General features: G+C 45.1%; 3 protein-coding genes across 10 annotated transcripts; 1 reads left to right on the top strand and 2 right to left on the bottom strand.

Annotated features, from left to right (window-relative positions):
• Positions 1-27958: 27958 nt before the first annotated feature.
• TNFRSF9 (TNF receptor superfamily member 9) lies at positions 27959-61053 on the bottom strand. 3 transcript variants are annotated; one of them, XM_063631996.1, is made up of 9 exons: positions 60955-61053; positions 48594-48743; positions 47704-47887; positions 46528-46635; positions 46000-46137; positions 45517-45583; positions 42536-42666; positions 40697-40831; positions 27959-29068 (listed from the first exon to the last, which is right to left on the bottom strand). In XM_063631996.1, exons 3-9 carry the CDS (start codon positions 47801-47803, stop codon positions 28980-28982), a joined length of 768 nt encoding a protein of 255 aa, XP_063488066.1. In that variant the 5' UTR covers positions 47804-47887; positions 48594-48743; positions 60955-61053; the 3' UTR covers positions 27959-28979. The 3 variants fall into 3 exon arrangements, with proteins under 3 accessions (XP_063488066.1, XP_055117743.1, XP_055117745.1); XM_055261768.2 differs by lacking the exon at positions 60955-61053 and adding an exon at positions 50878-51000; XM_055261770.2 differs by lacking the exon at positions 60955-61053 and having other exon boundaries at positions 47704-47837; positions 48594-48735.
• Positions 61054-67235: 6182 nt separating this feature from the next.
• On the top strand, positions 67236-92620 carry PARK7 (Parkinsonism associated deglycase). Of its 5 annotated transcripts, none has more exons than XM_063632003.1 (7): positions 67236-68316; positions 69443-69555; positions 72321-72422; positions 76364-76423; positions 78236-78305; positions 85016-85102; positions 92227-92620. In XM_063632003.1, exons 2-7 carry the CDS (start codon positions 69466-69468, stop codon positions 92385-92387), a joined length of 570 nt encoding a protein of 189 aa, XP_063488073.1. In that variant the 5' UTR covers positions 67236-68316; positions 69443-69465; the 3' UTR covers positions 92388-92620. The 5 variants fall into 5 exon arrangements, with proteins under 5 accessions (XP_063488073.1, XP_055117610.1, XP_063488074.1 ...); XM_055261635.2 differs by having other exon boundaries at positions 67236-68499; XM_055261636.2 differs by lacking the exon at positions 67236-68316 and adding an exon at positions 68366-68434.
• A 26361-nt stretch (positions 92621-118981) lies between these two features.
• Positions 118982-133591, bottom strand: ERRFI1 (ERBB receptor feedback inhibitor 1). Of its 2 annotated transcripts, none has more exons than XM_055261144.2 (4): positions 133412-133591; positions 122751-122948; positions 122564-122640; positions 118982-121652 (listed from the first exon to the last, which is right to left on the bottom strand). In XM_055261144.2, the coding sequence occupies exons 2-4, from the start codon at positions 122873-122875 to the stop codon at positions 120466-120468; spliced, it is 1389 nt and encodes a 462-aa protein (XP_055117119.1). In that variant the 5' UTR covers positions 122876-122948; positions 133412-133591; the 3' UTR covers positions 118982-120465. The 2 variants fall into 2 exon arrangements, with proteins under 2 accessions (XP_055117119.1, XP_055117121.1); XM_055261146.2 differs by lacking the exon at positions 133412-133591 and adding an exon at positions 132759-132853.
• Between the last annotated feature and the right edge of the window lie 9726 nt (positions 133592-143317).

Below are 143317 nucleotides of genomic sequence, written 5' to 3'. Positions count from 1 at the left end.
AGCTCACTGCAGCCTCAACCTCCCAGGCTCAAGTGATCCTCCCACCTCATCCTCCCAAGTAGCAGGCCCCCACCACCACATCCAGCTAGTTTTTGTATTTTTAGTAGAGACAGGGTCGCACCATGTTGCCCAGGCTGGTCTCAAACTCCTGGGCTCAAGTGATCCACCCTCCTTGGCCTCCCAAATTGCTGGAATTATAAGCATGAACCACCGTGCCCAACTTCTTCTCTGATGTCTTAGCACAAGGGCTGTGGTGAGACTCTGCGTTGCTAATGAATTCCCATGTCATTCCAGGGGTAGAGGCCCATGGACACCACCCTGAATAAACAGAATAACAGTTTTGCAATAAAAAATATGGCTGGGCGCGGTGGCTCACACCTGTAATCCCAGCACTTTGGGAGGCTGAGGCAGGCAGATCACAAGGTCAGGAGATCGAAACCAGCCTGGCAACATGGTGAAACCCTGTCTCTACCAAAAACACAAAAATTAGCTGGGTGTGGTGGCACAAGCCCAGGAATTCAAGGGTGCAATGAGCTCTGATCACACCACTGCATTCCAGCCTGGGCAACAGAGCAAGACCCTGTCTCAAACAAAACCAAACCTGGAAGTTGTTTATAATCTTTTATTTATTTTTTGCCTCTATTATTTTTTATATCTGTCCAGCTGTTTAACTTGTATCTTCTTCATCAGCTTGGTGCATAAGGAGAGCACACGACTCAGCTTATGGGTTAAAATTAGGCCTAGGCCTGGCAAGGTGGCTCACACCTGCAATCCCAGCACTTTGGAAGGCTGAAGTGGGTGGATCACTTGAGGCCAGGAGTTTGAGACTAGCTTGGCCAACATGGGGAAACACTGTCTCTACTAAAAATACAAAAATTAGCTGGGCATGGTAGTGGGCGCCTGTAATCCCAGCTACTCGGGAGGCTGAGGCAGGAGAATCCCTTGAACCCGGGAGGCAGAGGTTGCAGTGAGCCAAGATTGAGCCACTGCACTCCAGCCTGGGTGATAGGAGTGAGACTCCATCTCAAAAAAAAAAAAAAAAAAAAAAAAATAGGCCTAAACTGAAAATGTCTGCAGTGATCTTTTTTCCCCCTCTTAATCCTATTCCCTTTAACTCTTAGGGAACAGAATGATTCAAAGCTGGTGTGCTCAGTGCAGGAGAAAATTCTCAGGACTGAGCATCTCAGTAAAAGGAAGATGAGGAGTGCAGGCTTGTTTTGAAATCAGTAAATTGTCAATTATTAATTGACAGATAACTACCATCTGACGTGATGGAAACTGAAAAATCCTCCTTCATAATAAGAGCCAAACAAGACCTTGAACAGCCCGATCTCAATTTTTTACTCAAAAATTGCTAAAGTTCATTCAGGAATTTCATTTTGTAACTGAAATAAAAGAATTGGATATGCTTCATGGGATCTGTGTATATTGAAAAAGCAGCTTTATGAATTATTTATAAAATTCTACTTGAGTGATTTTCACTTCCAAATTACATGAGGTTTCTGCTTCTACATTTTCTCAGTCCTGGCATATTTGAGGATATGAATCAAGCCATTATGGTACAAAGTCTGGGTTCTCTCCATTTTCCAAGCCAGTGCTGGATATGCTAAACCCTAGATGCAACATGCATCTTTATATCAGTACTTGAGATAAACGACAGTCTGTGTTCCTGTCATCAGACAAGATAACAGAAGTGGAGGGAGCAAATGCCACATTTCCCTTTCGAATGAAAATGCTCCTGAAAATGCTTCCCAAGGAAAATATTATCAGTGTAGAGTAGAATTGTTTTCTAGGTGTTATTTGAACTTCAATATCTTAGTTAAGCTCAAAAACTGTGTTTTCATTTTTTCTGTAATTAAATACTTGAGTTCTCAAAAGTGATCTTGCAGATAAGTGGGGAAGGGATGTTTATCCATGAAAAAAAAAAAAGTGTCCCTACCTCACACCAAATATAAAAATCAGTTCTAGATGGATTAATTAAGACAGAGGTTATAACTTCATCAAATTAAACCTAAACCCAGATGACTTTACAGGTGATTTCTACCAAATGTTCATGTAACTGAGCATTAATCTTATAATATTATAGTATAAATTATAGGCTTTGAATACAATTTTAATATGTGTGTGTGTACGCATGTGTTGTTCTTAGAGGAAAATGTTCTTGAGGAAGCCTTTAAGAACTTTTAAAATGTTTTTCCATATTGGTTTAGAAAAATAAATTATTCTATTACATAAAAATTTTTAAAATATAGTCACTGTAATATCTGATAAGATTTTCTGTGCCAGATGCTAGACTTTTTTCTAATTTTTCTTTGACAATTAGGTTCATCAGAACCTGTATATTGAAAAAGAAGCTTTTTTTTTTTTTTTTTTTTGACAGAGTCTCACTCTGTCTCCCAGCCTGGAGTGCAGTGGTGCAATCTCAGCTCACTGCAACCTCCACCTCCCAGGTTCAAGCGATTCTCCTGCCTCAGCCTCCCCAGTAGCTGGGACTACAGGTGTGTGCCCCCATGCCTGGCTAATTTTTGTATTCTTAGTAGAGACGGGGTTTCACCACGTTGGCCAGGCTGGTCTCGAACTGCTGACCTCAGGTGTTGCACCCACCTCGGCCTCCCAAAGTACTGGGATTACAGGCATGAGCCACCGCGCCCGACCATGTTTCATAATCTTTATATATGTTGTATCCTTCTTTTGGTAGAGCATTCCTAGGTACCTTCTGGTTTTGTTGTTACTATGCATTGTTGCTGATAGGTTACAAGTCAACTGATTTATGTACATTAATATTATGGCCAACCGTCTTGATAAACTTCTCTTGTTATTTCTAGTATTCTATAGATTTGGGGTTGTCCATGTATACAACAATGCCATCTGCAAATAAGAATGGTTTTGTTTCTTCCTTTGGAATCTTCAAAATTTAAATTTCTTTTTTCTTGTCATAAGTTACTGTCTAGAAACCCCAACACAAGTAAAATATAAGTGGCGATTGTTTTGTCCAAACCTGTGGCTGGAGTTACCCCCAAAAGTGGAGGCAGGGGAATTCCCAAAAAGGAGTACCCCAAGCTGTCCTGAGATCAGGCCAGTTAAATTTACAAAGAAAAAAAGCACTAAATGCCAGCCTGGAAAAAAGCATTTATTAGGGGAACTTACATACTGAGAACTGCAGAGTACCCTCAAGATGGACAGAGAGAAAAGGGGTGCCCTGAGTAGGTATCTCACAGCAAGGGGGCTCAGAATATAGAGTTATATGAAGGTTTGGTCCAGAGCTACGGACAATTTTTTTCTAGTAAACCTAGATACCTTCATCAGTGCCTGGGAATATTCAAGACCCTGATTTGGGTTCAAGCCTGTTGGACAAAACCTATACAGTTGGCTGGGTTACTATATTAGTCCATTCTCACACTGCTATAAAGAAATGCCTGAGACTGGGTAATTTATAAAGAAAAAACGTTGAATTGGCTCGAGGTTCCATAGGCTGTACAGGAAGCATGGATGGGGAGGCCTCGGGAAATTTACAATCATGGCAGAAGGTGAAGGGGAAACAGGCACATCTTACGCGGCTGGAACAGGAGGAGCAGAGAGAGAAGGGAGGTGCCACACACTTTTAAACAACCAGATCTTGTGAGACCTCATTCACTATCGTGAGAACAGCACCTGTCCCACGTCCCAATCACCTCCCACCAGGCCTCACCTCCAACATTGGGGATTACAATTAGACAAAAGATTTGCTGAAGACACAGATTCAAACCATATCAGAGAGCAGTCAAGGCAATCTGATTTTCGGTAAGAACACAGAAAGAAAACAGAGAGGCCTGAGGGACCCTACAGCGATCGTGACCATCTTTATCCTGTTTCAGCTCATAAGTAAAACACTTTTAACATTTTCTCATTAAGAATAATGTTTACTTTGAGTCGATGCAGTTAGGTGTTTCAAAAAAATAAAATAATAATGTTTACTAATTTTTTTTCTTTAGATATCCCTTATCAGTTAAGGAAGTTCCTGTCTAGTCCTTTTTATTTTTTGAGACAAGGTCTCACTCTGACACCCAGGCTGGAGTACAGTGGCGTGATCATGACTCACTGCAGCCTCAACCTTCCCAGGCTCAGGTGATCCTCACACCTCAGCCTCCTGAGTAGCTGGGAGTACAGGCATGAACCACTGCACCCGTCCTTATGATCTTTTTTAAATGCTGTTAGATTTTGTTTGTGAACTATATTAACGTAAGAAGTTATCCCACAATTTAGTGGCTTGAAACAGCAAGCGTTTGTTATAACATGTTTTCTCAGGAGTCCAGGAGTGGCTGAGCTAAATAGTTTTGGCTCAGGGTCTCTCATGAAGTTGTGGTCAACATGTTTGTCAGAGCTGAAGTCATCTGGAAGCCAGGCTCACTGTGTGACTGTCAACATGTAGGCCTCTCAGATACAGCAACTGGCTTCCTCCATAGACAGCAATCGCAGAGAGGGTGAGAGTGTACCCAACTGGGAAGCCACAGACTTTTTATAACCGGAATCATCAGATGCAAGTCACTCCATGCTCAAGTGGAGGAAAGCTTAGCTCCACCTCCTGAATGTAGAAATAGCAAATAAATGGCCAGGCACAATGGCTCACACCTGTAACTCCAGCACTTTGGGAGGCCTAGGCAGGAGGATCACTTGAGCTCAGGAGTTCAAGACCAGCCTGGGCAACATAGTGAGACCTCTTCTCTACAAATAATTTAAAAATTAGCCAGGCATCGTGGTGCATGCCTGTAGTCCCAGCTACTCAGGAGGCTGAGGTGAGAGGATCACCAGAGCCTGGGAGGTCGAAGCTGCAGTGAGCCATGATTGTACCACCACACTTGGGCTGGTGACAGAGCCAAACCTTGTCTCCAAAAAAAGAAAGAAGAAAAGAAAGAAGGAAGGAAGGAAGGAAGGAAGGAAGGAAGGAAGGAAGGGAGGGAGGGAGGGAGGGTAGGTTAAATAATGTGTGGACATGAAACACCACATTAATATTTTGTTTTGGCCAGGTTGGTGGCTCACGCCTATAATCTCAACACTTTGGGAGGCCGAGCCAGGTGGATTACCTGAGGTCAGGAGTTCGAGACTGGCCTGGCCAACATGGCAAAAACCCCATCTCTACTAAAAATACAAAAATTAGCCAGGCGCAGTGGTGGCCAGTGCCTGTAATCCCAGTTACTTGCAGGAGGCTGAGGCAGGAGAATTGCTTGAACCCAGGAGGTGGAGGTTGCAATGAGCTCAGATCATGCCACTGCACTCCAGCCTGGGCTACAGAGCAAGACTCCATCTCAAAAAAAAAAATTGTTTCATATTTTTGCCTCTCTTTCTTTTACTGTCCTTGCCTGGTTTTGGTATCAGGTTTACACTGGCCTCATAGAATACCTTGGAGAAGATAAACCACTTTCTTCTATTCTCTGGAAGAGTTTTTATAAGATAGGAATGATCCACTCCATGAAAGTTTAGGAGAACTTACCTGGAAAGTCATCCACGTCAAAGTTTAATTTGACAAAGATTTTTACTTCTGTTTCAATTTCCCTAATCATTTTATGACTATCCATACATTTTCTTTCTTCTCAAGTCAGTTTTGGTAAGTTATGTTTTTTCTAGGGAATTGGTCATTTTGTCTGAGTTTTCAAATGTATGGGCAAAAAGCTGTTCATAGTAGTCTTTTATCCCATGGTAAGCTTTCATCCTACATAGATTAAGTAATGGAGCTTGGATTTGATGCAGGCTATTGGAAGGCTACTGCAGTAATCCAGGCCAGAAATAACACAGGCATGAATTAGGACAGTGGGAGTAGGATGTGAAGAACGGATTGCATTCTAGAAATACACACTGGGATGTGTTGTTTCATTAAATGTGGGTGGTGAAAGACAGGAAAGAGTCAAAAGGTACTAATCTGATATCTGCCTTGGAGAGGAGGTGGAAGGAGCTGCTTTATGGAGGAAAATGTTAGCATTTACTGTAAAGGTTGCCATTCATTGAGGTGTTCTATGGATCAGGCACTGTGCTACATGCTTTATATGTATATATGTATATGCTATATACATACAGCTGCTATATACTTGTATGTGTACATATATTCATCTATGTGTGTGTGTGTGTGTGTATATATATATATATATATATATATATATATATATATATATTCTCATTTAATCCTCACGAAAGCCTGTAAGGTAGGTGCTATTGTCTTCATTTTACAAATGAGGAAATGGACTTCATGGAGGAGCTGGTTCAATCCAGTGCCACCAAAACAAAAACTCTCGGCCATTTTGGAACATCCTGGGTTTGAGATGCCTGTGAGGATCCACGCAGACTGGCCCAGCAGATCACTGAATGTGTGAGGTCTGTGGGGAAAAGCATTTGAGAAAGAAGGAACAGCAAACTCCAATGTCCTAAGCCAGAGAAAAGTTTAGTGGATTCAAGGAGCAGAAGGATATTCAGTGACCCTAGAGGGAGCGGGTGCAAGGGAGAGGGTGATGGATGAGGTGGGAGAGAATGGCTGGGGGTGACTGAGAGCAGGGCTGGACTCAGTGCTGGTAACATCAGGCTGGGAGGGAAGCTTTTGGGCTCTGTGGCTCTGGGTAGGGAGGACTACGGAGGGCAGCAATTCCCCACCAGCTCCTCCAACAGGGTCTGGGATCAGACATAGCGTTTGGGCTCCAGGCTCTCTCTGCCCCCTCCAGGTGGGGGTTATACAGACCTGACTCCTTCAGGGAGAATTTTGTCCTGATGGGACCACCCTGCTTTTTTGCATGGAAATTATCTTCTCTCTGGGCTCTGGGCAGAGTGCCTGTCTCTTCAACAGGGAAAGGGTGATTCTCTGGGGGAAAGCGGGAAGTCAGGGAAGTTCTGACAATGTAGTCATTTTGGTAAAGACTCTGAAAATCATTCCCATTCACATCACAGGGGCCTAAAGATGGCCTGGGTCGTCAGTGCGGCTTTGTCCATACTTTCACTCCCCACACATTTTCTTTCTTTTGGAGACTTGCACATCATTGTTGGACTATTAAGTTATGGGGGAAGGGCGTCCCTACTAAGGAGCCTCCTACTTCTTTTTGTTGTTGTTGTTGTTGTTAATCTAATTTTTTATAGAGACGGGGGTCTCGCTATGTTGGCCAGGCTGGTCTTGAACTCCTGACCTCACGTGATCTTCCCACCTCGGCCTCCCAAAGTGCTGAAGAAGTGAGCCAGTGTCCCCGACCAGCACCTCCTATTTCCTTCCCTTGAATTAGGCGGCACGTTAGCCTTTAAGGATAATAGACCCGGGCCACTGGCGGCGTGGTTTCAGCTAAGTCGCTGACCTTCTTTAGCCATCTCCTTCCCATCCCTGAAGATGAGGCCTAAATTAGAGAATCCCGGGTTCCTTCCGCGCCCAGAGCCTTCCCTTTGATCCCGAGGGAGGCCTGCGCGCTGGTGGTGTCTACTGCCCTCTTGTGGTAGAGCGTTTTTGTTCTCCAGTTTACTGCCTGACTTTTCTCCCTCCCTCCCCACCTTCTCCCCTCCTTCCCCTCCTTCTTTTTTTTTTTTTTTTTTTTTTTTGAGACAGTCTCCTCTGTCGCCCAGGCTGCAGTGCAATGGCGCGATCTCAGCTCACTGCAACCTCCCTTTCCCGGGTTCAAGCCATTTTCCTGCCCCAACCTCCGGAGTAGTAGCTGGGATTACAAGTTCCCGCCACCATCCCTGGCTAATTTTTGCATTTTTGGTAGAAACAGGGTTTCACCATGTCGGCCAGACTGGTCTCGAACTGCTGGACCCAAGCAATCCTCCCCCGTTGGCCTCTCAAAGTGCTGGGATTACAGGCATGAGCCACCATGTCCGGCCGATTGTCTGATTTTTAAATTCCTAAGGAAATCCAAAAGATTGGGGGTTGCAGGAGTAGACGCTTGCACAGGAGTGTCACATAGCTACATTTAAGCGTCAGGCTTAGCAGTAGCAAGAGAAGGGAGGGAGGGAAGAAATGAAGAGCCACAGCCCCTTTAGAATCTGAGAGCTTTCATCTTTCCCATGAAAATACACTGATACTTTGTTTTCACTTAACCAGTACTTCAAATTTGGATTTCAAAAACGAACTTCATTTGTTTTATTACCCGTCTGATGTACCTTTCACACAACGGTTACGTCTGTTGCCCATAACTGCTAAAGTTAGAATTTTAGGGCTTTGTGATTTTAGAAATTTAGATCTTAGAATAAATTTTTTAAAATAAATTTATCTTACAATCTTTTTTCATTGATTTAATTATAACCTAATTTTTGGGGAGTTCTAATATAAATTTTATCTCATACCTGGCTTTTAAGGAAAGTGTCTAATGAAAAGTAAAGACGGCCGGGCACATTAGCACTTTGGGAGGCCCAAGGCGGAAGGATGGCTTGAGCCCAGGAGTTTGAGACCAGCCTGGGCAACACAATGGGACCACGTCTCTACAAAAAATAAAAAAAAAAATTAGCTGGGCATGGTGGTGCATGCCTGTAGTCTCAGCTATTTGGGAGGCTGAGGTGGGAGAATCTCTTGAGCCTGGGAGGTTGAGGCTGCAATAAGCTATGATTGTGCCATTGCACTCCAACTTGGATGACAGAGCAAGACTCCATCTCTTAAAAAAACAAAAAAAAAGTAAAGATGTGTCGTCAATTTGTTTTTACTTTGATTTCAGAATATATGCTGATTATTGCTGTTTATTACTTAAATATTTACATGTTATGCAGTATTTATGTGTTATTAAGACATGGAAAAGGTGCTGGGCATGGTGGCTCACGCCTGTAATCCCAGCACTTTGGGAGGCTGAGGCAGGCGGATCACCTGAGGTCATGAGTTCGAGACCAGCCTGGCCAACATTGTGAAACCTTGTCTCTACTAAAAATATAAAAATTAGCCGGGCGTGGTGGCGGGCGCCTGTAAACCCAGCTACTTGGGAGTCTGAGGCAGGAGAATCACTTGAACCTGGGAGGTGGAGGTTAGAGTAAGCCAAGACCGTGCCACTGGACTCCAGCCTGGGTGACAGAGTGAGACTCCGCCTCAAAAAAAAAAAAAAAAACCCACATAGAAAAGGGACTTAAAGGATAATTTAATGAATACATGCATATCCACTGCCCAGCTTAGAAAATAAACATTGCCAACACAGCTAAATACCTCTGCGATGGTTAATTTCACGTGTCACCTTAGCTAGGCTATAGTACACAGTTTTTGGTCAAACATCAATCTACATGTTGCTGTGAGGGTATCTTTTTTTATATGTGATTAACATTTTTTCTTTTTTTTTTTTTTCTTTTTTTTTATTAATTTTTTTTGCATACAAAAACAATAAACATTTTCTAAAAATACATACAAACAAAAAGATGCGTATCAAACATATTAGGAAGGTTGCACATGGGAAGTCGGGGAATAGAAATGGGGGTGGGAGTTAAAATAAATGAGAGAGGGACTTTATATGGATCAGTGATAATAACTCAATCCTCTATTTGACAAAGAGGGAGAAGGAAGAGGAAGAAAAAGAAAGTGGGATAAAGGATCAGAAAGGGAGGAAAATAGAAAAAATTAGAGTATGACTCCAGGGTAGACCTGTTTTGTTGTCATTGAGTTGGTTGGTTGGTTTGTCTGTTGTATTCTTCATGTTTCGCCAAGTTGGCCAGACTGGTCTCGAACTCCTAGTCCGAAGTGATCAACCCGCCTCGCCCCCCAGAGTGCCGGGACCACAGGCGTGAGCCACCACGTCCAGCCCCCACATTGCTTCTGGCCTCCATGGTAGACCTCCCAGACGGAGCGGCCAGGCAGAGGAGCTCCTCACTTCTACCCAGACACGGGGCGGCCGGGCAGAGGGGCTCCTCACTTCCCAGACGGGGCGGCCAGGCAGAGACGCTCCTCACTTCTTCCCAGATGATAGGTGGCCGGGCAGAGGCGCTCCTCACTTCCCAGACGATGGGCGGCCGGGCAGAGGCGCTCCTTATCTCCCAGACGATGGGTGTCCGGGCAGAGGCACTCCTCACTTCCCAGATGGGGCAGCCGGGCAGAGGCGCTCCTCACCTCCCAGACGATGGGTGGCCTGGCAGAGGCGCTCCTCACCTCCCAGACGATGGGTGGCCTGGCAGAGGCGCTCCTCACCTCCCAGACGATGGGTGGCCGGGCAGAGGCGCTCCTCACCTCCCAGACGGGGCGGCCGGGCAGAGGCGCTCCTCACTTCTTCCCGACGGGGCGGCCGGGCAGAGGCGCTCCTCACTTCTTCCCGGACGGGGCGGCCGGGCAGAGGCGCTCCTCACTTCTTCCCGGACGGGGCGGCCGGGCAGAGGCGCGCCTCACTTCTTCCCGGACGGGGCGGCCGGGCAGAGGCGCTCCTCACTTCCCAGACGGTGGGTGGCTGGGCAGAGGCGCTCCTCACTTCCCAGACGATGGGTGGCTGTGCAGAGGCGCTCCTCACTTCTTCCTGGATGGGGCGCCCGGGCAGAGGCGCTCCTCATTTCTTCCCGGACGGGGCGGCTGGGCAGAGGCGCTCCTCACTTCCCAGACGGGGCGGCCGGGCAGAGGCGCTCCTCACTTCCCAGACGGTGGGTGGCCGGGCAGAGGCGCTCCTCACTTCCCAGACGATGGGTGGCCGGGCAGAGGCGCTCCTCACTTCTTCCCGGATGGGGCGGCCGGGCAGAGGCGCTCCTCACTTCTTCCCGGACGGGGCGCCCGGGCAGAGGCGCTCCTCATTTCTTCCCGGACGGGGCGGCCGGGCAGAGGCGCTCCTCACTTCCCAGATGGGGCAGCCGGGCAGAGGCGCTCCTCACTTCTTCCCGGACGGGGCGGCCGGGCAGAGGCGCTCCTCACTTCTTCCCGGACGGGGCGGCCGGGCAGAGGCGCTCCTCACATCCCAGACGATGGGAGGCCGGGCAGAGGCACTCCTCACTTCCCAGACGATGGGTGGCCGGGCAGAGGCGCTCCTCACTTCCCAGACGGGGCGGCCGGGCAGAGGCGCTCCTCACTTCCCAGACGGGGTGGCGGGGCAGAGGCGCTCCTCACTTCCCAGACGATGGGTGGCCGGGCAGAGGCGCTCCTCACTTCCCAGACGGGGCGGCCGGGCAGAGGCGCTCCTCACTTCCCAGACGGTGGGTGGCCGAGCAGAGGCGCTCCTCACTTCCCAGACGGTGGGTGGCCGGGCAGAGGCGCTCCTCACTTCCCAGACGGTGGGTGGCCGGGCAGAGGCGCTCCTCACTTCCCAGACGGTGGGTGGCCGGGCAGAGGCGCTCCTCACTTCCCAGACGATGGGTGGCCGGGCAGAGGCGCTCCTCACTTCTTCCCGGACGGGGCGCCTGGGCAGAGGCGCTCCTCATTTCTTCCCGGACGGGGCGGCCGGGCAGAGGCACTCCTCACTTCTTCCCGGACGGGGCGGCCGGGCAGAGGCGCTTCTCACTTCCCAGACGATGGGTGGCCGGGCAGAGGCGCTCCTCACTTCCCAGACGGGGCGGCCGGGCAGAGGCGCTCCTCACTTCCCAGAGGGTGGGTGGCCGGGCAGAGGCGCTCCTCACTTCCCAGACGGTGGGTGGCCGGGCAGAGGCGCTCCTCACTTCCCAGACGGTGGGTGGCCGGGCAGAGGGGCTCCTCACTTCCCAGACGATGGGTGGCCGGGCAGAGGCGCTCCTCACTTCCCAGACGGTGGGTGGCCGGGCAGAGGCGCTCCTCACTTCCCAGACGGTGGGTGGCCGGGCAGAGGCGCTCCTCACTTCCCAGACGGTGGGTGGCCGGGCAGAGGCGCTCCTCACTTCCCAGATGGGGCGGCCGGGCAGAGGCGCTCCTCACTTCCCAGACGGTGGGTGGCCGGGCAGAGGCGCTCCTCACTTCCCAGACGGTGGGTGGCCGGGCAGAGGCGCTCCTCACTTCCCAGACGGGGCGGCCGGGCAGAGGCGCTCCTCACTTCCCAGACGGTGGGTGGCCGGGCAGAGGCGCTCCTCACTTCCCAGACGATGGGTGGCCGGGCAGAGGCGCTCCTCACTTCCCAGAGGGTGGGTGGCCGGGCAGAGGCGCTCCTCACTTCTTCCCGGACGGGGCGCCCGGGCAGAGGCGCTCCTCATTTCTTCCCGGACGGGGCGGCCAGGCAGAGGCACTCCTCACTTCCCAGACGGGGCGGCCGGGCAGAGGCGCTCCTCACTTCTTCCCGGACGGGGGCGGCCGGGCAGAGGCGCTCCTCACTTCTTCCCGGACGGGGCGGCCGGGCAGAGGCGCTTCTCACTTCCCAGACGATGGGTGGCCGGGCAGAGGCGCTCCTCACTTCCCAGACGGGGCGGCCGGGCAGAGGCGCTCCTCACTTCCCAGACGGTGGGTGGCCGGGCAGAGGCGCTCCTCACTTCCCAGACGATGGGTGGCCGGGCAGAGGCGCTCCTCACTTCCCAGAGGGTGGGTGGCCGGGCAGAGGCGCTCCTCACTTCTTCCCGGACGGGGCGCCCGGGCAGAGGCGCTCCTCATTTCTTCCCGGACAGGGCGGCCGGGCAGAGGCGCTCCTCACTTCCCAGACGGGGCGGCCGGGCAGAGGCGCTCCTCACTTCTTCCCGGACGGGGGCGGCCGGGCAGAGGCGCTCCTCACTTCTTCCCGGACGGGGCGGCCGGGCAGAGGCGCTTCTCACTTCCCAGACGATGGGTGGCCGGGCAGAGGCGCTCCTCACTTCCCAGACGGGGCGGCCGGGCAGAGGCGCTCCTCACTTCCCAGACGGTGGGTGGCCGGGCAGAGGCGCTCCTCACTTCCCAGAGGGTGGGTGGCCGGGCAGAGGCGCTCCTCACTTCCCAGACGGTGGGTGGCCGGGCAGAGGCGCTCCTCACTTCCCAGACGGTGGGTGGCCGGGCAGAGGCGCTCCTCACTTCCCAGAGGGTGGGTGGCCGGGCAGAGGCGCTCCTCACTTCCCAGACGGTGGGTGGCCGGGCAGAGGCGCTCCTCACTTCCCAGACGGTGGGTGGCCGGGCAGAGGCGCTCCTCACTTCCCAGACGGGGCGGCCAGGCAGAGGTGCTCCTCACCTCCCAGACGGGGCGGCCGGGCAGAGGCGCTCCCCACCTTCCAGATGGGGCGGCGGCCGGGCAGGGGCTGCAATCCCAGCACCCTGGCAGGCCAAGGCAGGCGGCCGGGGGGTAGAGGCTGCCGCGAGGCCAGACCACGCCACCGCACTCCAGCCCGGGCAACACCGAGCACTGGGTGAGCGAGACTCCGTCTGTAGTCCCAGTACCTCGGGAGGCTGAGGCGGGCAGAGCACTCGGCGTCAGGAGCTGGCGACCAGCGTGGCTAAGATGGCGAACGCGTGCCTGCATCCAAAGGAGAAAAGGCAGGCAGCGGTGGTGCGCGCCGGCAGTCCCAGGGAGTCCGCGGCGCGGGCAGCAGCAAGCCGAGTAGATTGTAGCCTGGGCCAGAGAGGGGAAAGAAGAAAAGAAAGAAAGAAAGAAAGAAAGAAAGAAAGAAAGAAAGAGAGAGAGAGGGAGGGAGGGAGGGAGGGAGGGAGGGAGGGAAGGAAGGAAGGAAGGAAGGAAGGAAGGAAGGAAGGAAGGAAGGAAGGAATGGAAGCGATTAACATTATTTCTTTTTTTGAGACAAAGTTTCGCTCTTGTTGCCCAGGCTGGGGTGCAATGGCGCGATCTTGGCTCACCGCAACCTCTGCCTCCCAGGTTCAAGCAATTCTCCTGCCTCAGCCTCCTGCGAGTAGCTGGGATTACAGGCATGTGTCACCACACCCGGCTAATTTTGTATTTTTAGTAGAGACGGGGTTTCTCCATGTTGGTCAGGCTGGTCTCGAACTCCTGACCTCAGGTGATGTACCCGCCTCGGCCTCCCAAAGTGCTGGGATTATAGTCGTGAGCCACCGTGCCAGGCCATAATTAACATTTATTAGGTCGGTGCAAAAGTAATTGAGGTTTTTGCCATTAAAACTGCAGTGTTCCAAGGAAGAGGGGAATTCTGCTTCTAGATGGCCTCCAGGCTCAAGACTGTAACATCAGCTCTTTCCTGGATGAAATGAACATCTTTCTTCAGTATTTAAGGACAAGTTGTATTTCTTCCTTGGTGAATTGTTTCTTATTTTCTGGTGGTTCCAAGGTCAGCAGGGATGTAGGGCTTGTTGAGGTTGGGCTGACAGTTTCCTAGGGAAAGGTGGGTGATTGGTTTTACATTTAGCTTTCTTCTTGGACATTTTGTAGTGATGAGGTGGAGCAGTGTCTTGCCGGGGTGAGGGGTGTCTGGGGGGCTTGTCTTGCTGGGCACACAGGGGGGCCTGAAGGGCTCCTTCACAGCCAGTGGAGGGGGCGGTGGTTGGGAACACTCGGCGTTCTTTCCAGGTGAGCATCTTGTTTTGAGGAACCAACTGCTGCTATAAGGCTTTCACTTAGCCAGCAGGTACTTCTTTCAACACCCATAGAATTGTATGAGGTGCGTGGGGTTCTTATTCAGTAGGGGCAGTTCCTGTTTTCATAAAATTTGTGAAGAAGCATTTCATGATAAGTGGAGTAAATTATACTAAATATTGAAATGGGAATCAATTTTTCTAAACATTCCTTTCCATGTTCCTGCAAAGATACTGGTTTCACTTGCATTTGAATGGAGGCACACACCTTTCCTTTGTCCATACAGTCAGAGGCCTCTGCAACAGGAAGTGGTGAACGTCTTAACTGTTTATGTCACTTTATGACATAGCTAAAAAGAAGAAGAAGAAGAAGAAGAGAAACTTCTAGATCATTCCAGAATTTTTTTCTTGACTTTCCTCCCTACTGCCCCCTTGAAGTTCATACTTGCACACAGAAACTCTTCAAACTTCCTGTCTTGAGTACATGCTGGACAGAAAACTGTAGAGAGACATCAGCACCATGAATGCCAAGATCAACAGCAATACCAACTCAACACCAACAGTGAGAACACCAACATGGATGCCAGTACCAACCCAACAGCAACACCACGAACACCAGCAGTAGGAGGAAGTTCCAGGGTGCGAATGCAAAATATTGAACACCAGTTAACTTACAGAGCCAAAGAGTCTCTAGTGAAGCCCTGATCAAGGAGAGTATGTGCCTAATATCTATAAACATCCCATAACTACAATCAGAGAGACACATATGATCATTATTAGCCTCTGCCAGTGAAGCTAAAATAATTATTGAAAGAGTATGGACTGCAGGCAGTGGCTCACACCTGTAATCCCAGCACTCTGGGAGACCAAGGGGGGAGGATCACCCGAGGTTGGGAGTTTGAGATATGGAGCCTGGGCAACATAATGAGACCCCATCTCTACCAAAAATACAAAAAAATTAGCCGGGTGTGGTGGTGTGCGCTTGTAATCCCCACTACTTCAGAGGCTGAGGCGAGAGAATTGCTTGAACCTGGGAGGTGGAGGCTGCAATGAGCTGAGATCGTGCCACTGCACTCCAGCCTGGGTGACAAAGAGACTGTCTCAAAACAAAAACAAAAAAGTGTGAGTGGTTGATCTTATAAACTAGTAGATTTAAAAAGTGAAAGAGTGTGAATGGAAGCAGAGCTCTGACTGTCCTTGGGTGTCAAGAAATCAGGTTATGCCAAGTACAATGGCTCACACCTGCAATCCTAGCACTTTGGTAGGCTGAGGCGGGAGGATTTCTGAAGACAAGGAGTTTGAGACCAGCAGGGCATCATAGCAAGACTTCATCTTTACAAAAAAATTTTAAAAATTTTAAGAATTAGTAGTCATAGCTACTCAGGAGGCTGAAGTAGGAACCCAGGAGTTCAAGGCTGCAGTGAGCTATGATCATACCACTGCACTCCAGCCTAAGCAATAGAGCAAGACCATGTCTCCAAAAAAAAAAAAAAAAAAAAAAAAATTAGCGACCACAACAAAATGTAAATAACTAACTGACAGTGAGTTTCTGAGCATTATGTCAGAGATTTTTTTATTTTTTAAACTCCCTTAGGCCCCTACTTCAACAACTCCAAACTCAGAGTAGGGGGAAAAGAAATACACAATTATCGTTCCTTCCGGAATACTAAGTTTTCGAAGCCTCAACTTCACAGGTAGTTGTTTACCTTTTAAGATTATGGCTAGTAGGCCGGGCACAGTGGCTAGCACCTGTAATCCCAGCACTCTGGGAGGCCGAGGCGGGCGAGCAGATCACCTGAGGTCAGGAGTTCAAGACCAGCCTGACCAACATGGTGAAACTCTGTCTCTACTAAAAATACAAAAATTAAGCCAGGCATGGTGGCTCATGCCTGTAATCCCAGCATTTTGAAAGGCCGAGGCAGTGGATCACCTGAGGTCAGGAGTTCCAGACCAGCCTGGCCAACATGACAAAATCCCATCTCTACTAAAAATAGAAAAATTAGTCAGGCATGGTGGTTTGCGCCTGTAATCCCAGCTACTCCGGAGCCTGGGACAGTAGAATCACTTGAACCTGAAGGCAGAGATTACAGTGAGCCAAGATCACACCACTGCACTCAGCCTGGGTGACAGAGTGAGACTCCATCTAAAAAAAAAAAAAAAAAAAAGTTAGCCAGGTGTGGTGGTTTACACCTGAAATCCCAGCTACTCCGGAGGCTGAGGCAGGAGAATTGCCTGAACCTGGGAGGTGGAGGTTGCAGTTAGCTGAGATTGCACTGCTCCGGCCTGGACAACAGAGTGAGACTCTGTCTCAAAAAAAAAAAAAAAAGGGATCATGACTAGTAAACTAAGACCATCCCTAGAAGCCAGTAGAATCCAGTACTGGTCAGATCAGACACCAGCTACACAAGCTTCAGAGGCCACTTCTCCCCCTGGGCCTGGACTTCTATTTCCCCTCTGATTTAGAAATTCTGTGGCTCTGCATCATTGATTGGTATATAAATTGGCATATATATTACTCTGTTCTCATGCTGCTAATAAAGACATAACTGAGACTGTGTAATTTATAAGGAAAGAGGTTTAATGGACTCATAGTCCCACATGACTGGGGAGGCCTCACAATCATGACAGAGGCAAAGGAGGAGCAAAGGCACTTTTTTTTTTTTTTTTTTTGGAGATGGCATTTTGCTCTGTTGCCCAGGCTGGAGTGCAGTGGCATGATCTTGGCTCACTGCAACCTCCGCCTCCCAGGTTCAAACCATTCTTCTGCCTCAGCCTCCCGAGTAGCTGGGACTACAGGTGCGTGCCACCACACCCAGCTAATTTTTGTATTTTTAGTAGAGACTGGGTTTTACCATATTGGCCAGGCTGACCTCGTGATCTACCCATCTTGGCCTCCGAAAGTCCTGGGATTACAGCCGTGAGCCACCATGCCTGGCCTCAAAGGCACATCTTACATGGCGGCAGGTAAGAGAGTGTGTGCGGGGGAACTGCCCTTTATAAAACCATCAGATCTTTTGAGACTTATTCGCTATTACAAGAACAGCACAGGAAAGACCTGCCTTCATAATTCAATTACCTCCCACCAGGTCCCTCCAGGAGACATGGGGATTATAGGAGCTACAATTCAAGATGAGATTTGGGTGGGGACACAGCCAAAGTGTATCAGCGTACCTTTTTGAAAGGTAATTAAAAAATATTTTTTAGGACTGGGCTTACGCCTGTAACCCCAGCATTTTGGCAGGCCGAGGCGGGCGGATCACCTGAGCTCGGAAGTCCGAGACCAGCTTGGTCAACATGGTGAAACCCCATCTCTGCTAAAAAATACAAAAATTAGCCGGGCATGGTAGTGTGCCCCTGTAATCCAGCTACTCAGGAGGCTGAGGCAGGAGAATTGCTTGAACCCAGGAGGCGGAGGTTGCAGTGAGCTGAGATCGCACCACTACACTCCAGCCTGGGTGACAGAGCAAGACTCTGTCTCAAAAAAGAAAAAAATTTAGGTCAAAAGTAGAATTTTATTTTTAAAAAGTTCTTAAACAGCATTATTTTATTTTTTATTTTTTTTGAGACTGGGTCTCACTCTGTCACCCATGCTGTAGTCCAGTGTTGAGATCTTGGTTTACTGCAACCTCTGCCTCCCAGGTTCAAGCAATTCTTCTGTCTCAGCCTCTCAAGTAGCGGGAACTACAGGCTCCCGCCACCACGCCCAGCTAATTTTTGTATTTTTTAGTAGAGACAGGGTTTCAACATGTTGGTCAGGCTGGTCTAAAACTCCTGACCTCAAGTGATCTGCCCACCTTGACCTCCCAAGATTACAGGCGTGAGCCACCGCGCCCAGCCTTAAACAGCACTCTTGTGCCACAGGAGCACACACAGTACAGTCATCTCATCTGCAAAGCATATGTATGTGTTAACCTTACACAAGCCATCCAGGAACTTGTCTTTTAAAAGTAACAGAGGGTTGTTTAAGGAGGATTCATTTGTAAAGCTTAATACATGACATTGCTGGAGTTCAAAATGAAGGCCTCAGAAGCAAGTTTTTCTCTAAGCTTCTCCTGCCCTCCTGTCTCTGGCCCCTCATTCTCCCCCTAAGGCTACCATGAAACTAGAATCCCCCTTCCCCAAGGTGGGTCATAGAAATCAGAACCCCTTTTTCCCAAAGCCAGCCATAAAACCTGAGAAGATTACTCTAACTCTCCCTGCCCGCCCACCCTGCCTTTCTTTGTAAAAACCGGGCATAAAGAAATTCCCTGACCTACCTTGTTTGGCTGTAGGTCATCAAGCTCCCATTCCAGAGAGGGTCCTGCCTCACACCCAGAAGGAATGAAGGCTGCACAGAGAGGCCAAGAAGGACCTACATAGACCCCCCCGGGGGTCTCCCCACTCAGTCCATTAGCATCAGATCAGAGCCTTTTTGTCCAATCCTATCTCTACGTAGCTGTCCACATTCTGTTGAACCTAAGCATAAAAATTGACATCTGTATCTTTGGGTCTTCACTCTGAAGGCTCCCATGTAACATAAAACTATGATCAAATAAATTTGTATGCCTTTTCTCCTATTAATTTGGCTTTTGTCAGTTGATTTTCAGCAGCTCTTTAGAGAGCGAAGGAGAAATTTTCCATTGGCCCCTACAGAATATTTTTTGTTTGTTTGTTTTTGGGATTTTTTCAGACAGGGACTTGCTCTGTCTCCCAGGCTGGAGTGCAGCGGCACAATCATGGTTCACTCAACCTGTTGGCAGCCTCAACCTCTTGGGCTCAAGTGATCCTCCCACCTCGGCTTCCCAAAGTGCTGAGATTATAGGCGTGAGCCACCATGCCTGATTCTACAGAATGTCTTACATCAAAGAGAAGCCCAGGCTCATTTCAACTTCCCAGTACTTTTGTAGTGAATAAGGAGGAATTGGGACCCAAGACTGCAAAGGTGCACAGCAGGTGTCCCCAACATTACACAGTTTGCTTCGATTGCCTTCTTGGGACCTCTTAGAACCAGGGTCTATATTTGGAAACAGCACAATTGCAGGATGTGTGATCATAATTGCACTGAATTATAAGCATTTCTTGCATCAGAAATTTTAAATTACTTAATAGAAGTGAGTGTTATTGTACTGAGCATGGCTAAATACGTTACTCATGTTTATTAAATGAGAATCCAAGAAGAGCATTTATTGGGTGCTTGATTTGTGTGAGGCACTGGGCTAAATACCTTATTCATTTATTCTTTGAAACAGCCCCACGTAATTTTACAGACGAAGAAGGGTTGAGGATTATGTAAACTGCCTAAGAGCCCTCTGCTACCAAAAGGTGGTGGCTGCAATCCAACCTCAAAATGACTGGGTCCAAAGCCCGTGAAGTTAACCTTGACACTATATGGCCTCAAAATTGTTTAATTAATTCTATCAGGCCAGGCACGGTGGCTCACCCCTGTCATCCCAGCACTTTGGGAGTCCGAGGCAGTGCATCACCTGAGGTCAGGAGTTCGAGACCAGCCTGGCCAACATGGCGAAACCCCATCTCTACTAAAAATACAAAAATTAGCCAGGAGTGGTGGCGGGTGCCTGTAACCCCAGCTACTTGGGAGGCTGAGGCAGGAGAATCGCTTGAACCCGGGAGGCGGAGGTTGCAGTGGGCCGAGATCGTGCCACTGCACTCCAGCCTGGGTGACAGAGCGAGACTCCATCTCAAAAAAAAAAAATATATATATATATATATATATATCAGATGGAGGAGTTTTCTGTGGATTCTGGCTTGTCATATACCTTAAATAAACAACAGTAGTGAAAAGAAATCTTTAAGAACTATCATCCAGGGATTTCTTTGGTATGCCAGCATGTGCTGGTCAAATACCATCTTATCTCACTGATCTGGGTTTGACAGGCTCATGTCTTTCTCACTGTGGTCACACTTTTATTTCTGTGAAGAAATATGAATCTGAAAGAGGCAATTCTTCAAGACAGATCCCTAGTGGCTAACTGAGCCTAAATTTAAAATAGAGCCAAGTGGCCATTTGCTAACTAGAAGTCACACAGGTACTCTGAGATTCCTGAAAACCAGCACCTTCTTAATGTCGGGACTTTCAGAGCTCACCTGCCTCCACCAACCAGGGCTCAGCTGTATTGACTAATGAGGACTCAGTGGCATAAACCAATCAAAACTAAGCAAGTTTCAGTCTTTCATTTGCATAAACAGACCTGATTGGGAACCTGGGCAGGAACTTTATAACACCCAAATCCCCCTTTTTCTGGTTTTTTTTTTTTTTTTTTTTTTTTTTTTTTGAGATGAAATCTCACCCTGTTGCCCAGGCTGGAGTGCAGTGTCATGATCTCAGCTCACTGCAACCTCCACCTCCCAGGTTCAAGTGATTCTTTTGCCTCAACCTCCTGAGTAGTTGGGACTGCAGGTGTGTGTCACCATGCCCAGCTAATTTTTTTATATTTTTAGTAGAGACGGTGTTTCACCATGTTGGCCAGGTTAGTCTCGAACTCCCAACTTCCGATGATCCCTCTGGCTTTGACTGTGACCTCATGTGCCCTCCACTGGGGCCCCCACAGGGTCCAGAGCTGTCCCTGGAACAGCTCTCCTCCCTCCCCAAGCTCCATCCCAGGGCTCTGCCCTGCCAGCAGCCCTGCCAGGAGCCAGCAATCCCCTCTGCAGCATTCCTGTCTTCATTCACTTGTAACCACGTACGCCCATTTTTCTAAGAAATAGTTTATTTTTTTTTTCTCTCTCTCTCTTCCCTTTTCTCATTCCTCTGGTTCCCCACTTCCTACTTAGCCCTTTAAAATGCAAGTATAGATTTTTTTTGTTTTTATAGAGGGCAAGTTCCTCTAACTCTGTGCTCCAAGACTCTCCTCAAGAGCTAATAGTCGATTTACAAACCAAAGCATGCGTGCCTGCTACGGAACTCTCACCCTCCAGGAGGTTGCCTCGGAACTCCCTCCCACCAAGAGACGTGAGAGATATGGGACTCTCTCCTACCTGGGGAATTTTTGGCCTAGTCCTGTCCATGAAGGCACCGTCAGTCACTAGCTCAAGCGCCCAGTAGATAAAGCACTGGATCTAGCCTGCAGACCACGCCCGGCCCTGCTCACTTCCTCTCCTGACTTTTAAAAGTGCCCTCTTTCTGCTCCAAAAGTGAAGCGGGACACTTAAGGCAGGACACCTGTATTTCTTCCCCTAAGCTAGCTTTGAGATAAATCACTGTCTTCATACCACACCTTGCTCTTGTTAATCGGAGTCTGCAAGTGAGTGACTAACCTGCGTTTCAGTTACACCCTCCCTGCAGTCAGGGAGCGCTTTCTAAAAGGCAAATCCAATCAAATCTCTTCACTGGCTTCCCAGTGACCATACGTTAAAATCAAAGCTGCTTTTTGTTTTGTTTTTGTTTAAGAGACAGAATCTCACTAGGTTGCCCAGGCTGGTTTTGAACTCCAGACCTCAAGGGATCCTGCCACTTTGGCTTCCCAAAATGCTGGGATTACAGGGTGAGCCACTGCTTCTGACTAAAATCCGAGTTTGTTTGTTTGTTTGTTTTGAGACAGAGTCTCATTCTGTTGCCCAGGCTGGAGTGCAGTGGCGCAATCTTGGCTCACTACAAGCTCCGCCTCCCGGGTTAACGCCATTCTCCTGCCTCAGCCTCCCGAGTAGCTGGGACTACAGGCGTCTGCCACCACGCCCGGCTAATTTTTTGTATTTTTTAGTAGAGATTGGGTTTCACCGTGTTAGCCAGGATGGTCTCTATCTCCTGACCTTGTGATCCACCCGCCTCGGCCTCCCAAAGTGCTGGGATTACAGGTGTGAGCCACCACAACTGGCCAAAAACAGCATTCTTCTTTTTATGAGACAGAGTCTCGCTCTATTGCCCAGACTGGAGTGCAGTGGTGTAATCTTGGCTCACTGCAACCTCTGTCTCCCAAGTTCAAGCGATTTTCCTGCCTCAGCCTCCCAAGTAGCTGGGATTACAGGTGCATGCCACCACGCCTGGCTAATTTTTGTATCATTTAGTAGAAATGGGGTTTCACCATATTGGTCAGGCTGGTCTTGAACTCCTGACCTCTGGTGATCCACCCCCCTTGGTCTCCCCAAGTGCTGGGATTACAGGCGTGAGCCACTGCACCCGATCAACAGCATTCATTTTTATCTGACTAATAAGTCAATTGTTGGAAGCAAAAGGAATCTCATACTGGAAATCTTTAGCATCCTTCGGCACTAAAAGCCTAAGATTCCATTGTTCACAAAGAATGGCACCTTATTTCATGAATAGCCTTTATGATTTGATGTTGCAATAGTTATAAAAAGCTTTTTAAAATAAGGTCTTTTTTTCTTATTTTTTTTTTCTGTGATCATCATAGTTTTGTGTTTTATTAGACAGTCCTTTAAATAAAAACGTTGATAAAGATCATTCTCCAAGTCCTACCACACACAGGGCACACATAACCTGCCCTGGCTGCGGTGGGCACCTTTCACCCACAGACGGAAACATCTTCCTGTGAGGGAAGACGCCCACTTTAGTAGTCATCCTCCCCTCACATCAAAATTTTCCATCAGAGTAATATATTCCATTAAAGAAAAAAAATCAAAACTTTCTTCTGAAAAAAACTTAAGCTTGTTTTTAGCATTTAGATAATGATTTATAATTTGTATATCCCTAAATATGCTAATTTATTTTTAATCATAGAAATTTACATTATTTCTATTAAACCTAATTATGGAACTTTCTAAATTAAACCCAGAAGGGGATCATTTTATTCTGTCTCAGTGTTCCTTCCTTATTAATTGTCATTTAGGGGGAGCAATGACTCACATGCCAAGTTCCTGTGTTTTTCATTTATAGCTTTTGCACGTGATACCAGAATAGGCTATGATAAAAATATCACAGTCTGTATCATAAACACAGCCTCCTTTATTCGCAGAATAAACTGTGGATTTTCGGTTTGTAATCTAGGACACATGAGAGCCTCCCTCGGTTATCTTGGATACCCTAACCCTGTGGGGCATGACCAGTCTCTTTCTGTTTGTGGATAGTGAACAGCAGGTAATTAAACGCCATGTGTCCAAAGCCAAGAGGAGAAATCACTTTAGAACTTACAGCGTCATGATTCGGAAAGACAAAAGTATTCGCACCTAGCTTGCTCCTGAAATGGCACCAGTATACTTCCTAAGCTTTGCTTTGCCTACTATTTGGCAAGAATTGTACAGCCAATAATTGTTCTCTTATTCTTATTGGAACACCAGATGACTCAATTCTGTAAAATTGTCAACTCTCCCTAAATTGACCTGTCGATTTAATGAAATTCCAATCCAAATCTTTTCAAATTCAGCTTCTAAAATTTATATTGAAGAATAAAGAACCAAGAATAACCAAGACATCTCTTTTTTTTTTTTCCTGAGACAGAGTTTCGCTCTGTCAACCAGGCTAGAGTGCAATGGTACGATCTCGGCTCACTGCAACCTCCGCCCCCCGGGTTCAAGCAATTCTCCTGCCTCAGCCTCCCAAATAGCTGGGATTATAGGCACATGCCACCATGCTTGGCTAATTTTTGTATTTTTTAGTAGAGATGGGTTTTCACCATGCTGGCCAGGCTGGTCTCAAACTCCTGACCTCAGGTGATCCACCCGTGTCGGCCTCCCAAAGTGCTGGGATTACAGGCGTGAGCCACCGTGCCTGGCCTAGCTAAGACATTTCTGAAGTAGAAAAAGAAGGTGGAGGGAGATGTCCTACCAGATATCAAGAGCTGTTACAAAGCTATTGTAATAAACACAGTGTGATATTGGCACAGGATAGACAAATTGACAATGGAACAGAACAGGGAGCCCAGAAGCAGACCCATGGCCGTATGGAAACTTGATGGATGGTAGATGAGATGGCAGACCCGCAGGAAAAAGATGAAGTATTGAATACATGGCGCAGGGACTAGTGGTTACCTACATGCGAAACATGGAATCGGATCACTACCTCCCAACAGGCACGAGAGCCAATTCCTGATACGTTAAAGATGAAAGACAGAACTTAAAACTTTTGGAATAAAATGTGAGCAAACCTCTTTATAGTATTGAGCAGAAAAGGATTTCTTTAGCCAGGCAAGAAAAAATATTAACCATATGAGAAAACAGTTATAAATTTAACCAAATCAAATGAAGAACTTTTTGCTTATTACCAGAAAGACAAAGAAAGACACCATTAATTAGAGAAAAACAGGAGAGGCGCGGTGGCTCATGTCTGCAATTCCAGCACTTTAGAAGGCTGAGGTGGGAGGATCACTTGAGCTCAGGAGTTCAAGACCAGCCTGGGCAACATAGTGAAACCTCACCTCTGCTAAAAATAAAAATAAAAAAGAATTTTATAAAAAATTTTAAAAAGGGAAAAATAAATTACAAAGGACATATATATATATATATATATATTTTTTTTTTTTTTTTTGAGACAGAATTTCACTCTTGTCACCCAGTCTGGAGTGCAATGGCACGATCTTGGCTCGCTGCAACCTCTGCCTCCTGGGTTCAAGCGATTCTTCTGCCACAGCCTCTGGAGCAGCTGGGGTTACAGGCACCCGCCACCACACCCGGCTAATTTTTGTATATGTTTAGTAGAGATGGGGTTTCACCGTGTTGGCCAGGCTGGTCTTGAACTCCTGACCTCAGATGATCCACCCACCTCAGCCCCGCAAAGTGCTGGGATTACAGGCGTAAGCCACTGTGCCTGGCCACAAAGAAGATATTTTTTAACACATATAACTGACCAAAGATTATTATCTAGAATACACAAAGACCTTTCAGGAATCAGGACAAACAACCACGTTTGGGTTTGTTTCTGAGAAAAGGGTTTTCTCTGTTGCCCAGGCTGAAGTGTAGTGATGCGGTCCCAGCTCACTGCAACCTCTGCCTCCCAGGCTCAAAGCGAGCCTCCTGAGTAGCTGGGACTTCAGGTGCACACCACCACGCCTAGCTAATTTTTGTATTTTTTGTAAAGACAGGGTTTCGCCATGTTGCCAAGGCTGGTCTTGAACTCCTGGGCTCAAGCGATCTGCCCACTTTGGCCTCCCAAAGAGCTGGGACTACAGGCATGAGCCACTGCACCCAGCCCCAAGTTTTTCTGCAAATGGGCAAAAAAGCATGAGCAAGCATTTTATTTTAAAAAATAAACACAAATGGTATATAAATATGTGACAAGGTGCTCATCAGTAACCAAACAAATGCAAACTAAGACCACAGTGAGATCTCATTTTATACCCACTGGCTTGGCAAAATTAAGGGCACCTGATAGTACCAGAGGGTAGCAAGGATGTGGATCAATGGGATACTTACATGACACTTATATGACTGACGGGAGTACATTAGGACAGCCACTTTGAAAAGCAATTTGGCACTGCAGTAGACTATTGTTCAGAAATATTTTCTCTTCCCCCCTATTTAAAGATTATACTTTTCTGCCCTATGGATGCCTGGCTTGGCTGCATGATTTGCTCTAAAGGTTACAGTAGAACCAACTAAATAGGAGCAGAAGTGACAGATATCCATTTGCCATGCAATGCCCAATGTTCCAAATAGAAGCTGCTCCCTTCACCTAAATCCCAGAGTAAAATAACATGGGACAGAGGCACGCAAGCTTGCAATAGGCATGTCATACAAAAGTGTAAGAAATGGCCAGGCATGGTGGCTCATGCCTGTAATCCTAGCACTTTGGGAGGCCGAGGTAGGCAGATCACCTGAGGTCAGGAGTTCGAGACCAGCCTGGACAACATGGTGAAACCCCGTCTCTACTAAAAATACAAAAATTAGCCAGGCGTGGTGGCACATACCTGTAGTCCCAGCTACTCAGAAGGCTGAGGCAGGGAGATCATTTGAACCTGGGAGGTGGAGGTTGCAGTGAGCCAAGATTGTACCACTGTACTCCAGCCTGGGAGACAGAGTGAGACACTGTCTCAAAAAAAAAAAAAAGAAAAGAAAAGAAAAAAATACACCTTTCTTGTTTTGTTGTAATCCATTAAGAGTTGGGGAATTATTTGTTATTTCTGCATAACTTAGCACGTCCTAACTGATGTAGGCACCAGCTCATAAAGTTGAGCATCACATGCCCTAAGACCCAGCAGTTCCACTTTTAGAAACTTTCCCTGGAGACACTTCTGCAGAGGAGATACATAAAATAACATCTATGACAACATTGCCCATGATTGTGAAACACCTGGCAAAACCTAACGTCTCTTGGTAGAGGATGGATCTATAAATAATGGCATATTTCCAGCAGAGTCAAGACAAATGCACTAAAGCTACACACGACAACACGAGTCTTTTTTTTTTGAGACAGTCTTGTTCTTGTCGCCCAGGCTGGAGTGCAGTGGTGTGATATCGGCTCACTGCAACCTTTGCCTCTCTGATTCAAGCCATTCTCCTGCCTCATCCTCCTGAGTAGCTGGGATTACAGGCACACACCACAACACCTAATTTTTGTATTTTTTGTAGAGACGGAGTTTCACCATGTTGGCCAGTCTTGTCTCGAACTCCTGACCTTAGGTGATCCACCTGGCTCAGCCTCCCAAAGTGCTGGGATTACAGGCGTGAGCCACCATGCCTGGCCACAGTGAGTCTTATAAATATAATTTTGAGTGATTCAGGCAAGTCACAGAAGTCTCCATACAGCCCAATACAATTTTCATAAAGCTCAAAAACAAGCAAAACTAAATAACATAGTTTTAGGATACATAATTATATGATAAATTATTTTTTTAAGCAAGGGAAAGACAGACTCAAAATTCTTAAGAGAGGCTGCCTGGGGATTGGCAGAAGATGAGGGGAGAAAGCAGCACGTGGATGGCAGCTCTGACCTTGACTTTGACCCTGTAAGTGTTCAGATATTAAATATTCTAGGATTTGTGGTCTATGGAGTCTCTGTCACACCTACTCAACACTGCTTTTGTAGTGCAAAGCCAGTCTTAGTACATAAATAAATGTGTGTGGCTGTGTTCCAGTAGAACTTTACCTATTGACTCTGCAATTTCAGTTTTATATAATTTTATGTGCCATAAGCTGTTATTCTTCTTTTGATTACTTTTAAATCATTTAAAAATGTCAAAGCTGGCTGGGCCCAGTGGGTCATGCCTGTAATCCCAGCACTGTGGGAGGCCGAGGTGGGTGGATCACTTGAGGCCAGGAGTTCAAGATCAGCCTGACCAACATGGTGAAACCCCGTCTCTACTAAAAATATAAAAATTAGTCAGGTGCAGTGGTGCGCACCTGTAATCCCAGCTACTCTGGAAGCTGAAGCATGAGAATTGCTTGAACCGGGAGGCAGAGTTTGCAGTGAGCTAAGATAGCACCACTGCCCTCCAGCCTGGGCGACAGAGTGAGACCCTGTCTCAAAAAAAAAATAAAATAAATAAAATTTAAAAAGCTATCCTTAGATCATAAGCCAAACAATGGCAGGCATGCCAGGTTTGCACCTGTAATCCCAGCTACCTGGGGGACTGAGGCGGGTGGATCACTTGAGCCCAGGAGTTTAAGGCCAAAGTGTTCTGTGATTGTGCCTGTGAATAGCCACTCCATTCCAGCCTGGGGAACATAGCAAGACTCTGTCTCAAGCAAACAAATAAACAAACAAAGGCAAATGGTGCACCAGGTTTGGCCATGGGAGTTTGGCGGCCCCCACTCTAGTGCTGTGGTAGGACAATGAGCTCACAGGTGTTCATTTTCTCACTGTACTTCATACCTATCATATGCAGTTCATTTATTGGCTTTTGTATAAAATATTGTGTTAAAAGTTAAGAATTTTTAGAATGTAACCTGGCTGAAAAGGGAGCAGGACAAAGGCAGAAGGTGTGAGGATGGAGAAGACCATAAGATACGCAGACACTTGAACTCTTTCCAAAACTTCCTCCAGGCCTGAGGTTTTTTGCCCTTGACCCTAAACTCAGGCACTCTGCTCATAATCCCCCTGACGGTGGAGCATGTCGTGTTACCTGACAGAACCCACGGAAACTTTCATCGGGTACTCACTGCACCTCGTGGCTTATTGTCATATGTCATATTAGCACCAAAAAACAAACCTGCATTGATTTGGATTATAATTGTAGTTGGACCAGTGGACTATGTAATTGAATTTAAACTATAATTTTCTTTGGATTTCAAAAAAACTAGCTCAAGCCTGTTAAGTGGTATCTAGAAAATGCTTTTTTTTTTTTTATCACCAGCTCTGTCCTCATCTGTCTGTTCTGTTAAAAGTGGTGCATTATTTTGGCCGGGCATGGCAGCTCATGTCTGTAATCCCAGCACTTTGGGAGGCCAAAGTGAGCCTAGGAGTTTGAGACCAGCCTGGACAACATGATGAAATGCCATCTCTACCAAACAAAAAACAAAAAACAAAAAAGTTAGTCAGGTGTGGTGGCTCTTCCTTGTAGTTCCAGCTACTCAGGAGACTGAGGCGGGAGGATCACTTGAGCTCCCAGAGGTCGAGGCTGCAGAGAGCCATGATGATGCCACTGCACTCCAGCCTGGGTGACAGAGTGAGAGCCTGTCAAAAAAAAAAAAAAAAAAAGTGGTGCATTTTTAAAGGCCAACTCATTGGCATTTAGAAAAGAATGTGTGTTGGGGGAATCCTGGGTATTATGTAGGATGGTGTTCTTGATTTTGAAAGCTGTGATAGCGGATGACTCATATTTCCTTGCTTCTTTTCAAGAAAGTCCCAACAGCCCTATTGACTTCCATTTCACAGTTCACATCCTCCTTCTTCTTCTTCTGGAAATCGGCAGCTACAGCCATCTTCCTCTTGAGTAGTTTGTACTGGTGTCATAAATGCTAAAAAAAAATTTTTAAGATACATATTGTTGTCATCTATTTGAATCATTTAACACTTATTTTCCATAAATTATAGCTGCAGAACATCTCTAAGCAGCAAACATTCTCCCCTTTAATTTTAACAAACTCAGCCAGGCATGGTGGCTCATGCCTCTAACCCCAGTACCCTGGAAGGCCAAGGTGGGCAGATTACTTGAGGTTAGGAGCTCGAGACCAGCCTGGCCAACACAGCAAAACCCCATCTCTACTAAAAATACAAAAATTAGGCGGATGTGGTGGCAGGTGCCTGTAATCCCAGCTACTCGGGAGGCTGAGGCAGGAGAATTGCTTGAACCCAGGAGACAGAGGTTGCAGTGAGTCAAGATGGTGCCATTGCACTCCAGCCTGGGTGACAACAGTGAAACTCTGTCTCAAAAAAAAAAAGAAAAAAAGAAAAAGAAAAAAAAAGGCCAGACGCAGTGGCTCATGCCTGTAATCCCAGCACTTTGGGAGGCTGAGGCAGGTGGATCACAAGGTCAGGAGTTCAAGACCAGCCTGGCCAAGATGGTGAAACCCCATCTCTACTAAAAATACCAAAAAAATTAGCTGGGTGTGGTGGTGGGTGCCTGTAATCTCAGCTACTCGGGAGGCTGAGGCAGAGAATCGCTTGAACCCGGGAGGTGGAGGTTTCAGTGAGCTGAGATTGCGCCACTACACTCCAGCCTGGGTGACAGAGTGAGACTCCATCTAAAAATAAAAATAATAATAATAGTAATAATAATTTTAACAAACTTATCCACAAGAGAGGTAACAGCAAGGATGAACTTCCTCTAGAGATTATTTGAAATTTGTTTCCTTTTACCAAATATTCGTATTGGTCTTTAAGAACTGTTTTCTTTATTTTCTACATTAGCTAAAAAAGAAGTCTTAAGCATGAATCACTAAAGCATAAAATATTAGCCATATCTCAATCATAGCTCTAGTTTCAATTCAGCAGCATTTATTTTCGTCTTGAGGGTTACTGAGATTCGAGATCCAATGGTTTCTTTGGAACGCAATGTTATGACTCCAAGAATGTGAAGGCATCCCCACTACTTCCATCTGTTAGGAACCAAGAACTGATCTGTGCGTGAGCTGCCAGGCTTTCTTTTACATGTTAGTGAAGTATTTGTGTTACTACTCAGCAATTTTCAATCCTAAGCAGATATTTATTTACAGACTGGCAAGGCAAAAAGTCCTACCCCAATTTCATATGCTTGTTGCTTTAAAAAATAACCTCCATCTCAAAAAAACACACGAAAAACTAAGAAGAGCTTGTAGTCTCTAGTTATGAGACTAGGAAAGGGGCAGCATAGCAAGACTAAAAACTTCTTTTTTTTTCTTTTTTTTTTGAGATGGAGTCTCACTCTGTTGCCCAGGCTAGAGTGCAATGGCGTGATCTCGGCTCACTGCAACCTCCGCCTCTCGGGTTCAAGCGATTCTCTTGCCTCAGTCTCCTGAGTAGCTGGGACTACAGGTGCCCACCACCACACCCGGCTAATTTTTGTATTTTTAGTAGAGATGGGGTTTCACCATATTGGCCAGGCTGGTCTCGAACTCCTGACCTTATGATCCGCCCACCTCGGCTTCCCAAAGTGCTGGGATTATAGGCATGAGCCAACACACCCGGCCCAAAAACTTCTAGGCAATAACCACTCAATTCTAACAAAACACCACAAAAAACACCGTGGTTCCATCTGCAAGCCCATCAGGAAAGACTGAGTAGAGAGCCTGGACTTCCTCCCTTACAGTGGATTAAGGCTCATCTCCCCCTCCCTCCTGGGGTTGTGTCAGAGGAGGCCTAGTGGGAGCCGCAACTCCCAAGTGTCTAGCAGTGAAAAGGGGACCCTCACCCTCCAGGAGGTATAGCACAGAACCCAAACTTCCTCCACCCCTGCCTGGCTGTGACGAGCTGCCCATCCTCCTTCCTTCCCTAGGGTGATGTCAGAGGAACCCTGAGAAAATACAAGATCTAAATTAGATCCAGAAACTGGGCATGGGGGCCCATGCCTGGAATCCCAGTACTATGGGTGCCAAGGCAGGAAGATTGCTTGAGTCCAGGAGTTCTAGACCAGCTTGGGTAACACAGCAAGACCCTGTCTCTACAAAACATTTAAAAATTAGCCAGGGGTGGTGGCACATGCCTGTGGTCTCAGCTACTCTGGAGGCTGAGGTGGGAGGATCACTTGAGCCCAGGAGGTTGAGGCTGCATTGAGCCGTGATCATGCCACTGCACTCCCATCTGGGTAATAGAGCAAGCAAGACACGCTGTCCTCTAAATTTTTTTTTTCTTTTACTTAGGCCTAAATCTAACAAAACACATACAGAACTTGTATAGTGAAAACTACAAAATGCTGGTGAAATAAAATTTTAAATGTATAAATGAAGAGACATACTATGTTCCTGCACTGGAATACAGTCATACAGCGTATAATGATGTTTTGGTCAAAAACAGACTGCATATATGATTGTGGTCCCACAAGATTATAGTGGAGCTGAAAGGTTCCTGTTGCCTCGTGATGTCCAACCATCATAACATTGCAGCACAGCCCATTGCTCACGTTTGTGGTGGTACTGATGTAAAAAACCTACTGAGCTGCCAGTTATATAAAGTGTAGCATATGCAATTATGTACAGCACATAATACTTGAAAATGACAATAAATGACTATATTAGTAGTTTATGGACTTACTATACCATACTTTTGATAGTTATTTTAGAGTATATTCCATATATATATATATATATATGGAATATATGGCCTTAATCAGTTAAGGCCGGGCATGGTGGCTCACACTTGTAATCCCAGCACTTTGGGAGGCTAAGGCAGGTGGATTGCCTGAGCTCAGGAGTTTGAGACTAGCCTGGGCAACATGGTGAAACCCCATCTCTACTAAAGTACAAAAAATTAGCCAGGCATGGCAGCATGCACCTGTAATCCCAGCTACTCGGGAGGCTGAGACAGGAGAATCCCCTGAACCCGGGAGGCAGAGGTTGCAGTGAGCTGAGACCACCCCATTGCACTCCAGCCTGGGAGACAGAGCAAGACTCCTCTCAAACAAAAAACAAACAAACAAACAAACAAAAGCCAGTTAATTGTAAAACAGCCTCAAGCAGGTCCTTTGGGAGGTATTCCAGAAGAAGACTTTGTTCTCATAGGAGATGACAGCTACATGCATGTTTTTGCCCCAAAGATCTTCCAGTGGGACAAGATGTGGAGGTGGCAGACACCAACTCTGTGTGGGTCTAGGCTAATATGTGTGTTTGTGTCTTAGTTTTTCACAAAAAAGTTTAAAAAGTAAAAAGCAATTTAAAAATTTTTAAATAGATAAAAGCTTATAGAATAAGGAAATAGAGAAAATATTTTTGTACAGCTGTACAATGTGCTTGTGTTTTAAGCTAAGTGTTATTACAAAAGAGTCAAAAAGTTAAAAAAAATTTTTTTAAATTTATAGGCAGGGTGCGGTGGCTCATGCCTGTAATCCCAGCACTTTGAGAGGCCAAGGTGGGCAGATTACCACAGCTCAGGAGTTCGAGACCAGCCTAGCCAACATGGTGAAACCCCATCTCTAATACAAAAATTAGCCAAGCGTGGTGGCAGCTGCCTGTAGTCCCAGCTACTTGGGGGGCTGAGGCAGGAGAATCACTTGAACCTGGGAGGTGGAGGCTGCAGTGAGCCAAGATCTCACCACTGCATTCCAGGCTGGGCAGCAGACCCTGCCTCAAAAAAAAAAAAAAAAAAAAAAAATTAAAGTTTATGAAGTAAAAGGTTACAGTAAGCTAAGGTTAATTTATTATTGAAGAAAGAAAACATTTTAAATAAATTTAGATTAGCTTAAGTGTACAGTGTTTATAAGACTACAGTGATATACAGCAAAGGTCCCCAACCTTTTTGGCAAGAGGGACCAGTTTTGTGGAAGACAATTTTTCCATGGACTGGGTGGGTGGGGGGATTGTTTCAGGATGATTCAAGCGCATTACTTATTGTGCACTTTATTTCTATTATTATTACATTGTAATATATAATGAAATAATTATACAACTCCCTGTAATGTAGAATCAGTGGGAGCCCTGAGCTTGTTTTCCTACAACTAGACAGTCCCATCTGGGGGTGATGGGAAACAGTGACAGATCATCAGGCACTAGATTCTCATAAGCAGTGTGCAACCTGGATCCCTCACATGTGCAGTTCACAATAGGATTCATGCTCCTATGAGAATCTAATGCCGCTGCTGATCTGACGGGAGGCGGAGATAAGGCGGTAATACAAGTAATGGGGAGCGGCTATAAATACAGAGGAAGTTCCACGTGCTTGCCCACCACTCTCCTTCTGCTCTGTGGCCCGGTTTCTAATGGAGTCTCGCTCTGTTGCCCAGCCAGGAGTGCAGTGGTGTGACCACGGCTCACTGTAACCTCTGCCTATCAGGTTCAAGGGATTCTCCCACCTCAGCCTCCCGAGTAGCTGGAATTATAGGCACGTGCCACCACACCCGTCTAATTTTTGTATTTTTAGTAGAAACGGGGTTTCACCATGTTGGCCAGGCTAGTCTCGAACTCCTGACCTCAGGTGATCTGCCCACCTTGGTCTCCCAAAGTGTTGGGATTACAGACATGAGCCACTGTGCCTGGCAAAAATCATATTATTTTCACGGTACCTCTTCTATGTTTAGATATGTTTAGCTACACAAATACCATTATGTTACAGTTGCCTATGGTATTCGGTACAGTCACATGCCCTACAGGTTTGTAGCATAGGAGCGATAGGCTATACCATCCAGCCTAGGTGTATAGTAGGCTGTACCATCTAGGTTTGCATAAATGCCCTCTATGATGTTCACACCACAACGAAATCACCTAACACCACATTTCTCAGAAGTACCCCTGTCATTAAGTGATACATGACTGTACTTCACATAGTAAAGATGTCAATTTGCCCCAAACTGATATGCAGATTTAACACAATTGTAATCAGGATTTTTTGTAAATATAGATATTATCTTTATCTTTTTGTAGATATAGATATTATCCTAAAGTGTATGTGGAAATGCAAAGGAACTAGAATTGATAAAACAATTTTGAAATGAAATAATAAAGTGGGAGAGACTACCACCCTCTACCCAACTTCAGTATTTATGTATAACTACAGTAATCAAGGCTGTGTGGTATCGGCAGACGAAGAAACACATGGATCAATGGAACAGAAGAGGGAAACCAGATAGCCCCACGTAATTGCAGACAACTGACTTTTGACAAAGATGCAATGACGGATGACTAATGTTTTCCACTAGTGGTGCTAGAGCAATTAGACGTCCATAGGCCAACAACAACAACAACAAAAACTTGGCTAAAACCTCTCACATCTTATATGAAAAACTTAAAACGAATCAAGGCTGGGCACAGTGGCTCACACCTGTAATCCCAGCACTTTGGGAGGCCAAGGCAGGAGGATTGTTTCAGGCCAGGAGTTCAAGACCAGCCAGGGCAACATGGTGAGACTCTGTCTCAAAATTAAAAAAAAAATTACCCAGGCATGCAGGGAGCCAAAGCCCGTGAGACGTGACCAACTCAACATTCCGCTGGAGGCTATATGATCATACAGCAAAGTGTTTATCATGAATGCGAGATGTGAGCAAACTCACACTGCCCTGCCACCAAAAGGTTTGCTGAGGGACACTACTCCCTGGCTCTGGAAGTTATCTATTAAGAAATCTAGCACCTATTGTTCAAAGGATGCAGTCTCACAAGCCTGCTGTGAACCAAACACCAAACGGCTAACTGACAATTACCCGACAACCATCCCCGCTTTCTCACTATCTCTTTTGCCTAATAAATACGGAGGGCTGTGTAAAGCTCAGGGCCCTCGTCCACCAGAGGCAAGGTGCCCCCTGACCCCTTCTTCCAAATATACTCTTTTGTTTCTTGTCTTTCATTCCCGCTTCCGCCCCGCTTTGTTCAGACCAATAGGTCCGAGGCAAGTGCTGGCACACTCCTGCAGTCCCAGCTACTTGGGATGCCAAGGAGGGAGGATCACTTGAGCCCAGGAGGTGGAGGCTGCAGTAAGCCGTGATCACACCACTGCACTCCAGCCTGGGTGACAAAGCAGAGACCCTGTCTCAGAAAAAAAAAAAAAATCAAGATTTAAATATGGAATAGAAAACTGTAAAAGTTATACGAGATAGAGGAAGAAAAAAAACCTAAATCATTGAGACCCAGGACTCAATGAAGAATTCTTAGACATGAAAAAATCCATAAATTGGACTTCATCAAAATTAAATAGCTTTTCTCTGTGGAAGGGCCTGTGAAGAGGATAAAAAGGCAAGCTACTTACTGGGAGAAAATATTTATAAACCATATATATGCCAAAGGACTCCTATCTGGGAAATATAAAGAACCTTCGAATCTCAACAGTAAAACAAACAAATAATCCAACTAGAAAATAGGCGAAAGACCTGAACAACACTTCACTGAAGAAGATATAAAGATGGAAAATAAGCACATGAAAAGATGTCCACCCATAGGGGAAATGCAAATTAAAGCCCCAATGAGATGTCACTACACACCTATTAGAACAGCTGAAATAAAAATTGTGGCAATGCAAAATGTGAGCAAGGATGCAGAGAAACTCCACTGAGAATGTAAGATGATACACTTCCTCTGGAAAATAGTTTGACAACTTCTTAAAAACTAAACAAGCACCAAACATATAGCCCAGCAATTGTACTCCTGAGCATTTATCGTAGAGATGAAAAATACGTGTCCACAAAAACCTGTACATAATTATTCCTCGCAGCTTTATATGTAATAGTCAAAACAGGAAGCAAACAAAATACCTTTTAATGGGTGCATAGTAAAACAAACTGTGGCACAAGCATATCGTGGAATACTATTCAGCAAGGAAAAAGAATGAACCATTGAAACACACAGCAACTTGGATAGATATCAAGGGCATTGTGCTGAGTGAAAAAGCAAAATCTTGAAAAAAGTTCACATTTGTGAAAGTCGTCAGAATCAAAATGGAGTAACTTGTGTCAAAACCCTGACAAATGGGCCGGGCATGGTGGCTCATGCCTATAATCCCAGCACTTTGGGAGACCAAGGCAGGCAGATCACATGAGGCCAGGAGTTCAAGACCAGCCTAGTCAACGTGGCAAAACCCCGTCTCTACTATAGCCGGGCATGGTGGCAGCTGCCTGTAATCTCAGCTACTCAGGAGGCTGAGGCACGAAAATCGCTTGAACCCAGAAGGCAGAGGTTGCAGCGAGTGGAGATCACGCCACTGCACTCCAGCCTGAACGACACAGGGAGATCCTGTCTCAAAAACAAACAACAACAACAAAAAAAAAACAAAAAACAAAAAACAAAACAAAACCCTGACAAATGGAGCCAGGGAAGGCCATGAAGGGGGTTTCTTATGCATGCATGCCTGATAAAAACAACTATCACAAAAGACGGCAGAAACCACAACCTTGCACCAAGGTTACTGTATCTTACACAAAAAAATACTTCTGCCGGTATTGATCTTTGTAGCAAAGGATAATTGTTTCAAAATAACTTACATAACCCTCCTCAGTTTTTCTTTTTTTTCTTTTTTTTTTTTTTTTTTTTTTTTGAGACAGAGTCTTGCTGTCGCCCAGGCTGGAGTGGAGTGCAGGACGCGATATCAGCTCACTGCAACCTCCGCCTCCCAGGTTCAAGCAATTCTTGTGCCTCAGCCTCCCAAGTATCTGAGATTACAGGCACGTGCCACCATGCAGGGCTAACGTTTTGTATTTTTAGTAGAGATGGGGTTTCACCATGTTGGCCAGGCTGGTCTCGAACTCCTGACCTCAGGTGATCCATCCGCCTCTGCCTCCCAAAGTGCTGGGATTATAGGCATGAGCCACTACACCTGGCCCCTCATTTTTTCTTTTAAAAACTCTCGTCACCTTTACCTCCCTGAATACACCCAACGTATTCCCACTGCAATGCTACTCCTGAAAAAATATCATAATCTTTTAGAGAGCCTCTCCCTGTCTATGATTTAGCTTGACACATACCGTATGATCCTATTTATACTATATTCCTTAAATAACAAAAATATAGAGATGGAAGGCAGATAAGTGGTTGCCAGGGGATGGTGGGGAGAGGGAGAGGACCTGACTAGAAAGGAATAGTGGGAGGAGATCTCTGCAGTGATGGATAGTTCTGATTTTATTGTGCTGGTTGTTATACGACTCCACATGTGTGATGAAGGGACAAACAACTACACACGCACACCGTGCCAATGTCAATTTCCTGCTTTGCCATTGTACTGGAGGATGGAACCCAGAAACGGCATGAGAGATGTTCCTGTCTTGGCAGATTCCTGTGAATCTATAATTATGTCAAAATCGAAAGTTCTTTTGAATGACCTAAAACCCTTTTTTTTTTTTTTTTGAGATGGAGTTTCGCTCTTGTTGCCCAGGTTGGAGTGCAATGGCACGATCTCAGTTCACTGCAACCTCCACCTCCCAGGTTCAAACGATTCTCCTGTCTCAGCCTCCTGAGTAGCTGGGATTACAGGCACGCACCACCACGCCTGGCTAATTTTTTGTATTTTTAGCAGAGACAGGGTTTCACCATGGCCAGGCTGGTGTTGAACTCCTAACCTCAGGTGATCTGCCCGCCTCTGCCCCCCAGAGTGCTAGGATTACAGGCGTGAGCCACAGCGCCCAGCCAGAAGGAAGGCTTCCCTGACCAGGAATCGAACCCGGGTCGCGATGGTGAGCGCGGAATCTTAACCACTAGACCACCAGGGAGTGTCCTAAAAACTTTTAAAAAATGGATTACGGTTCCATGGAAACTCACTAATTACTCATACATACTTTTGAAAAGCATTTTATAACGAACTTTGTTGCAGTCTGGGGTGTGAATGGAACTTTGTTGCAGAGATACTCCTTTAAATCAGGATTAAGTCCAGCACTTTGGGAAACCGAGGTGGGAGGATCGCTTGAGCCCAGGAGTTTAAGACTGGCCTGGACAACATAGTGAATCCCAGTCTCTTCAAAAAAATTAAAAATCAATTAAAAATTAGCTGAGTGTGGTGGTATGCACCTATAGTCCCAGCTATTTAGTAGGCTGAGGCAGGAGGATTGCTTGAGCTCTGGAGTTCGAGGCTACAGTGAGCTGTGATCGCACCGTTGCACTTCAGCCTGGGTGACACAGTGACACTCTGTCTCAAAAAAACAAAAGACAAAACCGAAATCAGGCTTAAGTGAGAACGTAGAGGTTTAAACTGGAGGTGTAGACCTCAAAAAAAGAATGAAAGAGCAAACCACAGAATAGGAAAAGATATTTGCAGCTCATGAACAGCAGACTAAAAACTTCCTATACGTTAGTAAGAAAAGGACAGACAATCCTATGAGAAAATACTCAAAAGACTTGATCAGGCCCTTCACTAAAGAGGAAATCCAAATAGCCGAAATAACATGAAAAGGCGTCTAACCTCACTAGCAACCAGGAAGTGTAAGTTAAAACCACAATGAGATACAACTATCCACCCACCATATCGATAAAAATAATCTGATGATACCAAGAGTTATCAGGGGATGTGGAGTAAAAGGAACCTCATTACCGCCAGGGGAGTGTAAATAGGGTCCAATCATTTTGGAAAACAGTTTGGCATATTCACGACCAAGATACACATGTTCCTTGTAGATCAGCAATGTTATTTCTAGGTTAAAAAACAAAACCAAGCCAGAAACACGTGTTTACGTGTGCTGAGATACACGGACAAAAATATTCAAACGTCATTGCACGTAATAACACCAAGCTGGAAATGACCCCGCTGTCCATCAGTATTAGAATAGGTGAACAATGATGTCATCATTCAAAAAGAGTGTGCAACAATGGAAATCAACTAAAGATGAACTCAACATGGATGAATCTTCATGATACAACGTTGAAAGAAGAAGCAAGATACAGAAAACACAGTGTGATTCTATTTGTATGAAATTCACAAGCAGCCCGATAAAACTGTGTTGTTAGGTAGCAAAACTACAGCAAAAGGAAGTTAATACCATATAACTCTAGATGTGGTTAGCAGTAGTGGGCAAGGAGGGCTGTGATCTAGAAAGCGCATGCCAAGGGCTTCGGGAATGGGTTATGTTCCACTTCTTGACCCTGGTAGAGTTATTTGAATGTTTGTCTACAACGATTTGTTAAACTTTACATTTATGCATTTTTCTGTATAGGTCACAATGTATACAAGTTCTATATTGCTTTAGAAAGAGCATTTAAATAAATTAGCATAATTTATTAGATAAGACTTTACTGGCTGAGCGCAGTGGCTCACGCCTGTAATCTCAGCACTTTGGGAGGCCAAGGCGGTAGGATCACCTGAGGTCGGGAGTTCAAGACCAGCCTGACCAACATGGAGAAACCCTGTCTCTACTAAAAATGCAAAATTAGCTGGGCGTGGTGGCGCATGCCTGTAATCCCAGCTACTTGGGAGGCTGAGGCAGGAGAATCGCTTGAACCTGGGAGGAGGAGGTTGCGGTGAGCCGGGATCACGCCATTGCACTCCAGCCTGGGCAACAAGAGTGAAACTCCGTCTCAAAAAAGAAAAAAAAACACTTTACTAATGCTGTTCCTGCATATATATTTTTAACAATCTCCAAATAGACACATTCTGGTCTTACATGGTGTTTTGGGTTAAAATTTTGCTCTCAAAAAGCTCCTTTTATTATATCCCTCTTATTAAGTCTTATTAAGCCTGTTATGTCTCATTCTAACCTCCATGAAGACAAAAAACAGGTTGCCTTCCATCTATATACTTTTTCAAATAAATATCAATGGCTTTTGTCTAGTGCGTGCTGACTCTGTGCCAGGCACTTGCTGAGTGCCTTATAGAAATAATTGTTGAACAAGTGAATGAATGAAATTCATGATTGAAATTTTTCATGTAATCCATACCGGTGCTGTAATAATTCATTTGTTAAACCCCCTTCAAACTCCCTCTTTGTTCTCCCTGCCTTCCTCAAATATGGGTCTAAACTCATTTTAAGCCAATTTATCAACCAGAGGGACATAGGGGAAACATGGTTTTCTGATTCTTCTTTGCCAGTGTCCTCCACATGCACACACACACACATACACACACATGCACGCACACACACACACGCATGCACACACACACACGCACAGACATGCACGCACACACATACACACACACGCACACACACACACACACATGCAATAATCCAAGGCTGCAGCATATTTAAATCTGTCATTTTTCTAGAACCAAGGTGTGCTCTTCTATATGCAAGCTTTCTCCACCTCAGCACTACTGACATTTGGGGCAGCATCATTCTTTGCTGGGAGGCTGTCCCGTGCATGGTAGGAGTTTAGCCGCATCGCTGACCTCTACTCACTAGATGCAATAGCCCCTAATCACCACCACCATCACCAAGTGGTGAACACTGCAACTGCCTCCAGACACTGCAAATATTCCCAGGGACGAAATTGCCCCTGCGTGATAACCACGGGGCTATACGAATCTCATTTCTAGAATTTTTTTTAAAATCATATTTTCCTTTCTATTATAAAGAGCCTTGCCTTGTCAGAGCTCTAATATGATTATGTTAATCTTACGTTGTTTGAATATATACAGGAGTTTCTTTCTGCCCCGTTTAACAACAGAGAAACGGAGCATGAGGAAGAACAGCAGGAAGAGCAACGCAGTCGACGTCAGCGCAAGAAAGAAGGAGATGATCTGCGGAGAGTGTCCTGCAAAACACAGCAAAAGGAGAAACACATGCAGAAATGTATTGACACTCATACACCCATGTATATATTTACATTGGTAAACTCCTAAGCATGAGAAGAATCAGAGCCTTGAGCATCTCCAACCTGCTAATGGAGTAAACTTAGAAAACTTTTTAAAAGGCCGGACATGGTGGCTCACGCCTGTAATCCCAACACTTTGGAAGGCCGAGGCAGGAGGATCACTTAGAGTCAGAAGTTCAAGACCAGCCTGGCCAACATAGTGGTGGCAGGAACTTGTAATCCCAGCTACTTGGGAGGATGAGGCAGGAGAATGGCTTGAACCCGGGAGGCGGAGGTCGCAGTGAGCTGAGATGGTGCCACTGCACTCCAACTTGGGCAACAGAGTGAGACTCCATCTCAAAAAAAGAAAAGAAAAAGAGAAACTTAATGGCCGGGAGCGGTGGCTCACACCTGTAATCCCAGCACTTTGGGAGGCCAAGGTGGGCAGATCACCTGAGGTCAAGAGTTCAAAACCAACCTGGCCAACATGGAGAAACTCCATCTCTACTAAAAATACAAAAATTAGGCGGGTGCCGGGCGCCTATAATCCCAGCTACTTGGGAGGCTGAGGCAGGAGAATCGCTTGAACCTGGGAGGTGGAGGTTGCAGTAAGCCGAGATTGCGCCATTGCACTCCAGCCTGCATGACAGAGAGAGACTCTGTCCCCCCGCAAAAAAAGATAAAAGAAACTTAATAATTGAGCAGTTTATCCTTTCTAGCACATAGTAAATATGGGACCTGGGGGCCAGGCGGCTTACACCTATAATCCCAACACTTTGGGAGGCCAAGGCAGGAGGATTGCTTGAGCCCAAGAGTTTGAGAGCAGCCTGAGCAACATAGCAAGACCTCAACTCTACCAAAAAAAATTAAAAATTAGCCAGGTGTAGTGGTGTGTGCCTACAGTCCCAGGTACTGGGGAGGCTGAGGTGGGAGGATTGGTTGAGTACAGGAGGTGGAGGTTGCAGTGAGCCAATATTAAGCCACTGCACTCCAGCCTGGCACAGAGCAAGGGACTCTCGGGGGAAAAAAAAAAAAGAGACAGAGAGAAAGAAAAAGAACAAGAAAATATGGGACCCTGGGCAGGCGCGGTGGCTCACACCTGTAATCCCAGCACTTTGGGAGGCCAAGGTGGGCGGATCACGCGGTCAGGAGTTCAAGACCAGCCTGGCCAGCATGGCGAAACCCCATCTCTACTAAAAATACAAAAATTAGCTGGGCATGGTGATGCGTGCCTGTAATCCCAGCTACTTGGGAGGCTGAGGCAGGAGAACTGCTTGAACCCAGGAGGTGGAGGTTGCAGTGAGCTGAGACTGCACCACTGCACTCCAGCCTGGCACAGAGCAAGACGCTCTCTTAAAAACCAAAAAAAAAAAGAAAAGAAAAGAAAAGAAAAAATATGGGACCCTATAATCCCCTTTCCTTGACATTGATAAAGATATAGACTCTGTTTGGGTGAAGTGTCCTCCGGCACTGCTTACAAATGTGTATCTCAGACTGAACAATAAATGTCTGGGAAGAAAACCGATGGGTCCCTGAGGGCAGGATTCAGGAAGGAATGCACGTGGGAGGTGCCTGATGTGAGATATCATGATATTGGGGCGATTTAGATACAATCTGGAATCACCATAAGATATGCACTTTGATGTAAAGGCATAGCCCAGCTACCTGGCTCTCTCGCAGGGGCAGGCGGGGTCGCAGAGGATGCTCCTGGAGAGAGGTCGGCTGGAGATGGTCCACAGACCACGTCCCTCTCCTTCGTCCCATTCACAAGCACAGACTTTCCATCCAAAGAACAGCTTAGACAGTTCAATGAAAAGAATTTAAATAATTAACTTAGGTCCAGAGGATTCTGATTTAAAACTTTGTCATTTTTCACCCAATGAAGTAGCCTAGTGAAAAAGATATATGGGTCTGGGTTTGAAGGCGATGCAAAGATATTTTGAAAGACTTCCACTTGGCCATCTGGCTCCCTGCAGCTTTCCATGGCTTCCTTCTGTTTAGTGACAGCTTAGTTCAGGCTGTCTTGCCTGGTTAGTCTCTCACCCCCAGTTTCTTTTTTTTTTTTTTTTTTGAGACGGAGTCTCGCTCTGTCGCCCAGGCTGGAGTGCAGTGGCGCAATCTCGGCTCACTGCAAGCTCCGCCTCCCGGGTTCACGCCATTCTCCTGCCTCAGCCTCTCCGAGTAGCTGGGACTACAGGCGCCCGCCACCACGCCCGGCTAATTTTTTTGTATTTTTAGTAGAGACGGGGTTTCACCGTGGTCTCGATCTCCTGACCTCGTGATCCGCCCGCCTCGGCCTCCCAAAGTGCTGGGATTACAAGCGTGAGCCACCGCGCCCGGCCTCACCCCCAGTTTCTTAATTGGACTTGACCATCTCCGGCACAGATGAAGGCTAGCAAGGTTAGGAGGTCCAATACTGGCATCAGGCAAACCAGGGTTTGAGCCCTGGGTCTGCTGCTTTCCAGAATGACTTTGAGCAAGTCAAGAAATCTCTGTAACCCCGGCATGGTGGCTCACGCCTGTAATCTCAACACTTTGGTAGGCTGAGGCCAGAGGATCACTTGAGACCAGGCGCTGGAGACCAGCCTGAGCAACATAGCAAGACCCCATCTCTACAAAAATTAAAAAACAAACAAACAAAAATTAACGGATGGTGCATGCCTGTGGCCCCAGCTACTCAGGAGACTGAGGTGGGAGGATCACTTCAACCCAGGAGTTTGAGGCTGATCACTTGAACCCAGGAGTTTGACGCTGTCTCAGAAAGAAAAGAAAAAAGAAACCTCCCTAAGCCTCAGTTTTCTTATCTGCAAAATTAGCACATCTGTATGTGCTGCCAGAACTGTTTCAAAGAACAAATGAGTGAGAGTCAGTGACACACTCTTGCACGTCTGACACGCTGAGTAATTAAATGGTAGTTGTCATCATCATCATCACCATCATCGCCATCATTGTTGCTGTTGTGACACCGTTCCCTCGTCCCTTTACCTACCCCAAATCCACCCATCCTCCAGAGCCCAGTTCAAACCCATTTTTCCATGCAGACTCACTTAACAACTCTGAAAAATTTGTATTGAAAGACCTTTTTTAAAAAGCCACTTTCCAGCCGGGCACAGTGGCTCACTCTGGTAATCCCAGCACTTTGGGAGGCCAAGGCGAGTGGATCACTTGAGGTCAGGAGTGCGAGACCAGCCTAGCTAACATGGGAAAACTCATCTCTACTAAAAATACAAAAACACTAGCCAGGTGTGGTTGCGTGCACCTGTAATCCCAGCTACTCAGGAGGCCGAGGCAGGAGAATCGCTTGAACCCAGGAGGCGGAGGTTGCAGTGAGGCGAGACTGCGCCATTGCACTCCAGCCTGGGCAAGAAGAGCGAAACTCCATCTCAAAACAAACAAACAAACAAAACAAACAAATGGACCTTTTAAAAAAGCCACTTTCCAAAGAGAGAATTCAGCTAAGTCCGAGAAAATAGTCAATACTTTTCTTGTGAATCATGCTTCCATTTGTCAGCCACTCTGATGCTGATAAATTGTAAATGACAAAAGCAGAGGGATACCATGATTCCTGTTTTAAAACACTTTATTTTCTCTCAAAAAAGTCACTTTCCAGTCTGTTACAAACCAATACACTTTGGAAATACAATAAAAATGTAAAAGGAAAATAATAAAAATGATTTTCTAGTAAGAAAATGAAACGGAAAAAGAACAAATACATATAAAATACAACGCCCAAATTTTTATTCTTAGTCAACAGACCACATTACTCTGCCAATTTGCCTTAAAAGTTTCTAAATGTTTACTCTCTAACCCGGTACCACTGTTGATGAGGGCACAGCAAGCCATTTGTGGACCAGCACCCATCCACAGACCACAGTGTAAGTTCTGGTTCCACAAAACAACAGTCACATTCTCTCTTATACTATTGGCTTTTTACCACCTGTGATGGCCTCGTGTGCCCAAGTGTGTGCCACATTTTGGAGGGTAATGAGCAACTGTTAGTTTCTTCTGTATCGTTCTAGGGGCTGGCATGGAACACATGGAGATGGGTTGATCAATGAGAGAAGATAAGAGGCAGCAAAGGAATGAGAAGGAAACAGCAAAGAGGCAGACAGCGGCAAATTTCCACTGGCAATTCTTTTCCTTTCTTTTGAGACAGGGTCTCTGCTCTGGAGTGCAATGGTGCGATCATAGCTCATTGCAGCCTCAACCTCCCAGACTCAGGTGATCCTCCTGCCTCATCAGCCTTCCCTATAGCTGGGACCATAGGCATGTGCCATTATGCCTGGCTAATTTTTTGATTTTTTGTAGAGACAGGGTCTCACCCAGGCTGGTTTTGAATTCCTGCGCTCAAGGAGTCCTCCTGTCTCAGCCTCCCAAAGTGCTGGGATTATAGGTGTGGGCCACTGCACGTGCCCAGCCTCCATTGGCAATTCTGATCTAGACGTTCCAGGCACTATTTCTGGAAAAAATGCCCACTTTGCTTATTGAGTTGCTACAACCTCACAGTGTTCCCACGCTGCCTATTAGTACGTTACATTCTGTCTACACTTGATGGGTGCAAAAAAGCTTCAATGATAGCATTCCTTATCTTCCAAAAAATTTTACCCAGATTCTTTATTCCAGAAACTAAAGGAAATTATACATACTTTGTCCAGGGTCGACAGACGCCACGTTTCTGATCATTAAATGTCCCAAAGCAACAGTCTTTACAACCTTGTATTAAAAATGAAAGCAATAATAAAAAGGAAGCATTTTCATCATTTTGTAACCTTTCCTGTGATGAACTTAATATAAGTCATTACCATAATGCAATCTGCACAAATTGTTCAATAATTCTTGAAACAACACCCTAAGATGGCTAGTTTTTGTTCTAATTGTACACAAAGTATTGTATATGTCTGAAATCTGTGAAGAATGGTTCTGGCAATTAACAAATGTTATGATTTAAAATTATTTCCACTTATGAAGAAATAACAGAAAGATTTTATTAATTAAAATATGATATATCATATACTCCCTTGTGACTTTAAGGTTCTACAAATCTGTTTGCTTATTTTCAAATGATCAAGATCTAAGCTAAGTTTGTCTACATCACAAAACTACACTGGATCAAAGAAACACAAACGTACCTTTTTTTGTCAGTTCTTGACCTTGTTTACAATCCTGTTCACACATGCTGCATCCTGCCCCCAGGCAGTGAAATCCTGAAATGCAGTCACACTCTGCATTGCTGGTGGAGGAACACTCCTTCTTGGTCCTGAAAACACCTACAAAGTCCCCCCAGCCCCCAACATTTTATTACACTTGACCTCCAAATCCAGGAAGCGAATTTATGCTCTGCAGTAAAAATCATGCTCACTCTACTTATAGTGTTCCCAGTGATTTTAAAGTTTACTTTTAAATCTCCATAAAGACATTTGTACATTTTGGTAAGTAAAAACTTCTCTCTTGTCAAATGAATGCTTCCTCTAATATTTAGAAAGCTCAGTCCACAAATAATTGCTGTCACTGGATGTTATTGTCCTGGACCTGCTGGTTGGCAGAAGTATCAGTCTTTGACACTTGAGATTTTCAAAAGAGAGCAGTCAGTAAATGGGAAAGAAAAGCTTATCTTCCCAACTATCTTCTAGAAGAAGAAAATATCTTTGAACGCATACCTTTACACTGCCTGCATATGTCACAGGTCCTTTGTCCACCTGCGCTGGAGAAACTATTTGGAGGACAGGGACTGCAAATCTGATTCCTGTTATTATCACAGAATGTACCTAAGAAAGGCAGACAATAGTGGTACACGTTTGACAATGAGCAATCGTCACCCAAGGCATTCTGAAGTTTACAAGAAAATCAGATTATAAAAGAATGATGAGTTTTCTAGATGCCACAGTGGTGGACATTAGTTTGATTGACTTCCTAAAATGATACATTTGCAAGATTATTCTTTGTGTAATCACAGAATTAGAAATAACAAAATACAGGCCAGGCGCAGCGGCTCACGCCTGTAATCACAGCACTTTGGGAGGCCGAAGCGGGCAGATCACTTGAGGTCAGGAGTTCAAGACCAGCCTGGCCAACATGGTGAAATCCTGTCTCTACTAAAAATACAAAAATTAGCAGGCACAGTGGTGCACGCCTGTAATCCCAGCTACTCCGGAGGCTGAGGCAGGAGAATTGCTTGAACCTGGGAGGCCAAGGTTGCAGTGAGCTGAGATCATGCCACTGCACTCCAGCCTGGGCGACAGAGTGAGACTCTGTCTCAAAACAAAAAAAAACAAAAACAAAAAAAAAACAAACAAAAAAACAGATATTGTAACAAATAAATCAGCTCAGCAGAAAGAAAATACTTTATCTATTGAATAAAACAAAATGATTATCTTGATTGATCTAGGAGATGAATATGACTGGATCCAAGAGGACATCAATGTCCTACACCAAAATTTAAATACGCCTGACTATCCCCACTCTGTTAAGCCCTTTACCACCCGCTTACTCGCTGCTATGCCCCCAGTCTGAGCACAAAGCCCTACACACAAAACTAACATTTATTGAAGTCTTGCCATGTGCCATGCACTGTTCTAAGCCCTTCATTTGATCCTCCCAGCCATCCTATAAAACAGGTTCTCTTATTATCCCCAGATGAGAAAGTCAAGGCACAAGAGGTTGAATGACTTTGTTGTGTTCACACAGCTAGGTTGTAGCATCCAATAAATATTTGTAAATTAATGAATTTTCATTTTCCTTTCCTTAAAAGGGAGCTCATTAGCCCTGACTACTAGACTAACTGAACCATACTTCCAACAGAGTAGATCAAATGCACATGATAACTGGGTACTCACCAGCCGGGCAGTTACTACACGGATCCTGCAATGATCTTGTCCTCTCAAAATTGAGGACCAGCAACAGAGTGGCTACTATGTTGTAATAGCTGTTTCCCATGATGAAATCTGGCACAAGTATGATACTAGCAAAGCTGATTCCAAGAGAATTTTAATCAAATTAGCTGGTCTCACAAATGTCACTCTGCAAAAGGTAAACATTTCCAAGGAAAGGTGGTTTCTCCTTTCAAAATTATCTATATTGCAATCATTACCTATACAATTCTATAAGAGGATAACTCAGGGTTTTTCAGGAACAATTAATGATGCAATTTTATGGAAAAGTAGCAAATTCATAGAAACCACTAGGACAAAGCAGGAGTGGTTAAACACACAGCTTTGTGCCACTTTGCCAAAGTTTGAGGGTGTGTTTTCCATAATGTTCTGCCAAAATGCGGAAATAATAATAGCCAGAACTTTTGGGGACTTTCATAGGTACTTTGCAGTACCATCCAGCAATAATGCCAATTACTTACTGCCCCTGAAATAAACTCCTTACAAAGAGAATCTGTCAGGGGCATCAGACAATTCAGTTCAAGAAGAAGCTATCACATAATCACTCTTCCCCCTTTAGCTGAACACCTAACTACTAACATGTGGAAAGACCTCCCTGTTCAACTCACTAACACATTTTCTTAAACAGAGACATGTTTTGCGATATGAAGTTTGTATGGTAACAAAACTAAGGAGTGAAAAACTCTCTTCAGGCCAAGTTACTGATGTTTATTTAATGGGCTATTGAAGAGAAGTTATTATATATTAGGAGAAAAAGTCTAGAAATGGGCAAAGGGAGCAAAAGTTCCATCCTCACCCCCTCTCAGTGCCTCCACCTCGCCCCCAAATGGACAGACCTTGAGATCTCAGGGCTGCCGGAGAACTTTCCACTCCTTGGTCTTCAGGCTTCTGCAGCTCGGGAGGACTTCAGGTCAAACACAGGAGTGCGGTGACTCAGCCGGGGGCGGGGTCTCATGGGAAATTCCCACCACAGCTCTGTGACAGCTCTGTGAAATCGTTCATTTCATATCTGCTGACCCCAAAATCCCCTAGAGCCCCTGTCCCCGCCTGATAATGGCACTTCAAATTGCTTCTTGGAAGCAGCTCCCTACTGTCAGGATGTGTCACAGATGACGTTGGGAAAAGGATTTTGTCCCTTAAGATAGCTCTCCAGGACAAAGCATTTAGCATGTCCTTAAAATACTGGATTTGAGATTAGAGGAATGAAACCAACTTCAAAACAGTGATCAGCATTTTGCCATATGCGGTCCCCTAACTCCATAGTCACTGTAATGCAATAGCTGTCATTACTTGAGCACAGCCGATGTGCCAGGCATCAGAGATGCACTGCAGTGAATACACACTATCCTCGAAAGAACCCTAGAATTTGGTATGACTGCTGTTGTTATTGGGAGAACACTATGCAAATGAGGAAAGTGGGGCTGCAAGTGGAATCAGAGCGTCAACAGGACAGGGAGCCGGCAGGGTTGGAACCCAGGTCAGCCTGGTCCCTTATCGTGCTCCTCCGGGCATGGGTGACAGAGGGAGGAAGGAGGGAGAAATGGAAGGAAATGGAAACAGGGGAAGCACAGCAGTCACACGGCAAGTGAATGACCAGGACATGGTTCGGTGAAGCTGAGAGCTAGGAGGGATTTTTAGAAAACCTTGATTTCAATTTTTCTTTAAAAAAAAAAAAAAGAGAACAGGCGCGGTGACTCACGCCTGTAATCCCAACACTTGGGAGGCCGAGGTGGATGGATCATCTGAGGTCAGGAGTTTGAGACCAGACTGGCCAACATGGCAAAAACCTGTCTCTACTAAAAATACAAAAATTAGCGGGGAGTGGTGGCGGTGGACCCCTTTAATCCCAGCTACTGAGGCTGAGGCAGGAGAATCGCTTGAACCTGGGAAGTAGAGGTTGTAGTGAGCCGAGATTGCGCCACTGCCCTCCAGCCTGGGCCACAGTGCAAGACTCCACCAAAAAAAAAAAAAAAAAAGGAAGAAGAGGAAGAGGAGGGCAGAAAGCAGAAGGAAAAAAACAGAGGAGAAGAGGAGGATAAGGAGAAAGAAGAGGAGGAGGAGGAGAAAAATAAAGAGAAAAGGAGGAGGAGGAAGAAGAAGAAAAGAACAGAAAGAGAAGGGGAGGGGGAAGAGGAGAAGGAAGAATGAGGAGGAGAAAGAATGAGAAGGAAGAATGAGGAGAAGGAAAAAGAGGTTTCTGGAGGAGGAGGAGGAGGAGGAGGAGGAGGAGAAGGAGGATGCTCCAGGTCGTAGATGAACCTGCCCATCATTGAGCAGCTGGAGAACCTCAGGAAAACCACGGGAACTGTGGCTGGGGCAGGCGTGGGCTGGGGAAGGACATCGAGAGCGGTTTGGGCCATCGCCCTGCCCCGCGGTTCCCAGCACGAGCTCTCTGGTCAGAACAGGAAAACGCGGAGCGACTCGGTTGGGGGACAGCGCCGAGATGCGGACCTTCTGTCGCCGCCTGCAGGCAGAGGGACTCGGAGATCAGGCCGCAGAAGCAGAAGAAGGCAGACGGGAAAGAGGAGGAACCCAGGAGCTTTGTGGCTTCGTGTCCGACCCTTCCGCCCTTGGCCCGCGTGCCTGGAGCCAGCCCCACCGCGCCCGCGTTTCCTCCTGCGGGACTTCCCTTGGCCCTGGGTCTGCAGCGGGTCCTGCCGAGCTTCCTCCCCTTAGGCAGCCTCTCTCCCCCTGGCCACTCTCGGGGGTGAGGGGGGTTACCGGTTCCCACTGATTTTTATTCACTTTGCTCTCTCACGCCTCATGTTCCCCATTCTCCTGCCTCAGTTGTGTAATCTTGAGCAAATTTCTCAACCTCCCTAACTCCGTTTTTGCAAGCACATCTTACAGGTGCAGTAACACCATACATCTTCCTCGTGAGTGAGGTTTAAATGAGACAATGAGCATGAAATACTCAGTTCAATGCTTGGCACATAGTTCTCAAGAAAGTAGGAATTGTTAAGATCAGACTTACTGGTTTGAAGTGTTCCTTCCCTGCCTCCCACACTGATCATCAGTAGAGCCACCACAGGGCAAGTCATGACAGAAAAGGAGAAAAATGTATGAGCTGCCTACAAAATGTGTTCCCAAATACTGACGGTCATCTGAGAGTCATCTTACCTGTGACACCTGTGGGGTCCCTCCTTGCCACACTTTGGCAGAAATTGGCTGAATGTGAGAGTGTCACGCCATAAAAATCGGACTGCTGATCCCCTCCTAACACTTTGAAAGTCACCATCTAACCAAGTAACCTCCTCGTTTACATGTAGTACTCTGTTTAACATTGCAGTGTGACATTTAACTGGGCCGTACTTCATATAACTAAATGCTACTCACTAGTCTACGTTTTGGACATTCTGTAGGCAGAGACATTACTTCCTCTGAAACTGACATATTTAGTTTCCCAGCACAGTAATTAGCTCACTATTTCAGGCTTTTATGCCAGTAACATGAGAGTCTTTACTGAGCTAAAAGAGCCTCAACATTAGTTTTGCCAGCCCACAGTTAAACAAAATCAACCACTTCAGAATCTGCTACTGAAGGCTATGCTCAACTTTACTCAGGCATTTAATAAATTCATGGCCAGGAACAGTGGCTCACACCTGTAATCTCAGCACTTAGGGAGGCTGAGGTGGGAGGATCGCTTGAGCCCAAGAGTTCAGGACGACTTGGGCAAAATGCCCAGACCCTGTCTCTACAGAAAATACAAAAATTAGCTGGGTGCGGTGGCATGCGCCTGTGGTTCCAACTACTCGGGAGGCTGGGATGGGAGGATTGCTTGAGCCTGGGAGATCGAGGCTGCAGTCAGCCATGTTTGCACCTGTGCACTCCAGCCTGGGCAACAAAACTAGACTGTCTCAAAAAAAAGAAAAAAAAAGAATTCATGTTACTGCATGCATTTTTGTGTGGTATAAAATCATCATAGTAAGCTAAGTCAAATTATATAGTTAACCAGATATACATACTATCTAAGCTAGCCAAAGGTGTAATACTCTTTTGGTATAATTTTCATTTGCTTTATAATACGTATCATATTGTTTTATCCATTGTAGCCCTGTAATCTTTCAAATGAAACGAAAAGTTTTTCTATTCCATAAAACCATCTCAAACTAAATCAGAGATGACCCCAACAAGACAGCAACACATTAGCAGTATTAATAATATTAATAATATGTTTCATCACATCCTAAGCAGTATTAATAATCTGTTTCATCACATCCTAAGCATTTCATTCTAAACCAAGAAATAGGTCGGGCGCGGTGGCTCACGCCTGTAATCCCAGCACTTTGGGAGGCTGAGGCGGGCGGATCACAAGGTCAGGAGATCGAGACCATCCTGGCTAACACAGTGAAACCCCATCTCTACTAAAAATACAAAAAAAGAATTAGTGGGGCATTGTGGCGGGCACCTGTAGTCCCAGCTACTCGGGAGGCTGAGGCAGGAGAATGGCATGAACCCGGGAGGCAGAGCTTGCAGTGAGCCGAGATTGCGCCACTGCCCTCCAACCTGGGCGACAGAGCAAGGCTCTGTCCCCCCCCCCAAAAAATAATAATAATAATAATAAAATAAAAATAAATAAATAAACCAAGAAATAGATTTTATTTCATTTTGATTGATTATAGGTCTAATCTTGAATATCTCAAGCAGCTAAATATTTTGAGGCTAAATAGCATGAAGGCCCAACAATTTTAAACAAGATAAAGAAGACATTTAGAAAGATAAAGCCCTCAAAATAAGCTTCCTATAAAATATTCTTCTGTTCTTCCAGGGCGCATTTTAAAGGGAATCTCTTCTGTGGGATATTCACTATTTACACTTGTTTTCTGCCTGAAAGATCTATTCTTTCAAGATTCAGTGTCACCACCCCTACCCCAAACACCCAAACTAGTAGTCACTATTAGACATTCCTGGTGCTTGTGATGTCAGTAGGTGTTCTGAGGCCTGGGAAGGAGTAAATTGTTTTTAAACTTGGAACAAAGAAAATGAGCAGGACATCAAAGAGGAAGGAGGCAGAGTAAGGAGAAGGAAGTACGAATCATAAGGAGAGGCGAGGGTCAGCAGTCATCAACTTTGCTCACCTTTCCTCCTTGTTCTGCCCTTTCTCCAGGTGGCATCCACTCATATGCTAAGGCTTATCAATAGTTGTCTCCAACTTCAAACCACCCCCAACACTGTGCAGTCCCCAGGACAAGAGTACAAACAGAGGCCTGCTTACCATGTGTCCAAATATTTAGAAATTGTTCCTCAATCCAAATACGCTGTTAAGTATGTTCTGTCCAGAGCAGAGACACAAACACACACACACAATGAACACAGAGCTGCGTCTGTGACTGGGTGTTTGGCGCACGGTGCTGGCATAGGGACGCATAACTCGGCTCCATCTGCTCTCTGGACCCACACTGCCGGGCCTGGGTGAAGACTCCCCCACATCCCTGGATCCATGTCCTTGAAACACCACTTGAGGGTGACACGGTGCTGTGAGAGTTGTGAGCTGTGCTGTTGCCTCCACGGACGGCAGGGAGGGTGTGAGCCATAGGAGTACCAGGCAGACAAAAGGCAAGTGGATTTGTCAAATCCATCTCAGATACCAAGGGTGTAACAGATTCTTGTATAATCTATTATTATGCAAGAATATCACAGACAGTGGTATTTCCCTGCAGTCCCAAGTATCCCCTTTTTTTTTTTTTTTTTTTTGAGACAGGGTCTCACTCTGTCACCCAGGCTGTAGTGCAGTGGTGCAATCTCGGCTCACTGCAGCTTCTGCCTCCAGGTTTCAAGGGATTCTTCTGCCTCAGCCTCCCGAGTAGCTGGGATTACAGGTGTGCACCACCTTGCCCAGCTAAATTTTGTATTTTTTTGTAGAAAGGGGTTTTGCCATGTTGCTCAGGCTGGTTATCCACTTGCTTGATCCTATTTATGGTCCACTTGGCGGTTTTGGAAGTTCTTGTATATTGCCATGGAATTCACAGCAGTTATGCACAAAGTCTGAGGAAGCCTTTGTAATATTAAACAATTCATATTATTCTTGAATATGCACATATGTAATATGTAGAATAACGACTGCAGCATTAATTCTTTACTAGAATCACCTAGGACTGAGCCCCAGAATGACAATTTCAATTTTTATAAAAATATTTAAAACAATTTAAATTTCAAAAGATTAAAAATCTCACTTCTTTAATACAAATAAGTTTTAAATATTTGACATTTATCCACTATAATTTGTTTTTAATTCTAATAATTTTGAAACTTTTAGAAAAATGAAAAAACGAACATAGAAACAAATTTAAAATTTTACATACTCAAATTCACACATTATATTAAATACATACAAATGCTCTATATGTTAAGTATAATCATATTTTATTTCTTAATCCTTTAAGTCATTACTGTCCAAACACAAATTATGCAAAATTATCTATTGTAACAAATGAAATGAAAGCAAGAAAAATAAATTTTATAGATAAAAATACAATAATTTATGAACTATGTGTGTCTTTTTTTTTTTTTTTTTTTGAGACAAAGTCTCGCTCTGTTGCCCAGGCTGGAGTGCAATGGTGTGATCTCGGCTCACTGCAACCTCTGCCTCCTGGGTTCAAGCGATTCTCCCCACTCAGCCTCCCGAGTAGCTGGGACTACAGGTGTGTGCCACCACACCCCTCTAATTTTTGTATTTTTAGTAGAGACGGGGTTTCACCGCATTGGCCAGGATGGTCTCAAACTCCTGAACTCAGGTGATCTGCCCGCCTTGGCCTCCCAAAGTGCTGGACTTACAGGGGTGAGTCACCATGCCTGGCCCTGTATGCCTTTATTTACCACTAATTTAAACATTTTCAGGTCATCAGAAAACATCTACACATTTGTAATATTAATTAAACTCAGTCATCTTTGCCAACTTTGTCACATAAAAATAATTTGTTATTTAGTTACTTTGAAGACTTCTCTGTGAAGTAGAATATTCTCCTTGCGCTTGATTTGCCACTATTAAATATTCGGACATGGTGTGTGGGCTCCATTTCTATACTTGCTCCAGGCCCCAAAAGTGTTAGAGACAGTGCTGAGAGACACACAGTCGGTAGTCAATAAACCTTTATCAAATGAACAAATAAATACATGGATTTGTTCACTCCAGTCCTGGGGTCTGCCTATCTCTTCATGACCTAAGGTTTTATTTTCACTCTCTTCCTGCGGAAATCATTCTGGCATGCAGACCCCAACCTGAGCTGTCATTGTCCTTTCTCAGGTCTCATGTCAAATGCTTTTCTGATCACGGCTAACACTGGCTGAGGGCTTACTACGTGCAAGGCACTTTTCTATGTGTTTACATAAGTTCCCACAATTATACCTTAGGACAGCCTTTGTCCCTATTTCACAGGTGAGGAAACAAGGGCACAGAGAAGCCAGGTAGCCTGCCTGGTGTCACCTGGCTGGTAAGGAGCTGAGAAAAGGTTAGAAACTTGGCTGTCTGGCTGCAGAGCCCATGCTCTTTTTTTTTTTTTTTTTTTTGAGACAGAGTCTCGCTGTCGCCCAGGCTGGAGTGCAGTGGCGCGATCTCGGCTCACTGCAGGCTCCGCCCCCGGGGGTTCACGCCATTCTCCTGCCTCAGCCTCCCGAGTAGCTGGGACTACAGGCGCCCGCCACCTCGCCCGGCTAATTTTTTGTATTTTTAGTAGAGACGGGGTTTCACTGTGTTTGCCAGGATGGTCTCGATCCCCTGACCTCGTGATCCGCCCGCCTTGGCCTCCCAAAGTGCTGGGATTACAGGCGTGAGCCATCGCGCCCGGCCTGCAGAGCCCATGCTCTTAACCAGACTCTTAACCTGCCTGTGCCCAAGGCCCCGTTCTCTTGTGGGTCCTATGCTTGTGGAGCCCTCAGAATAGGATTCGTAATTCATAAAATATACTACAAAGGATCCAACTGAATTGAAATGTACCTGCCAAATATTTTAAAAGCCAATTTGTGACATGCTAATATATGGATTTAACACATATCTGGCATAATTTCAAGTTAACCATGAATCAAAATGGTATTCCGGGATATCTGCAAGAACTGTAATGTGATATGAAGATGACTTTCAGTACTATTGGTCCCAAGCCATGAGTACTGTTCCTTCAGCTATGCTTTGTGAATTACTATATTCAAAATGGGAGGAAATGTTAGATTTAGATTTCCATTAGAGGTTAGTGAAAATAAAGATGGAATTTAAATCTAAGTTCACAGACTCCCTGATTTTTATCTGTGCACCCTTGGGCATCTGTGGACCTCAGGGTCACAACCCCTGTATGAAGTCTCTTTGCTGTCGCTGATAACGCTTAAACAGTTTGAGATCTGGGAACTTGCTCTTACTCCAAGAGCAAGCTTCACTTTGATTATTTCTCCAGATGCTGTCATTGTATCTTAAGGCAAAAACTCTATGTCATTTCTGTCCCTCACCACCCTCACCAAGATGGCACATGTTTATGGTGTATCACTTTCTGTGGTCCGTTCCTCTGGTCCCTTCATCACTGAATTTAAACAGATTGAGACTACTGATAAATAAATGTTTTCTAATAATAAGAGCTAATACTTATGGGTGGCTTCCTGCATTGCAGATGTTAGGCTAAACAATTCAAATGTTTTATTTAGCCTCAGAAGACAGATTTTGTTTCCTTCTGAAGAGGCTAAATAAAATATTTAAAGTGTTTAGCATAGGCTGGGTGCAGTGGCTTATCCCTGTAATCCCAGCACTTTAGGAGGCCGAGGTGGGCAGATCACCTGAGGTCAGGAGTTTGAAACCAGCCTGGCCAACATGGTGAAATCCCGTCTCTACTAAAAATACAAAAATTAGCTGGCATGGTGGTGTGCGCCTGTAGTCCCAGCTGCTTGGGAGGCTGAGGTGGGAGCATCACTTGAACCTGGGAAGTGGAGGTTACAGTGAGCCGAGATCACACCACTGCACTCTAGCCTGGGCAACAGAGTGAGACTCTGTCTCACAGATGCACACACAAAAAAGTGTTGAGCATAATATCTGCAATGCAGGAACTCCATGAGGTAAGAATTATTGTTACTATTCTAATGTGAAGAAACAGAAGCCAAGGGAGTTGAATTCCTGAGACAAGGATTAAGGGCAGCATTTGAGGGTTTATTCCAGGCCAGTGTTCTAGCTTTACCTGTATTCATTCATTTAATCCTCATAGTGACCCTGTGAAGTACACAGGTTCTGTGATCCCCGTTTTATAGATGCGGAACCTGAGGCATGAGGGATAACTCATTTGTTCAAGATCACTTAGCTAGCATGGGACAGAGCTGGGCTTAAATCCAGACAGGTTGGACTCAGAGAGCGAGAACAGGCTCTCCCACCACACCATACTGCCACATTTAAGGAATGGAGACACCAGGGATGGAACTGGACGTTGTCTCATTCCAAAGGTACCTTAACATCTGGCCAAGAGGTATGACTAACACAGGAGCTAACTGTAATGGTGCATTCCTGTGAATTAGTAAAAAGATGTGTTGACTCAGCAACCAAGGGTAAGACTGTCAATTCCGTGGTTTAAGAGCTGAGTTGGAAACCACATCAGAGCTCATCTACATGAATGACTACCAAGAAACTGACAATCAATTTAAACTTTGAGAAATGTGATGAAGAGCAGAATTGATAGCCTCATAGTAGTCACTTTTTGGAGGAAGTTAGACTAGCTTAAAATAAGAGCACGTAATCAAAAACCATTAAGTAAACGCAGGCTCTTTATTTTTAAATTCAGATGGAGAGAGATAGTTGCTACATGCCATTAAGGGAAAACTATTCTTTAGGGTGCAGGTGACAACTGTGATCAAACCAGTATCACCCCAAAAGGCAACATTATCCTGAAGTAACATGACTTTGTACTAAAGGCCACCTTCTGGCTATGGGGTACTAGCTCCCCGTCCCTAGCATTCACCTTAACCCTTGGGAAGGAAAGTACTATTAAAATTAAGGAATATACAAATTTATCTCAACTACTGTCAATTAATATTCTAGGGTTCTTATTCAACAAATCAAAAGCAAGGCAACACCAGGAGAAGCATTTTGTTTCCTTCTGAGCTTTTTAATGGTGATCAGCATTTTCTACCAAATAATTCCACTCACAAGTCGTTCTCCACAAAATCCGTCTCCTGTTCTTCTGTGTTTCCATTATAATGGAAGATTGTTGGATAAACCATTGGTTTTCGTAAGATTTTTTTCTTCAGTTAAGTATCACCACACTAAATAAGTATCACCACACTAAATAAGTATCACCACACAAAATAAGAGTTCCACTGTCCCTGTGTGTAAGTTATAAGTACTCCATATATATGCCTATAGGGTCTGTTGCACTCAACCTCAAGCAATTTCCAAGTTTCATTATTATTATCATTAAATTACTCTCTGTCCCTTATCAACTCAGTAAATTTAACTCAACAAGCATTTATCGAATGTTTAATGCAAATTTGCACATTTTCTAACCCGTTTACTTCTCCTGTTTTGCATCCTACCACTCCCCTCTAGCCTGGCTTGTTTTTAATTTTTAAATTTTTATTTATTTTTGAGATGGAGGCTTACTCTGTCGCCCAGGCTGGAGTGCAGTGGCACCATCTCGGCTCATTGCAACCTCCACCTCCTGAGTTCAAGCAATTCTCCCACCTCAGCCTCCCGAGTAGCTGGGATTACAGGCACCTGCCATCATGCCCAGCTAATTTTTGTATTTTTGGTAGAGATGGGGTTTCATCTTGTTGGCCAGGCTGGTCTGGAACTCCCGACCTCAGGTGATCCGCCCACCTCGGCCTCTCAAAGTGCTTACAGGCGGGAGCCACTGCACCCGGCCACTCCCTCATCTTATTTGGGTTTTCTCCTCAGAAAACAGCATTCTTTGACCAGTGTCTAAACGAGAACCCTCCCCCCACCATTATTCTCTATCTTCTCTCCCTCCTTTGTTTTCCTTCATAGTACATACCACCACCTGGCATGCTATTTATTTGTGCTTTTGTTTACTGTCTGTCGTTTCCCCATGGAACAGAAGCTTCATGAGAGGGGACACTGTTCACTGCTGCATCCCTGGCACCCAGAGCACTCCTAAGAACACATGACAAGCGCTCCATAAATAATTCCAGAATGAGTTTTACTGTCTTGTGTGGCATATATAGATAAAGTGCCATCCCAACAGTTTCCCCAACCTTGAGTGGAAGGAAGAGGTTACACAAATAACTAAGGCCACACAGCCGTACAGATTCTATAATAGGAGGGCAAAGTGCTATGGGAATAGAGAAAGTTTCCTGGAGGGATTGGCACTGTAACTGGGTTTTCCAGGATGGGTAATACATTGAAAGGCTGATAAAGGCCGGGTGCAGTGGCTCACGCCTGTAATTGCAGCACTTTGGGAGGCTGAGGCAGGTGGATCATGAGGTCAGGAGTTCAAGACCAGCCTGGCCAACATGGTGAAACCCTGTCTCTTGGCCGGGCGCGGTGGCTCACGCTTGTAATCCCAGCACTTTGGGAGGCCGAGGCGGGCGGATCACGAGGTCAGGAGATCGAGACCACGGTGAAACCCCGTCTCTACTAAAAAAAATACAAAAAATTAGCCGGGCGCGGTGGCGGGCGCCTGTAGTCCCAGCTACTCGGAGGCTGAGGCAGGAGAATGGCGTGAACCCGGGAGGCGGAGCTTGCAGTGAGCCGAGATCGCGCCACTGCACTCCAGCCCAGGCGACAGAGCGAGACTCTGTCTCAAAAAAAAAAAAAAAAAAAAGAAACCCTGTCTCTACTAAAAATACAAAAATTAGCTGGGCATGGTGGCGGGTGCCTGTAATCCCAGCTACTCAGGAGGCTGGGGCAAAGAATTGCTTGAACCCAGGAGGCAGTGGTTGCAGTAAGCCGAGATCGAGCCACTGCATTCCAGCATGGGCGACAAAGCGAGACTTCGTCTCAAGAAAAAAAAAAAAAAGAAATAAAAGGCTGATATGGAAGTAGAGGTATTCCCGGCTGAAGGAAATGCTTTTGCCAAAGCACGAAGGAAGTGAAGTTCCAGGAAGTTCCTGGAACAGATAAACTGAGTGAGGGAGTGTTAAGAGGTACGAATGTGGAAGATAAGAAAGAAGGGATTTGTTGAAGCACATTGTGGCAGGATTCAAACTTTTAATCCTCTACATAGGAGTCACTGCCAAATTCAGCAGATTCACAGAACTACAGACATACAAAAGGTCACCAGAATATAGTTCTCATCCTGGGTGTAGCCACTGCTTACCAACCTCCAGAATAGGTGGGCCTCAAGATAAGGAAGGGATCTCCAGGATACAGTAAAGGACAGGTGGCAGACAGTAGGCCAGGAAAGTTTTGCTAGATTCAAGTGTCTACTGCTGGGTGGAATATGGATTTTGCCTTGCCCATTGAAATACTGGCGTAACTCCTTTATCACTGTATTTCCAAGGTATTGGAATTTGAAAGCATTACGGAAACAGAATTAGAGAATTATAACAGGAAATATTAAGGGACTCAACATTTCAACTCCTTTGAGCTTGGTGTTTTATGTAAGATCTCACTAGGTCCTCACTAACCTCTGGGCAGGCATTGCTATTCACATTTGCAAGTAAGTTATCTTAAAGGCTTTTTGATAACCCCTGACTGAAACCCTAAGTAATGGGATCTTACTCTCACTTCAAGAAATAAGATACTGGCTGGGGGCGGTGGCTCATGCCTGTGATCCGAAAACTTTGGGAGGCCAAGGCGGGAGGATCGCTTGAGCCCAGGGGTTCAATATCAGCCTCGGCAACATAGCAAGACCCCGTCTCTACTTCTCAGAAAAAAAAGAAATAAGATGCCATGGAAGGGATGGCAATAAGTGTTTTCCATAAACAACCCGAGAGAAACAAACAGAAAACGCTGTCCAAGCCACAGCCTTGCTTCCACACTGGGCTTTGCAGATTTTCCAATGAGCCACCAACGAGGTGGTTAAAACATCAGAGACTGCATCCGATTCCCCAAGACATCAAGGCTCTCGGTATGGGAACAGGCAAATCGTTGTCGTTCTTTGCTGAGCCCGTGGGCTGCGGTCACCAGGACGAATCTGGGCCCAGCAGGTGCCAAGGACTCGACCTCCCGCCTTGTATCCAGCAGGCCGCACCCACCCCTCGGAAGTCGGCGAGATCGCTGAGGCAAGGCGACTCCAGGGCGCAGAGACCCACACGCGACGCTCTAAAGGAACTGACCTTTAGGGGCTGTTACTCTGAGGCCAGGCCCAACAGCGCCCGGCACATTTACGTCGGATCTGACACCTGCAAGCACCTGCGCGACCGCGCTAGCAGCTGGGAACACGCGACAGACCCGCCCACTGAGACCTGGCTCGGCCAATCCCGGGTGCCGCATGCTGCGGCTGCCGGAAGTGGACTACGTCATACGGGTCAGCCGGTCGGTTTCCGGCGCCCAGCGCCCCGTGGGAGTTGTGTCTGGTGGCCCACGCTGGGGGGAGCTTTTCACACTGGTGGGCGCAGAGGCGAAGCCGTTCCCGGGGCCCCTCACAGACCTCGGTGTCAGAATTTCCCCCCTTGCACCAGCGCCGCCTCAAATGTCAGGGCTCGCCCACTCTTCTCCGGTCTCGCCGACATAACCTTTCGGGGGCTCCAGAGGGGAAATTCGCCGTTTCTGCCGGACCTCTCTAGAGCGTGCCTGAACCTAGCCTTTATGGGATGTTGACAGCTACGTTTATTCAGTGCCCCAGAGGCCTTCATGCCCAGTAACTACAATTCAAATTCCTGCTCTGCTTCATTTTGTAGTCGTCTGGTGAATTTGACGTGGGAAATAAGATTAAAATAGGAATAAGAAATTAGTTGAAATCACATTGTAGAGTTCTGCAAATGTAAAATATTAATTTATAGCAATAAAGAAGGCTGTCAAATAACAGAGGGTGAAAGCAGGATAATACTTGGTCAGCACCTGCTGTGTGCCAGGGGCTGTGACAGATGCTGGAGATTCAGTAACCAAGACAAGAAGGTTCTCCCGGCGTTCACAGGACTAGGGGAAGACCCAATAAATAAAGGCAAAATGCTAGAATGATGCGCTCTCTAGAGATGAAATATAGAAATTGATTTATTTTTATTTTTATTTTATTTTGAGACGGAGTTTCGCTCTTGTTGCCCAGGCTGGAGTGCAGTGGCGCGATCTCGGCTCACTGCTACCTCCACTTCCCGGGTTCAAGCGATTCTCCTGCTTCAGCCTCCCAAAAGTAGCTGGGATTACAGGCGCCTGCCACCATGCCCGGCTAATTTTTTTTGTATTTTTAGTAGAGACAGGGTTTCGCCATGTTGGCCAGGCTGGTCTGGAACTCCTAATCTCGGGTGATCCACCCGCCTCGGCCTCCCAAAGTGGTGAGATTACAGGTGCGAGCCACCGCGCCCAGCCGAGAATGATTTTAGAGTGTTTACTTAATGAGATGCCAAATGTAAGAGTGACCCATGGAAAAATAATAACTTGGCAGTAATTTTTTTGCCACTAAGATCAGGATAATTCTGAGGGGAGTCGTTTTTTTGGAATGATGACCAGATGGCCGTGGGTGGCTATTACTAACACTGTCAACGCCATTTCTCTGTTACTGCCTTGTGACCTCCACAGGCAGAGCAATATTTCATCATTAAAAGTTGCAGCTGCTACGAGAAGCTACGTTCCTTGAAAACGGAGTTTTTGGCCAGGAATAGTTGCTTATGCCTGTAGTTCCAGCTACTTGGGAGGCTGAGGCGGAAGGATCCCTTAAGCCCAGGAGGTGGAGGCCAACCTGGGCAACATAGCCAGGCCCGGTCTCTAAAAAAGAAAGAAAACCGGAAGTTTCTTCCTTCGTACCTCCCGCAGTGCATAGAGTTGTCAAATGTTGAGTTAAAAAGGTAGTGGATAAGATGGGGCGGTTCTGCCTGGAAATTGGAGACTGAACTAGGAAGTGTCTTCATTGTCAGTACTACAGCAGTATTTTTTGGTAAATGGTTTAATTTTTTGATTTTATCCTATGAATGTGTGATGAGAAATAAGCACGAACTATAGAGTGTCAGTCTTAGTAACTGACTTTTAATACTGACAGTATATGGTGGGTAGAGTGTGAAATTTAGCATCAGAAATCTGAATTTGACCAAGACTGCAGGACCTTATACAGTCATTTCACCCTTCTGGACCTCAACCTTCACATCCGTGGAAGGAAAATTATAACACCTGCCAGGAAGTCAATATATAAGGTCTAAAGCTGATAAATGAGAAATAAAATATTAGCATACTGTTTCAAAATACTGATATACTACCAGAAGAAACAATTGAAAGTTGAAAATACTTGCTTCTGGGGAGCAGGGCTGAGGGGAAGTACTGAGTTAGAGGGCTGTTGCTGCATGGATTAACTACTGCTCTGTAGCAAAACCTGGCTGCTACAGTTCACCATTGGGTTGTAGTAACTCTGCTTCAGATTGTTAGTTGTGCAGGTTGGCTGGGGCTGCTCTGTTCCACATGTTCATTCTGAAACCCAGGTTGAGGGAACAGCAGCAACTTGCCTGGGGGAAAAGCTCTTCCTACAGCAATTCAGCAGTAGAAGAGCACAACCTAATCATCAGGGCAGACTTTTCAAGGCTTTGTTACAGGTGTCTGTTAGCATTCCATGGACCAAAACAAGGCCAAACCCAAAATCAAGGGACAGGAAGTAGACTCCACCCATGCAGGTGGAAGGGGAGTGACTATTTCTGAAAAATAATCCAATCTGCCGCAAGTAATACTTGACTTTGTAAAACTGCAGTGTATTCACTTGGTAAGAATTAATGCTGACTGTGGTCCATTTCAGGTCTTGATGGTGATGCGTATGTCTCAGGAATGTTAACTCCAGTTCATTCTCTCTGGCTCTCACTGCTGAAACATCTGTCATCTTTACACTATCGTGGCTGTCTCATGCTGTAGCAGACCAGGAGCAGGAGCATTGTTGACTCCTTTTAGGAGTTTACCAAGGGGCCCGGGCATGGTGGCTGACGCCTGTAATCCCAGCACTTTCGGAGGCCAAGGCTGGTGGATCACTTGAGGTCAGGAGTTTGAGACCAGCCTGGCCAACATGGTGAAACCCTGTCTCTACTAAAAACACAAAAAATTTAGCTGGGTGTGGTGGTGCTTGCCTGTAACTCCAGCTACTCAGGCCTCTGAGGCAGGAGAATCACTTGAACCCCAGAGGCAGAGGTTGCAGTGAGCTGAGATCACGCCCCCACACTCCAGCCTGGGTGACAGAGAGACTCAAAAAAAAAAAAAAAAAGAGTTTACCACGCGGACTGGATCAAAAAAGCCTGTCTTCTTTTGGTTTTCCTTCCGTCCAACTGTTTCCCTCCTTGGTTCTAGAAGCACACATCTGACCACTTGTCTTTCCTGTCATTCCTATTTTCCACACTCCTTCACAGCTGCTTCCTTTGCAAATAGCCAAAAGTGAAGTAATTCCAGAACTCCTGAAAGTTTCTTCATAAGTGTCATATGATTAAAGACATTTCAAACTTTTGCACAAGTTCAGTGTTCATCAATTATTCTTTTTTTTTTTTTTTTTTTGGAGACACAGTCTCACTCTGTCATCTAGCCTGGAGTGCAGTGGCATGAGATCACGACCCACTGCAGCCTTGACCTCCTGGGCTCAAGTGATTCCCCCACCACGCCGTCAGCCTCTCAAGTAGCTGGGACCATCGGTGTGTAATTTTTTATATTTTTTGTAGAGACAGGGTCTTGCCATGTTGCCCAGGCTGGTCCCCAACTCCTGGGCTCAAACAATCCTCCTGCCTTGGCCTCCCAGAGTGTTGGGATGAGACACCCCGCTCAGCTCCAATTTTTAAAATTAAATAAAATAAATAACACACTCACCACCATTGTAAGAATCACATGAAATATACCGAAGTGCTTTGTAAACTAACAAAAAAATTATTTCTTGAAATAAATATGGCCAGGTGCAGTGGCTCACAACTGTAATCCCAGCACTTTGGGAAGCCGAGGTGGGCAGATCACTTGAGGTCAGGAGTTTGAGACCAGTTTGGCCAACATGGTGAAACCCCATCTCTAATAAAAATACAAAAATTAGTTGGGCATGATGGTGCATGCCAGTAGTCCCAGCTACTCGGGAGGCTGAGGTACGAGAATTGCTTGAACCTGGGAGACAGAGGTTGCAGTGAGCTGAGATGGTGCCACTACACTCCAGCCTGGGCGACAGAGCAAGACTCTGCCTCGAAAACAAAACAAAGAAAAGAAACGTGATTTTTTTTTTGAGACAGTCTCGCTCTGTCGCCCAGGCTGGAGTGTAGTGGTGTGATCTCAGCTCACTTCAGCCTCTGCCTCCCAGGTTCAAGCAATTCCCCTGCTTCAGTCTCCTGAGTAGCTGGGACTACAGGTGCGTGCCACTACGCCCAGCTAATTTTTGTATTTTTAGTAGAGACCGGGTTTCACCATGTTGGCCAGGATGGTCTCAATCTTTTGACCTTGTGATCTGCCCACCTCGGCCTCCCAAAGTGCTGGGATTACAGGCATGCGCCACCGCGCCTGGCCAGAAATGCGATTTTAATATCTAAATTGAAACCTTAAAAACACTGATGTATTTAGGCCAGGTGCTGTGGCTCACACCTGTAATCCCAGCACTGTGGGAGGCTGAGGTGGGCAGATCACTTGAGGTCAGGAGTTTTGAGACTAGCCTGGCCAACATGGTGAAACCTCATCTCTACTAAAAATACAAAAATCAGCCAGGCATGATGGCAGGTGCCTTCAATCCCAGCTACTCTAGAGGCTGAGGTGGGAGAATTGCTTGAACCTGGGAGGCGGAGGTTGCAATGAGCTGAGATTGCACCATTGCACACCAGCCTGGGTGACAGAGCGAGACTCTGTCTCAAAAAAAAAAAGAAAAGAAAAGAAATTACTAGAAGAAAACACTGGGGGGCCAGGCGCGGTGGCTCACGACTGTAATTCCAGCACTTTGGGAGGCTGAGGCAGGTGGATCACCTGAGGTCAGGAGTTCGAGAACAGCCTGGCCAACATGGCGAATCCCTGTCTCAACTAAAATACAAAAATTAGACAGGCATGATGGAGGGTGCCTGCAATCCCAGATACTCGGGAGGCTGAGACGGAGAATCGCTTGAACCCAGGAGACGGTGGTTGCAGTAAGCCAAGATTGCGCCACTGCACTCCAGCCTAGGCGGCTGAGTGAGACTCCATCTCAAAAAAAAAAAAAAAAAAAAAAAAAGAAAAGAAAGAAGGAAAACACTGGGGAAATGTTCCAGGGTATTGATCTGGACAAAGACCTCAAAGCACAGACAACAAAAGCAAAAACAGACAAATGGAATTACATCAAACTAAAAAGTATATGCACAGCAAAGGAAACAACAAAGCAAAGAGACAACACACAGAATGGGAGAAAATATTTGCAAGCTATCCATTTGATGAGGGACTAATGACTAGAATATATTAGGAGCTCAATAGCAAGAAAACAATCAGATTTAAAAGTGGGCAAAAGATCTGAATAGACATTTCTGAAGAGATACAAATGGCCAAGAGATATGAAGAAGGGCTCAATGTCACTCATCAGAGAAATGCAAATAAAGACAGTAAGATATCATCTCATCCCAGTTAAAATGGTCTTTATCAAAAAGGGAATAACATGCTGAGATGGATGTGAAGAAGGAAACTCATACACTGTTGGCAAGCATCTCAATTAGTGCAGCCACTATGGAAAACACAACTATCATATGATCCAGCAATCCCACTACTGGTATATATCAAAAAGAAAGGCCAGGCCAGGCGCCGTAGCTCACGCCTATAATCTCAGCACTTTGGAAGGCCGAGGCAGGAGGATCACTTGAGGTCAGGAGTTCAAGACCAGCCTGGCCAACATGGTAAAACCCTGTCTCTACTAAAAATACAAAAATTAGCCAGGCGTGGTGGCACACACCTGTAGTCTCAGCTACTCGGGAGACTGAGGCACGAGAATTGTTTCAACACAGGCGGAAGTTGCAGTGAGCCAAGATGGTGCCACTGCACTTCAGGCTGGGCGACAGAGCAAGATGGAATCTCAAAGAGAAAAGGATATCAATATATCAAAGAGATATTTGCACTCCCATGCTTATTGTAGCACTGTTCACAGCAGCCAAAATATGGAATCAACCAAAGTGTTCATCAATGGATGACTGGATAAAAAAAATGTAAATATACACAATGGAATACTATTCAGCCATAAAAAATAATAAAATCCTATTTGCAACAACATTGATGGAACTGGAGATCATTATGTTAAGTGAAACAAGCCAGGCAAAGAAAGACAAGTATCACATGATCCCATTCATAAATGGGAAGCTGAAAAGTGGATCTCATAAAGATAAGCTGGTGGTTACCAGAGGCCAGGAAGGGTAGCCAGGAGAAAGGGATGAACAGGGTGATTAATAGGTACAAAAATTGGTAGAAGTGCTGGGCAAGGTGTCAAGAGCCCCAGCATCAGAAAGTGGTCGACTTGCTGGTTGGTAAGAAGAATTTATTGACAACAATATAGGTTTGAAAAAGGAAAGTTTTATTAGAAAGAACGCTGCAGAAGAGTGCAGCCTCAGCAAGAGAGAACTGAGCATGCCATGGTGGATTTTTCATGTCCCTTTTCCAATGTCTCATCTTTTGCAAATTCAATCCAAGTTGGGTTCATTTAGCCAGGATCCTTCTAAGCTCATTCAAGAATTTTGGGCTTTAACTATTTCCTTTGATTTAACCTGGTACCAGGTGCCAACTTTAGATAATAGGGATATCTAATTACTTCTAAATTCCTCAGATAAGGGGAGTGCTTGATGGTCACCAAGTGATCTGTGCTCTCCTCAAGGAATAAGACCTAGTGTTGGAGAGTTCTGTAGGGTGACTAGTTAACCGTAATCTGTTGTGTATTTAAAAATATTATAGAAGAGAGTAACTGGAATGTTCCCAGTATAAAGACAAATGTTTAAAGGTGATAGATATCTCATTTACCCTGATTTAATCATTACACATTATATGAAAGTATCAAAATAGCACATGTACCCAGAAAACACATACGTCTCTTACATACCAATAAATACAACTTGAGATTATGATGTAAATACATCTGACCAACCTGGTACTTATTAGACTTATGTGCTCAGCATTGCTCTAGTCCTGTGGGTGCAGCAGCATCAGGATCGTTAAAAAAAAACAAACAATGCTGAGAAAAAAACTCACACCCCTGAGACATCCGGGTGTGAATAAACGCGGAAGAGTCGCCCGAGATCCGGGGACCAGGCGCGGCGGGAGAGGTCCAGGGAGGCCTGGACCAGAGTCCTTTCAGACCAGGGGCGAAACGGGAAGGCGCGCCAGAAAAGGAACAACGCAAAGGGAGCAGGCGTGCACGGAGCGCGAACTAAGGAAACCCTCTGACAATAACCCCAGACCCTCGGCAGCTCCAGAGACCGGCTCCTCACGGAAGGTGGCCGTAGAGACTGTTAAGACCCGCGGGCGCCGGGGCAGGCCGGACTGTGCCATTCGTGGGGGGGTTCCATGCGGGAGCGAGCCGCCTCACCCACTCCCCGGCGCCACCCCCACCTCAGTCCGAGGTAGGCTCGGCCGGACGTGACGCAGCGTGATGCCAAGGCGGCGTGAGTCTGCGCAGTGTGGGGCTGAGGGAGGCCGGACGGCGCGCGTGCGTGCTGGCGTGCGTTCGCCTTCATCCTGGTGTGGGCTGAGTGGTTCCCTACGGGCCGGGGCGCCGCGTCCGCGGGAAGAGGCGCGAAGTGCAGGTCAGGGCCAGCGGGGGCGCGGCGCATGTGTGGGCCGTGGCGCTGGGCGGCGTGGGAGCGCTGGACGGTGTCCCTCTGGCCCACAATGGGCGCGGGGCCTGGGTCGGGGCCGCCCTCGCTTCCGGCCTCCCAGTCGGGCCCGGTCGCTGGCGTTGGATTTGACTGACCGCCAGTGTGGTGGCAACGCTGAAGCGTCCAGAATCTTCTGCCTAACCTCTCGCCGGCATGGAACTGGCTAACCGTTTTATTAAACTCTGTTTTGCGTGGACAGTAAAACCTCCAGATAACCTCTAAATAGGCTACAAAAAATTCGGAACCTCACTGTCGTTGGCAGTGAGAACTCCGCACGGAGAGACAGAATGTAGTTGGGTTGACTTCAGTGAGGGGATTTCCATCTTTCTCAGTCATTAAAAAAAGTGTTCAGACATTTAACACTGTTGACACACACACACACAATTTTTTAGTACAGTTATAACTAAGAAAACAAAATCCCCTCCAAAAAATTACAGGTTAATTGCGAAAGACCACATTTAAATTTTTGCCCATGAAATTCAGTTTAGTCGTTTCTCTGAAACAGTGCTTCAAAAAAGACTGTCTCCCCGCATTGTGTGAAATGCAGGAGACCCACGTACTTGTATTTTAAAAAACCCCATTTGCAACATATTATTAAAGTTGGATTTAAGAGAACGTGGTAGAAGAAAATCTAAGCAATACTACACCTTTGAGCACCCTCATTATGTTTTCATCTCAGAGCAATTAAAACTACTATACAAATCATCGTTAAGATAACTAAACTGCTGCTTTTTTGGTATTCAGTTGTCTTTGAAAACCGTTTCCCTAGGAAGTACTTACTCTGCTTGAAAATGCTCTTAAACTTTAAATTTTGGGGTATCTCAGGGTTGCAGTGAAAGTTTTTTGAAATCTTTTTTTTTTTTTTTTTAAGCCTTTTAAACGTATAACATAAAAATGGCTTCCAAAAGAGCTCTGGTCATCCTGGCTAAAGGAGCAGAGGAAATGGAGACGGTCATCCCTGTAGATGTCATGAGGCGAGCTGGGGTAAGTCCCACATCAATGTTTAGCCATTCCTGTTTTAAATGTTTGTGGATTTTTAAATCATTTTGAATAAAATGATATTCAAAGTGCTTTATGAAATATTTCAAATATACACAAAATTTCAGAGATTACATAAGAATAAATACCTGTTGATCCACTGCCCACATTTAATGATTGATAATGTCTTGCCATATTTCCTTCAGACCCATTTCTCTTTCGTTTTGAGCTCTGTCGTCCAGGCTGGAGTGCGATGGCAGGATCTCGGCTCATTTCAGCCTCTGCCTCCTGGACTCAAACCATCTTCCCACCTCAGCCTCCGAAGTAGCTGGGACTACAGATGCATGCCACCACACCTGGCTAATTTTTGTATGTTTTGTAGAGACAAGAGTTTTGCCATGTTGCCCAGGCTGCTCTCCAACTCCTGAGCTCAAGTTGTCCACCTGCCTCAGGCCTCCCAAAGTGTTAGGACTACAGGCATGAGCTACTGCACTGTCCTTAGACCCATTTCTTTTTTCTTTTCTTCTTTTTTTTTTTTTTTGAGATGGTGTCTCTCTGTGTCGCCCAGCCTGGAGTGCAGTGATGTGATCTCTGCTCACTGCAACCTCTACCTCCCAGGTTCAAGATATTCTCCTGCCTCAGCCTCTTGAGTAGCTGGGATTACAGGTGTCTGCCACCATGCCCGGCTAATTTTTGTATTTTTAGTACAGATGGGGTTTCACCATGTTGGCCAGGTTGGTCTGGAACTCCTGGCTTCAAGTGACCCGCCAGCCTCAGCCTTTTACAGTGCTGGGATTACAGGCGTGAGCCACCATGCCCAGCCCCTCAGACTCATTTCTTAAAGAGCAAATGCTTCAAAGAAATACATTTGCAACCCCCTTTGTAAATTTCTCCAATCCTATGCCCCTTCTTTCTTCCTTAAAGATAACTGCTATCCTCGTGCTCTTGTGTATCCATGCATGCGTGTCTTTTTTTTTTTTTTTTTGAGACAGAGTCTTGCTCTGTTGCCCAGGCTGGAGTGCGGTGGTGTGACCTCAGCTCATTGCAACCTCTGCCTGCTGGTTTCAAGCAGTTCTCTGCCTCAGCCTCCCAAGTAGCTGGGATTACAGGTGCGTGCCACCATGCCTGGCTAATTTTCTGTATTTTTAGTAGATGGGGTTTCACCATCTTGGCCAGGCTGGTCTTGAACTCTTTTTTTTTGTTTGTTTTTTTTTGAGGCGGAGTCTGGCTGTCGCCCAGGCTGGAGTGCAGTGGCGCGATCTCGGCTCACTGCAGGCTCCGCCCCCCGGGGTTCACGCCATTCTCCTGCCTCAACCTCCCGAGTAGCTGGGACTACAGGCGCCCGCCACCTCGCCTGGCTAATTTTTTGTATTTTTAGTAGAGACGGGGTTTCACTGTGTTAGCTAGGATGGTCTCGATCTCCTGACCTCGTGATCCGCCCGCCTCAGCCTCCCAAAGTGCTGGGATTACAGGTGTGAGCCACGGCGCCCGGCCTACGGTCTTGAACTCTTGACCTCGTGATCCACCCACCTCAGCCTCCCAAAGTGCTGTGATTACAGGCGTGAGCTACCGCATCCGCCCCCATGCATGTCTTTAAGGTAGCGTTTGACCGTGGTTCTCATTTTGCGTGTTTATATATTATCTCTCTCTAACAATAGTGAACAGTGAAGTAGAACTAACTCTGTGCCAGGCGTCATTCTAAGTGCTGATAAACCTCACAACAACCCTGTGAGTTAGATATCCTCATTTTACGGTTGAAGAAACTGAGGCACAGAGACATAAATAATGTATCCATGTCACATAATAAGTATAAAAGCCAGAGCTCAGACCCAGGCAGCCTGGCCCCAGAGTCTGTTAACCCTATACTCCTCTGGTTCTCAGGAATGGAGATACATGTCGATTCAGTTTATTCATTTAAAATTGCTGCTTGGTGTTGCACTGAATGCCACAATCTACCCATTCCTCTAATTACAGCGTTACAATTCTGTAATAAGTATTCTTGTGTAGATTTCCTTGTGCAAATGTGTGGAAATTTTTCCAGGTTATATATCTAAAAGTAGAATTACTAGGCCGAAGGACAGCCCATAGTCAGCATGACTAGGTTTTGCCAAGTTGCTTTCCAGTGTCCCAGTTTTTAGTCCCACCAGCAGTGTAGGAAAATTTGCACTTTCCCAGTGCCAGCTCTTGGTATTGTTGACTGTAAAAATTTTTGAAAGATAAAGCAGTATTTCATTGTTTGGACTTGCATTTCTATTTTACAAAAATACCATGAGGTTTAAATGGCAACAGTAAACTTGCAAGATGAGTTGTTAATAGTATGATCATATAACTGGTCACCCAAACCAGAACATTTGTGGGAGAAAGGGTGTTCCAGTCACACAGAGTACAGGGCAGCAGCTATAAGTAGGGTCTGTCCCAGGCAAACCAGGGCAGACTTAGTTATTAAATATATTTAGCCAATGTATTAGCTTAAATTTGGTATAGTTGTGGTGCAGTATTTCCTGTCATGTTACTTTCAAACACAGGGCAGCTGTGTAAATGTTACTCTAGCTGGGTGTGGTGGCTCATGTCTGTAATCCCAGCTACTCGGGAGGCTGAAGCAGGAGGATCATTTGAGCCCAGGAACTGGAGGCTGCAGTGAGCTATGATTGTGTCACTGCCCTCTAGCCCAGGTGACAGGGTGAGACCTCATCTCTTTTTTTTTTTTTAAGACAGTGTTACTCTGAATTTATGTTTCAGTGTTCTTAAATATGATAACGTCTTTCTCGTAGATTAAGGTCACCGTTGCAGGTCTGGCTGGAAAAGACCCAGTACAGTGTAGCCGTGATGTGGTCATTTGTCCTGATGCCAGTCTTGAAGATGCAAAAAAAGAGGTTTGTAATCCATACATGGAGTTATGCCTTCAAAAGGCTTCTTTGTTTCTTGAAATGTCTAAGACTGTTGTTAGCACAGACTCATTTTAGAAAATTATTTTGCCTGAATGTCTTCCCTTGACAGATTAAGAGGGTAAGGACTTTGTCTTTCTATTCTGTATCCGTAGAATGTGGCAATTGCTTGATACAGAATGTGCTCAGTAAGTGGGTGGCTGGGTGGGTAGGTGGCCCGTTGGATGTGTGGCCAGATGGGTGGGTTGGTGCTTAGATGGATGGCTGCATTGTTTTCCCATCAGTATTTTTCTGGCTTACACAGGCATCCTTGCCTCCTATTACACATTTTTACCTGATGTAAATCAACTGCCACATTTTCCATTTATTATTATTATCATTTTTTTTTTTTTTTTTTAGAGGAATGGTCCCGCTCTCCCCTAGGCTGGAGTCCAGTGGTGCAGTCACAGCTCACTGCATCCTCAACCTCCCAGGTTCAAGCAATCCTCCCACTTCAACCCCCCAAGTAGCTGGGACTACAGGCACGTGCCATGCCCGGCCATTATTTTTTCTAAAGATACTTCTAGAGTTCCACTTTAGTTGTGTTCTTTTTTCAGTATCTTTAGAATTATGGCTCTTACCTTTAAGGACGATGGACACTTTTGGAAGCTAGCATCCCTTTCCTCAGAAACATGCTCCCCCACAGGCGCTTTTGCACACTCCGTCATGGGGTCAGGGTGACAGGAGTGTGGACTGTACCCTCTGACAGCAGGGTCATAGCGGGAAAGGAGGCAGAGTCGGCTCACAGATGGCTGGTTGTGCACTGCTGAGGAACCTGGAGTGCGGTTCCCTGGGCCGAGCTGTCCTCAGATACATAGGAAAAAGTTTAATCCTTTCTAATAAGTTCAGATTTTTCATTACTGGATTGTAGAAAGTTAGATTGTTGGTATTTACATATGATACGTTGAAACAAAAATGACAAGCAGAAGTAACTATTCCAGGCCAAGTGCAGTGGCTCACCTATAATCCCGGCACTTTAGAAGGCCAAATTGGGCGGATCACTTGGGGCCAGGAGTTTGAGAGCCGCCTGGGCAACATAGCGAGACCCTTTCTCTTTAAATTAAAAATTTGTAAAAGCCAGGCGTGGTGGTGCATGCCTTTAGTTCTAGCTACTTAAGAGGCTGAGGCAAGAGGATCACTTGAGCCTAGACGATTGCTTGAGCCCAGACGATTGCTTGAGCCCAGGAATTTGAGACTGCAGTGAACTATGATTGTGCCATTGCCCTTCAGCCTGGGTGACAGAGCGAGACCCTGTCTCAAAAATAATAATAATACTTTTTTTCATCTCTGTTTGTGTTTTTGTCATATGATGTCTGGGCACTTTAAAACAGTGGTTACCTTTATTTTCAATCGACAGATAATAAGTGTACATATTCATGGGATATGTGATGTTTCCATGCATAATATATAGTGATCGGATCAGAGTAATTAGCATATCCATCATCTCAAACATTTCTGTGTTGGGAACGTTCAATATCCTCCTAGCTATTTGAAACTATATATGATTGTTAACTGTAGTCATCCTATGGGGGTATAGAACACCAGAACCTATTCCTCCTATCTAGCTATAATTTTGTATCTTTTAACAAATCTCTCCCTATCCCCACTTTCCCCTATCCTCCCCAGCCTCTGATATTCTCTGTCCTACATTGTACTTCTATGTGATCAAATTTTTTTTAGCTTTCACATATGAGTGAGAACATGGAGTGTTTAATTTGCTGTTCCTGGCTTCTTTCACTTAATATAATGTCCTCTAGTTCCATTCTTGTAGCCACAAATGACAAGATTTCATTCTTTTTTATGGCTGGATAGTATTCCATTGTGTATAAATGCCACATTTTCTTTATGCATTCATCTGTTGTTGGACCTAGGTTGATTTCATATCTTGGCTAGTGTGACTATTGGTGTAGTTAACAAGGGAGTGCAGGTGTCTTCAGTATACTGATTTCCTTTCCATTGGATACATGCCCAGTAGTGGGATTGCTGGACCATATGGTAATTCTGTTTACTTTAGTTTTTTGAGGAAGTGGTTACCTTTTGTGTGTTTTTATTTTTCAGTGCAGATTCTAAAAGGAATAAAATAAATTCTATACTTTACACATTTTCTTTTGAGTTTTGAGCTTTGCTTGGTTTTGAATCAACAGTAGGATGTTTATGGTCTTAAAAGTGATTCTAAGCCAGCCACAGTGGTTCACACCTGAAATCCTAGCACTTTGTGAGGCTGAGGCAGGAGGATTACTTGAGCCCAGGAGTTTTGAGACTAGCCTGGGCAATGTAGCGAGACCCCATCTCTACAAAAATAAAAAAAATTAGCTGGCTGTGGTGGTGCATGCCTGTAGTCCTAGCTCCTGGGGAGGCTGAAGTGGGAGAGTTGCTTGAGCACAGGAGTTCAAGGCTGTAGTGAGCCATGATTGCACCACTGCACTCTAGCCTGGGTGACAGAGTGAGGCCCTGTCTCTAAAAAAATTTTATAGGTTGCACTAAATACATAATACATTTTTACTTTGTAATTTGTTTAATGACTAGATTTTTTTTAACCACTTTTTAAAGTCCTAAAGTATTGTTGGCCGAGCACAGTGGTTCACGCCTGTAATCCCAGCACTTTGGGAGGCCGAGACGGGTGTATCACGAGGTCAGGAGTTTGAGACCAGCCTGGTCAAGATGGTGAAACCCCGTCTTTACTAAAAATACACAAATTAGCCGGGCACGATGGCGGGTACCTGTAATCCCAGTTGCTTGGGAGGCTGAGGCAGGAGAATGGCTTGAATCCGGGAGACAGAGGTTGCAGTGAGCCGAGATCACTGCACTCTAGCCTGGGCGACAGAGCAAGACTCTGTCTCAAAAAAAAAAAAAAAAAAAAAGGAAAAGAAAAATAAATAAATAAAAAGTCCTAAAGTATTGTTAAAACAGTTTCCATTTTGTAATTTCAGAAAGTTTGAAATTAATTAGATTTCTAGGATTTTTTTGGGGGGTTACTAAAATTCTCCCCCCATTACGTTTTTCATAAAGTTAAGAAAAATTTTTTTGTGACTTTTACTTAAAATTTGTTTCTGTATTTTATTTATTTATTTTTTTAGACAGAGTCTTGCTCTGTCACCCAGGCTAGAGTGCAGTGGCGCAGCCTCAGCTCACTGCAGCCTCCGCCTCCTAGGTTCAAGTGATTCTCCTGCCTCAACCCCCCAAGTAGATGGGACTACAGGTGTGCACCACCACGCCCAGCTAATTTTTGTATTTTTAGTAGAAACGGGGGTTTTGCCATGTTGGCCAGGCTGGTCTCGAACTCTTGAGCTCTGGTAATCTGCCTGCCTTGGCCTCCCAAAGTGCTGGGATTACAGACATGAGCCACTGTGCCCAGCCTGTTTTTCTATTAATTTTTTAAGTTGCTCATGTACATTCTTGTTGAACAATAATTCAAACAATATAGACACATATAAAGTCAAAATGTTAAGTGTCCTGTTCTCATTCTCCCTCTGCCCCATCCCACACTACTCCCATTAGCAACTAGAGTGTCTTCTTTTGTCTGTGACTACCTGTATACACAATATGTGGGGTGGGGGTGCTTGTGGTGATTGTACACATACACGCATATATCTACACACAAATACATATATCCTTGTCTTTTACAGGAAGGAGATTATACTACCCCTGCTACTCTGCAGCGTGGACATCCTTGCATGTCACTACATACAGGTTTTCTCCATTTTTTGCTAGTTAAAACACCATTCCATCGTGTGGATACACCTTAATTTATTTAACTGTTCTATTGGCAGATAGTTAGGCTATCTCCTGTACTTCCCACATTTAAAATAGGAAAGTATTATTGGACTGTCACTTTAATGCACAGTTGAAATGAAATGTTTTTGTTTTCTTTATGTTTTAAACTGTTACAGGGACCATATGATGTGGTGGTTCTACCAGGAGGTAATCTGGGTGCACAGAATTTATCTGAGGTAAAAATCTACTCAATTATACCTCAATAAAGCTGGGGAGGGAAAAAAACTAAAGAATTTCAGCATCTGCTTGTATTCTGTTCATTTTGTTATTATTCAGATATTTCAGAGAAGAGGCTGTGAAAAAAAAATAGAAACAACTGGCCAGGCGCGGTGGCTCACGCTTGTAATCCCAGCACTTTGGGAGGCCGAGGCGGGCAGATCACGAGGTCAGGAGATCGAGACCACGGTGAAACCCCGTCGCTACTAAAAATACAAAAAAAAAATTAGCCGGGCGTGGTGGCGGGCGCCTGTAGTCCCAGCTACTCGGAGAGGCTGAGGCAGGAGAATGGTGTGAACCTGGGAGGCGGAGCTTGCAGTGAGCCGAGATCGCGCCACTGCACTCCAGCCTGGGCGACAGAGCGAGACTCCGTCTCAAAAAAAAAAAATGTAGAAACAACTAAAATTAACAAAATGGTGTTGTAGCATTAACTCAAACATTTTTTTTTTTCTTTTTTTGAGACAGAGTCTTCCTCTGTCGCCCAGGCTGGAGTGCAGTGGCACTATCTCGGCTCACTGCAATCTCTGCCTCCTGGGTTCAAGCAGTTCTCCTGCCTCAGCCTCTGAGTAGCTAGGATTGCAGGTATGCACCACCACGCCCTGCTAATTTTTGTATTTTTATTAGAGACGGGGTTTCACCATGTTGGCCAGTCTGGTCTCAAACTCCTGACCTCGTGATCCGCCCACCTCGGCCTCCCAAAGTGCTGGAATTACAGGCGTGAGCCACCACGCCCGGCCTCAAGAAAACATTTTTAATATTTTCTATGGAGGTCAGGTGCAGTGGCTCAACGCCTGTAATCCTAGTGGTTTGGGAGGCTGAGGCAGGAGGATTGCTTGAGGCCAAGAGTTTGAGACCAGCCTAAGTAACACATCGAGCCCCCATCTCTACAAAAAATTTTCTTTTAATTAGCTGGGCACGGTGGTGCACACTTATAGTCCCAGCTACTCGGGAGGCTATGGTGGGAGGATGGCTTGAGGCTAGGGGTTTGAGGCTGCAGTGAGCTGTGAATGCACCACTGCACTCTAGCCTGGGCAACAAAGCAAGAACCTGTCTTATCAGAAAATAAATAAATAAATAAATTTTTGTCATGGAAGTAAGCTGAACTGGTGGAACCGTTATGAACAGATGTCGATGAATACAGTCCAAAGTAAGATGATGTAGTTTTTTTCCACCAAGAGAAGAATGATCAGATTTTGTGTTTTGGGAAGGGCAAATTGTCTACTCAAAGTCTTAACTGGGGGAGGCTGCGGGGCTAGGGCTGCCAGCAGGAATGACAAATGCCATCAGCAGAGACCATTGTTCCTCATTTTAACTCATATGCGAGGAGTCAGAGGCCAGGGTGAGGGGCACACCAGCAGGCAGAGTTGGGGCTGCCAGTAGCACTCAAGAAGTGGGTTGTGTCAGACACGAGGGATCTTTTCCTGCTAGATTCTGTTCCTCTCTCTGCCATCTGAAAACACCCAAAACACCACATTCCCTCTCTCCTGTTTCTTTCTCCCTGGAGTACAAAATGGCAAGGGTCAAATTGCTTCTTCTGATCTTTAAATGTGGAAGAATGCGTTTCTCTTACGAGAAATGCCTTGCTTGGGTTTAAGAATATAATATAGACACATTTTGATCATTTTTATACCAATGATTTAGAAATATTGTTGGAAAATAGGTCAGAGAGCTTGTGGTTTAAACTAAAATCAAATTTTTCCAAAGTTTCCTAGTGAGTGATTGGTTAGTGGCTTAATGATAACTTGATGTATTTTTGGTTTTCTTTTCACTAGTCTGCTGCTGTGAAGGAGATACTGAAGGAGCAGGAAAACCGGAAGGGCCTGATAGCCGCCATCTGTGCAGGTGACATGCAGGGGCAGCCTGTGTTGCAGCATCATTGGTGGGTGGGGTAGCCTTTCATTCGATGGTTTGATTCCAAATAGCTCTTCCCCTTCATAAAGCATGCAGGGCATCTGTGTTGGTGTATTTAGTTTGGGTGGCATGAAGTTGGTGTCATTTCAGAGATGAGGACAATTGTTCTGTTTTCTGCCTCTCCATGCCTTTGGTCTACATGCTGTGAAACTCAGTGTTTTCCCTGTTTGGTTGACCTTGGAGGAAAATAAGGCCCTCTGGAATTCAGTAAACAGCTTGTTACAGCAAGTCTCTGTGCCAGAAAGTCTTTGTGCCTGCACACAATCAGCAAAATCCATCAAACATCAACACAGCAGCTCTGCCCTGTGCTTGCCCTGCAGATTCAGAAGCCCCGTGGTGCTTTCTGCTGGCTTCTTGGGCGTTTCTGATTGTCTCAGTACTGAGTGATCTTGGGCACCGTATTATCTGCCACATAATTGAGAACAAGGACATTTGGTGCTTCACAGATGTCCTCTTGTCTTTGTACCTTAGTAATATTTTATTTTCTCATAACCATTTTAAGATCCGTTCTTGTTGCTTTCATATCAGATGATGTTCTGCCATCTTGGTTTTTTCCCATGCTGTAATTTTTGCCAGCACCTTCCTTGTTGTGTAGGTCTTCATTAAATATTTGTCAGGGCTGGGCACAGTGGCTCACGCCTGTAATCCCAGCACTTTGGGAGGCCGAGGCGGGAGGATCACCTAAGGTCAGGAGTTCGAGACCAGCCTGGCCACCATGGTGAAACCCCATTTCTACTAAAAATACAAAAATTAGCCAGGCGTGGTGGCGGGCGCCTGTAATCCCAGCTACTCGGGAGGTTAAGGCAGGAGAATCGCTTGAACCCGGGAGGCGGAAGTTGCAGTGAGCCGAGATCGCGCCGTTGCACTCCAGCCTGGGGGACATGAGCGAGATTTCGTCTCAAAAAAATAAAATAAAATAAATAAATATTTGTCAGAAGAGTGAATGAATAAACGAATGAATGAATGGATGGTTTGGTAAACATCAACATCAAAATGTTGCTGTTGCTATTTTGTTCAATACAGTAGGCTTTTCAAAAGAAGTTACGGGCCAGAGGTCCTGGGGACTTGATACATTCGATCAGTGGTTCTCAATGTTCTTTTGGTGCACTTGCAAGGTCAAAGCAGATACTACTGAGGGGCCAGGTGTGGTGGCTCATGCCTGTAATCCCAGCACTTTGGGAGGCCAAGGAAGAAGGATCTCTTGAAAGCCAGGAGTTTGAGACTAACCTTGGCAACATAGCCAGACCCCATCTCAACAGACAAAACAAAAAATTAGCCGAGCACAGTACTGCATGCCTGTAGTCCCAGCTACTCAGGAGGCTGAGATGGGAGGATCACTTGAAGGCGAGAGTTAGAGGCTGCAGTGAGCTATGATTGCACTCCAGCCTGGGCAACAGAGTGAGACCATGTCTTTCAAACAAAATGATGTTTGCCTTTTTTCTTCTCAGTCTTTCAGGAGTGACATCAGAGTAGGATGATACCATCATTTGAGCATCTATTATTGTGTTTTAAAAATTTCCCAGTTTTATTAGGTTGGTGTAAAAGTAATTGTGGTTTTTGCCATTAAAAGTAATTGGCCGGGCATGGTGGTGCATGCCTGTAATCTCAGCACTTTGGGAAGCCGAGGTGGGCAGATCGTTTGAGGTCAGGAGTTCAAAACCAGCCTGGCAAACATGGTGAAATCTCGTTTCTACTAAAAATACAAAAGTTAGCTGGGCATGGTGGTGCACGCCTGTAATCCCAGCTACTCGGGAGGCTGAGGTGGGAGGATCACTTGAGGTCAGGAGTTCGAAACCAGCCTGGCCAACATGGTGAAACCCCGTCTCTACTAAAAATACAGAAGTTAGCTGGGCAGTTAGCTGGGCATGGTGATGCATGCCTGTAATCCCAGCTACTCAGAAGGCTGAGGCAGGAGAATCTATTGAACTCGGGCGGTGGAGGTTGTGGTGAGCCGAGATCACGCCACTGCACTCCATCCTGGGTTACAGAGCAAGACTGTCTCAAAAAAAAAGTAATAATTTTTAATATGGCAGATGTTCGTAGATATAACCCACATAAAAGCTAAAGGGATTCCAAGACCTAAATGTTTGAGAACCATGGCATTAGGGGCTGGGAAGAACCACAGAGGTCAACCACCCTGGCAGGTCTTGTACGTGGGCTTACTACAAGAGTCACCACTAGCCTTTTGACCTGCCCTGAGGCTCAGGTAATTATCTCTGCCAAAGGGCACTGCAGTCACTGCAGCCCAAGCAGCTGCTCCCCTCTTTGGAGAGAAAGTCACAGATCCTTGAGTTTGGTTTTCATTGGCTCTGCTGCTGTGAAGCAAGCCTCAGTCCTAGATGCTTTGACCAAAGGAAGAAAGAGTTTGGGCTGAGTTTGTTTCCTTATGATTCTGCTGAAAGTAAAAACTGCATGTCAGTTTGTCCTGTGCCACAAAAGTAGCAAAATGATCAGCCATGGCCAGGCGCAGTGGCTCACACCTGTAATCCCAGCACTTTGGGAGGCTGAGGCGGGTGGATCACCTGAGGTCAGGAGTTCGAGACAAGCCTGGCCAACATGTCGAAACCCTGTCTCTACTAAAAATACAAAATTAGCCAGGCATGGTGGCGTATGCCTGTAATCCCAGCTGCTCGAGAGGCTGAGGCAGGAGAATCGCTTGAACCTGGGAAGTGGAGGTTGCAGTGAGCCAAGATTGCGCCATTGCACTCCAGCCTGGGCAACAAGAGCGAAACTCCGTCTCAAAAAATAAATAAAATAAAATAATAAAAATAACAAAAATTAGCAGGGCATGGTGGCGCATGCCTGTCATCCTAGCTACTTGGGAGGCTGAGGCAGGAGAATCGCTTGAACCCAGGAGGTGGAGGTTGCAGTGAGCCAAGATCGTGCCACTGCACTCCAGCCTGAGTGACAGAGTGTGTCTTCGTTTCCAAAAAAAAAAAAAAATCAACCACATTTGGCTCACGGTTTTGTGCTGAGGCTAGATGGAATGCCATGCTAAGAGGCATGGGCCTTATAGTACTTTAAATCAACATTAAAAAATAAACAGGCTGGCTGTGGTGGCTCATAGCTGTAATCCTAGCACTTTGGGAGACTGAGGTGGGAGGATCACTTGAACCCAGGAGTTCAAGACCAGCCTGGGCAACATAGTGAGACCTCCCACCTCTACAAAAAAATATCTTAAAAAATCAGCCTGGTGTGGTGGTGCACACCTGTAGCCCCAGCTACTCAGGAGGCTGAGGTGGGAGGATCACTTTGAGCCCAGGAATTTGAGGTTACATTGAGATGTGATAAGCACACCACTGCACTTGAGCCTAAATGACAGAGCAAGACTCTATCTCTTAAAAAAAAAAAAAAAGTAAAAATAGGCCAAGGGTGGTGGCTCACACCTGTAATCCCAGCACTTTGGGAGGCTGAGGCGTGCAGATCACGAGGTCAGGAGATCGAGACCATCCTGGCTAGCACGGTGAAACCCTGTCTCTCCTAAAAATACAAAAAATTAGCCAGGCGTGGTCGCAGGTGCCTGTAGTCCCAGCTACTCGGGAGGCTGAGGCGGGAAAGTGGCGTGAACCCGGGAGGCAGAGCTTGCAGTGAGCTGAGATCACGCCACTGTGCTCCAGCCTGGGCGACAGTGCGAGACTCCATCTCAAAAAAAAAAAAAAAAAAAGTTATATAAAAAACAGTAAAAATAGAAAACACACTAGCATTGTGTTTATACCATTGAATATCCTGTACCACTGTTGTGGGCACTACACAAAAAATAGGAAAAAATGTGATGATGAGCTGAGCTAATTGAGATGAGGGTTATGGGAATGGAACAGAGGAGTGATGGAAGAGATTTGGATCTTTTAAATTGGCAAACAGAAAAATAAGATTTTTTTTTTTTTTTTTTTGAGACGGGAGTTTTGCTCTTGTTGCCCAAGCTGGAGTGCAGTGGTGCAATTTTGGCTCACTGCAACCTCCACCTCCCAGGTTCAAGCGATTCTCCTGCCTCAGGCTCCCGAGTAGCTAGAATTACAGGCGCCTGCCACCATGCCCAGCTAATTTTTGTATTTTTAGTAGAGACAGGGTTTCACCGTGTTGGCCAGGCTGGTCTCAAACTCCTGATCTTGTGATCCGCCCACCTTGGCCTCCCAAAGTGCTGGGATTACAGGCGTGAGCCACCGCACCCAGCCAAGATTATTCTGAAGTGTTGCAGTTAGGAATTGGAAACATTTTGAACACACAAAGAATATTAGCCTAGTCCTTAATATTGAGTGAATGAGGAACGCACACTGGAAGGGAGTCTATGTTGAGAAGAAAATTAAATGATATTTACTTTGAGTGGGGGAGGGGGGGAAATGTGGAGTTGGAGGAGTGGACAGTTGTCAGCTGAGATGCCCAGGTCTAGGAATAAGGCCTCTGGAAGCAAGGTCTTGGCCACCTTGGAGTAGCTGGGGAGTTGGCAGAGGTGGTCATTTTGCAAGTCACTACAGGGTGGCGCTGTTGGCTGCAGAAGGGGATGTGGTCAGCTGCGCCCTCTGCACTATAGTGCAGAGTACAGAGCGTTTTCATCCATCAGAATCCCAGGTCCTAGGAGAGTGAAACATCTCTTCGCCAGTATTCCAAATAGAGTTCTGACGCCCCAGAAAGCAGTAATTATGAGCTTACCATGGTAAGTAAGAAAGGCATCAGTAAATTCCTGCATCCAACTATAACATAAATTTATTCACATCGTAGCAGTGATTTTATTACCACCTTGAAGGGAGCAGCCTAAAAATTCTCACTCACCTATCACTTTCCTCACTGTACGATCATCTATTAAAGTTTACTTTAAAATACAAAGATGACGTAGGAATTTCTTCTTAAATTCTTAACAAATAAAAATTAAAAGCAATTTATAAATCCATTCAAATAAAAATTGATAATTATTCAATTCTTACAGACTTTTAAAATTTGCTACCATACATAGCTGTCTTGTGTATACAAATAACGTGGAGAAGAGACATTTGAGGCTTTTAAGAGCTGTAAATCAGGACTTGGTCTGAAACTGACACCTGATATTAGGCAGAAAGCTTATGTAATTAGGTAGTATTTGTGTGATCTTCCTGTTTGTAACAGCTACGGTCTGAGTAGCTTGTGGGTATATTATATAACTCCTTCCTTGGAATCTTGTTGAAAAATGAAAGGTCAGTAAGACCAAGACCTCAGGTTTGCTGACACTAAAAGTGTACAAACTGTGCCATAGGATCTTAGCCATCCAGGGCACCCTAAGTGTTTCCAAGATCAAGGTGCTGTTCTGCAATATATCCTTCTAAGTGTCATGTGAGGCCTTAGAATTTTTCTATGTGTGGCTTAGAGAAAAAAGGTAGAATGAATACTTTGTAAAAAGCTTTAAGATGAAGTAACAAAGGATACAAAATCTTTGTTTTTAATCCTTATTTAGGACCATTACATAACGCAATATGCTTGTGACCCTCCCTGAAGTTGGCCATTTTCAGTGAATACATTTAAATAAAAATCTCAAGTTAGGACCTGCCAATTTGGAAAGACTTCATTAACTGACACTTCCATGTGGTTCTTTGCTTAAGTAGCTTTCGTAAAGTGATGCTAGTGCCTTTATATTTCACGCTTCCAGGCACTTCACAGGCTATCTCCTTCAGGGACAGTGTGCTGTCCATTTTAATCCTACCACCTGGTATACCTGGATGGATAAGTGGATGAATGAGTGTTAATTTCCCATTTTATTTATTTTGAGACAGAGTCTCACTCTGTTGCACAGGCTGGAGTGCAGTGGCGTGATCTTGGCTCACTGAAAGCTCTGCCTCCCGGGTTCACGCCATTCTCCTGCCTCAGCCTCCTGAGTAGCTGGGACTATAGGCGCCTGCCACCACGCACAGCTAATTTTTTGTATTTTTAGTAGAGACAGGGTTTCACTGTGTTAGCCAGGATGGTCTTGATCTCTTGACCTCATGATCCACCCACCTTGGCCTCCCAAAGTGCTGGGATTACAGGCATGATCCACTGCGCCCGGCCTAATTTCTGATTTTCAAGTAGAAAATAAAATTACAAAAGAGCAATAAAATCCAGAAGTTCAGAGAGTACCAGTTGCCTTTAGCATGTAACTAAATCTTTCCTTTTACTAAGAGTGAGGTAAGAAGTTGAGCCCGCCCCAGTGATCCTCCCCCTTCTTTGGACTCCTGGTATATGTGGTCCCTGTGCTGGGGGTGGGGAAGGTGAGAGAGGTGCGCGCATTTTGTTTATCTGTGTATGCTCTGCTGGTATCAAGGTAAATCTTGAGTAAATGGTTATTGAAGTATTTTGAGTTTCTGTGCTTTTGCCAGATGTGCTCAGCAAATCGTTTGTTATAAACATACTTTATCTCTCATACTAGGAAGTGTTTCATTTCAGAATCGTAGCTGTATGTTTGGTAAGAGCCTCTTGATTTTGAAGAATACTTTGCTGTTGCAGTTTTTGTTGTTGTTAGAGAAGGGGTCTGTGTTGCCCAGGCTGATGTTGAATTCATGGGCTCAAGCAATTTTTCTACCTAGGCCTCCCCAGTTGCTGGGATTACAGGCATGAGCCACTGTGCCAGGCACTATTGCGATTTTTTAAACATAGGGTTTTCTATATCCGCACTTAGATCTTTTTATTTTTATTTTTAGGTCCTACTGCTCTGTTGGCTCATGAAATAGGTTTTGGAAGTAAAGTTACAACACACCCTCTTGCTAAAGACAAAATGATGAATGGAGGTAAGTATATGCTTGTTTTTGTTTGCTTGTTTTTGTTTGCTTGTTTGTTTGTTTTTTGAGATGGAGTCTCACTCCATTGCCCAGGCTGGAGTGCAGTGGCACGATCTTGGCTCACTGCAACCTCCGCCTCCTAGGTTCAAGCAATTCTCCTGTCTCAGCCTCCTGAGTAGCTGGGATTACAGGCGCATGCCATCATGCCCAGCTAATTTTTTTATTTTTGTAGAGATGGAGTTTCACCATGTTGGTCAGGCTGGTCTCAAACTCTTTTTTTTTTTTTTTTTTTTTTTTTTTTTTTTTTTTTTTTTTTTAAGACAGAGTCTCGCTCTGTTGCCCAGGCTGGAGTGCAGTGGTGCGTTCTGTGCTCACTGCAGCTTCCGCCTCCCGGGTTCAAGTGATTCTTCTGCCTCAGCCTCCTGAGTAGCTGGGATCACAGGTGTGTTCCACCACGCCTGGCTAATTTTTGTATTTTTTTAGTAGAGACAGGGTTTCTCCATGTTGGTCATGCTGGTCTTGAACTCCTGACCTCGTGATCCACCTGCCTCAGCCTCCAAAAGTGCTGGGATTACAGGCGTGAGCCACCGCGCCCAGCCTCAAACTCTTGACCTCATGATCTGCCTGCCTCAGCCTCCCAGAGTGCTGGGATTATAGGTGTTAGCCACCACGCCCGGCCCATATGCTTGTGGTTTGTTTTTTTTTGTTTTTTTTGTTTTTTGAGATGGAGTCTCTCACTCTGTTGCCCAGGCTGGAATGCAGTGGCGCGATGTCGGCTCACTGCAACCTCCGCCTCCCGGGTTCAAGGGATTCTCCTGCCTCAGCCTCCCGAGTAGCTGGGATTACAGGCATGTGCCACCGTAAGTTTCTTGTAGACTGGGCACAGTGGCATCCGCTTGTAATCCCAGTACTTTGGGAGGCTAAGGCGGGTGGATTGCTTGAGCCCAGGAGTTCGAGACCAGCCTGAGCAACATGGTTAAACTCCATCTCTACTGAAAATACAAAAAACATTAGCCAGGCATGGTGATGCACACTGATAGTTGCAGCTGCTCGGGAGGCTGAGGTGGGATGATCGCTTTAAGCCTGGGAGGTCAAAGCTGTGGTGAGCTGTGATCTCGCCACTGCACTCCAGCCTGGAGGACAAAGCAAGACCCTATCCAAAAAAAAAAGAAAAAAAAAGTTTCTTGTGTACCTATAGAATTTTATCTATCACATACTCACTATCCTTCTTATTTTAACTAAAATGAGATCTACTAAATGTATTGTTCTGCAGCTTGCTTTTTTTAACTTAACGTTATATCTTATGTTATCTTTTAACAGCACATGTAGATTTAGATTTGTTTCATCCTTGTTAAGTACAGCTGCTAGTCCAGTGTTGGAATGTGCCGTGCTGTATGTAACCTTCTCCTGGGGGCGGGCATGAAGGTGGTTTTCTGCTTTTGCCCTTGTAAACCATGCTGTAATGAACATCCTTGAATGCCGTTGTGAGCATATCTGAGCTCCCTTTTAAAAGTGATGCACTTTTCATTATACTGCATGTTTTTTAATTACTAAACTTTATTTTTTTAGAGCAGTTTTAGGTTCACAGCCAAATTCCCATCTACCTTCACCCACTCCCCACTCCCCACTCCCCTGCCCCTGGCCATGCATAGCCTCCCCTACTATCAACATCCTGCACTAGAATCTGCACCCACATTGACACATCATCATCCAGAGTCCACAGTTTACATGAGGGTTCTGTATTGCTGTTGTACATTCTACATACAGTTACATTTGATCCAGAGCAGTGTTTTCCTGAAAATCCATGGTTTGTTTATTTAATGTATTTGAGACAGAGGCTTGCTTTGTCACCCAGGCAGGAGTGCAATGGTGTGCTCTCAGTTCATTGTAACCTCCACCTCTTGGGATCAGGCAATCCTCTCACCTCAGCCTCCCGAGTACCTGGAACTATGGGTATGAGCCACCACACTTGGCTAATTTTTAATTTTTTTGTAGAGACAGGGTCTAACTATATTGCACAGTCTGGTCTTGAACTCCTGGCCTCAAGTGATCCTTCTGGCTTGGGCTCCCAAAGTACTAGGATTACAAATGTGAGCCACTGTGCCCCGCTCATGGTTTTATTTTAGTTGCTAGAAAGATACTATGTTATCATTAAAACTATCTGTTTGAAAATTGGTACTTTTTGCTGGGCGCGGTGGCTCATGCCTGTAATCCCAGCACTTGGGGAGGCCGACGGGGGTGGATCACGAGGTCAGGAGATTGAGACCATCCTGGCTAACACGGTGAAACCCCGTCTCTACTAAATATACTAAAAAAATTAGCTGGGCGTGGTGGCGGGTGCCTGTAGTCCCAGCTACTCAGGAGGCTGAGGCAGGAGAACGGCGTGAACCCAGGAGGTGGAGCTTGCAGTGAGCCGAGATCTTGCCACTGCACTCCAGCCTGGGCAACAGAGTGAGACTCCGTCTCAAAAAAAAAAAAAAAAAAAAAAAATTGGTACTTTTTAATAAAAGTCTCTGGTTTCTGGGCATTTTAAATTTAGGAATTTAAGCTCATGGAGGGATTTTAGAGGGTTGAAAGAAATGGAAAGAACAGAACTGGGCTTCTTTTGTGATGTCTTCAGAGGGAAGACTCAAGCGGAGCGCACTCTTGCACTACCTGAAGGTGTGCCTGTTGCATCTGTTTTCCTTTAGTGCCTCAAAAACATTCAGGTTGGTCAGGCATAGAAAAAGATCAGATTGTTGATGCTCACACTCGGAGTTTACAAAGCACGTTCCCCTGCGTTACCTTGGTGGAGCTTCCTGGTCCCCAGTGCCCAGCAAGGCAGGTGGCATCATCCTGGCTTCACAAACAAGGAGAGACTGAGGCCAGAGCTCAAGCCCAGCCCGCTGCCTTGCATCCAGTTTTGCCTTCCTGCCCCTCTCCTGCTCTGTGGTAGCAAAAGGCTCCCACACACATTTAAGTTACCAGGTGTTGGATTTAGTCAGTAACCTCTATTATAAGAAATGGATACTTGAAATGTCTACCCCTTCAGGACACTTCGAGAGGTAGGGCTGCAAGTGAACTTGAAAGATCAGTGTGACAGTTTCTCCTCAGATAAGCAATCCCATCTGATGGCCATAGTCTTTTTTCTTTTTTCTTTTTTTTCTTTTTTTTTTTTTTTTTTTGATAGATTTAGGGTCTCACTATGTTGCCCAGGTGGTACTTAAACTCCTGGGCTCAAATGACCCTCCCACCTCGGTCTCCCAAAGTGCTGGAATTACAGGTATGTGCTACCAGCCCCAGTCCCCATAATCTTTTAATTCCTCCGATTTTAGAATAAGTCGGTTATAACTGTAATGTGTGATTCCGTTTCTCATTTGTCCGCTGTTTGATGGCATCCACATGCCTGGTCCCATACCTGAGCACTGAAGAGCAGGGTCTCTGGAGCCTGGTGTTGTGGGGTGGCCCTCAGCTTCCCCACTCACTGTGAGAAGTTTCCTTAGTTTCTCGGAGCCTGTTTCCTCATCCGTTGCCTGAGGATAAACCTGCTTCAGGATTGTTGGTGAAAAGACTGCCCTCACCTAGCCTCTGTAACGCCACTGCATGCCACCAGTGCTGAGTACTGTTTGTTTGCTAGGTTGGTGTCATTCTCATTTTACCAAAAAGTGAAGCTCTGAGAGGTCAGACAGCCACTAAATGGCAGACCTGGGATTTGAACCCAGAACTCTGCTCAGGGGTCGACTGACTGCTCCCCAAAGGCCAGGTGGTAAATACTGCAGGCTTTCTGGGACTTCAGCTCTCTGGCAGCTACTCAACTGTTGCAGCTCCACAATAGTTGCAGACAGTGCTAAACACACAGGGTGGCTTTGTGCCAGTGAAGCTGCGTTTGCAAAAACAGGCAGCAACCTGGCCTCGGCCCTCAGGCTCGTCGTTGCTGACCTATGTCCTGAGCCCTCCCATTGTCTTTTTTGTTTTGAGACAGAGGCTCGCTTGCTGGAGTGCAGTGGCATGATCTGCGCTCACTGCAAGCTCTGCCTCCCAGGTTCACGCCATTCTCCTGCCTCAGCCTCCCAAGTAGCGGGGACTACAGGCACCCGCCACCACGCCTGGCTTATTTTTTGTATTTTTAGTAGAGACGGGGTTTCACTGTGTTAGCCAGGATAGTCTCAATCTCCTGACCTTGTGATCCGCCCTCCTCGGCCTCCCCGTGTGCTGAGATTACAGGCATGAGCCACCGTGCCCGCCCCTCCCCCCCTTTTTTTTTGAGACGGAGTCTTGCTCTCTCACCCAGGCTGAAGTGCAGTGACGCATCTCGGCTCACTGCAACCTCCGCCTCCCGGGTTCAAGTGATTCTCCTGTCTCAGTCTCCTGAGTAGCTGGGATTACAGGTACTGGCCACCAGGCCCAGCTAATTTTTGCTTTTTTTTTTTTTTTTTTTCAGTAGAGACAGGGTTTCACCATGTTGGTCAGGCTGGTCTTGAAATCCTGACCTCAGGTGATCCACCTGCCTTGGCGTCCGGGAGTGTTGGAATTACAGGCATGAGCCACCGCGTCCAGCTTCCCATTGCTTTTTCTCTGAAGAGACTTTAAGACTTGGAGTCTGGTTTAAAAAAATAAATAAAAATCAATGCCTTCTACTGGTTGGAACGGGAAGTGTAAAATCTGAATTCGCTATAGGGTCACAATCCCAGCCTCAAGTTCGCACAGTGCCTTCCTGGCGCTGACGGGGTGCATGTTCTGTCTTTGCCACTAGGTGGAGGCAGTTGGTAACCTTAAACCTTTTGCCTTTCCTGGTTAAAAGTCTGACAAGAACCGTAGAACCTTTAAGCATATTTAACCAGTTTAAGCCCTGTTTGCACTGTTTTAGCCACAAAGATACTGTTCAGTTGTGCCTCGCGTTGTCCCACTCTCAGTTGTGCATCTCACCGTCGCTCTGGAAGACCTAGCCCAGCCAGTTTCTAGGTTAGCATTTGAAATGGTCTTGGCCTGGTTTAACCATCAGTAAATGAGGTCAGATTATGATAAACATTTTCCCCTCAAACTAGGGATCCTCTTTTTCTCTCCAATAGTTAAATTGGAAATTTTTAATGTACTCTATTCATTTATTTTGGTGGGTGACCTGATTTTTTAAATTTTTTAGATTAGTCAAGCACAGTAGTGAGAAGAGGAGAAAGAGTAGAACAAGGAGTAACTGCCTGTGAACGATCAATTGAGATAACTCACTGCCCTCGACCAGCGGTGGCTTGGTTTCTAATGACAGTAAGACAAGTTCCTATAGCCATTGTTAATCTCCTTGGAAAAGAAATGAACACTGACTGTGTGGTTTCAGAAGCTCATTAATACAGCAGAAGCACTCTGCTTCTGTTTGAAGGGAGGTTTTCAGATGAATTTTTCTGCATGTTCATTGAACAGACGTTTCCTAAGCTTCTCCTTAGTGCCTGGCACTGGGAACAGAAGAAGGAAGAAGAGAAAGCTGTGCCCTCCGGGTGTTCTCAGGTCTGCACCGAGCTGTGGTGGCCAGAGCCACCCGCCTGCCTACGCAGCCGGTGCATCAGGATAGAGCAGGAGTTCACAGAGGAGCTTTGTCGCTTCCCCCTCCGCTAAATCTGTTCTGTGTCCCCACATCACTGAGTGGTGTCGCCATCATCCAGTCACCTGGGACAGGCAGCTCGGAGTCATCCTTGAAGCCTCCTCACCTAGGCCTTCATTGCAAACCTCCATTTCCTCTGGATCACTGTCACCAGCCTAGTGCAGGCACCACCAGCTTCTACCCAGACAGCAGGTTACTTTCCATCTCCCTTCTGGTCCCAGCCCAGTCTCTGTGCAAAGGCCAGACCACAGAGGGCTCCAGGCCCCGTGACATGGAGTTCATTGTGACCTTCAGATGCTGGAGAGAGTTGGCAAGGGCTTTCCATGGGGAACTGGCTATGCCCTGCTTCGCACTCTGGAGAGTTAGCTTTTGGGTGCTGGGCATGGATTGAAGGGGTGCACAGCCAGAAGAGAGAGCTGTAATCATGCAGAGATCCTTCCTCTTTAAAGCAGGGGACAGGGGAGAAAGGAGATCGAGTGAAGAATGGTGTTTGGTGCCTTTGACCTCACACTTCAGGGGTGCCTCCTGTGTGCCATGGATATCATTGGCCAGACAGGGACTGATGAAGACCCAGCCTTTTTAAAGAGTAAACAATAAACAAGGAAATGAAATGTTTATAGATTGTGATAGATTGTATCAATGCTGGGAGGGCAGTAAATAGGATGCGGTGATAGACTCAACAGAGGAACCTAATATGGAGAGGTGGGGGTCATCACAGATACCCTCTCTGAGGGGTTTTTGTTGATGCAGAAACTGAAGGAGCAAGGAACTGGGAAGAGCTGGTCTCTGGGTGGAGGGAGCAGCCCTTGAGCTCTTCCTGGAGCAGAAGAGAACCTGTTGTATTCAGTAAGGGAAGCTCCAGGTGGGAGAGTGATAGGGATGGGTGTGGGGAGGGAGGTTAGGCTCTGTGTGCAGTGGAGACGCTGGTGACTACCTGCTGTGGAGGGGCAGAGCTCAGGGCATCCATGCTCAAGAGTCCCAGTTTTGATATTATATTTGCCAAGAAATAGCCAACCGGCGGGCCTGGGGGTGCGGGGATGCAGAAGGAAAGTAGTCCTTGAGAGTGAATGTGGTTTCTACCTGCACACGCACACTCACATGCATACCCGCCTCCATTACGTTGTGCTGTGGTTGTTTTTGAGGCATCAGAGGGTGTGCGTGCCGCCACATGTTGATCAGGGTGGCTTCTGCCTTCGGCGCTGCTGCATCCCTTCACCCTTCCCCGGCACTTCAGAATTGACACTTGAGCTTTGTTGTAAAATAGTGATGTGAGTAACTGTCATTCGCTGACATCTCCCCCAACACTTAAAGTCTTAGCAGCTACATTTAACTTACACATATGTGTTTCAGTCTAACAGTGGTTTCTCTCACCCTTTGCTCTGCACAGTTTTAAAAATACTTTTGTAGGGGGCTTCTAAGAGCTTGGAGTGCCTAGTAAATGTTTTTGAATGGTTAGCTACAGTGTTGGGCTTATATGCTGTAATAGTGAATTTAATTGGTAAGTAATCGTCTTTCTCGTCACATAGCCTATTAGGATGTCACCTTTTCTGTTTCTACTTTGCAGGTCATTACACCTACTCTGAGAATCGTGTGGAAAAGGACGGCCTGATTCTTACAAGCCGGGGGCCTGGGACCAGCTTCGAGTTTGCGCTTGCAATTGTTGAAGCCCTGAACGGCAAGGAGGTGGCAGCTCAAGTGAAGGCTCCACTTGTTCTTAAAGACTAGAGCAGCGAACTGTGACGATCACTTAGAGAAACAGGCCGTTAGGAATCCATTCTCACTGTGTTCGCTCTAAACAAAACAGTGGTAGGTTAATGTGTTCAGAAGCCGCTGTCATTACTGCTTTTGCAGAAGTATAGTTGTGAAGTCACAACTACACAGAGATTTCTCAGCCTACGGATTGTGTCTATACATTTCTAAGCCTTGTTTGCAGAATAAACAGGGCATTTAGCAAACTACTGATTGTTTCTTGTTTTGTCTGTCATTTATTTTGTGAAATTAAATTCCGTATCACCTTCATTTGCAGCTCTTAACTGTCCATATAGCACTGAAATAAAAGAACAGTGAACACATTTTACACAGCAAGGAGGAAAGGCATACAAGCAGAATTTAAGAGGCTTGTGATTTTCTCTGCTTATTAGCTGTGTGTTTTTAATGTGCTATTAAAAAATACCAATGAGGGCTGGGTGTGGTGGCTCATGCCTGTAATCCCAGCACTTTAGGAAGCCGAGCCAGGAGGATTGCTTGAGGCCAGGAGTTCAAGACCAGCCTGGGCAACATAGCAAGTCTCCATCTACAAAAAAAATACAAAAATTAGCCAGGCATGGTGGCATGCACCTGTAGTCCCAGCTACTTAGGAGCCTGACGTGAGAGGATCACTTGAACCCAGGGGGTCAAGGCTGCAATGAGCTATGATCACACGACTGCACCCCAGCCTGGGTGTCACAGCAAGACCCTGTCTCCAAAAAAAAAAGGAAAAAAAGTTGGCAGTACTGGTGAATTTTTATACATTAGTTCCTTTTTCCCTTATGGAAAGAGTCCTTGGATAAAAACTTTTCAAGGTTGGCCCAACATCTCTTTTCCCTTCCCCAGGTAATAGCACCCAGCATTCCTTGTGAACCACTCAATTCCTCCTGGGTGGGCACATGACCCAGACCCAGCCAATCAGAGCCCTGCTTACCACTGGCCGTGTGACCCAGGTGAGCTCCTTCAGTCCATGAGACTCCATCCGAGGGTTTCATAGCTGCTGTACTTTCTCTGCTGGAGTGGCCAAGGGGATATGCTGGCAACCCAGAGCACTGGCAGCCGGCTCGTCACTGCCAGCAAAAGACCTGCTTGGGAGGGCCCTCAGGCTGTGGGTGGCTGACCCTGGTCCAGAAGGCTGGGCAGATGTTAACTTTTACAATGCAAACACGTGTAATTGTCTATTTTAGTAAACGCTTTAACATAATAATGCTAAGGGAGAGAGGATTTCCATGGTGGGGAGTGGGGAGGGAGGCTTCTGAGGAAGTGACATTTCAGGTGTGAAGTAGGAGCAGTGCTTAGGCTTTCATTCCTTCCCCAGCTGTGTGCTCAGTCAGTACCTACTGTGTGCCAAGTGCTGTTCCTGCTGCTGGGAATACGCCAGGGAGAAACACAGCCTTTGTCCTTGGGGAGCTTATGTTGTGGGCGCCAGGGAGAGATGAAAGCAAATAATAAAATACCCACATTCTATGAAGAAAATGAAGGAGGGTAAGGAGGCAGTGACGGGAATTGCATGATGGGAAGTGAAGGCCTCTCCGAAAAGAGATCTTAGTGGGAATCTGAGGACTTTTGGGTGTGAAAGGGACAAGAAGGTGTTCAGAGCGTAGCAGGCAGCAGGAGCAGGGAGTGTAGAGGCCCTGCTGCAGGAGCAATGAAGGGCGGGTTAGAGGAACGTGGTAGGAGGGAAGTTGGAGAGGTAGCCAGGGCCACGGTGAGGTGTCAAAACAGAGACAGAACCACCAGAGAGAGACCTGACCCACCTGGTTCAAAGACTGGCCCTGCGGAGAAGAGACCCTTCTGGAGCAGGCATGCAGGCAGGTGGGATGCTGGGGCAGTCAGGTGGCAGCGTTGGGCACCCACTCAGTGTGAGAGGAAGGGCGTCTGGGACGACCCCCACTTTTTTTTTTTTTTTTTTTTGAGACGGAGTCTTGCTCTGTTACCCAGGCTGGAGTGCAGTGGTGCGATGATCTTGGCTCACTGCAGCCTCCACCTCCCAAGTTCAAGTGATTCTCCTGCCTCAGCCTCCCGAGTAGCTGGGATTACAGATGTGCACCACCATGCCCAGCTAATTTTTGGTAGAGACGGGATTTTGCCATGTAGGCCAGGCTGGTCTCGAACTCCTGGCCTCAAGTGATCCACCTGCCTCGGCCTCCCAAACTGCTGGGATCACATGTGTGAGCCACTGCGCTAGGCCACAACCCCCACATTTCTGACTTGAACACAGATCATGTGGAGATTCAATGTCCTGAGTTTGTGAAGGAGCCCTTGGGGGAGGGGCTGGGATGAATTTAGAGTTCAGATTGGTGAATTTGAGGTAAAATACACTTTTGTTGTTTTTTTCTTTAGAGACAGGGTCTCACTGTCGGTCAGGCTGGAGTGCAGTATCTCGATCTCGGCTCACTGCAACTTCTGCCTCCTGGGTTCAAGCAGTTCTCCTGCCTCAGCCTCCTGAGTAGCTGGGACTACAGGCACGGGCCGCTGTGCCCAGCTAATTTTTGGTATTTTTTGTAGAGATGGGGTTTCACTATGTTGCCCAGGCTGGTCTCAAACTCATAGCCTCAAGTGATCCGCCTGCCTCGGCCTCCCACAGTGCTGGGATTACAGGCATGAGCCACCACGCCTGGCCTTGTTTTGTTTTTGAGGCAGGGTCTCGCTGGAGTGTGGTGGTGCAACTATGCCTCACTGCAGCCTGGACCTCCCCAGCTCAAGCGATCCTCATGCCTTAGCCACCCAAGTAGCTGAGACTACAGGCACACGCCACCATGTCCAGCTAGTTATTTTTTTTGTAGAGATAGTGTTTCACTATGTTGCCCAGGCTGGTCTCAAACTCCTGGGCTCAAGTGAGATCCTCTCACCTCAACCTCCCAAGTGCTAGGATTGCAGCGTGAGCCACCGTGCACAGCCCACTTTTAATAAGGAAAGAAAACTGGACACTTGCTGTTTGTTTACTGGATACCTGCTATTTGTTTTGTTTGTTTGTTTGAGATGGAGTCTCTCTTTGTCTCCCAGGCTGAAGTCCAATGAATGGCCCTATCTCAGCTCACTGCAACCTCCACCTTTCAGGTTCAAGCAATTCTCCTGCCTCAGCCTCCCAAGTAGCTGGAATTACAGGTGCCCACCACCTTGCCCAGCTAATTTTTGCATATTTAGTAGAGACAGGGTTTCACCACATTGGCCAGGCTGGTTTTGAACTCCTGACCTCAGGTGATCTGTCCACCTCAGCCTTCCAAAGTGCTGGGATTACAGGCATGAGCCACTGTGCCTGGCAGATACCTGCTATTTGAAAGTCACAGGCTGGGTGTGGTGGCTAATGCCTGTAATCCCAACACTTTGGGAAGCCAAGATGGGTGGATCATGAGTTCAGGAGTTCAAGACCAGCCTAATTAAGATGGTGAAACCCTGTCTCTACTAAAAACTACAAAAATTAGCTGGGCGTGATGGCGGGCGCCTGTAATCCCAGCTACTCCGGAGGCTGAGGCAGGAGAATCGCCTGAACCTGGGCAGCAGAGGTTGCAGTGAGCCAAGATCACGCCACCGCATTCCAGCCTGGGCAACAGAGTAAGACTCCGTCTCAAAAAAAAAACCAAAAAGTCAAATTGCTGATCTGAAACCCATTTATTACTAATAGTGAACATCTGTAAACTCTCTCAAGTTTGCTAGGTGTTTTGCCAGCATCCCTTACCTCTGAATAAGCTCCTTGGAATTTTAGAGATATCTACAGGAAGGGAGATAGTGAAAGAAATTGGCTCTTTGAGTTTTTGTGCCCTCAGGGCAGCAGGAAAAGGTGTTTCTAGATGAGCATTTCTAAAAGAGCATCTCTAAGAGAAATCAGTATTATCAGAGCCCAGGCATTGCAGTGAAGATTTATTTCCCTTTCCCTGACAGTGTTTGGGATGGGGGCTCCAGGAACCAGCTTTATCTAAACCTTGGGCTTTTTCTGGTCCTTCTTGAATGACTAGCTTTTGGCATGTTGATAACATTTTTAAAACCTCCACTCTCTCTTATCTGCCCGCTTTCCCAGGCAGAACAAACTTGCTTCCTAACTTCTGGTAAGTTAAGGGGAGGGGACAAACAAAAATTGGGAACTTAAGTGGGAGGGGCGCTATCTACAGTTGAAAAGTGACCTGGAGTGAGAATTCAGATGTGTAATTAAGATGTATGGCAGGTGGCTTGACTGTGCTCCTCCTGAGTTGGGGGTGAGGGTGTGACAGGCGTGAGCCACTGCGCCCGGCCAATTTTCTTTCACACTTTATGCAAAAGGATCAACTTCTATCCAAAATCCCAAGAGGGGTCGCATTCTTCTGCCCCTGCTTTTTCACTTACCATATCTTCGAGAATTTCTCTCTACCAGTATGTGGACATTTGTGTGCTGCATCTCCAACTCTGTCCGACCAGTAACCCTAAAAGTGGTCATTGGTATCATCCATTACAGAGAAGAAAGTCTTTCTAGAGGTCAAGAGCCTACTGGGCCTATGCCATAGGATTCATTTCTGTAACTGCAACATCAAATGTAAAGTATGATTTTACTTTAGTAGCCAAATGTATCATCTGAGTCTGGTTACTATATATTCTAGGGTGTTGGTTTCCTTTCTTTTTTTTTTTTTTTTTTTTTTTTTTTTTGAGACGGAGTCTCGCTCTGTCACCCAGGCTGGAGTGCAGTGGCGCAATCTCGGCTCACTGCAAGCTCCGCCTCCCGGGTTCAAGCCATTCTCCTGCCTCAGCCTCCCGAGTAGCTGGGACTGGAGGCGCCCGCCAACACGCCCGGCTAGTTTTTTGTATTTTTAGTAGAGACAGGGTTTCACTGTGTTAGCCAGGATGGTCTCGATCTCCTGACCTTGTGATCCGCCCGCCTCGGCCTTCCAAAGTGCTGGGATTAAGGCGTGAGCCACCGCGCCCGGCCTGGTTTCCTAAGGAATGAGGAGGACATCATATTCTCCTGCAGCCAATTCTCCTGTAGAATCATCTGGTTGTTTTTTTTAGAAAACACCCTCCCTTTGCCCTTAGTAAGGGGAAGCAGCAGCAGGGACCTGGGCATCCAAGAGCGCTGGGGGGGTCTGGGCTGCTCTCAGACTCTTCCCTGTTTATTAGCTACAGCATCTTCCCCATGCACACAAGGGGTTTGTCAGCACAGTGCAGAGGAAGGGGCTGTTCCTTTTCACATCTGGGCTGGACACACTCTTCACGGTTCCAGCATGAGGCCTTTCCAGAGCTGGCCCTTTCCCCAGACCCTAGCTTGAGTCCCAAGGCATCCAGGCTGGGGCCAAGGGCTCTTATGGGACTGAGCACTAAGGAAGGTCTTTAGCACTGGGAAGAATGTGAATGCTGGATTCACCACCATCACCATCACCACCACCATTATCACCATCACCAGCAACATCACCATCTCCATCATCATCAACATCCCCACCGTTGTCACCACCACCATCACTATCACCATCATTACCATCACCACCACCATCACTATCACCATCACCACAATCACCATCACCATCACCACCATCACCACCCTCACCACCACCATCACCATCACCATCATCACCATCACCACCATCACCACCACCAGCATCACCATCACCACCATCACCATCACTACCACCACCACCACCACCACCATCACCACCACCACCATCACCACCATCACCACCACCACCACCACCACCACCATCACCATCACCACCACCATTATCACCATCACCATCACCACCATCACCACCACCAGCATCACCCTCACCATCACCCTCACCACCACCACCACCATCACCATCACCACCACCACCATCACCACCACCCTCACCACCATCACCATTACCACCACCATCACCATCACCCTCACCACCACCATCACCCTCACCACCACCATCACCATCACCATCACCACCATCATCATCACCACCATCACCATCATTATCACCATCATCATCATCTTTTTCACTTCTTGCAGCTTGCAGGTTCCCAAACAAGTCCCAGACCAGCTGATCAGATGGGATCTCCCCACAGGGCTGCATACCTGCTGGGCCTCAGAAATTCAGCTACTTCACAGAGCTGCTTTATTTTGCTTTGCTGTTTCAATTCTGCATGTGATCACGTTCTCAGGTTTTCTTTTTTTTGAGATAGAGTCTTGCTCTTGTCGCCCAGGCTGGAGTGCAGTGGCACAATCTCTGCTCACTACAACCTCCGCCTCCCCTGTTGAAGTGATTCTCTTGCCTTAGCCTCCTGAGTAGCTGGGATTACAGGCATGCACCACCATGTCCGGCTAATTTTTATATTTTTACTGGAGATGGCGTTTCACCACGTTGGCCAGGCTGGTCTCAAATTCCTGATCTTGTGATCCACCCACCTCAGCCTCCCAAAGTTCCGGGATTACAGGTGTGAGCCACCGCGCCTGGCAAGTATTTTGTTTTTAAATTCAGCCTGCTCCTGGAGGTTTTTACTTGGCTTAAAAATAACATTAGACTTGAAAGTTCATTGTCTTAAAAAATAAAGAAGAAAAGACAAAATTGTGGCAATGGAGGCGCAATCTCCAGACACAAAACTTGGATTGATGATGGTAAAATCTGAGAGCCTGTGTTGGAAGACAGCAACCAGGAGCGAGATGTTGCCCTCTTTAGATTTCACGTCTTTGCTTCAGTGGTTTTCTTTAAAGGCAAGCAAAGGTAAGTAAGCCATAACAAGTGTGCTTAGTTCAGATTTCTTCTTTCCAGAAGAGAATAAGATTTCACAAAGTATACTGAAGAGAAAGTTATGTTTCCTTTTTTTTTTTTTTTGAGATGGAGTTTCACTCTTGTCGCCCAGGCTGGAGTGCAATGGTGCGGTCTCCGCTCACTGCAACCTCCGCCTCTCAGATTCAAAGGATTCTCCTGCCTCAGCCTCTCAAGTAGCTGGGATTACAGGCACCCACCACCACACCCGGCTAATTTTTATATTTTTAGTAGAGATGGGATTTCACTATGTTGGCCAGGCTGGTCTCGAACTCCTGACCTCAGGTGATCCACCCACCTCGGCCTCCCAAAGCGCTGGGATTACAGGAGTGAGCCGCTGCTCCAGGCTGTTTCCTTGTTTTTTAGACCTAGATGGAATGTGGGCTGGCGACAGTCCCATATTCACCCGGTCCTGAAAATTCCTCCCTCCAGCCCTCCGTATCTGTTGCGCGGCGGTCTTAGGCCCTGCCTGCCTGGCGCCTGGGGCCCTACTGTGGTATGTGGTCAGTCTTACAAAATGCAGAATTCTCTCTATTTGCATTGCTGAGTGACTAGCTGAGGCAGGTAGGGTGACTGGGAGGAAGCTTTGTTACAGATAACTTGACAGCCAGGGGTGAGTTAAAGGATGATGGTAATAAAAGGATGGTCAAGCCTCAAATTTGGGCTTCAGCAGTAAATCAGTGCAAGAATAAAACTTACAAAGGTCACAGGCAAGAGTGAGATCATCCTCTTTTCTAATACTTGCTTCTACATCCCTTATTGAGGAATACCAGCCACTCAGCACACTTATGAAAGAGTAAATTATCTCCAGATGGTGGATAATACCATGTCATTAGTCCATGAGGCATCTAGCTCAGCGCCACCTGGGTCTTAAAGCACTTAAAAAATGTAATTATACAACAAATACACCAATACCTATTCATTGGGAAAGACTCAAATGATACATGAATACATAAAGCAAGTCTTGAAAGTTCTCTGTCCCGCCCTCCCTCCCCCGCTCCCTCCCCTCCCTCCTCCTCTCCCCTCCCTCCTCCTCTCCCTACCCTCCCTCCTCTCCCTCCTCTCCCTCCTCTTCCTTTCCCCAAAGTCCCACTTTGAGGTCTCGCTTACAGTCTGTTTTCTAGGAATTTACAAATGTGTAACTCTACACACCCACATCCACACACATTATGTTTTGTACATACACACAGATTGTACATTATTGTGTCAATTGTTAAAAAATAAAATAAGGCCGCGCGCAGTGGCTCATGCCTGTAATCCCAGCACCTTGGGAAGCCGAGGTAGGCGGATCACCTGAGGTCAAGAGTTCGAGACCAGCCTGGCCAACATGGTGAAACCTCGTCTCTACTAAAAAAAAAAATACAAAAATTAGCTGGGCCTGGAGTCCGGCGCCTACAATCCCAGCTACTCAGGAGGCTAAGACAGGAGAATCGCTTGAACCCGGGAGGCAGAGGTTGCAGTGAGCCGAGATCACAGCATTGCACTCCAGCCTGGGCAACAAGAGCAAAACTCCGTCTCAAAATAAATAAATAAATAAATAAATAAATAAATAAATAAATAAATATACATAGGATCCTATTGGGTATATTGTTTTGCAAATTGAATTTTTTGAAACAGTATGTCTTAGAAATCTGCTCATGTTCAGGTCCACTTTGTTTATATAATGGTTGAACAGAATGTTATAGTATAACCACACTGTAATTTATTTAACTTTTTTTTTTTTTTTTTTTGAGACTGAGTCTTGTTCTGTCACCTAGGCTGGAGTATAGTGGCGCGATTAAGGCTCACTGCAGCCTCCACCTCCTGGGCTCAAGCCATTCTTTCACCTCAGCTGCCCGCCCCTCCACCCCCAGTAGCTGGAACTACAGGTACCTGGCACTGCAGGTGCATGCCACCACACCCAGCTGATTTTTTGTATTTTTTTGTAGAGATGGGGTCTCACTATGTTGTCCAGGCTGGTCTCAAACTCCTGGGCATTCCTCTATTAATGGATTTCCCCCATTAAATTTTTTTATTGCAGTAAAATACATACAACATGAAATGTACCATCCTAACCATTTTAAGTATATGGTTCGGTGGTATTAGATAATTTCATCCCGTTGTGCAACCATCAGCACCATCCATCTCCCGAACTCTTTTTCATCTTGTAAAACTGAGACTCTGTATCCAGTAAACACTAACTTTCCTTTCCCCCTACCCCCAGGCCCTGGCAACCACCATTCCACTTTCTCTCTCTATGAATGAGAGTACCCTCAGTACCTCCTATCAGTGGAATCACATATTATTTGTCTTTCTGTGACTGGCTTATTTTAGTTAGCAAATCATCCTCAATGTCCACGTTGTGGCATGTGTTAGAATTTCCTTCCTTTTTTTTTTTTGAGACCGAGTCTCGCTCTGTTGCCCAGGCTAGAGTGCGGTGGTGTGATCTTGGCTCACCACAACCTCCGCCTCCAAGGTTCAAGCGATTCTCCTGCCTCAGCTCCCAGGTAGCTGGGATTACAGGTGCGTGCCACCACACCAGGCTGATTTTTGTATTTTTTGTACAGACGGGGTTTCGCCATGTTCTTCAGGCTGGCCTCAAACTCCTGACATCAAATGATCCACCCGCCCTGGCCTCCAAAAGTGCTGGGATTACAGGTGTGAGCCACTGCCCCTGGCCCATAATTTCCTTCCTTTTTAAGGCTGAATAAAATTTAAGTGTATCTGTGTTCCACATTTTGCTTATCCTTTCATCCCTTTATAGATTCTTGGGTTACTTCCACCTCTTAGCTTTTGGGAATAATGCTGCTGTTAGCATGGTGTCCACAGCTCTTCTGGACCCTGCTTTCGATTCTTTGGGGTATACACGCAGAAGTGGAATTGCTGAATCATACGGTCATTCTCATTGTGGTTTTGGTTTGCATTTTCCTAATGACTAATGATGTGGAGCATCTTTTCATCTGCTTATTGGCCATTTGTACATCTTAGAAATCTTAGTACATCTGCTTATCGGCCATTTGTACATCTATTCGAGTGCTTTGCCCATTAAATTTTTTTTTCCAGGGGCCATGCTAATAATCTGTGTTGTTCCATTTTTAGTATTTGTGCTACTGAAGCGTGCACTTTGCCCAGTTTTGAATCGGGTTTTTGTTGTTGTTGCTGATATGATTTTTTTTTTTTTTGAAACAGTCTCACTCTGTCTCCCAGACAGGAGTGCAATGGCGCGATCTCAGCTCACTGTAACCTCCACCTCCCGAGTTCAAGCGATTATCCCACCTCAGCCTCCCATGTAACTGGGATTACAGGCATGTGCCACCATGCCCGGCTAATTCTTTTGTATTTTTAATAGAGATGGGGTTTCATCATGTTGGCCAGGCTGGTGTCGAATTCCTGGCCTCAAGTGATCCACTTGCCTCAGCCACCCAAAGTGCTGGGATTACAGGCGTGAGCCACTATGGCTGACCCACGCATAAGCCAACTTTAATGTTTTTCAATAAAGTTTTGTAATTTCCCCATTAAGGGTTTACACATCTTTTGGATTTGTTAGGTATTATTAGGTCTTTTTCTTTCTTCTTTCTTTCTGTCTTCTCTTTCTTTCTTTCTCCTTTCTTTCTCTCTCCCTTTCCTTTCTTTCTTTTCTTTTTCTTTCTTTCTTTCTTTCTTTCTTTCTTTCTTTCTTTCTTTCTTTCTTTCTTTCTTTCTCTCTCTCTCTCTCTCTCTCTTTCTTTCTTTCTTTCTTTCTTTCTTTCTTTCTTTCTTCTCTCTCTCTCCTTCCTTCCTTCCCTCCCTCCTTTCTTCTTTCCTTCTTTCTTCTTTCTTTCTTTCCCTCCCTCCCTTCCTTCCTTCCTTCCTTCCTTCCTTCCTTCCTCTCTTTTTCATTGTTAATTCCTTTTTTGAATTGTTTTCTGATTGTTGCTGGTATATAGAAATGCAGATACTTTTATTTACTTATTTACTTTTTTAAGAGACAGGGTCTTGCTCTGTCACCCAGGCTGGAGTACACTGGTGTGATCAAATTTATGACCTGCTTTTAGGCAAAAAGGGGGAGGGCAGATAACTCTTTCTAGATCTGTTGATTCTCAATTGCCTTCAGCTCAAAATAATCTTTATGTCAAAGTGGCATATTCTGTGATGGCCTGTCTGGATTCCCTTCAAGTCTCTCTGACCTTTCTTCTGCCCTTCAGCCTGGGTGACAGAGCTAGAGTCTGTCTCAAATAATAATAATAACAATAAATAAATGAATAAATAAATAAATAAATAAAGTACACTTTCTATTCTTGGTTTGCTAAGAGTTTTTGTCATGAGTAGATGTTGAAATTTATTGAATGGTTTTCCATCATCAGTGACATCTTCTGGCTTTTCTCCTTTATTACCATGGTGAATTATATCAGTAGATTTTCTTTTTTTTTTTTTTTTGAGACAGAGTCTCGCTCTGTTGCCCAGGCTGTGGCACGATCTCGTCTCACTGCAAGCTCCGCCTCCCGGGTTCATGCCATTCTACTGCCTCAGCCTCCTGGAGTCACTGGGACTACAGGCGCCCACCACCACGCCCGGCTAATTTTTTGTACTTTTAGTAGAGACAGGGTTTCACCGTGTTAGCCAGGATGGTCTCGATCTCCTGACCTTGTGATCCGCCCTCCTCGGCCTCCCCGTGTGCTGGGATTACAGGCATGAGCCACCGCGCCCGGCCTAAAGTCATATCTTGAGTTGGGGAGCATGTTAGGCCGTTCTTGCATTGCTATAGAGAAATAGCTGAGATTGGGTAATTTATAAAGAAAGAGGTTGATTTGGCTTATGGTTCTGCAGGCTGTACAGGAAGCATGGCACTGGCATGTGCTCGGCTCCTGGGGAGGCCTCAGGGAGCTTTTGCTCATGGTGGAAGATGATGTGGGAACAGGAGTCTCACATGGTGGGAGCAGGAGCAGGAGCAAGAGACGGGGGTGGGAAGTAGATGCCACACACACTTGACAACAACCACATCTCGGGAGAACTCACTACCGAGAAAACTGCACCAAGCCATGAAGGATCCGCCCCCATGACCCAAACGTCTCCCACCAGGCCCCACCTCCAATACTGGGGATAATTCAATACCGAGACTTGGGTGGGGACAAATATCCAAACTATATCAGGGAGTATCCCTCTTTTTCTTTTCTATAGAAATATTTCTGAAGGGTAAGAATTATCTATTCTTTGAATGTTTCATGGAAATTTCCCCTAAATCCACCTGGGTCTCATGTTTTTTAAAAATTGAGCTGAAATTCATCTAACAAAATGAACCATGTTAAAGCAGACAATTCAGTGGCATTTAGCACATTCATAATGTGCAATCATCACTGCTATCTAGCTCTGTAATATTTTCATCCCTCAAAGTAGACCCTGTACTCATTAGAAGTCACTCCTCACTCCCCATTCCCCTCTCCCACAGCCTCTGACAATCCCTATTTGACTTTCTACCTCTATGGATTTACCTATAATGGATGTATCATATAAATGGAATCATATAACATAATGGAGTAATATTGGATGGATGTACCACATTTTGTTTATCCATTTATCCACTGATAGACATTTGGGTTATTTTCGTCTTCTGGTGATTGTGAATACCACTCTTATGAGCATTCATGTACAACCATTTATTTCACTACCTGTTTGCAATTCTTTTTTCTTCTTTTTCTTTTCTTTTTTTTTTTTTTTTTTTTTTTTTTTGAGATGGAGTTTTGCTTTGTTTCCCAGGCTGGAGTGCAGTGACATGATCTCAGCTCACTGCAACCTCTGCCTCCCGGGTTCAAGAGATTCTCCTGCCTCAGCCTCCCTAGTAGCTGGGATTACAGATGCACACCACCATGCCCAGCTAATTTTTGTATTTTTAGTAGAGACAGGGTTTCACCATGTTGGCCAGGCTGGTCTCAAACTTCTGATGTCAGCCTCCACCTGCCTTGACCTCCCAAAGTGCTGGGATTAACAGGCATAAGCCACTGCGCCCGGCTCTCACAATTTTTTACCTGTGTTCATTCTGGTGCCTAATGCATCCATTGGTATAATAATTTTAATTATTATCTGTAAATTTTATTTTTAGATGTTTTATTTCGTTCTTTTTTTTGGTCTTAGTTCATTTTTGCTGCTATAACAGAATACCTGAAACTGGGTAATTTATAAAGAACAGAAATTTATTGTCTCACCATTCTGGAGGCTGGGAAGTCAAATAGCAAGGTGCCAGCATCTGGTGAGGGCATTCTTGCTATGTCATCATATGGCAGAAAACATCACATGGTGGAAAAGCAAAGAAAAAGTAGAAGAGGCCAGGTGAGGTAGCTCACACCTGTAATCCCAGCACTTTGGGAGGCCAAAGTGGGTGGATCTCTTGAGATCAGGAGTTCGAGACCAACCTGGCCAACATGGCAAAACCTTGTCTCTACTAAAAATACAAAAATTAGCGAGGCGTGGTGGCAGGTGCCTGTAATCACAGCTACTCAGGAGGCTGAGGCAGGAGAATTGCTTGAACCTGGGAGGTGGAGGTTGCAGTGAGTCAGGATTGCACCACTGCACTCCAGCCTGGATGACAGAGTGAGACTCCATCTGAAAAGAAAAGAAAAAAAAGTAGGAGAGAGAGCAAGCGGGGTTGAAGCCACTCCTATGATAATGAGAACCCATTCCTGCAGTCTGACATTAGTCCACTCACAAGGGTGGCACCCTCATGATCTAAACACCTCTTAAAGGTCACATCTCTTAGTACTGTTATAATGGCAACTAAGTTTCTTTCTTTCTTCCTTTCTTTTTTTTTTTTGAGACAGCATCTGGCTCTGTTGCCCAGGCTGGAGTGCGGTAGTGTGATCTTGGCTCACTGCAACTTCAACCTTCCAGGCTCAAGCGATCCTCCCACCTCAGCCTCCCAAGTAGCTGGAACTACAGGCATGAACCACCACGTCCAGCTAATTTTTGTATTTTTTTTTTTTTTTAGAGACAAGGTCTTACGACGTTGCTCAGGCTGGTCTCAAACTCCTGGGCTCAAGCCATCCTCCTTGCCTTGACCTTGGGATTCTAGGCGCAACTCACCACACCCAGCCTCTAAATTTTTCAATGACCAGAATTAATCAATTCTATCCTCTCCTCCAAAAAGATAAAAACCTTAGTCTGTTCTCACTTCAGTCCTTATTCTTCTCCTTGAATTAAGGATCCTTGCACTTCTCCTTGAACTAAGATCTGGGATCTTAGTTCTCTATTATTATTAATTTTTTAGTTATACATAAAAATTACTTAAACTTCTCTGACTCAAAAACAACTTCTCCATGATGTGATTATTATGCACTGCATGCCTATATCAAAACATTTCATGGATCCCATAAATATATACACCTACTATGTACTTGCAAAAATTAAAAATTAAAAAAAATTTTAAAATTACTTAAACTTAACTATAAGTTACAATGGCTGCTTTGCTTATAATTGCCCACTGGATACCACATTTTTCTATTTTTCGGATTTTTTTTTTTTTTTTTTTTTGAGACAGAGTCTTACTCTCTCGCCCAGGCATGAGTGCAGTGGCGCAATCTCAGCTCACTGCAATCTCCACCTCCCCGGTTCAAGTGATTCTCCTTCCTCAGCCTCCCAAGTAGCTGGGATTATAGGTATGTGCCACCACGGCTGGCTAATTTTTTTATTTTTAGTAGAGATGAGGTTTCATCACATTGACCAGGCTGGTCTTGAACACCTGACCTCAGGTCGTCCACCTGCCTTGGCCTCCCAAGGTGCTGGGATTACAGCCGTGAGCCACTGCGCCCAGCCCCTGAATTCTCTTAGTCTTATTAGGTTGCAATCTTTGAGCAATTATTTCAGAGAGCAAATCTGAATGTGACAAACTTCCTGAGGTTTTGTATACCCCCAGGTATTTTATTTTGACCTTTCATTTGAATAGTAATTTGGCTGAGTACAGAGTACAGGACTTTGGATACAAAATAACGTTTTGTTTTTGTTTGTTTGTTTGTTTTGTTTTTTGAGATGGAGTTCCGCTCTTGTTGCCCAGGCTGGAGTCCAATGGCATGATCTCGGCTCACTGCAACCTCCGCCTCCTGGGTTCAAGCAATTCTCCTACCTCAGCCTCCCAAATAGCTGGGATTACAGGTGTGTACCACCACGCCCAGCTAATTTTTGTGTGTGTTATTAGAGATGGGGTTTCACCATGTTGGCCAGGCTGCTCTTGAACTCCTGACCTCAGGTGATCCACCCACCTTGGCCTCCCAAAGTGCTAGGATTATAGGCGTGAGCTTCTGTGTCCAACCTAACTTTTTTCTTAGAACTTTGATGATATTAATATTATTGCATTTTCTTTTAGCATTCTGTGTTGCTGTGGCTTGTATAATTCTTAGTCCTCTGTAGGTGACTTTGCTTTTTGTTTTTCTCTTTGGAAGCTTTATTCTTCTTTTTTTTTTTTTTTTTTGAGACGAAGTCTGGTTCTGTCCCCCAGGCTAGAGTGCGGTGGCGCGATCTCGGCTCACTGCAAGCTCCGCCTCCCGGGTTCACGCCATTCTCCTGCCTCAGCCTCCCGAGTAGCTGGGACTACAGGCGACCGCCAACACGCCCGGCTAATTTTTTTGTATTTTTAGTAGAGACGGGGTTTCACCGTGTTAGCCAGGATGGTCTCGATCTCCTGACCTCGTGATCTGCCCGCCTCGGCCTCCCAAAGTGCTGGGATTACAGGCTTGAGCCACTGCGCCCGGCCTGGAAGCTTTATTCTTCTTATACTTGGTGTTCTGAAATTTTGGGAAACGTGTCTAGGTGTAGTCTTATTTTCAAGCAAATCATTTGGCATTCAGAGGGCCCTTTCCACATGAAGACTTGTATTTTTCTTCAGATCTGAGAAATTTTGATGTTATATTTTAATTATTTAATCTATGCCACCACCCTGTACTCTTCTCAGATTCCAAACGTCTCTTAACCTTTCTTCACACTTTCTATCCCTTGGCATTTTTACAAAACAGCCTGTTCTTGGCCGGGCGTGGTGGCTCACACCTGTGATCCTAGCACTTTGGGAGGCCAAGGTGGGTGGATCACGAGGTCAGGAGATTGAGACCATCCTGGCTAACACAGTGAAACCCCATCGCTACTAAAAATACACAAAATTGCCAGGCTTGGTGGCACACGCCTGGGAGGCTGAGGCAGGAGGAGAATCACTTGAACCCGGGAGGCAGAGGTTGCAGTGAGCCGAGATTGCACTGCTGCACTCCAGCCTGGGCAACAGAGCAAGACTCCCGTCTCAAAACAAACAAACAAACAAACAAAACAAAAAAACAGTCTGTTCTTTTTTTTTTTTCAAGATGGAGTCTTGCTCTGTTGCCAAGCTGGAGTGCAGTGGCACCATCTCGGCTTACTGCAACCTCTGCCTCCTGGGTTCAAGCGATTCTCCTCCTGCCTCAGCCTCCTGAGTAGCTGGGACTACAGGTGCCCGCCACCACACCCACTAATTTTTTTTGTATTTTTAGTAGAGACGGGGTTTCACCATGTTGGCTAGGATGGTCTTCATCTCTTGACCTCATAATCTGCCAGGCTCGGCCTCCCAAAGTGCTGGGATTACAGGCATGAGCTACTGCAGTCGGCCCTGTTCTTATTTTTTATTTATTTTTAGATGGAGTCTCTGTTGCCCAGGCTGGAGTGCAGGGGCGCGATCTTGGCTCACCACAACCTCCGCCTTCCGGGTTCAAGCGATTCTCCTGCCTCAGCCTCCCGAGTAGCTGGGACTACAGGCACGCGCCACCATACCCGGCTAATTTTTGTGTTTTTAGTAGAGACGGGGTTTCACTATGTTGGCCAGGCTGGTATCGAACTCCTGACCTTGTGATCTGCCCGCCTTGGCCTCCCAAAATGCTGGGATTAGAGGTGGGGGCCACCATGCCCAGCCTAACAGCCTGTTCTTATTTCACAAATATAATATTCTGTCTAATCTCCAAGGATTGTTTTAACATCTGTTTGCTTTGTGAAATGTTTGCATGGGGATTAGTCTTTGTTTATTGAGTTTTGTACTTTTCTTGATATTAATTTTCCTCAAATGCTTGGCAGTTTAAATTTTGGGCTCATATTTCAAAATTCCTATTCTCCTGTCTGTTGAACCAGGTTCTGATGACATGAGTTTGCCTCTGATAACCACAGCAGAAGAAACGCAGGGCAGTGTGAGGAAGGCTGAGTCCTCTCAGTCAGGAGGGCCTTTCCAGCCCACCTAGAAAAGTGCAGATTTCTTGCTAACCAGGGTCTTGCTGTGCCTCTTGTCACCAGTGCTCTGGCCTGTGGGCACACACTCACTGTGACACAGTTTAGCATGAGAGAGGTGGGGAAGGAGGCGAAGGCAGCTGGCTGATCCTCCAAAAGCCCCCAGATAATCACCCTGACTCCTGCCCCAGGGCTCCTTCCTGTTCCCTATTTCCATAAAGGGCAGAGCTTTCTCAGAACTCACAGCCACCTTCTCAGAAGTCATCTCCTATAGATTTGTTTTTTGAGACGAATCTCACTCTGTCCCCCAGGCTGGAGTGCAGTGGCAAGATTTCGGCTCACTGAAACCTCCGCCTCCTGAACCTGGGTTCAGCAATTTTCCTGCCTCAGCCTCCCGAGTAGCTGGAACTCCAGGTGCGAGCCACCATGTCTGGCTAATTTTTGTATTTTTAATAGAGATGGGGTTTCACCATGTTGGCTAGGCTGGTCTCAAACTCCTGGCCTCAAGTGATCCACTCGCCTCGGCCTTCAAAGTGCTGGGATTACAGGCGTGAGCCACTGCACCTGGCCCCTCCTGTAGATCTTTTAGCCTTTGGTCTTTTCTTTGGTCTTATTTCTCCATCAAACAAGACCCATCTGTTTTCTATCTTTCATGAATTCCTGAAACAGTCTGGTATGCCAATAAACACTTTTGTTTTTCAGTAATGGGTTTATTCTGAATTTCAGGAGATTTTCAGATGTGTAGCAGGAGGGCTATGGGACTCTTCATGGCCCTCCATATCCATGTTCCATTACACTCCTGGCTATGACCTGTCGCATAGTTGTTCTGTGCCACTTTGATTAATAGCACAGTGTACCTTGTCTTGGTTGGTCTTCATGCTTACAGGAAAAAGACCTGCCAACGTCAGGATCTGTAACCAGAAGAGGTGTTGAAAACATATCCTCAAAATCACGCTATCAAATTTTAGAAGAAAACCTTTCAGACCTAGAATCAGTTATGGAGAAGTGAGATGATAAACAGTTCCAGAAACTGTAAATGGACTGCTTCTAAGCCACAACTTGTCTTCGTACACACTGATGTATACATAATACGGCAAAGTTTTATGTGCAACTGAGGGTGTGGCATTTATGATTCAGAAAGAATGAGTTCGTGTAGATGGAAATGGGCATTTGGGTGGGGATTAGGCAAGGACAGAATTATAATGCACGCCCGGTGGATGGTAACACCTCTTTTTGTCTATACCAAAACTGTTCAGAGAAAACTGTATCCATAAAACTGACTTTTTGTGATTACTAAATACATAGAATCATTTAAGTATCCAATTTGAGAAAAAAAATCACATGAGTAGAAGTCATCCACAGATGAGTACTCCAGGTTTTAGAGGAAAAAAAATTTATTTATTTTTATTATTTATTTATTTATTTATTTTTTTTGAGACGGAGTCTCGCTCTGTCGCCCAGGCTGGAGTACAGTGGCACAATCTCGGCTCACTGCAAGCTCCGCCTCCCGGGTTCACGCCATTCTCCTGCCTCAGCCTCTCCGAGTAGCTGGGACTACAGGCGCCCGCCACCACGCCCGGCTAATTTTTTTTTGTATTTTTAGTAGAGACAGGGTTTCACCGTGGTCTCGATCTCCTGACCTCGTGATCCGCCCGCCTCGGCCTCCCAAAGTGCTAGGATTACAAGCGTGAGCCACCGCGCCCGGCCGGAAAAAAAATTTAAATGAACATTTCAGTTGGGTAAATCAGTTTCTCAGTGAGAATCTTCTCAATCTCATCTTGCCAGATGACAAATGACTGTCTATTATTGTTAAAGTTTGTGGACTCTTGCAAAAGGAACAGTCGAATTGATTCAGCATCAACTAAGCATGGAAGAAAAAAAATATGTAACTGTGAAAACAAAAACAAAACAGATTTCTGGCTGCTGTCCTCAGAAGCCTCCCACACAGATGATGTTCCTGACAGGATCAACAAACGGTGCTTTTCACTGTCCCACAGCGCAGCTTCTTCCATCAGCCACTAACTGGCATGGGCCAGGAGCAGTTTTGGTCTCGGCGACAGTGACTTCCTTGCTTTGCTCTGAACGAGTGTCCTTTCTGTGAAGGTAGGTCTCATGGTTCTAGGGCTGATCCCAATGCCATCCCACAACATTTCAGCGTGCCCGACAGCATGCCTGGCAAGCAGTGAGCTTCTGACAACTGGAAGCTGCTGATGCTGTTACAGACATCTGCAAGCAAGTCAGATCAGCCAGATTCCATCACGTGAGACACCTTGAGGACAAAGCCACATTGTGTGGAGGAAAACACACCACCATTCAGGCCCATCGTCATCCTGCTTTCTCCTACAGTCAGTCTCCCGCACTGCCAGGTAGGGTTCTGCCTGTACTAAGAAGGGTGAATGGAAAGGTGAGATGTAAAAACAAACAAACAAAAAAGGGCTTGAAATGTCTATGGGAAGATAAAATTGTGGCAGTGTTTTAGAAAACAAGAAGCGCATGATTAAATGGACTGTTGTTTTCTTTAGAATGCGGGTATTATAATTGGTATTGAGGTGACGCATTAGGGCTTTGAGGTGCCTCCCCCACCCTGGCCTCTGCGCTGGCAGTGAGAACCCAGCCCGTGCTATCTTCACAGTTCTCGGCCCATGGAAGCGCAGGCCACCTGGGCTCCTGCAAACACCAGACGTGTAATTAGAGGCTCCTGGGCTGGAATGATGTGGTGCACAGACAAGTCTTATCACGCGTCTGAGCCGCTGTGGGTGCCTGGAGTTGCCTCTGCAGCTCGGAGCGGGTGAGCGGAGGCTCCTGTGACTCACCCAACTGCAGGAACTGTCAACTGGCTTCTGCCCAGCCAAGAACTTTTATCAGTCACTAAGTAGAGACACTGTGTACAAGGACACTGGTTCATCCAAGAACATCAGGACAGCCAGGAATTCAAAACACAAAACACAGCTTCCTGCATGTTGCACCCCAGGCAGCTCTGAGGCTCAGCCCAAGGAAGGTTTGGGGCTCGGGCCAGAAAGACACGATTCACTCTGACTTACACAAGAGGGGAGTGTACAAAAGTCATGCAGTCTCAGGGGAAGGCACTGGGCTAAACCCTCATGACTGTAAAATGAAGAAATAGGCATGAAGCATGACTAGGGTGTTTATTTGACGAGGACCCAGAGTTATGTCCAAGGAATGAAGGCGTTGCCTTTCTACAACAGAGCAAAATGTCAAGTTAACTGATAACATGTACATTCCTCAAGACTGGTCCCTGAGTGAGACAATGTTTTTAGCGGGGAAAAAAAGAACAAACATATGTGTTTTCCTGGATGCTGTTTTAGGGAGCTTGCTACAGGTTTACTTGCTTGCGGTTCCTGGTAGGTTTCAGGATTCCCAGGGTGAGAGGTGATGGGCCGAAGATAGGCACGCTAAACTGATAGCCTGAGATCACAGATTTCTTTCTTTTCTTTCTCTTTTCTTTCTTTTCTTCTTTCTCCTTTCTCCTCTCTCTCTCTCTCTTTTTTGAGATGGAGTCTTGCTCTGTGGCCCAGGCTAGAGTGCAGTGGCGCAATCTTGCTTCACTGTGAACTCCGCCTCACGGGTTCAACTGCCTCAGCCTCCAAGTAGGTGGGATTACAGGCGCCCACCACTGCGCCTGGCTAATTTTTGTATTTTTAGTAGAGACGGGGTTTCACCATCTTGGCCAGGCTGGTCTCAAACTCCTGACCTCGTGATCCACCCGCCTCAGCCTCCCAAAGTGCTGGGATTACAGGCGTGAGCCACCGTGTCTGGCCTGCTTGCTTGCTTGCTTGCTTGCTTTCTTTCTTTCTTTCTTTCTTTCTTTCTTTCTTTCTTTCTTTCTTTCTTTCTTTCTTTTTTTTTTTTTTTGAGACGGAGTCTTGCTCTGTTGCCCAGGCTAGAATGCAGTGGCGCGATCTCCGCTCACTGCAAACTTTGCCTCCCAGGTTCAAGCCATTCTCCTGCCTCAGCCTCCTGAGTAGCTAGGATTACAGGCATACGATACCATGCTCGGCTAATTTTTTTATTTTTAGTAGACAGGATTTCACCATGTTGGTCAGGCTGGTCTCGAACTCCTGACCTCAAGTAATCTGCCCACCTCGGCTTCCCAAAGTGCAGGGATTACAGGCATGAGCCACCATGCCCAGCCCCCACAGCTCTCTTTCTAAGACAATTGCAAACTAGTACCTGGAAAGGAGTCCTTTCTTTCCATTCCCGAGCCCCCTCCCCACACCAAAACCCCACCTGCTGCCATGTGGCGCGGACGCTGAGGAACACTGACTATCACAGAGCTGCCTTAATGTAAATGATTTCCTCAGGTGCAGAAAAACATACACACCAAGTATGGTTTGCCACTCTGAATTCTGGACAGATAACATGACGGCAGAAGTAAGCTTGTTTAAACACGCTCTAGTAATAGCTTCTTAGTGGCTGAGGTTAAAGCATAGTGAAATTTGATACATTCAGGTGAAAAGCAAACATGAAAATTTGCATCCTCCCAGCAATCAAATTACATTAGACATGGCTAAATCATATGATTTCATGTAGTTAACAAGCAGTGAAGGGTGAGGCCAACCAAGTTCAGACAAATTGAACCTTCTACCCAATTCTGCTCTCCTCTCCTCCTTTCTCCAAATAAAACCCAATACTCCTCTTTAACAAGTTGTATGATTCACATGCCAAGAGGAAAAGGGCTAGGTTGTTTGTCAATTGATCTAGTCTAAAGAAAACAAGTCCTTGACTGTATTTTAGTTTGAATAAAACTTATTTTCCTAAGAACAAGAATACCTCGAAGCTCCAGTACTAAGTTAGAAATTCACACTATGCCTCCTGGCTTGTTACGCACTTCCAATTTGAAAATATGGGACCTCAAGGCTGTAGATATTCAAGGCCCTTAAGAGAAAAACAATTCATGCTTTTTTTTTTTTTGAGACGGGCTGTCGCCCAGGCTGGAGTGCAGTGGCGTGATCTCGGCTCACTGCAACCTCCACCTCCTGGGTTCAAGCAATTCTGCCGCCTCAGCCTCTCGAGTAGCTGCGACTACAGGCACACGCCACCATGCCCGGCTAATTTTTGTATTTTTAGTAGAGATGGGGTTTCACTATGCTGGCCAGGCTGGGCTTGAACTCCTGACCCCGTGATCTGCCGCCCCTCAGCCTCCCAAAGTGCTGGGATTACAGACATGAGCCACCGCGCCCAGCCATGAATTCTTAAAGTGTAAAGGAGTGTTTTCATTACAGCAAATGCAAATTAACCTTGCAGGAAACCATGGCAGATCAAAGTTAACATGCCTTAATTTCATCTTTTCAATGACAATGGCCATAATGCATTATTTACATGACAACATATATATAAATAATATATAAAATAATATATATTAATAATATGTATAATATGTAATTATATATTAATAATATATATAATATGTAATAATATATTATATATTAATAATATATAATAATATATATTACATATATTATTTTTTGAGACAGAGTTTTGCTCGTTGCCCAGGCTGGAATGCAATGGCGCAATCTTGGCTCACCACAACCTCCCCCTCCCAGGTTCAAGCGATTCTCCTGCCTCAGCCTCCCAAGTAGCTGGGATTAACAGGCTTATGCCACCACACCCAGCTAATTTTGTATTTTTAGTAGAGATGGGGTTTCTCCATGTTGGCCAGGCTGGTCTCAAATTCCCAGCCTCAGGTGATCCGCCCTCCTCTGCCTCCCAAAGTGCTGGGATTACAGGCGTGAGCCACCGTGCCCAGACTGACAACATATTTTTAGTTTTATTAGCTTTTTACAAAATGCCAGAAGGCCAAAATTAATTTCTAAATTAATTTTTAAAAGTAGCACCTAAGTTCATTTTGATAGTAACTACTTCCAAATAAAATCCTATATGAGTATTGTGCGAATGTCAGTTTCCTGATTTTGATAAATTCTATGTCATCACTGGGGGAATCTGGGTAATGGGCATAGGGGATCTATTTTGCAACTTTTGAGTGTATAATTACATCAAGATGAAAAGTTAAAAAAAAAAACTATATAAGAAATACATAACTGTGCTAGGAGCTTTACTTATTTTTAAGAGAAAAGCTCCAGTATACCCTAAAACTATTAATTATGTGATGAAATTAAGAACCAAGATAGAGACTAGCTTAAAATACATGTTGATTCTTGAACCAGTAGACATATGAATATGGCTCTCTTTTCTCTAGTCAACTGTGAATTGCTCTGGAAGACAAAACTCTATGGCCTTTTTTTTTAGGGCCCCTAATAGTGAAGAAGCATCCTCTTTTTTTTGAGACAGAGTTTCACTGTTGTTGTCCAGGCTGGAGTGCAATGGCTTAATCTCAGCTCACGGCAAATCTCCGCCTCCCGGGTTTAAGTGATTCTCCTGCCTCAGCCTCCCAAGTGGCTGGGATTACAGGCATGAGCCACCACGCCCAGCTAATTTTTTTGTATTTAGTAGAGATGGGGTTTCACCATGTTGGTCAGGCTGGTCTCGAACTCCTGACCTTAGGTGATCCACCCGCCCTGGCCTACCAAAGTGCTGGGATTACAGGCGTGAGCCACTGCACCCAGCCAAGAAACATCCTCTTAAAGAGAGTTCTTACTTTTTACAGCATGGTTAAGACATCTCTTGAGACCTGAGATGGATAAGCAACAAACAGTATTAAACTTCCATTAGTGTTTTTTTGGAATTTATTAAAAATAAGAGGATACACATCACATATTTGACTGCTGCAGCATAAGAACTGACAAAATTGGCTGGGTGCAGTGGCCCGCGCCTATAATCCCAGCACTTTGGGAGGCCGAGGTGGGTGGATCACCTAAGGTCAGGAGTTTGAGACCAGCCTGGCAAACATGGTGAAATCCCGTCTCTACTAAAAATAAAAAAATTAGCCGGGCATGGTGGCAGATGTCTGTAATCCCAGCCAATTGGAAGGCTGAGGCAGGAGGATCGCTAGAACCCTGGAGGCCGAGGTTGCAGTGAGCCGAGATGGTGCCACTGCACTCCAGCCTGGGCGACGAAGACGACTCTGCCTCAAAACAAAAAAACAAAAAACTTGACATTTACTATTACCCAAATTTTGAATTGACTTGTAAGACAGCCCCCTTATCCTTGGCTTCTGTTTGCTGCCACGAAATGGTACCTACTAATCAGTCCCTTAGGTGTGCATAGCACTGCAGTGTGCTCTTGCATGGCCTCACATATACTGACAAGGAGCTTGAAGCTCAGGGAAGCGAAGTGAATCCTTCCTATAGAAAGTGGGAGGTCAGCCGGGCACAGTGGCTCACGCCTGTAATCCCAGCACTTTGGGAGGCCGAGGCAGGCGGATCACCTGAGGTCGGGAGTTCAAGACCAGCCTGACCAACATGGAGAAACCCTGTCTCTACTAAAAAAATGCAAAATTAGCCGGGCGTGGTGGCGCCTGCCTATAATCCCAGCTACTTGAGAGGCTGAGGCAGGGAGAATCGCTTGAACCTGGGAGGCGGAAGTTGCGGTGAGCCAAGATTGGTGCCACTGCACTCTAGCCTGGAGCCTGGGGTGACAAGAGCAAGACTCTGTCTCTCAAAAAAAAAAAAAAAAAAAGTGAGAAGTCAAGACAGGAACCTGGATTTTAGGCCAGTACTTTGTTCTGTGACATAACCATCTTTGAGAACTCAACAGTGCATAAAGTGGCAGCTAACACGCAGCTGATTTCCCATTGGTACCTTACTTAGCAACAGAGAAGAGTGTCAGAAGTGCCAGGCTTGACCTATGCCACTAGAACTCTTTAGAATTAACTTGCTTTGTGTGCTGGTTGAGGAATAAGTTGGCAGGCAGAAGGTGCTAGGGGATGTGTTCCGGTGGTAGTGTGGCATTGGCATGACGGCTAGGCACATTTGCTTAGCCAGGAAAAATCAGGAAAAAGGTGTATGCTTGCAAACACAAGTAAAAATACAAAGGTAAGATGGAAAGCAAACAGAACTAATGAAACATATTCTTGACCATATGGCCAGGAAAAGGAAGCAGAGGGGAGGGGAGAGGCAAAAAGTCTGAGAAGCAGATGAAGTCCTGCAAGTGCTGCATTCAGACATCCAATCAGCAAGGACTTACCGCACCCCTGGGTCAGGCAGCGCGTCATGACAGGGCACAGGAAGCTGAGTCCCTGCACTTGGGGAGCTGTCCCTCTTTGGCAAGGGTGCCGTGCACACGGGCCTGCATGATCTGGAACTTAACTGTTTCTGCTATTCCCAGGTGTCTTTTACTGTTTTTCTCCATCTCCACTGGCCAAAGCAGTCTTGTCTTAGTTCAGGACTACAATAGCCTCTGTCCATTAAGTCTTCCCGTTTCCTTTTGCTTCTCTCCAATCTGTCCTCCACACAACAGCCACTGTCTTCTTAAATCACATCACTTTCCTCTCCTGCTTAGGATCTTCCAGTGGCACCCACTATGCTTTTCCAGGCCCTCCTCCTCCTGACAGCCACTTTCTGGAAGCTGCTCAGCTGTTTCCTGCTTCAGGGTCTCACACATCCTCTACTTCCTCCGCTGGTAACACACCTTCCTGTTCACTCCCCTCCCTCAGCTTCCATTCTAACCCTTCAGAGCTTAACACCTCACAGGTCCCGTTATCTGTCCTCACTGCTCCCATTGTTCATTACCTTTTTATTTAGCGCTTAATGTAAGATATCATCATAATTAACATGATCTGCTTTAAATTCCATAAGGGAAGGGGATGTGTTTTCGCAGGATCCAGCATGGGGCTGGGATTTAACAAATGTCTGTTGACTGAATGTCCCAAGCCTGCTTCTCCATCTGTAAAATGCCATAAATGACACCCAGCCTTTAGATGACAAAAACAGTTCTCACGTATGGGGCTCTCACTATGTACCAGATACTATAGTTTATATGCAGTTGTCACAAAATAATTCCCACCTCTCTGCCCATTTTACCAATGAGAAAACTGAGGTACAGGGATTTAAAATAATCCGCCTCACACAGAATTAGAAAGAGATGAAGTTTGAACTTCAACCCAGATAATTTGAGCCCTCACTCTTCACTCTGGAGAGTGGGAAGACAGTGCGGGTGCCCGATGAAGGTCTTGGAGGGCTCCCACCCTCTCCCAGGGGACAAAGGAGCCTGCAGAGGACAGTGAAGAGAACCAGGCACAGGGCTAGGTTACATGGGACTAAGTCCCCTCACAAACAGCACTCCAGCCCCTGCCTCCATCCAAAGGCTGCCAGGAGCCCATTTGTCCACTGTGGATTTGCCATCTCCGTGACAGGCCAAGGCAGGCGCAGATTCCTTGAGTGGCTTTAAACAAGCAAGAAGCAAAGCCTGCCAAAGGGCCCAGAGTAACCGGGACCTCGTCCTAAAAATCAGAATGAGTCAAACCAAGTCTACACATCAGAACTGGTTTCTTCTGTCACATTCTCCTTGATGTGGGCTCCCACCCCCCAACGTAATTGTTTTTAATAATAACCCCAGAATCCAGTTCTCTTTCAGTTGTTAAAGGTAAAAACAAACAGCTCATTTCCACTGTATACTTTCACAATATGTGAAAAAGATTGCACAAATTATGTTTCATTCTAAAGAATAAGTTTCAAGAATACATTAGACTTCAAAGAATCTTCACTTGTGCTTAAAAATAATTAATGCTGTCAAATTGCTTCATACACTTTATAAGACTTTAGGCAAGAAACATTACTAATGGTATCATAAATAAGTATTATAACTTTATTAAAATGAAAAGACAATATTCAAAATAATGCAACAAAATGAATAAAATCCTTTGTCCAATACTGTACACATAATGCAGAAATCAGTGCATTTTTCTTAAGCATGTTTTAACCTTCATTTAGTTCATACTAAAATATAATAAGCTTTAAATAGCTCAAATAATATTCAGCAGTTTAAACTGTAAACAGCTTGTTTAACTGTTAAGAGAACATTGCGGTAATGTACCTCTGTTAGTGAGCACCTTCTCTTCTGTGCTTATCTCTTCAAGATAAATACATGGAAGGATGTGAAAATCGGAACACAAACTATGTGTCTCACTGCATCTAAGTGAAGCAGCCAGCTGTGAGAGTTTTCAAAGCAGAAAGATGCTGATGTGACCTCTGGAATTCAGACATACTGAGCTATGGGTCAGAAGTGTTTTACTTAAAAAGCAAACAATCCCCAGGAAATACTGAATAGGAACCAGCAACACAAGGCCAGCTTGTGTTGTATTTGTTTATTAATACAGTCTAAAAAAAAAAAAAAATAGCAAAACCACAACACACATCCCCAAACAATAACTCTCAATCACATAGCTAATTGCTTCATTATTTTGTAAAACTGACGTCCTAACACTGGCACCTAGTATACTTTTCCATCTGAGTCTAACGTACCCCACTGCCTCTAATACGGCCCGCACTACGATGAGCTACTTCAATGGGTGGGACCAAGCGGGAACTGTAAGGGAAAATTAGTCACTAGTTCTATTATCGTTTTATTTTTCAAGATGTGTGACAAGTACAGGTGACAATATGGTTGCCAAGTAAGCTGCTCTCCCTCCCTCAACAAGACGCAACATGAAACCTGGAAGTATGAGGCCTTGGGATGATTTTTAACCTAAGTAGGTACACCCATGGTAAAGAATGGATACCCTGCCCTCCGTGGAAAAGACTACCCGCAAAAATAAACAAAATAGAAAAGGCCTAAAAGCCAAAAATCTTCAAACTTACTAAACAAAAATATTTTTTAATGATTCTGATCTAAACAATACTGTATCTTCTTCCATTTGCTCAATTTTCAGTCTATCAGGACTCATTTTTCTCCAGCTTGAGTTTATTATTCTGAATATATATTACTCTAAGATAGTAACTAATTGGTTAACCTGCAGCTATGGTCTATGGTTATACCACAAGTTTATATATAGGTATGTAATGTATGCGTATATAAAAAGCTTCCCCATCCTCCCCTCCCCACCATCACATCTTTAAATTATAGACTGAAAGACTTTTTTCCAACACTAACAAAGTCAGGGTTTCTCAGCATAACAGCATCTCACAACTGCTCTAAACCTTCGCATGAAGACAGAGAGTTCAGCTATTTTATTTTGCAATCTAAGAAATTTTTCTGTGCACTTCAATCAAACTGGAAAATTGAGAACCATTTGCTCCTACGTAACCTCTGCTGAACCATGACCCCAAGGTCTAAGGAGAAACCACATAGGATAAATGTTTACGCTTCACGTGGCCACCCAGATCCATTTTTGTTTTTGAGTCTGGCTTTTCTGTGGCTGAAGATATACCGCAGTCAGCAGGTAATGGCTGGATTTGGGCGCTTGCATTTGTTTCTTCTGCTTCCCTAAAAAATTTTTCATATTTGTCCAGGTATGGTGGTCGTTCAGGTAGTAGGTAATAATGTGTTGAACTAACCTTCTTCCCATTTTCAATAATGGGCAGAATGCAAGGAACCTTATTGGCAGATCCTTCGCTGTTCTGTCTTTGCAGTGCTTTGCTGCTGACATACTTGGGATCAGGGGCAAAGCTCTGTGTCGGGGGCATGACCCCATTGAGGTAAGACGGAAGGCTTTTGGGACTCGGTGTGCGCGAGTTACTCGGTGACAAAGGTTCTCTTGGCGGTACTTTGGGAGGCCTGTCTTCATCACTATAGGTGCTCGAAGTAACTTCTGCTGACCATCTTCTATAATCTGGCTTTACTGGTCTAGGAGGTATGGGAACTCTGGGGGGAACCTCAGGTTTGTCTTCATCAGAGTTAGGAGAAGCTCTGTGTATACAACAGTTGGATATCCTTATGGCTGGCTTGTTAAAGGAGCCAGCTGGTCCCGAATGAGACCTTCTTAATCTTCGGTGGGTCTGAGGTGGAGGAGGATTTGGATCTGGGACACCTCCATTTTGGTCAGACACATAGCTGAGATCTGCTGCAGAAACAGCTGGGGTATCAAAATATGCATAGTTGATTTGTCCACACCCACGGAAGCTTCGCCTGCCAGGAACATCGTATTTGAAATCAGAAAGTGTAGAGTCTTCTAAAAGGAAGTCCGTATCTGAGCTAGTTAGGAATTCCACCTCGCAATCTGTGTCATCCAGAGACAGGGCTTCAGAGATTGGCAACGGTGGAAGAGGCCTAGAACCGCGTTCACAAAGAGGGGCACAGGGGAAAAGGGAAGGGGAGTTTTTTATGGGTGTCAGTGGAGGGGTGGAAGCACAAACCCCGTTCACTGTGAGTTTCTTAAAACCACATACAACTTGATCCTCTTCATGTGGTCCCAAGTTTTCACTTGGGGGAATAAGAAGAGGGGGCAAGCTGGACTTTTGAGATGGACCATTTTCTGCAAAGCAGTGGCCATTCATCGGAGCAGATTTGGAAGCGTGCCCTGGAATGAACAAGAGATATTAATAAAAGATCAACAATCCTCTCTCCACCTGTGTGAAGGAGAGAGCACCCCACCTACCTATGCTCCTACAGCTTTCTTCCTGAGTGAAACACTTGACTGCTGTCACCCTGAGAACACCCATGCAACAACCACAGGTGTAATTAGAGAGCAGAAGATTGTTAACGCACATGGTGTGGTTCAAAGAACAAACTATCTCCTCTATCTCCCTTGGACATGTGCACAGTGCACACCCACATATCACAGGAAAGTTTTGTGCTGTGTGTAAAATTCGCGGAAGATGAACAGCATATAATTTACATGAATACCATACTGTATCAGCCTTGCCATTTAAGACATGCGACCATACTAGGCACGTAGGGTACCAATGAGATAAGACAAAGTCCTTATTGCTAGCACATCATAATATCGTGAGTGAATGCACTTGCCTGCAATGTGTTCAGTTCACACACAGCTCTTGACAAAGATCCAAGGAACAGAATATTCACATTAAAAATACTATTTTCTAAGTTTTGAGGAACATTTAGACTATTTTCATCTATTACTGTCAAACATGCATTCGATACTAGTAAGAAAGGTGGGAAATCTTGCCTAAGGTTTCATGGAGTGAAGTATGCATCAGAGCTGGAATGAGAACTAATTCTTGATTTTAGAAGATCCCACGTCCACAAACAGTCCTACTTAGGAATCAGTGACTCAGAATGAAGGCAGTCGAGTACAGTAGCTTGAGAAAAACACAGTTATCTTCTGAATCTGTTGCCACTAGGGGTCAGGCTGTTGTTGGAAATAGTTCAGGTTTCCTCATTTAAAAAATAATGCTGGAGGACAAGCTAACCCGAATCCAGACTGTTCTTCTCAAATGCTTACTGTGATCAGATTTTCAGAATACATACCAAGTGGTATTAGGCGCTCCTGAGCAGAAGAGTTCAGACTGTAGGCCATGGTTATCGAGTCAATATTTAAAAAGTTGCTGAAAGGAGAGGAAGATACTTTGGTCATAAGCAAAGAGCAATCACAGCCTCTTTCATTTTAGTGTCACATATTTATCCAGATTACAGCAGCATTACGTCCTCTACTTACTTTTTAAACTCACTGCGACTGCTCCAGCAGGTCTTCCTCATATTCCCCATGGCTCGGCCATTATGTAGAAATCCAGTTTTTAATGGGACTCTGATCTCCTGAGCAGCAACTCCTGCTATTGACATTGTGCCTTATTCTGGGACATCTCCAAACCTGTGAGGCCCAGGCATTTTAAAATCAACCAGTAGCTTTCATTCCCTAGGGGGGTAGAAGAGATGAGAGAATAAAGAAAACAATTTAGAAATACCTCCATTAGGACAGTCTAAATTACAGCAAAGCTAATATGAGAGAATTTGGGGGGATGCTGAATAGAAAAAGTCAGTTGTGGACTTTCACTTAATTCTTACTTAATTCTTACATCTCATGAGGGTGCTTATATGTTAAACGCTAAAAATGATTTTTTGTGTAAATGCTAATCCAAAAGACATGAAATGTTTTAGTGAAATGAGAAATAATCTATTGCCAGCAAAAGCAGACCTCCTACTGCAGAGCCTGAGAGTTAAACAACAAATCACACTCACTTGGCAATGCACACAGACCCTCCCCTGACCTATTAAACCAGCCTTCTAAGTTACGGCTGCACTGGGCATGAAGCACCAGTGGATCCCGCTTATTTTTCCCAAGCTAAAAAAGCAATTTCAGGAGCCACTGTATTTTATGCTACAGAACTAATACTCACTAAAACCCAATGCTGAAACTAAGCAAGAGTTTCTACAGTATTGGCACCTGACTACCCAAGGGTCTAGCATTTATCTGGATTTTGTATTTCAGGGTTGGCCATGGGAAGACAAATTCTCCAGTTACTACTTGTTCAAGGAACAAACAGTAATATATGAAGATACTAATTTCCATTATCCTGTAAAAAACAAGTTCTGCAAGATTACTAGCTTCAGTAAAAGCCTGGGACAGCTTCCTCCCTCCCTTTTAAAGACAAGTTAAAGGTACATTCTTTACATTCTCCTTGGTGAAATACCCAGTAACTCATATCTTGCTTAGCTGCAAGGCATGGATAACAAAGGCTAAGTACATTTTTCTTAAATTAGTAGTTCCTCAACTTTAGGACCGCCAATCTCTCCTGTCAGATGTTACAGGTCTGGAGTCCCTATAGCCCCCTTTTCACTTTCCTTTTTTATTATTCGTTATGTGTTAGCATCAATCTCTGCTGTCTTCAGATAGCGAAGTTTACTTATGATAAGTTTAGGTTTTTTTCCTTAGGCACCAGGATATTATTTGTCAACTATCTGCATAACACTGACCCCTTTTGGGGGCATGTACATACACACTGTTTAACACGATCTCATTCTCTCACTAAATATTAGTAAGGGATCAGTGCAAATAATATCTGCACAGCTGAGTGCTGGACACTGTGCAAAGGACTGAAGATGACCGTGACACATTTGCTGTGGGGGAGAGGTACACAGCTTTTTTGTTTTTTTTTTTTGTTTTTTTTTTTTTGCTCAGCAACTTCAAATCTATTATTTACAAATCTGTCACCTCCTACTAGACTGTAAGCTCAGGACAGAGGCTGTGTCTCAATCACCTTTTAACAATCAGTACCTGGAACATTAGTAGGTGCTCAGTAAGTGAATGTTTGTTGAATGAATGATTGTATAATACCCTCTAATTATCATAATCAGTATCAACTCAATATACACATTGTGTAAGGCACAGGGTTTTTTTTTTTTAAAGCTAAAAACCTTTAAAAAATACTCTGCAAGTGTTTATTATTATTTTCCCATTAGAAAGGAACACAGTGATAGTAATGTTCTACAGGTCCAAGATTTCAGTAACAAAGTAGAGAAGGGAGATCCAATGACTGGTTCTCTGCATTTTACCCTTCCGCAGTCAGCTGTTCTACCAGGCAGAGATTTTATGATAGGGTTAAAATATTATTTCAGATAGTCAAGCATTATTTTTCTTTAAATCAATCTCTCAAATATATGATAAAGAAAACATTCTGTCACTTAGGAATTCTAAATTATTGAGAGGTCGAGGATTGGTTTTTCAGTTTACTTAAATGAAGCAAATGTGTTATCTACCATCAAGCTATAAAAAATTTAGAAACCAATTTAAAAATACTGCTAGCCTCTCCCTCTGTGTGCTTAGCCCAGTGGTTTATCAAGCCTTTTCTAAGCATTCTACAAGCACTGGCAAGACTATGAGGAAAGTATCTGTGGTAATATAAAAATGAAAGGCAAGATAGGAAGAATATGGTATTTAAGTAGTTTGAAAGCACACGTTTGAAGATCGCTCATCCAGATTACAGGAAAATGCTGCAGGGGATTCTGGAGGCCCAACCCCCACCTGTCTGCAAGCCAACAAGTACTACTAGTAATTACTGTGTGTCAGCCTCCTAATGCCATCTAAATCTTAGCTTTCAACAGAATGATTGTGTAACTATCGCCTCTGCAGAAATTGCCTTGGAATTCTAAACTTAAATTTCAATGGTCACTTAAAATTATTTATATGTTCTAGAAAAAGTTATTTTTTATTCATTGTTTCCATCACCTACTTGTTAGCTTTCTTAAGAAAAAAATTTTTTTAGTATAAAAAGAATTGTGTTCACTAAGCCAGCTCACTTCTGATCACAATAGTGTCTTTGTGTATTCATAGAAGGTGACCTGCCTCTAAATTTCAATGGGGAATTGTGAATGGGCCATGTTATGAAACTGTCCGAACTTCCTACTTGCTAGCATGGGAGACGAGGGGGGCAATATAACTGCCATGTTCTTTTCTTTTGGAAAATAACTTCAAATTGTAGACTCAAAAAGGGCAATGTGCTACAGGTTTGGAAGGAAGCTTTTAAAAAAAAATGTTCTCAGATTGTAAACTGAGGATATGAAACCACCTGAAACTTTCTCTCTCTCTAAAAACCTTCTAATATTCAGTGCAAATGGAAGCGGGGGGTGGGCGGGGGAGTAAATAAATCCATTTTACCAACCTCAAGCTAAAAAGAAACAAACTCTTCCCAAGTGACGTTTAATGCTGCAATTTTTCACATTTTATCTGTCTTACAACTCATTAGAAGAAAACAATTGCAAAAATGTACCTATGTGGGAAAATCAATACCTAAAAAGTACAAGATGGGATTATGTTATGGAATCCAAGAATAGGAATCCAGGCAGCATGGTTTAGACGAGGACCCAAATAACCTTAGGCATAACTTCTCCAAACTTTATCAACTATTTTTAGCTGTTTTAGTGGGTCTAAAATGCAGTTAAATACCAAATTTCAGATGTGAACCACCTTTTCCTGTTAACATAACTTGATTCTTTTTTAAATTCAACAAAAAAAGAAGCCCTAAAATCATCTGCTTCTTGAGGTTATCCTTTTATTAATCCACTTGTATAGCTTCAACTCATAGACAGCTCCTGAATCAATGACTCCAGCCTGGCTCAAGCTTCAACTTTGCATTTCCTATTGTCTGGTGATTATCTTTCCACTCGGATGGCCCTCTGGCATCTCAAACTCTACAAACCAAACTCCTCCTTTCACTTCATACTCCATTCCCCACTCCCCAAACCAGTTCAGGGTCTAAGAGGATCACACTTCTCAAGGCACCATTTTTAACCTGAGGCCATGTACATTCAATTGCCAAGTTCCACAGACTACTTTTACATGGTTTCTCAAATCTTACCCTTCCATTGACAGGCATCATTCTTCCTGCAGTCTGGAAATATGCAACCTGTTCTACACACTAGTACCAAGTCAATATTCCTTAACAACAGCTCAAACTAAGATCTGCTGCTGCTCAAAAAACCTTCAAAGGCTCCTAAACAAAACCTCCTCAGCCTGGCATTTAGGGCCTCCACAATATAAACCTCATCTATATTTTCAAGCTCGCTTCTATTTTCCCCAAATCTCTGTTAGAATTCGATTTATCCTTTAAGGTCAACTCTACCCTACCTTCTCCACGAAGCTGCTCCCTTTTATGAAACACCAGAGCAGCGGTGCTCTGTTCTTGTGTTATTTTGTGCTGGGCCCCAATTCCCCTTCCACTCTTCAAATCATCTAGGACAGAACTGATGTCTGATTGATGCTTTCCCCCGTAGATCTTGGCATCATTCATGTCTATTATTTATTAAATGGATACTGAGAAAATATCCATCTCATTTTAAAAAAGTAATGACATGAAAGATTCACATACACTGTGAGTCAGTGAAGAGCTCAGGGGAGAAGCAGATTTATAAAGGATAAAGTTAATGCGTACTGGAGTGAGGCGACTACCCAATAATAATGTAATAAGCTTAGGATATGTAACAGGAAGGAATTTTTATGAAATTCATTTCCAGAATTCAAAATAGACAGTTTGTAGACTGAGTAAAAATTATAAGCTTCAGTGGTGAACAGTGTAGCTTTCTAAACTGGTTTCTGTTACAGTATATTTACTTGAAGCAATTGGGGGGATACTTTCTGAAAACTGTTTTGCCTTCTCTTAAAACACTTCCTTCTAGACTGTTTTTGCTGCTGAATTTAAGGTCACTTTCATTTTTCTAAAAAAGTTACACCAAAAGCACACTGCATCTTCTTCATTAAGGTGAAATCACATGCCTTTAGCTTGAGGATAGTCTCTTTGAAACTGCTTAAGAAAAAAAAAAAAAAAAAAAAAAGACATGCAGGCTACCTTAAGGCAGTAACCTAGATATGCCTACCTGGCCACCAGATCTCATTAATAAATCTCAGAAGCCATCCATGGGAGGAGGAGGGGCACATTTTTGTCATACAACTCACCCAGTTCTGCCCAGTGCTTCCTTATTTAAGAGTGTGATGTAATTTCCTCCTTTCAATCTGGTTCTAGAACCTGATTTCTGTTTATTCAGGGTGATAAATGGTCTTTTCAGTTCCATTTAAGAATCACCTACATTAAATACTTCCATAACCAGGGAAGATAATAAGGTAACTACATTTAGAGGCAAAATTTATAAAAAGAAACCGATTTAGGAATATGACAAACTCCATGATTTTAGATCCTCCCCAAATATACCAATCTCTGCATGTTTATTTTTTAAAATGTCTAAAATAATCACCTGTGAGGAATTTAAAACAAACAAAAAAAACACCAATTTTTTTTTTTTTTTTTTTGAGACGGAGTCTTACTCTTGTCACCCAGGCTGGAGTGCAATGGTGCACATCACAATCTCCACCTCCCAGGTTCAAGCGATTCTCCTGCCTCAGCCTCCCGAGTAGCTGGGATTATAGGCATGCGCCAACACGCCAGGCTAATTTTTGTATTTTTATTAGAGATGGGGTTTCTCCATGTTGGTCAGGCTGGTCTCAAACTCCTGACCTCAGGTGATCCGCCTGCCTTGGCCTCCCAAAGTGCTGAGATTACAGGCGTGAGATACCGCAGCCGGCCCAGATTTCATTTTTATAGCCTATGATTTAGGTAGGGGTAGGAAAAGAAGGAGGGAGGCAAGTTAAGAAACCTTCCTTAGTTGTACTATCTACCATGGTAAGCATAAATAGCCTTTAAATTAAAAACATAGATTACTTTTAAAGTAAGGTCATATTTTAATGTAATTAAAATACTCCTGCATGAATTCAACAAAAGCTTGATGGCTTCAGTAAATATTAAAATGTAGCTCAGTGTGGCAAAGATGAACATTTGTGTCTGTGTTTGCAGCTCCATTCCTCAGAGGCTCTTAAACATGTCCAGAACATAATGGACCATTTGTAGGTGGTGAAATAGAGGCAACAGAGAAAATAATTTATCTTCAAACTGTCAAATAAAAAATAAATGACACAATTTATTCAATAATTCAGAATGCTTTCTAGCTAAGTATTTTAAAAAATGGTGAACTAACAAAAAACCCATTCCCTCAACTACCATAATCCAGTCTTTCAACTCACTTAAGCCTCCTACACAATTTTAGTGTGACAGCAGAAAAGTAGGATAGCAGGAATATATTCTTTTGTCCTTTGTATTTTTCCTACAGAGTAGCACAATCAGTAACTATATATACACACAGAGGGGAGAAAAATATTATTTCTTTTTGACATATACACAATAGATTATTTCTTATTATAAAAGCGAATTCTAATCTAAAGACAACGAGCACAATGGTCTAATGATGGGAATCAAGTCTTTAAAACTTCAAATTTATTTAACAAGCATTTAAGTTATCCAGTGGGTAACTCTAGATTGTTACAATTAATATAAAACCCATTAATAATAACTAACATTCACTGGGCATACAACTGCCAGGCAAGCACAGTTCTAAGTGCTGTATGTGTATGAACTTATTTAATCCTCTCTACAATGCCATAAGGTGGGCTACTATTATTACTCTCACTTACTTGAGGCACAGAGTTAAAGAACTTGCTCAAGGTCAAACCTGGTGAGCAATGGGGCCAGGACTTCAACCAGACAGCCCGGCCTCAGTGTCCAGGCCCTTCACCAACACACCACACTGCCTCTTCCAGTCCCTACGGCTTTTTAAACTAGCGAAATAGGATCCGACCGACTGTAATGCTCAACTTGTAAGGGTAGCACAGATCCTTTTTTATGGATTTACTGGTAATAGCTTTTCTTGGGTAACCTGTAGCCTATGAAAGTTCCTGTTTTACTTCAACTCCCTCAAATTCTCCTATTAAAAGTTATTAATTGTAGATCTGACCTATGTATCCTCTAAAATGGGTGAGTTAAGGCATCAATCTGACATTCTATTACCACTTCAAACAACTATTTTGAAGCCCTCAGTCTTTAACGATCCACGGATGCCCCACCACAACAGAACTCTTTACAACACGGTTATTTCATATAACACAAGTCTGTTTTTACTCGTAATAAGCGGTTACTACATATACCCAACGGGCCTCCTTTTAACACGCTTTCACAGCATGGATCCCAATGATGGCATTATAATCACACTGTATTGTAAAATCCGGAATTTAACAATAGAATACCTTATATTTGTAAAGCACTCAAGTTACAAAGCACCTTCTTACACATTATCTCACTTGATCCCCACAACATCCCTGTAAGAAGAGGCAGGGATTATAATCTCCATTTTGCAGATGAGGAAACAAAGTGAGGTTAAATATCTTGCTATAAGCAAAAAGGCTATCATGGCTCTTCTGTCCTATAATCCAGCATTTTCCCCACACTTTCACTACCTCTCCACTCTATAGTATCTTCATGTTAGGCAACAACCTCATTTCTCCTTGTAACATTCTTGTTTATAAATGGAGAAACTGAAGCAAAAGGCTATTAAGTTAAATGCTCAAGACCTAAGTGCTAGTCAATAGCAGAGGCAGGAACAGAAACTCAACTCATAGTGCTCATTCAGCTCAAAAATTCTTAGACGGCAAAGATTAATTCTTTTCACAAATATTTATCAAGTGCTTATTTTGGATTAGATACCATGTGAGGTGAAAAACAGAGATGGTTGTTGCCTGAAGAAGCCTTCCATCTAATGAGGGAGGAAGAGAATAGCCAAGCAAGCAAACAATTTTAGATGGTGATACCTTCCAAGGAAACAAGCAGGGTACAGCAATAGGATAAGGAGGCAGAGGAGCATATATTTACACAGGTGGTTTGGGAAGGCCTCTCTGAGTAGGTGACTTTTACAATGGAAATCTAAAGGCTGAAAAAGAGGCAGCCCTGATAAGAGTCAGAAAATTCTACTGAGCGAATAGTTTAAAAAACAATCTGTAACTAGTCCAGTTTCACATCTGGGGTATTGAATAAGAGCTTTTGGATAATGTCTTTCAATCCTTGCCTTCCTATTGTTTCCAAGCTGAAAAGAGCTCCATTTCTGTAGCCAAAGCCCCACATTTTTTTTGTTCGTTTATTTTTTAAAGACAGGGTCTCACTCTGTCACCAGGCTGTAGTGCAGTCGTGTGATCTTGGCTTACTGCAACCTCTGCCTCCCAGGCTCAAGCAATCCTCCCACCTTAGCCTCTTGAGTAGCTGGGACTATGGACATGCGCCACCATACCCAGCTGATTTTTGTGTCTTTTTGTAGTGACAGGGTTTCACCATGTTGCCCAGGTTGGTCTCATACTTCTGGGCTCAAGCCATCTGCCTGCCTTGGCCTCCCAAAGTGCTGAGATTACAGGCGTGAGCCACTGGGCCCCGCCAAAAGCCCCACATTTTAAAGACACATTCGTTGAGACCTGGAAGAGTGGTCTTTTTGTAATATTGCCCAATTTTATGGTGTGAGGAATTGGACTACAGTATCAACAAAGACTTCAAATCTCAGAATCCTCCCCGCCACCTTCTGAAATCTGAACCCCTCAGTAACTTTTCCCTACCTTAAAACTAATTGTTAAGGTAGTAACTCACATTTAGGACCCTCAAACTCATTCGCCCCATCTACCTTTACAAAGCACGTGTTTATGCTGTGTGAACAATGCCAGAATACCACAACTGGACTGCGTTTATGTAGGGAGTTCTTTATTAGCTTTTATATAGCCAGACACCCGCAAAGGATGCTAAATGTATCCAAATGTATCCAAATGATGAGGTACCAATTCAAACTTATTTAGATTAAGAGCAGAGTTGTTTCTCTGGTAGAGGGAGCCTATGCCATTCAAATTCCTGGAATTACCCTTGGCACCTCCTTTCTCCTCCTCTGCTCCTTTCTAAAGCAATCTGATGGTATGCAGACAATCAGGTCAGTTTCAAGCATGTTAGATTGTGCCTGTAATTTACGCAAATTGCTTTGAAAAGCCACCATTAGTTTCAGCAGAAAGGAAGTATTATCTAGCTCAACTTTTGAGAAGCAGCAGTCAAGAGGTACTTTCATACAAAAACTCAAGCATAATTAAATCCTATAGAGTGACCAGTATATACTGTGAACTGCAAGTAGGAAAACCGATGACTGAAACAATAGTTTTACCCGTCAAAAATATCAATAATTCAGACATTTCATAACAGCCATAAAAAAATTAAACAGATTTGCTTTCCAACCCTTATCAATGACTGGTCCAATCCTGCTGAGCCTTGAAAGGTAAAACATGCTTTCATGCAATTATTTATCAACATCAACTATGTGCAAGGCTGCATAAGATAGAAGCTATACAAGGCAGAGTGCCTACCCTTAAGGAGTTTACAATCTAACATATCTGTCAGGTTATAAATCGTTAGTCCAAGACCTCTATCACTTATTATCGAGTGTCCCCTGGAACACACAGGTGAAAATAAACTTCTGCTTGAAGTGAAGGGAATGACAAATAGTTTCTGAAGTCCATGCTAAATCCTCTGTTATTTTTCTTCAAACTTGCTAATATCTGGAAAAGAGTTTGCCTGATAACATATTGGTAACCAATTATAGCCAGCATGTTAGCAGGAAACCAGCTTCTTTTATTTTGGTCCTTGCAAAATTTGGTCATTTGCTGATACCTAGCCTGTCTTTGGTCTCTGTTCAAATAAAATTTCACTTAAAACTGTATATTGTAATTACAGAAATATAAGAAAAGAAATGCAGTTAAAAAAAACAGGTACGGTGAACTTGGGATGTTCAGTCTCAACAAATATGTGTACCCATTGCATTCTTACACATTTATAAAAGGTTGAACATTTGTTCTGGAAGGGAAAAAAAAGGGCATTTTAACCTCACCTTTCTTCACCCCTGACAGTTGCCTAGAAACCAGTCTTGCCCTACCTGTGTTGCAGGTGTACCTCAAGTCACCGACACATCTCTTTTAAAGCTACAGTCTCCATTCTGACTGACTTAAGTTTATGACTAACCATCTATTCATATTTTTATCAGGTAAGAGACTGGTTTCTTTCAAGCAATGATGAAATCCTAATAAAGACTTAGCAAGCACCAATACAGCACCATTCACGGTTAGAGTCATCTAATTTGTACAGGGCTACGATATACATATAAATACACACACAAAATTCCCAATAAGCATTCACGTCTTGAACACAGAATTCTGCAGTCCCAATCCATTCAAAGCCGTACTTAAGACATTCAGAGCAAAGAATCACGTTTCTAGAAGAGAAGGAAGAGTTCAGAACAGCTCAGACGAATTTTTAAATACTGATTTCGGCATTACCATCGTCGCTGGGAGATGAGGCAGAGGGACCGGGGCTGACCGCCAAAGAGAACCGGTACCAACCACCGCAAGCAATCACCGACCCTCCCACCCCAGCTTTCAAGACAGGATTTACGGGTACACGGTGTGAACAAGACAATGTAACCCCGATTTTTACAAAGAAAAAAAAATCAAACAAGCCCCCAGGCCCGAAGACGCTCATCCCCGCCGGGCAACCTTGCGAGCGCAGGCTGCGGGACGAGGACCTTCATGCTTGCCGCTCCCGAAGCCCCGTCCGCTCCTGCGGTCCGGGTGCTGCGGGGACGTGTCCCGGGCGCTCGGGAACATGGCCCCGGCCAGCCGAGGGGCCGCGCGGCGACCACGGCCGGCGTGGAGAAGGCGGGCGCCGGCACTTCGCGGCGTCCCCAGGCCCGGGCTGCGCCGCCGGGGAGGGTCCCGCCCTCCACACCTCAATGAGGAGAAGCCCGCGAGCGACCCGCCGGCCCCTCCCTCCGTCCCAGAGACTCCGCGTCGCGGCGACCCTCCCCGCGCCCTCCACGCCCCCGCCCTCGCGTCGGGGAGCCGCCTGGATCCCGGCGCCCGGCGCGGGGCCCCCTGAGGGAACTGAGCGCTGCGTGGCCCTCCCCACCCCCTCAGCGCGCCAGGCCCCTTACCCCGGAGGAGCGGCGGCTGCCCTGCGGCGCCCTCCCGCGCATGTCAGTCCCGGCTGGCTCAGCGCCGCGGGCTCAGGGGCCCGGACACCGCGCAGGCGCCTCTTGCTGGCTCGCGCTCTAGCTAGCGCTCTACCTCGCACTGGGCCGCCGTCGCCGCGGCTGCCGCCGCCGCCTCTATATATAGCATATGCCGCCGGGCCGTAAGGTCGCCGCGTCCCGCCCCGCCTCCTCCCGCAGCCAATCAGGGCGCGCGCCGCTTAAAGGGGCGATGCCGTGGCCGAGGCATTTGCGCCGGGCCCACCGTGGCGTAGCGCGGCGCTGCCGGGAGCCGGCTTTGTCTCCGCGGGAGGCGTCTCCGGGAGATCGCGGCTGCAGCTCCGCTCCTCTGCCCGAGCCGTGCAGTAGCCCTGGGAGCCTCTCAACGCCGAGCTCTCCTCAGAAGCCCGCGGCCACCCGGGCCTCGGCCGCCGTTCCTGCCCGAACTGAGGGCACATCGCGCCTCGCGCGGGATTTCCCATAAATTCAGGCTCCGGGCAAGATTGTATGTTTTTCCGTCTCCGCGGGCCGCCGCTGGCCGTGTGGGCCGAGGAAGCCCTGGAGGGGTAGAGGGGAGCCGCTCTCGACTGGGCCTGCGGCGTGAGAGGGACAGTGAGGGACACTTAGGGACTGTGGGGCAGTGAAGGACAGTGTGAGATGATGAGGGACCGTGTGGGCCGGTGAGGGACTGTGTGGGACAGTGCGGGACACTTAGGGGCAATGAGGAACGGTGTGGGACCGTGAGGGACAGTGCGGGACTGTGGTACAGTGTGGGACGGTGAGGGACAGTGAGGGATTGTGTGGGACAGTGAGGGACTTTGGGACTGTGAGGGACCCGGACAGTGAAGGATGGCAAGGGACAGTGTGGGACAGTGTAGGACAGTGGACAGTGAGGGGCGGTGAGGGACAGTGTGGGACTGTGAGGGATGGCGAGGGACAGAGTAGGACAGCAAGGGAGGATGAGGGGACAGAGTGGGCCGGCGGGGGTGGTGAGGCCACGCGGGGGAAGCCCAGGGCTCCTCTGACTGCGTTGGAAAATGGAGGAAAGGTCCTGCTCGAGGTTGAGCCCTTCAGGGTCGCTGTGGGTTTCCAGGAGGAGCTCCCCCACTGCTGACTTAGGGGGCCCTCGGCTTCCCGGGTTTGTGTTTACTCAGGCGACCTGAGCTGGCCCCGACGTCTTTTGGCTTTGGAGAGGCCACGGATGCCCAAGGACAAAGCCCCAGCGGGCCTGTGGGAGGAGGTTTCTCGGGGCGCCAGTGATGCAACTTAGGCTTATAGTTTAACCGTAAAATAAATAATACAAATGATAACAAACCAAGAGTGACTAAAGTAAGAAAAAAAGCAAACAGACGGAAACCCTCTAGTTTTAACTAGAACAAATCCCCTGGCTGGTCCTCTGTTGCGAGAGCCCAGAGACCTGTCGCTGACCTCTAGCCTCCTGGAGCCCCTGCTTGCACTTCAGCAATAATGCCTGATAGTTAGACACTGAGCACTACCTAATTGGGGTAGTTTAACATATGGAATGAGATTTTGGCCTTATTATCAGGTTAACTATTAACTCTACACCCCATGAAATGATTTGCCTTTCCCCCACTATTATTTACTTACATTCTTTTTAATTTAATTCAAAAGCCTAATTTTGAATTAAAGGCGTTAAGCACGAAAAGGAAAAAAAAGAAAAAGAATCTGAAGTATCTTTGCCCTCTCTCAGTTGCAAAACAAACGAACGCCTTGCAGAGAGAAATCTGGCTTCCTTTCTGATGGCTCTTCTGGCTTACAAGGGGCTGTTGGGTCATTTTCATGCCTATGCCATTTGTCAACAATTCAGTTAACCTGTCTCCTTACTGCCATTCATTTAGTATTATTTTAGGATGATGGAAATGAGTCACAACTAATTGCTGAGTTCCTTACCAACTAACTAGGTTTTTTGATCCAAAGAAAATCTGTCCTGATTTTCCTCCCATTTTGGCGTCATTTATGTTCGTGGCTTACCCATATGCTGTTATCACTGTAAAAAAAAGATCAGCCTGAGAACTTGCCAGGGTACATCTTTTCAAACCTCACAGGACAGTATTTACTGAATGGACACCTAAAGAAGCTCAAGTTTCATCTGAAAGGAGCCCTGGCTATACTATTTCAAGTTACTACAATACAGTTGTAATTTGTGCTTGGGCCTTATTGGCGTGCTTTTACATTCCCCTATTCATAAAACAGTGATAATCACCAGAGCAACCATCAAACACACCCCTTCTTTAGAGAAAGAAGATCAACAGGATACTCACTCTACAGTTGTGAGCTGTATGATGTGCTAATGTTTTGGTAAATTATCAAAAATCATAAAATCACATGAGTAACACATGATTAATCTGATTTTTCTATTTTAAACAACTTGCAAAATAAACTTGATTTATTCATTTTTTGGGAAAAACCTGTTTAGCCACTAGTTTGCCGTGTTTAGCTTATAGTTATATAATATGGCTTTCTCAGCTGTGGAAGAATTACATGAGAAGACTTACACCCCACAAATTTTTTGTCTAATAGTCTGTTAATGATGTGTTATAATAACACTGATATGTCAGTAATATTGTAGAACATCTTGGGAAGAGTTTAAAAGCAAAATGCTAAGCATCTTGAAGTAATACTAACATATTGTGTTTATTAAGTGATTATTCATTGACCTTTAATAGATTAGAACACTACACCAGAGATTCGGGGAAATAGTCTCTTTTTCCTGAACCCAATTTGTTTTAAATTATCTCCTGTAAAGCATGACATTTAAAGTAAGACAGTGTTTTTTGTATCTCTCACAGTCTGCTTAATTTTGAGGCCATTTTGCAAGGAATTTATGTTAGTTGATTTTTTTAATAGAAAAGAACTCAACATCTAAAACGTTAGACTTGCATCACATTGACCCAAATTGTCACTTTTCACTTGCCCTTCTTTCAGTGTAAGAGGAAGCTGTCTTTGGAGTGAGAACAAGGGCGAGGTTCTGGCTCAGAAACCTTAGAATCACAGACACTGTTTTCCTGAAAACATTGCTTCTTTCTCTCCTCTCAAAGAAATGCCACAAGTCATGTGTAAGCATAACATGCTGGACAGGAGCCTTGTTAAATTTATATTTGTATTTTGATATTATTTTAATCCTGTAGAAGAACATATACATTTTGGTGTTTATTCTTCTTGATTATAGATGTTTTTGTGTTTCTACTTTGTTTATAATAAATATTTTAAAGTTAAATACATTTTGTATGTCCCTCTTGGTCCTAGAGCCTTTGTTTCTGTCTATACGTAATATAACTGTATATTATGCACTTAAACTATTTTGTAGATAAGTGTGCAATAAAAAAATACAACCAAGGGAGGAATTACATTTCCTAGAGGGCGTTTGCTTAGTGTGCTACATTGCATTTTGGGAACATTCATATTTCTGTTCATGGATGTTTCCAAAACGCATGCACGCACACACACACACACACACACACACACACACACTCACATATAAAATAAACTCTAGATGATTCTTTTTATTTTTTTGAGACAGAGTCTCACTCTGTCCCCAGGTTGGAGTGCAGTGGTGCCATCTTGGCTCACTGCAACCTCCGACTCCCGGGTTCAACAGGTGGGCACCACCACACCCAGTTAATTTTTATATTTTTAGTAGAGCTGGTGTTTCACCATGTTGGCCAGGATGGTCTCGATCTCTTGACCTCATGATCCGCCCGCCTTGGCCTCCCAAAGTGCTGGGATTACAGGCTTGAGCCACCGTGCCTGGTGAACTCTGGATGATTCTAAAACACACATGCTGATAAGAGCCTGGATTCACCCATGAGGAGTACCACAACCCCAAAGAGATTTCCATGGACTTCTCACTTTTCAACCTTAGTGGCCATTTGAAAAGTAGCACAGAAAATATATTTCTTGGCAACATTTCATTTTTCCTTTTTCTGTTTTTTTTTTTTGGGGGGGACGGAGTTTTGCTCTTGTTGCCCAGGCTGGAGTGCAATGGCGTGATCTCAGCTCACCGAAACCTCCGCCTCCTGGGTTCAAGTGATTCTCCTGCCTCAACCTCCCGAGTAGCTGGGATTATAGGCATGCACCACCACGTCGGCTAATTTTGTACTTTTAGTAGAGACGGGGTTTCTCTATGTTGGTCAGACTGGTCTCGAACTCCCGGCCTCAGGTGATCTCCCTGTCTCAGCTTCCCAAAATACTGGAATTATAGGCATGAGCCACCACGCCCGGCCCATTTTTCCATTAGTTCATTAGGGATACTGCTCTCCCTTCCTAGTTTTTCCCCAAAAAGGATACTTCGCCTGTGAGAAGTCTGAGCAGGTTGGTTTTAATTTCCCAGTCTATTATTTTAAGTGTTAGGGCCAAGGCTTCACTACTTTTTCTTAGTATGAGTTTTAGACAGGCTGTTTGCATAGTTGTTTATTTTTAACTGAGCTACCTTTCATTTACCAAATGCTCTCTTAACATTAGATGCTATTGGTGGTTATTATGTTTCTAATTCTATCCCATCTCTAAAATGTATAACTGTTGGAAATTTTTTAGTCTTATGGATACATTAATTAATTAATTTATTTATTTATTTATTTTGAGGTGGAGTTTCACTCTTGTTGCCCAGGCTGGAGTGCAATGGTGCAATGTCAGCTCACTGCACCCTCCACCTCCCAGGTTCAAGCGATTCTCCTGCCTAAGCATCCCAAGTAGCTGGGATTACAGGCATCCACCACCATGCCTGGCTAATTTTTTGTATTTTCAGTAGAGACAGGGTTTCACCATGTTGGCCAGGTTGGTCTTGAACTCTTGACCTCAGGTGATGCACCTGTCTCGCCCTCCCAAAGTACTGGGATTGCAGGTGTGAGCCACCACACCTGGCCAAGTCTTATGGATACATTAATTTCGATACGTAATCTAGATGTTTACAAGACAATTTTTCAAATTTCTTTTAGACGCTAGCCTGACTTTATTTTCAAATTATTTAAACATTTAAGCATTTTCTCCTAAGTAAATGCTGTATTTCCTATTAGCTGGCCAGTAGGGTGTGCTCTAGTCCCTTGCCAAATTAATTAATTAATTAATTTAAAATGTTAATATAAACTCTTCGTTGAGAGATGTCAGCAATATATTTCACTTCTTCATTGCCACTGGTCACATATGAGATACGTTTATATAGATGCAGGTTATATGCAGATGCAGGGTATAAGGAAAGTAACACTGCTATATTAAAAAAAGAAAACTTTGAGATGCTTACTCCTTGGCTTAGTTCTAAAATAATTTGGTATTATTTTACCAAGTTGATGCCTTGGTAGCAGGTATTTTCTTTTATTCTGGATAAAGAAGAACAAGAAAAGTGGTGTAGAAATGAAAGGCATACGCTCTGGACTCAGGGTTTCGGTTTGAACACTGGCTGTTCCACTTCGGGCAAGTCACTTAACCTCTTGAGGCCTTGTAATATGGGATAAGAGTGGTTCCTATTGGACAGATAATTGAGATAGTACATGTAGAAGAACTTATAACATTGTCTAGCACAATCAGGGTTCAATAAATGTTAGATTTATTATTATTATTATTTGAGACAAAGGTTTGCTGTGTTACCCTGGCTGGAGTGCAGTGGCGTGATCTTGGCTCACTGCAGCCTCCGCATCCTGGGTTCAAGCGATTCCTGTGCCTCAGCCTCCTGAGTAGCTGGGACTACAGATGTGTGCTACCATGCCTGGCTAATTTTTGTATTTTTAGCAGAGACAGGTTTTCGCCACGTGGGCCAGGCTGGTCTTGAACCCCTGGCCTCAAGTGATCTGCCTGCCTTGGCCTCCTAAAGTGTTGGGATGACAGGCGTGAGCCACCGCGCCCGGCCTGTTTTTATTATTGTTATTCTTGTTGTTGTGGTTACATATTCTTTGGGAGATTTTTGAACATCTGTGATTGCAAGATTGAAAAATTCTTGATTGCTTGATAGTATACATGATTTAATTGGTCCAGAAGGTTGTTTCCTTAAATCCCAGGGGGCATAAATGACTTATAAGATAAAATGTCTTAATTGACTCTGCAGTATTCCACTTAAGAGACTATAAAACCTTAAGACAAAGAAAGGGCTCTGTATTGGTTGATAGCACCAGCAATCCATAGGGGAGATATGCTAAGGGCACAGAGAATCTTCTTAGCATTCCTGAAGGCAAGCTTACAAGTAACCGTAAGTCTGTGAGCAGTTACTTCTAAGCCCATAGTCATAAACATCCATGGACATGTTTCCTTTAAAAAACACATTTAGCCTATACATAAATCTATTTAACATAAAAGTCCTTGCAGAACCTTTTGATAGGAACAGCTTTACAATTTTCTCTGGAATGTAAGGACAACAGATATACTCAATGACTTGATGCAGTAATGTTGTAAAAGCTGAATGAATGCCAACACTTCTTGGGATTTCTAACTGCTCATTCATACATGTGTTCATTTATCCATCAATAAATATCTATTGAGACTGAGCAGGGTGGCTCAAGCCTGTAATCCCAGCACTTTGGGAGGCCGAGGCAGGTGGATCACCTGAGGTCAGGAGTTCAAGACCAGCCTGACCAACATGGCAAAACCCCATCTCTACTAAAAATACAAAGTTAGCTGGGCATGGTGGTGGGCGCCTGTAATCCCAGCTACTCGGGAGACTGAGGCAGGAGAATCATTTGAACCCGGGAGGCGGAGGTTGCAGTGAGCTGAGATCATGCCACTGCACTCTAACCTGGGCAACAAGAGTGAAAATCCATCTAAAAAAAAAAATTATATATATATATAGCTCCTACTATGTGGCAGTCCTATGCTAGGTATCCAGCAGTGTGCAGGAGTTTCAATCACTGTCTTTAGTGAGCTTTCAGTGCAGTGGGGGCTATAGATAAGAACACAGGAAGCTGTGATGTCATGCTGTGATAGGAGCCTGTGGGGTGCTATGGGGGTACATAGGATAGACACCAGCTGCGAGAATTGAAAGGTGATTCAGAGTGGATGGGGGACAACAAAGGGAGAAGGATGTTCTTAGGAGGGCAAAGAGCAAATGTTCAGAATGTGACACATCCGAGGAAGCCAAATTCACTGTAAATGAAGGTAAGAAATGAGGCTGGAGAGGTTAACTAGAGGCCAGATTTTACTTGATTACAGAAGTGTTAAGAAGTTTGGACTTTGTGCTAAAAGTAGAGGAGTCATTATCAAGGTTCAAGTGGATAGTGAAAGTTGACGTTTGCATTTTAGAGAGATTCTTTTGTTGCCAGAGGTGTTGTATGACCAGAAAGTTTAGAACTTGGGTCTGGGGAGTGCTGGGCCATCTTCTTAGTTCTGAGTTATCATTTCCGGCTAGGGCATCAATTCTAACTCGGGGACACAGACATTTGCACCAATCCTTGGCAGTAATTATGTTTATTTTATTTTTAAAATTTATTTATTTATTTATTGTAGATGGAGTCTTGCTCTGTTGCCCAAGTTGGAGTGCAGTAGCACCATCTTGGCTCGCTGCAACCTCCGCCTCCTGGGTTCAAGCGATTCTCCTGCCTTAGCTTCCCAAGTAGCTGGAATTACAGGCACCCGCGACCATGCCCAGCTAATTTTTGTATTTGTAGTAGAGATGGGGTTCCACCATGTTGGCTGGACTGGTCTCGAACTCCTGACTTCAAGTGATCTGCCCACCTTGGTCTCTCAAAGTATTGGGATTACAGGTGTGAACCACCACACCTGGCCCCCTGGCAGGAATTATGAAACAGACAGGAAAAAAGGAAGGGGATGTAGAGACAAATATGCACAGATTTTTGGAGAGGCATTGCCTTTCAGAGAATGTTAGGTACAAAAAGCTGCTTTTTTATTTTAAAACAAGCTTTTACATAATTGAAGTTGGAAAGAACAAAACAACACAGTTAAACTATTGAACAATTTAAGGAGAGTAAAACATTTGTGTACCAAGGTATGCAAATTTGGGTATAATCATTAAAGAAACATATTTACCAGGCCAGTAGAGGAACACAAACTGGGTATAATTATTAAAGTATCAGTGTCAAGGCCGGGCGCTGTGGCTCACGCCTGTAATCCCAACATTTTGGGAGGCCAGGGCAGGAGGGTTGTTTGAGCCCAGGAGTTCAAGACCAGCCTGGGCAACATGTTGAAACCCCCTCTCTACAAAAAATACAAAAATGAGCTGGGCATGGTGGCGCATGCCTGTAGTCCTAGCTACTCAGGAGGCTGAGGTGGGAGGATTGCTTGAGCCCAGGAGGTTGAGGCTGCAATGAGCTGAGATCACACCGTTATATTCCAGCCTGGGCGACAGAATGAGACTCTGTCTCAAAAAATAAAATAAAAAATAAAGTATCAGTGTCAGTTGAGTTTTACTAAACTACTCATATTTGCACTTTGCTTTTTTAAAAAAAGATTATTGAGTAGGAAAATGTTTTTTAGCCATGTCACAGAACCATAAAGCTGTGAATTAGGTTTAATTTTTATTATTTTTATTTTTTGAGCCAGAGTCTCACTCTGTGCCCAGGCTGGAGTGCAGCGGTGCAAACACTCACTGCAGCCTTGATCCTGGGCTGTAGTGATCCTCCCGCCTCAGCCTCCAGAGTAGTTGGGGCCACAGGTGTGGCCCACATGGTGTGCCACCATGTCCGACTACTGTTTAAAAAAAATTTTTTTTTTTTATAGAGATGGGGTCTTGCCATGTCTCCCAGGCTCATCTCGAATTCTTGGGCTCAAGGGATACTTCCGCCTTGGCCTCCCAAAGTGCTGGAATTACAGGTGTGAGCCCCCGTGCTCGGCTGAATTAGGTTGTAAAATTAATGTATGTAGTTCATTTCCTGTACTTCGGTTAGTTCTCCATTCCTGTGACTGTCACACTAAATTGTTTTCTTTAAGAAGCTAGTGGGTCCTCTTCTGCTGTGTTGATTTTAATGAGGTCCTGGAGCGAGTTTGCCTTCCAGCATCTGAAAGGGAGAAAGCACCGCTTCAGCTGGAGAGACCACTGGGGAAGCTGGGTCCTCACAGAACAAAATATGAGTCAGGAGCATGCAGGTGGAGGACGTGTTCAGTGAAAAGGTAGCGAATGTAGGAATTTGTTGCATTCATGGCACATGGTAAGTCCTCTGTGCCCAGTAGAAAAACTTGTCTTACCTAAGACAAAAGTCTTTGGTAAGAGGAATCTCAAAGCACTCATTCATTTATTCAACCAGTACTGACGACTGCACCTGCATGCCAGGCACTGTCCTACCACTCACTGAGTGTGCATTGGTGAACAAAATGGATCTAACCCTTGCCTCTGCGAAACTTACAGTCTAATGGGGAAGAAAGATGATACATATTTAGCAGATATGTAAGTGTGATGGTTAATAGTGTCAACTTGATTGGATTGAAGGATACAGAGTATGGAAACTGAGTGTGTCTGTGAGGGTGTTGCCAAAGGAGAGTCACATTTGAGTCAGTGGACTGGGAAAGGCAGACCCACCCTTAATCTGGGTGGGCACAATCAAATCAGCTGCCAGCGAGGCAAGAATATAAACAGGTAGAAAAATGTGAAAAGAGAGACTGGCCTAGCCTCCCAGCCTTCGTCTTTCTCCCGTGCTGGATGCTTCCTGCCCTCGAACATCGGACTCCAAGTTCTTCAGTTTTGGAACTTGGACTGGCTCTTCTTGCTCCTCAGCCTGCAGATGGCCTGTTGTGGGACCTTGTGATGATGTGAGTTAATACTTAATAAACTTCCATATATATATGTATATATTCCATGAGTTCTGTCCCTCTAGAGTACCATGACTAATACAGTAAGTCATTCTAAAAGTAGTGTGCTCTCAGAAAGTCCTGAAACAGAGGGCAATGGGGTGGTGGCGGGAGATGAGTTTTTAGACT

Source organism: Symphalangus syndactylus, chromosome 22 (assembly GCF_028878055.3).
Source record: "Symphalangus syndactylus isolate Jambi chromosome 22, NHGRI_mSymSyn1-v2.1_pri, whole genome shotgun sequence".
Taxonomy (NCBI): domain Eukaryota; kingdom Metazoa; phylum Chordata; class Mammalia; order Primates; family Hylobatidae; genus Symphalangus; species Symphalangus syndactylus.
The sequence above is the reverse complement of the archived record's forward strand: the minus strand, read 5'-3'. Positions and strand labels throughout refer to the sequence as shown.

Coding starts and splice junctions, on each gene's coding strand:
- ERRFI1 (XM_055261144.2), bottom strand. CDS start 122,875: ATGTCAATAGCAGGAGTTGCTGCTCAGGAGATCAGAGTCCCATTAAAA. Junction 122,641..122,750: donor AGTCGCAGTGAGTTTAAAAA/GTAAGTAGAGGA, acceptor CTCTCCTTTCAG/CAACTTTTTAAATATTGACT. Junction 121,653..122,563: donor GGAGCGCCTAATACCACTTG/GTATGTATTCTG, acceptor TGTTCATTCCAG/GGCACGCTTCCAAATCTGCT.
- TNFRSF9 (XM_063631996.1), bottom strand. CDS start 47,803: ATGGGAAACAGCTATTACAACATAGTAGCCACTCTGTTGCTGGTCCTC. Junction 46,138..46,527: donor CATATGCAGGCAGTGTAAAG/GTATGCGTTCAA, acceptor GGGACTTTGTAG/GTGTTTTCAGGACCAAGAAG. Junction 40,832..42,535: donor TGCCCCTGCGAGAGAGCCAG/GTAGCTGGGCTA, acceptor TGTGTTTTGCAG/GACACTCTCCGCAGATCATC.
- PARK7 (XM_063632003.1), top strand. CDS start 69,466: ATGGCTTCCAAAAGAGCTCTGGTCATCCTGGCTAAAGGAGCAGAGGAA. Junction 72,423..76,363: donor TTGAAGATGCAAAAAAAGAG/GTTTGTAATCCA, acceptor AAACTGTTACAG/GGACCATATGATGTGGTGGT. Junction 76,424..78,235: donor GTGCACAGAATTTATCTGAG/GTAAAAATCTAC, acceptor TCTTTTCACTAG/TCTGCTGCTGTGAAGGAGAT.